General features: G+C 36.2%; 14 protein-coding genes and 2 long non-coding RNA genes across 17 annotated transcripts; 8 read left to right on the top strand and 8 right to left on the bottom strand.

The window, feature by feature from the left end:
• Positions 1-12,401: 12,401 nt before the first annotated feature.
• LOC133862406 (protein MIZU-KUSSEI 1-like) lies at positions 12,402-13,338 on the bottom strand. The gene has a single exon (XM_062298206.1). It carries the CDS (start codon positions 13,297-13,299, stop codon positions 12,607-12,609), a length of 693 nt encoding a protein of 230 aa, XP_062154190.1. The 5' UTR covers positions 13,300-13,338; the 3' UTR covers positions 12,402-12,606.
• An 11,540-nt stretch (positions 13,339-24,878) lies between these two features.
• Positions 24,879-25,743, top strand: LOC133862679 (uncharacterized). Its single transcript, XR_009899277.1, has 2 exons — positions 24,879-24,994; positions 25,172-25,743. It is a non-coding gene; the product is annotated as an uncharacterized LOC133862679 (long non-coding RNA).
• Positions 25,744-26,659: 916 nt separating this feature from the next.
• Positions 26,660-28,263, top strand: LOC133863460 (RING-H2 finger protein ATL32-like). The gene has a single exon (XM_062299390.1). The coding sequence runs from the start codon at positions 26,773-26,775 to the stop codon at positions 27,706-27,708; it is 936 nt and encodes a 311-aa protein (XP_062155374.1). The 5' UTR covers positions 26,660-26,772; the 3' UTR covers positions 27,709-28,263.
• An 8,807-nt stretch (positions 28,264-37,070) lies between these two features.
• LOC133864834 (putative clathrin assembly protein At4g40080) lies at positions 37,071-38,388 on the top strand. The gene has a single exon (XM_062301261.1). The coding sequence runs from the start codon at positions 37,226-37,228 to the stop codon at positions 38,303-38,305; it is 1,080 nt and encodes a 359-aa protein (XP_062157245.1). The 5' UTR covers positions 37,071-37,225; the 3' UTR covers positions 38,306-38,388.
• An 8,231-nt stretch (positions 38,389-46,619) lies between these two features.
• LOC133862536 (uncharacterized) lies at positions 46,620-48,131 on the bottom strand. Its single transcript, XM_062298369.1, has 4 exons — positions 47,793-48,131; positions 47,379-47,717; positions 47,095-47,270; positions 46,620-47,007 (listed from the first exon to the last, which is right to left on the bottom strand). The coding sequence occupies exons 1-4, from the start codon at positions 48,129-48,131 to the stop codon at positions 46,620-46,622; spliced, it is 1,242 nt and encodes a 413-aa protein (XP_062154353.1).
• Positions 48,132-48,945: 814 nt separating this feature from the next.
• On the bottom strand, positions 48,946-54,085 carry LOC133862258 (protein DETOXIFICATION 27-like). The gene is made up of 8 exons (XM_062298031.1): positions 53,330-54,085; positions 52,626-53,167; positions 52,380-52,466; positions 51,802-51,858; positions 49,793-50,031; positions 49,529-49,647; positions 49,309-49,398; positions 48,946-49,200 (listed from the first exon to the last, which is right to left on the bottom strand). The coding sequence occupies exons 1-8, from the start codon at positions 53,618-53,620 to the stop codon at positions 49,141-49,143; spliced, it is 1,485 nt and encodes a 494-aa protein (XP_062154015.1). The 5' UTR covers positions 53,621-54,085; the 3' UTR covers positions 48,946-49,140.
• A 2,952-nt stretch (positions 54,086-57,037) lies between these two features.
• Positions 57,038-59,670, top strand: LOC133864781 (uncharacterized). Its single transcript, XR_009899567.1, has 2 exons — positions 57,038-57,381; positions 59,344-59,670. It is a non-coding gene; the product is annotated as an uncharacterized LOC133864781 (long non-coding RNA).
• Positions 59,671-69,183: 9,513 nt separating this feature from the next.
• LOC133863553 (classical arabinogalactan protein 2-like) lies at positions 69,184-70,097 on the bottom strand. The gene has a single exon (XM_062299542.1). It carries the CDS (start codon positions 69,919-69,921, stop codon positions 69,484-69,486), a length of 438 nt encoding a protein of 145 aa, XP_062155526.1. The 5' UTR covers positions 69,922-70,097; the 3' UTR covers positions 69,184-69,483.
• A 4,212-nt stretch (positions 70,098-74,309) lies between these two features.
• On the bottom strand, positions 74,310-77,347 carry LOC133863554 (bet1-like protein At4g14600). The gene is made up of 4 exons (XM_062299543.1): positions 77,100-77,347; positions 76,842-76,965; positions 75,013-75,069; positions 74,310-74,666 (listed from the first exon to the last, which is right to left on the bottom strand). Exons 1-4 carry the CDS (start codon positions 77,120-77,122, stop codon positions 74,505-74,507), a joined length of 366 nt encoding a protein of 121 aa, XP_062155527.1. The 5' UTR covers positions 77,123-77,347; the 3' UTR covers positions 74,310-74,504.
• A 4,105-nt stretch (positions 77,348-81,452) lies between these two features.
• On the top strand, positions 81,453-83,703 carry LOC133863692 (uncharacterized). Its single transcript, XM_062299741.1, has 6 exons — positions 81,453-81,798; positions 81,893-81,991; positions 82,229-82,270; positions 82,470-82,614; positions 82,932-83,033; positions 83,481-83,703. The coding sequence occupies exons 1-6, from the start codon at positions 81,583-81,585 to the stop codon at positions 83,549-83,551; spliced, it is 675 nt and encodes a 224-aa protein (XP_062155725.1). The 5' UTR covers positions 81,453-81,582; the 3' UTR covers positions 83,552-83,703.
• A 1,744-nt stretch (positions 83,704-85,447) lies between these two features.
• Positions 85,448-89,946, top strand: LOC133864174 (GLABRA2 expression modulator). The gene is made up of 4 exons (XM_062300427.1): positions 85,448-85,931; positions 86,017-86,118; positions 87,507-87,778; positions 89,443-89,946. The coding sequence occupies exons 1-4, from the start codon at positions 85,580-85,582 to the stop codon at positions 89,629-89,631; spliced, it is 915 nt and encodes a 304-aa protein (XP_062156411.1). The 5' UTR covers positions 85,448-85,579; the 3' UTR covers positions 89,632-89,946.
• Positions 89,947-101,448: 11,502 nt separating this feature from the next.
• Positions 101,449-102,941, top strand: LOC133862460 (zinc-finger homeodomain protein 1-like). The gene has a single exon (XM_062298292.1). The coding sequence runs from the start codon at positions 101,887-101,889 to the stop codon at positions 102,601-102,603; it is 717 nt and encodes a 238-aa protein (XP_062154276.1). The 5' UTR covers positions 101,449-101,886; the 3' UTR covers positions 102,604-102,941.
• Positions 102,942-108,325: 5,384 nt separating this feature from the next.
• Positions 108,326-109,369, bottom strand: LOC133862307 (uncharacterized). Its single transcript, XM_062298083.1, has 2 exons — positions 109,326-109,369; positions 108,326-109,202 (listed from the first exon to the last, which is right to left on the bottom strand). Exons 1-2 carry the CDS (start codon positions 109,366-109,368, stop codon positions 108,493-108,495), a joined length of 753 nt encoding a protein of 250 aa, XP_062154067.1. The 5' UTR covers position 109,369; the 3' UTR covers positions 108,326-108,492.
• A 5,290-nt stretch (positions 109,370-114,659) lies between these two features.
• On the top strand, positions 114,660-123,786 carry LOC133863658 (ATP-dependent 6-phosphofructokinase 5, chloroplastic). Its single transcript, XM_062299698.1, has 13 exons — positions 114,660-115,109; positions 115,279-115,369; positions 116,491-116,564; positions 117,678-117,789; positions 119,122-119,217; positions 119,366-119,467; positions 119,582-119,656; positions 120,136-120,276; positions 120,413-120,529; positions 120,605-120,709; positions 120,925-121,005; positions 122,039-122,167; positions 123,248-123,786. Exons 1-13 carry the CDS (start codon positions 114,808-114,810, stop codon positions 123,413-123,415), a joined length of 1,593 nt encoding a protein of 530 aa, XP_062155682.1. The 5' UTR covers positions 114,660-114,807; the 3' UTR covers positions 123,416-123,786.
• Positions 123,787-127,582: 3,796 nt separating this feature from the next.
• Positions 127,583-130,552, bottom strand: LOC133864121 (cyclin-D4-2-like). The gene is made up of 6 exons (XM_062300345.1): positions 129,879-130,552; positions 129,260-129,346; positions 129,042-129,140; positions 128,715-128,916; positions 128,509-128,630; positions 127,583-128,363 (listed from the first exon to the last, which is right to left on the bottom strand). The coding sequence occupies exons 1-6, from the start codon at positions 130,209-130,211 to the stop codon at positions 128,112-128,114; spliced, it is 1,095 nt and encodes a 364-aa protein (XP_062156329.1). The 5' UTR covers positions 130,212-130,552; the 3' UTR covers positions 127,583-128,111.
• A 5,168-nt stretch (positions 130,553-135,720) lies between these two features.
• Positions 135,721-140,556, bottom strand: LOC133862993 (14-3-3-like protein G-BOX factor 14 kappa). Of its 2 annotated transcripts, none has more exons than XM_062298947.1 (4): positions 139,968-140,556; positions 139,000-139,122; positions 136,924-137,040; positions 135,721-135,888 (listed from the first exon to the last, which is right to left on the bottom strand). In XM_062298947.1, the coding sequence occupies exons 1-4, from the start codon at positions 140,451-140,453 to the stop codon at positions 135,874-135,876; spliced, it is 741 nt and encodes a 246-aa protein (XP_062154931.1). In that variant the 5' UTR covers positions 140,454-140,556; the 3' UTR covers positions 135,721-135,873. The 2 variants fall into 2 exon arrangements, with proteins under 2 accessions (XP_062154931.1, XP_062154930.1); XM_062298946.1 differs by having other exon boundaries at positions 135,721-135,894; positions 139,968-140,553.
• Between the last annotated feature and the right edge of the window lie 1,522 nt (positions 140,557-142,078).

The raw sequence follows: 142,078 nt of genomic DNA on the forward strand, positions 1-142,078 counted from the left end.
TAGCAATGTCAACAAACCATGGCATCTTAGAAACATGAAATAACTGCTCATCAGAAAAGTGTCATGCATGCAGTGGCAGAGACAAAAGGGAGCGGGCAGGGGTGCTCAGCCCCCATAAATGTTTGAAGAATTTTATTTTTTTTATTTTTTATTTTTTACAGATATCTGAAAAAAAAAATTACAATAAAAAGAAGAAAAAAAATGCTAATGCTGATGCCCGCCCCCCTCTAATAATAGAAGGAAAACAAATTACATGGAAAAACCAACGTCAAAGAAAATTTTATCAAAAAAAAAAAAACAACAACAACAATCATTAAATGTGCAAGAAGAGGAATGGAACAATTTTGTTAAAAAAACAAAAAAAAAAAATTACATTTATCTCTCCATCTTGAGAAAACTTTTAGAACTGCTACATAAAAAAACTAACTATTAGAAGCCAATAACACAAATCTTGTTCTTTGGCCTCCAGCATCTCTACCTCCTCCTCGGCAATCTCTCGCACCGTAAGCCCAGGCTCGACTCTCGCGTCAGCCTCTCCGCCTCCCCTTTCGAAAATCTCTCGCACCGAAAGCTTTCACTTTTGCAAGAGGAAGAAAGAAGACGAACAAAAAGAGAGATAAGAAGAAGAGAGTAGCAGGTGGACGTTTGGGGTTTGAGTTTGAGTGTTCGAATAGTCTAGCATCGAGCAGTGTGTGAAGTGGACTGAAGTGATGGAAACAGTAGAAAGCTGACAAGTAAGAAGGATCTAGAGGCTTAAGGCGATACAATCATTTCAAAATGGTATTAATTTTATTAAATTGTATTCTTTTTTTTAGTAACTTTTCAATGTCATTCGTGGCTGTGTTAATAGCCACACTTTATTTATTTATTTATTATAAAATAGTATTATATTATTTTTGTCAATAAAACTTAAATTAGCAAATTAATAGACATAATTACGTAAAAGGGGTTATTGAAGTGTTATTATTCATCAACATAAATAGTACATATCACATTTTTATATTTTTATAAAACAATATTATGTTTTTTTTTATTTTTTTGTCAATAAAAACTTAAAATTCCTAAATTAATATTAGGCCGATATAATGATTCTAATCAATTATTAATTAACGGATTACTAATTATTGGGCAGGTCAAAAGTGTTATATTATCTTGTTATAAAATTAAGCTCATAAATCAAGTTCAATTATTCTCTAGGGTAAAATTTTTTATTTATAAATGTTAACTAAAAATAAAATTTTTTATTTATAAAATCTATTGGTGTGGTCTGCTGATTAGCAGCCTTTGTTCCTATTTGGATGTGTTCCAGTTTTTTTTTTTTTTTTTTTTTTTACTATAGAATTGTAACTCTGTTTTGGTGGTTTATAGAGAATTAATTCATCCAAAAAAAAAAATCTTTCATTTTTATTACTTAATAAATTGTAACTTTTATTTTTGTTTAAACTTTTATACTCGAATTCAGTTTATTTATTTATTCTTTTGACATCAATGCGATTATAAATAATTTTATTAACTCTTCTTTTTATTATAGTTTTTTTATTTATTATTCTGATAAGAACAACATTGTCATTTTTTTTTTATAAGGTTTTCTTTATACTTTTGGATTGGGCTAACTGGCCAAGTGACAAGTTTCAGTAAAATTTTTGATACGTTATTTGCTATTGTTTGTTCTTTTTATTAAGACATTGTTTGTTGATTTGTTAGATTAATAGCTATCAGAATATGCTAATAATTTTATTAGAATATCATTAGAGTATGTGACATTAGGCCATTAGTTGTTTAGTATGAAAAGTCTTAACACTAATAGATAAATAAATTTTCAAGTTTCCGAAAACTCTTAGATTACAACATGAGCAAGTCAAAAACAATTGATGCATTTTTTTTTAAAAAAAAAAAAAAAAGAAAAAAGAAAAAAGATGCTGATTCAAATTCTAAAATGTCTTCCTCAACATTTAATCATCAAACTTCAGCTCCTAAGCAAGCTACTTCTAAGATGCCAATAATTGAATCTCAAAAAGTTGAGTTAGTTGACATTTCGACTCTACAACATGATCCAGGGTTACGTCCTCAAATGTGGGAATATCTTGTTAATCAACATGATGAAATTAGACATGCTTATCTTAAAGATAATCCATATAGATTCATTCCTCCTGATAGTTCTGGATATCCGTTTTCAGGAAAATGAAAAAATCGTTGGAGATTTAATTCATCTTAGTATTAAATGTTTCCTTGGTTAGATCACTCTCCTACAAAAGATGCTGCTTATTGTTTACCCTGTTATCTATTTTGTAAAAAGCCAACGGGACGGTTTGGAGCTAATGCATTTACTATTGAAGGATTTCGTAATTGGAAGAAGGTCAATGATAGTATGAATTGTACTTTTTTGGTCCATATGGGAAATGGGCAATGTTCGCCTTATAATAATGTTGTTAAGTATTGTGACACTTTGAAAAACCAATCGATTGCGATAGATAAGCAAACTTCAGAAAAAATTAAAAAAATTAAAAAAAAATAAAAATTGAACAATCGATTGCGATTGAAGACTTCAATTGATTCTATTCGGTATTTAATATCTCAAGGATGTGCTCTTAGAGGTCATGATGAAGGTCCCGATTCATTAAATCGTGGCAATTTTCTTGAGTTGATAAAATTTATCTCCATTTACAACGAGGATGATGCTAAGGTTGTTTTAGAAAATGCTCTACAAAATGCTAAATATACTTCACATCATGTCCAAAAAGAGATTTTACATGTCTTGCCAAAGATGGTACGAGATGCAATTCGTGAAGAAATTGGTAAATCAAAATTTTGCATTATTGTTGATGAGGCACGAAATGAGTCTAAGAGATAACAAATGGCTATTGTTTTGAGATTTGTTGACAAAGATGAATTTATATAAGAACGCTTATTTGATATTGTTCATGTTAAAGATATATCGGCGTTGACTTTAAAAAATAAAATATATGATGTTCTTTCTCAATATTGTATTGATATTCAAAGTATTCATGGACAAGAGTATGATGGTGCTAGCAATATGCGTGGTGAATGAAAATGATTGCAAGCATTATTTCTTAGTGATTGTCCTTGTGCATACTATGTTCATTATTTTGCCCATCGATTACAATTAGCATAAGTTGCTGCATCTCGAGAGGTAATTTATGTTCATGAGTTCTTTTCAAATTTGAATTTCATTATCAATGTGGTTGGTGCTTCATGTAAATGTCACGATGAACTACAAGCAACTCAAGCAGCATAAATCGCACATTTGATAGCTATTGATGAACTTGAAACTGGAAAATGAGCTAACCAAATTGGCACTTTGAAACGAGCTGGTGATTTTCAATGGGTTTCTCATTATCATTCTATTTGTAGCCTAATAAGGGTGTTTGATCCTACTTGTTCAGTGCTTGAAAATATTATCAAATGAGGATCTACTTACTCTCAACGTGGGGATGCTAATGCTGCTTATAAAATGATTACATCTTTTAAAATTCATATTTATTTTACATTTGATGATGGAAATCATGGGTACTACCAATCGTCTTTGTCAACATTTGCAGCAAAAATCTAAGGATATCTTGAATGCTATGCAGTTAGTTTCTAGTACAAAAACACTCCAAAAATTGAGAGATGAAGATTGTGATAATTTGCTTGAGGAAGTAGTATCTTCCTCCAAGAAATTTGAAATTGACATTCTAGATTTGAGTGCTCGTTATGTTGAAGGTCGAGGTCGTCATCAACGGGATCACATCACGGTGGAGCATCATTATCATTTTGGCATATTCAATGATACTATAGACTTTCAATTGCAAGAGCTCAACAGTAAATTTGGTGAAGGAGCAATAGAACTCTTAACACTTAGTTCATCTTTGAATCAAAATGATGCTTATAAACACTTTAACATTGATGATATTTGTAGTCTTGTGGAGAAGTACTACTCTCTTGATTTTTCTGAGCAGGAGAAAATTAGTTTGAGATTTCAGTTAAAGCATTTTGAACTTGATGTCCTTAATCATCCAAAATCAAAAAACTTGTCTTCCATTGTGGAATTATGTCGAAGATTGATAGAGACAGGAAATCAGAGATATACTATCTTATTGATAGATTGATTCGTCTTGTTTTGACTCTTCCAATGTCTACGGCGACTATCGAATGAGCGTTTTCAGCTATGAAGATTGTTAAAACAAGACTTCGTAACAAAATGAATGATGAGTTTCTTGCAGATAATTTAATTGTCTACATTGAAAGGAAAATTTTTGAAAGCTTCAATTCAGATTTGATACTTTATGATTTTGTTTCTCTAAGGGCGCGTAGGATGCAATTTTAGACACCATGTATTTTGTTTTGTTTTGTTTTTTTGTTTGTTTGTTTTTTTTTTTTTGTTTTTGTATTAGTGCCTACATGTTAACTGATATATCAATTTGGCATATATTTATGAAGTTTGATAGATACATTTTTTGTGATACATATATTATGTTATAATTTATATTTTGAATTGTAATTACCATACTTTTATATATTATAATAAAATTACAGTATATAAAAAGAACAAAAAAAAAAATTATCATTATATTTTATTAGGGAAAAGTACACATATCCCCCTCAAACTACCACCCAATTGTCAATGTACCCTCCAAACTACCAATTGTGTCAATTGCCCCCCTCAAACTACCAAAAAATGTCAATATCCCCCCTAAGACCAACAAAAAGACAAAAATAACCCTAAATTTTTTTGAATAAGACAAAAATGTCTTTATAAATTCAAAAAAAAAAAAACTAAAACTAAAAAAAAAAACTAAAAAATTAATTTTTTAAAAAAAAATTAAAAAAAAAAATTAATAAAATACGAAAAAGAAAGTTTTTTTTTTTTTTTTTTTTTTATAAAAAAATAATAAACGAAAAAATAACTGAAAAATATAAAAACAATTTTTTTTTTTTTTTAAAAAAAAACAAACGAAAAAGAAAAAGGAAAAACCAGTTTTTTATTAAATTAAAAAAATGAAAAAGAAAGATTTTTTTTTTTTTTTAAAAAAAACCAAACAAAAAAATAACTGAAACTTATAAAAACAATTTTTTTTTGAAAAAAAAAAAACAAACAAACGAAAAAAAAAAGAAAAAGAAAAACCAGTTTTAATTTTTTTTTGGTATAATTTTTTTTTTATTTTAAAGTTTTTTAAAAATATTTTTTTAGTTTTTATTTTATTTTAATAATTTTATGAAGGGTATTTTTGTCATTAGGGGGACATTGACAGTTTTTGGTAGTTTAGGGGGGGACATTGACACAATTGGTAGTTTAGGGGGAACATTGACAATTAGGTGGTAGTTTGAGGGGGTTATGTGTACTTTTCCCATTTTATTATTTTAATTCCGCCCCTACTAAGACAGATCCATGGCTCCGCATTGCATGTATGGGAGGATGCTCAAATGGAAATTGGAGAAATAATACATGACAAGTGATCAGGCACAACATTGTCTACTTTCCTTTTGTCTTTAATTTCAATGAGAAATTCTTGGAGTAGGAGGATCTATTTAATCAATTGCGGCTTAAAACCCTTCTTGGTAAGAAGGTACTTGAAAACTGCATAATTTGTATACATATAAACCTCGGATCTAATCAAGTAAAACCTAAATTTATCGAGAGCAAATACTACGGCCAAAAATTATTTCTTTCTCTTTTTATTTTTTTTAGTAGAATAATTTTTTTAGGGATTTGATCGTTGCATAACAGGTTGTGCACAACCTATTCGCATGGGTAGGATCCACCCGCTTAGATGGGACCCACTCATGTGAGTAGTTGTGCATGAGTTGTGAACAACCTGTTGTGCACCAAGCTTTTCTATTTTTTTATAATTTTATGCATGGGAGATGATACACTCACAACTCCCACCTAACTCCCACACAACTCCTACTCACATGTGTGTGGATCCCACACACATGTAAGTGGGGGTTGTGCGGAAGTTGGGTGGGAATTGTAAGACAAGCATTTTCCTTTATGCATAGCACATCTTCTTTTTCCTTGTGTTATCTTTTTCACATGGTTCCACTTTTTGTCTTGGACTCTTGGCTCATTTAATTGTCTCTTATGCTTTGGGAATTTCAGCCTTATCATTGGTCAACGCCTCTTTCTTTCTTTTTCCTTTTGTTTTGCTTTGCACTTTTCTTTTCTAATTTCTACAAATAATTTCAATTAATTGCATTAATATCTATTTAAGCTTAAATTTGATAATTGAGCAATATTTTACAATTAAATATAAAATAAAAGAATTAAATCATAATAAAGTATACCAATGCTCATTTTAATAAAGAAAATATATACTTTTAAGCTATTATCACACCCCCATAACCGGTTATTGCTAATCCCTAACAATTCAAGCGACTCAAAACAAGAAAGCGAAACAAAGGCTTTGGAAAAGAAAAGAAAAATTATTTTTATTTTTAATTCTTAACACAACAAGAATTAATCAAAGTTCAAAACACTAATAACGACCAAAGAAATTTTATATGCCATAAAAACTCAATGTGAGTAAAAATTTTAGCCAACACAAACATACTCTCAATGTCCATATAAACATAACGTCGAATTTCTATTAGAAAGTATGTTTTAACTCGAGCCTTACCAATGCCAACACAACAATTAGAATCTCTCTGAAATAGGTGTACACTCTCAAGTATATCTAAGTGAAATAATGTAAGCAAAACAAATACCTCACATATAAATCATATGAAAAACCGCTTAATCAATAAAGAACAAGTACTCTCATGAAAGGATGCCAAAAAAAGAATTTACACCACACTTATTGTGTTACGTGCACATAACGTCTAGGTGCAATTCAATAGTTGTTAGGTATTGGGTCTATTATAAAATATTGTCTATTATATTATTTAATTTATTGCTTTACTAGTTGTTCAGTTCCTTAGTTGTTTTATTAGTTTACTATTGTTGTTTGGGTAGAAGTATGTTTCATTTTTATCTTTTTATGTTGTTATATATTTGGATAGGATTAGGTTTATCTCTTTTATCTTTATTTTTTAGGAGTTTTATTCATAGTATGCTTGTAACATATTGATTAGTCATTAAATTTTTTGAACCATACAATCCTCAAGATCAAATAAGGGCTTTTTATTGGGATGTAATGTAGGGCTAAGAACATGGAAAATAAATAACAAAAAGGTAATGGTAAAATTTAGAAGTGTTTTTAAGAGTAATTGGAACTTCAACTTCTTTTGGTATTTTCAAATTTCAATCAATTTCTCTTCCCAATTTTTCATCAATAGTACACAATTTATTTTCTATTGTACTCTTCCCAAACTTAAACATCAACTTTAATTCTTTTCTTCTTTTTATCTCTTTTTTTCCTTTATTCTTTTTTTAAATAAAAATAAAAATAAAAATCTCATGCCTCCGTATTAAGATAAATTACTTTAACTCATTCTAGAAATACTTGGAATAGGGCTTAAGAAATAAAGGCTAATCATAAGGCTCAACGTGATAACTAGCGATAATGTATCACAAAAATAAAAAACTAAGGCTCAAAGTAAAGAAAAATGACCTAATCTCATCTCGCAAGGATTTGCATAACTCTTCAACATTCATGACTTAACAAAGTAAGTGCGGCATTAAAAACTATGATTTTTAGGATTCGGCCAAAACAAAGAATAATGAGACTAATTCAATGAAATAATTTATGAGCTAATCAAAATTCGGTGGAATATGGTACTTTTCAGTTTTCAACGAAATGATACTCTAATTAGGTATAACTACACCATTTCTTCCTCCCCCATATAGCCCATATAGTTAGTCTCCATCGTGTATTGTTTTTTTTGCCGAACCCGTTTTAAACACTAAACAAAATAAAGTCAATATTCATATCGAGATTGAAAAAATATGTTCCAAGTGATGGGATTCAACTGTTAGAATATATTTGGAGATTTAATTTCAGAAATTTATTGTAATTATTTTATTTTCTATAAATCAGATTTGATGGTAATCAAATAATAAGACTTGATGGTAATCAAATCAATGATTACCATATTTATTTACTCAAATTCTCCCATAAATAGGAGTTTTATGTATTGTGAAAATATCAATTAAGTGAATAAGAATATAATGTAGCTATAAATAGGAGTTTCATGTATTGTGAAAATATTAAGTATGCAATTTAATATCAAATATAAATACCTACGTTGTAAATTATGAAACGACAGCTCCATCATACACGATTTAGCAAATGAAAAACAAAACAAATGCTTATATATGTCCAAAGAGATTATCTAAATGTTTCTGTTAGGGAAATTGACAAATATGGAGAAAAAAAATTGCTGATTCCAAAATAGTTAATTGACTTTACAGCTTTCTAGTATACATTTCAACTTTTCAGTACTAGGAGTGTTGAGATAGTTTCCGGTACAATGACACAAGTTCCTGTAAAGTCATTCTTTCATTATTGCAAAATAATAAATATTAGCAAAAGAGCTCGCCGGGGGCGCTAGCCAAACCCTCTTCGATGCCTAAGTCAGTCTTTTTGGGAGAATTCAAATCAAGTCTGTATATAAAAATTCATCTGAAAAATATCTCGTGGTTTGTACCTATTTATAGATGAGATTTCAACTGTTCTCTTTGGATCAGGTGGGAACTTATTCATCGACTCCGAGATTTCTTCCCGACCTACTCGGGATTCGTATAGTCTTCCAAAAATCTCGAGATTTGATGCTTCCGAGATAATTCTAGCTTCTTGTGAAATTGTTTCTTGATAAGCTTTAGCCTTAATCTTCTAATATATCTTATTTTTCAAGATTAATATGTAAATGGACTTGTATGAATTAAATAAGCCCATTTACTGACTATCGAGAATATTTCCTAACAAGGAGAATTATTTTGAAGCTTCCTTTTTGTTGGAAAATGGAAATCTAAATTAAAATAGTTGCTTCCTAGAATAAGCTCAAATAGTAATAATAATAATAATAATAAGTGTCATTTGACTGTATACCTTGATTGTTCTAAGATTATAATTTATATATAACTCAAATTATTTATGATTTGTGACTAATTGTCTTTGAATTTAGGAACATGTGGGTTTGGGTCATCTTTGGAAGAATAAATAGATAGTAATCTCTATCAATTACAAGATGAGGTGGTAATTGTCTAACCAGGATTGGCCTCTCTCTCTCATTTTCGTTTTTGTTCTCTCATTCTTTTTCACTTAAAAAAAAAAAAAAATAGCCTTAAACAAAGTTCTTGGTCAATTTAGTCTATTAAATTAATATTTGTTCTTAAAGCATACAATTCTCACATATATTAAAACCTATGTCAATATAATAGAGTGAGTTGAAAGAATTTATTCTAATTATTTTGTTCTTTTTATTTTCTTAATTTTATTTGTTTCCTTTATAAGTTGGACATTCCGTTGCACGTTGGCCCAATATGTGAAGCCTTGTAGTTGGGTTTTGGGGCTTATAATGTGGAAGGTTTAGCCCAAGAGAGTAAGCTTAAATAGGCCCTTCACTCTCCACGCTTTGCACAAAATCCCAAACGTCATTATTGTGCAAATGTGACAGCCAACCCAGAGAGCTCTGGCAAGTGGCAACAGAGTTTCCTCCCTTCCTTTTTTATTTTTTTTTATTTTTTTTATTTTATTTTATTTATTTTATATATATATATATATTTTTAGCATCTGAGTTTCAATTCGTACCATAGATAATACTTCAGTTTTAGAAAAAAACCGAATTGACTTGAAAAAAGATCGAATTGATACCTTAGTCAAATTTTCCGTTAAAAAACTAACACTTAACACCACTAGGAACATGATACCTGTCCCTTGCGACATGTCAGCACCCACATAATTGTCAAATCACCCAAAGGTTGACAAGTGGCACTATATAAAAAAAATTAAAAAAAATCTTTAAAAATTAATTAAAAATAATAAAGTTTAAAAAAAATTGAAAAAAGAAAGAAAGAAGAGGAGTGGCTGAGCTACCCCCTTGGCTGGTCTGGGGTGGTCGAACCACCCCTTTGGACCATAGGAGTGGTTTGGCTACCCCCAAGGGTCGAAACCCTTCAATTTTATTTTTTTGCTGCCATGGGTGGTTCGGCCACCCCAGACCGGCCAAGGGGGTGGCCTTTTTCTTCTTTTTTTTTTTTTTTTTAAATTTATTATTTTTAATTAATTTTTAAAGATTTTTAATTTTTAATTTTTAATTTTTAATTTTTTTTTTAATTTTTTTTATTTTTTATATAGTGTCATGTGTCAACCTTTGGGTGATTTGGCAATTATGTGGGTGTTGACGTGTCGCAAGGGACAAATATTGTATTCTTAGTGGTGCTAAGTGGCAGTGATATGGTGGGCCGTTAGTTTTTGGACGAAAAATTTGACTGAAGTACCAATGCAGTCGTTTTTCAAAACTGAGGTACCACCTGTTATACGAATTGAAACTCAAGTATCAAAAAATAAAATTTTCAAAACTCAGGCACTAATAACTTATTTAACCCTTTTTTTTTTTTTTTTTTTTTTTTTTTTTTTTTTGTGGCAAAGGTTTCCTTTAAAAAGAAAGAAGAGGAATTCACTTACTCATGCATTTTTTTTAATATCATTTTTAAATTTTAAAAATTTGCAATTTGGTGTTCGAGATATCAACCATTTTCAATCAACTTTTTTATTAAGGTTTTTCATTAACTCAGGAAAGAATAAAAATGATCAAAATACTTCATATATATATATATATATATAAAGTGAGAGAAAAAAAAAAAAAAAAAAAAAAACAAAACAAAAGATTGCACTTACCCACAGCCATGTCATGGGCCATCAATCCTTTTTTTTTTTTTAAACAAAACAAAAATTATAAAGGTAAGAATAGTTGAAAGGACTCGTATATCAGACATTCTTACAAATTGTTTTAATAGTTTTGAGAGTATCATTAAAAGAAAATAGTAATACAAGTAACAAAGTAAAGTTTTTCCCAATAAAAATGAAGAAGGAAGAAAGAATTCTCGAGGGACGAGGCAGCGGCGGCTAAGCCACTATAACTAAATTAAGTAGAGAAGTGGAGAAATCCCGTGGTAAAGTCCATGGGACTTCCGCTCTAGAAGAAGATTAAAAACAAAAACTGGTTAATGAGCCAATCATTAGAAGTCCATTCTCCTTGCCATGGGCCTCATAGCCCTTGATACCAAATATGTATTTTTTTAATAAAGAATTTCATAATTAAGTTTCCGTCGTTCCACATAATCAAAAGTCTAAATATAAAGTAGTTAGTATGTATTAATTTATAATCTTTTATTTCAAAGTGGGTGATGAGAATTGAGAATGACGTACGTGATCACGACACCATAAGTTTATTAATGGATCTGAAATTGAACATGCGCGCATAATATCCATGTAAGAAATATATAATATCAATGGTATATATCCAGTAATGCCTACCGCCTACGTGCATCCTACAAGATCACACACAGTGGAAGCCTCAAGGACACAAGGAATCAGCAACAGCTCATGCAACTACTTACCCATTTTGAAGGAAGCCCCACACAAACCTAGCTATTATTAAAAATAAAAATAAATAAATAAATAAACCCTAATATACATATACATATGAATAGTTTTTTGTTTCCTAATTAAATTTAAGAAAAATTAAAGGAACTTGATGTGAGTGCTCTTAACTCTAATAAGCTAGCAAAATACTGACGGTACGTAACATGTCTCCTTGGGGTCGGAGATGTGGAACAGCATTGTTCTTCCCCCAAGATGATCTCGTATATACAGAGTTAATTAGATAAATTAAATTCATCTTGGACAGATGAAAAAAGTACAATTTTTTTCTTTTTGTAGTTTAATTTTTGCACCTAAGCCAAACTAATCGTCATTACTATTAAAAAAAAAAAAAAAAAAAAAAAAACACCATTATGTTGGAACGTACTACGTTGAAGAAAATAAAATGTAAGTGATTGGAAGGATCTTCTAGTGAAAGTGGAAATTTAGGAGGATAAAGAGAAAGAAACTGTCAAAACGAATTGTATATAGTTTTTGTGTGGGATGACCACAGTTGTTCTAGCTAGTATGATCATCCCTCACATCATCACATTCCCAAAAGTCAATTTTGATAGGCGCAAGCCCTTAGGACAAACAGTCCATTAGCTTAGCTTATTGAACAGCCTTCTCTTTTTGATTAAATGCTATATTTATTTTTTTGGGTAAAATACTGGCCTTGCAATATAAAATATATGGTGGCTTCCTTCCAAACAAATAAGAGATCGAACATGTAAAGGTACCAAACAAACATGAAAAAGAATATTCATTAATTTTCAGTGATTGGGAAGAGAAAAAAAAAAAAAAAAGCCTCTTAGATTGGCTGAACATTAATTCTCTTATTCTTCCAACTTAATTCGGACAATTTTTGTTCCCCCGTACCTGATGAAGGGGCCATACTGATGGGTTAACACATCCGTAACATACGTTAATTAATATTCTCAAAACACAAACGCCATTAAAAAATTGGGTACAGTTTGTACGTAGGGTAAGGAAGTTAAAGCTATATATACATAGCTTAAAAAGGAGATGGTAAAAATAGGCTAGCTATAAACTATCTCCGTGGGGATTTAGGTAGCTAGGTTAATTACCTTAAGCTAAAAAAGAAAATACTAAGCTCCTGATCAACACCGATGCTCCCATGTGGATCAATCAAATGGAAAGACTCAGAATCAGATGACCCACAAACTCTCTCAAAGTTGGCCCTAAGGTACATGACCTCATCATCGCCATCAAGCTCCTTCCCACTTATCATGCCAGCACCCACAACAACCGCACTCATTACCCTAAGTGCGTCCATATCAGCCTTGGAAGGCTGACGCTTAAACGCATACCCAACTTTCCTCCCATTGCAATACATAGTCCACACTGGCATGGACAAAAGAGAGCAAGCTGGTGTGGCGCTGGCGCACTCTAGTGCAATTCGAAGAACACCCCCTCGCATTTCTCTTGCCAGTGTTGTTGTGGGGACAGCCAATTCAAGGAGGAGAATTGGGTTGGTGGGCAGCTTCGAACTCGTTTGGATACAAAGCCTGACTTTCCCACGGCGATAGCCAAATAGGGTGCCAATGACAGCTGTGGAAGAAGTGAAGGTGGGGTACTGTGGATTACTGTAGTTCTGGAGGTAGTTTTCTCGGTCTTCTATAATGGTGCAACCGCAGCTTGGGATGAGGAGCTCCATCAGAGAGCGCAGAAGCCTCCATGACCGGACTTGTTTCTGGCAGTCCACGGTGGTGACACCATTGGCTATGGTGGTGGCACCAACTGTTGGATAGGCCATGTTGTGTGCCTTAAAGGAAGGGTCAATGGGTGTGACTTGTGAGAGAGGCTTGGGTGGTTTGTTGCAGACGGTATGGGGGGTTTATATATAGTGAAGAGTGAAAGACGATTAATTTGCAGTTATTGATTGACAGGTGTCCTCCTGTGCACTTGTTTAACGAAAATCCGACAGTTCCAGTGATCACAAAGGAATAGCAACTATTTTATACCGGAATTTAAAATTGATGCATATAAAAATGTATATAATTTTATATTATTTAAATTTTTAAAAAATATATTAATATTGACTATATATATATCATTAGATGCATTAATTTTAAATCCTGACCTTTCATTTAAAATGAATAATCTTTATTTCATTTAATGAAATGGAGGGAAGATCTTATTATGATCGGATCACGATAAAAAAATGTATTTTAGTTAGAAGAAACTAATTTTATTTTGTACACGGAATGGCTCAAATTGACAATTCTGAACACAAATTTAAAATGAAGTCTATCTAAAGTATTTTTCAGCAGTCTCCTATGTTCTATTCACTAAATTTAGAAAAAAAATTAAAAAAGTCACAAAAAAAAAACCCACAACAAATGACCGTACGATTGCCTCCATCAAGAGGTTTCAAGATCAAACGAGGATGACTGAAAATTTGATGGCTGGAGCTTAAGAAAAAAACCATGGCTGGAAAGACCATGAGTTTTTCAGTAGAATTGCTATTAAAGATCATGGCTAGAGCTTTTTTATTTTTGAGAAAGATACAGGGGAAAAAGAAGGGGAAGATGGCTGGAGCTTGAGAAATTAAAAAAAATAAAATAAAAAGACAATGGCTGAAACCAGAAAGACAGTGGATGCATGTAAAAAAGAAATGAATAAAAAAAATAAAATATCATTAAAAATTAATACTTTAATAATATAGAAAATAATTAATGAAAACTATTCTGAAGCCTATTTATATAAGAAAACAAAAATTAATTTAATTCTCTAAATTTAAAGAAAACTAAATAAAATCTACTAAAAATGCTCGATGAAGTAAGAATATTGTTTCACATACTAAAGAATATCAGAAAGTACGTAGCGTGTACATCTTTTGATAAAAAAGCTCCACATAACGTGGTAAATTTTGCATTAAAAACAATAATTTCTAAGAATTCAAGGAGAAAAAAGTATCCTAATTAATTACTTTTGATAGACATTTGAATACCTTTTTTTAAGTTGGGATATATGGCAATGTCGAAGTTTGCTTGGGAAATAATTATATATCCTTATATCCGTATAGTAACAACCATAGAGTATTGTCATATTGGAATTTTTTGTCTATATATATATATATATATATATATATATATATATATATATATATATATATATAAAATTGGACTGCCCTTCTTAATTGATCAACTACGGCCCACTTTTGTTTTCCTGATGGAAACCATTAGTTCCAAACAGTATATAGAGGTTATTTGTAAGAAAATTGGTTTTGATAGGGTCTTTGTGGTTGATCCGATAGGGAGAAGTGGGGGATTGGCTTTTTTGTGGAATTCGGAGTCTGCGGTAGAAATGTATAACTACTCCAGACGCCATATTAATACTGTGGTAAAGGATGAGAATAACAACCCTTGGTGGAAGTTCACTGGCTTTTACGGTAACCCGGTCTGTGCCAGGCGGGCCGACTCGTGGGACTTACTCAAGTTTCTGAATACCTGCCATCCGATCCCTTGGATGTGTGCAGGGGATTTTAACGAGGTGGTTATGCAGGAAGAAAAGGAGGGCTCAAATCTTAGGAGGGAGTCTCAGTTGACAGGATTCAGGGAGGCTTTGGAGGTCTGCAGGTTAGGAGACCTTGGGTTTTTCGGCTCTCCGTTCACTTGGAGCAACTGGAGGTCAGATGGTACCTTTACAAAGGAGAGGCTTGACCGTGCTGTGGCCAATCCGGAATGGTGCTCTATTTTCTCATCCTTTTCTGTTGTGGTCTTAGCAGCGAGAACTTCTGACCACAGTCCCATTTTGGTTACCTTCTCTACCAACTTCAAGAGAGGCCAGAACCAAGGTACGGCTGGTAGAAGTTTTAAACTTGAAGCCAGCTGGTTGAAAGATGTTGAGTGTGGGGATATCATCGGCTCAGCATGGAACAGTTGTCCGAGCATTGACTCCCCGATTGAAGGAATCCAGCAAAGACTCTCGACCTGTCGTAGGGCCCTGTTGGAGTGGGGGGGCATAAATTTGGGAAGGAGGAGGAGGCAGTAAAGGAGAAAACCGACCAGTTGGCAGCTCTCCAAAGCTACGAAAGCCCGGCTGTGGCTTCTCAGATTAGATCTCTGCAAAGGGAGATCGATGACCTGCTGGAGTTTGAGGACATGAAGTGGAAGCAGCGGGCAAAACAACATTGGCTTCGGAATGGTGACCGAAACACAGCTTTCTACCACTCCTAGGTTCAGCATAGAAGGAAAATCAACCGCATTAGGAGTGTCACAGACGAGCAGGGCAGAACGTGGAGGAAGAATAGGGATATTGGTAAGGTTTTCCTCAATTTCTATGAGGAGTTGTTCACCTCTCAAGGGGTTGATAGGGTGGAGGAGTGCGTTAGATGGGTTGATACAAGGGTTACGGAAGACATGAACAATCGGCTTCTTCACAGCTTCTCTGAGGATGAAATCTAGAAAGCCTTGTTCCAGATGCACCCCCTCAAGGCACCTGGACCGGATGGATTCCCTGCTGCCTTCTATCAAAGGAACTGGCCCACGGTGGGCAGTGAAGTGTGCAAAGCAGCTTTATCCTTCCTTAGCGATGGGCAGATGGACATGGGGATTAACTCAACCAACATTGTCCTAATCCCTAAGGTGAACTCCCCTTCTAAGCCATCTGATTTTAGGCCTATCAGTTTGTGCAACGTTCTTTACAAGTTGATCTCCAAAGTCCTAGCTAATAGATTGAAGACTATTCTCCCTCATATTGTTTCTCCGGAGCAAAGCGCTTTTGTTTCGGGCCGATTAATTACTGACAATATTCTTGTTGCTTTTGAGACCCTCCACACCATGGCTGCTAGGCTTTCGGGGAAGGAGGGGTACATGGCTCTAAAGCTCGATATGAGCAAAGCCTATGATAGATTGGAATGGGATTTCCTTGAGGCAATGCTCCGTAAGCTTGGCTTTGCGGCTAGATGGATCAATCTCCTAATGGCGTGTGTCCGGTCTGTTACCTATTCCATTCTCATCAATGGTAGACCTTTTGGGAGAATCTTCCCCTCGCGAGGATTGAGGCAAGGAGACCCTCTCTCCCCCTACCTGTTCATTCTCTGCGCGGAGGCCCTGAGCTCTTTACTCCGCAATGCAGAAAGGGTTAGAGGGATAACAGGTGTTCCGATTTCCAGGGGAGGCATCCGGATACACCATCTATTCTTTGCTGACGACAGTTTATTATTCTACAAAGCTAATACTAGAGAGTGGAGTCAAGTTGATTCTATCCTTGAATGCTATGAGCGGGCTTCCGGCCAGAAAATCAACAAGGAGAAGACTTCCATCTTCTTTAGTAGGAATACCCCTTCAGTTGCCAGAGAAGAGATCCTTTCCAGAGCTGAGGCAGGGCTGGTTCAATGCTTTGAACGGTATCTAGGACTTCCATCCCTTATAGGGAGGTCTAGGGTCTCATCTTTTAACTTCATTAAAGGGAGAATCTGGGCTAAGCTCAATGGTTGGAAGGAGAAGTTCCTCACGCATGCAGGGAAGGAGGTGTTGCTGAAGGCAGTCATTCAAGCGATCCCGACATACACGATGAGTGTGTTCCGTATCCCAAAAGCTTTGACCAAAGAAATCAATGCCATGATGGGGAAGTTCTGGTGGAGTTTTAAAGAAAATTCCAATAAGATTGCCTGGATGGCTTGGAGGAAGATGGACAGAAGTAAGGACTTGGGGGGTCTAGGCTATAGAGACATTGACTGTTTTAACATGGCATTGCTTGCTAACCAATGCTGGAGGTTACTGAAGAGGCCGGATTCCCTGGCTGCTTGAGTGATGTGCGAAAAATACTTCCCTAACTCGGATTTTCTAGGTTCCAATTTGGGGAAGAAGCATGCCTGGAGAAGTATCTGGCAGGCAAAGGGCCTTCTCCAGGAGGGGCTAATGTGGAGGGTGGGAAATGGTCACAGTATCAACCTGTGGGATGATAAGTGGATCCCAGCACTTCCTCACAAAGTTCTTGATCCGGTCAGGGTGCTTCCTAGAGAAGCAACAGTGGCCGATATTATTAACAGGGAAGCTAATTGGTGGGATATTCCTCTCATAGAAAGAACTTTCTTAGAGGACACTGTGGAAAAGATATGTAGTATTCCCATCAACCCTAGGTATCATGAGGACAAGCTAATTTGGAGTGGGACCAAAAATGGAGGATTTTCGGTCCGCAGTGCCTATCACCTCGAAGTAGGGAGAAGAGATAGGGATATTGGGAGCTCTTCTTCGGTGAATTCTGCTTCCCACCTATGGCGGCGCCTATGGAGTCTAAATCTCCCCCGACACATCCTTCTATTCCTATGGAGAGCATGCAACGAAATATTACCTACGAAAAATAACCTATACAATAGGAAAGTGGTCACTGACCAGTTATGCCCGATGTGCGGGTTCGAGGCAGAATCCGTCAGCCACGCTTTGTGGAGTTGCGGCTCGGCTCAGGCGGTTTGGGGCTCCTGCAGGGGTCCCATTCAGAAGTGCTCTGTCGGGGCTGAGGAGTTCTTTGGGGTCTTTGCCGCTCTCTGTGATAAGCTGGAAGATGAGGATCTCGAGCGGTTCGCAGCGGTCGCCCACAAGATTTGGTCCCAGCGGAATAGGGTGGTTTTTTGGGGTGCTGTTCTGCCTCCGAACATCCTGATTAGAGAAGCCTTTGATCTGGTGGAGGAATTCCGGAATGCTAATTTGCGAGCTGAAGACCTAGGGCAAGGGGGGCAGTCCCCCAATGGCAGATGGATCAAACCAGCGCCAAACTGTATTAAAATCAACTGGGACGCAGCACTGGATGGTCGGAAAAAACTTATGGGGATAGGGATTGTTGCTAGGGATTCCCAAGGAGACGTGAAGGCGGCCAAGTGTGAAGTTTTTCCTTACATCAGGGATCCAGTTGTTGCGGAAGCCATCGGCGCTAGGTGTGCTGTTTCTTTTGGCCGTAATCTGGGGTTTCAATCGATCGAATTGGAGGGTGATGCCCGAGAGATCATCCTGGCCCTAAGCAATCCGGAGGAAGTCGATTCCATCCATGGGCATTTTTCGATCGAGACAAGGCAGATGTTGGGGTCGTTGTTTTCCTGGAAGGTCTCCCATCTGAGACGCGAAGGAAACATGGATGCTCATAATCTAGCTAAACTAGCTTTGTCCAAACAGTTTAATCGTGTGTGGCTTAACTCTTGTCCCAGTGAGCTGTTGTATGTTGTTAATGCTGACATTTATTAATGGAAGCCTATGTTTCCCTTAAAAAAAAAAAAAACTTTTTTCAGTTTAAGGGAAATTCCTAAAAAATCACTGAGTTTTGCCCTGGCCCTGTGACAGGTAACGGTATAAATTTTTCATTTTGATAATTAAAAATTTGAGTTGTAATCTTACAACAAATTATATAGTCCTTTCTTCATATTTGTTTTCCAGCTTTTAAAGAAAAACTTGCCAATTGTCATATTTTCGACCTAGCTCGAACCAAAGAAAACGTGGCATGTGCAATCATGTTATCATATTTGTTATTTATCCACTCTCGCATAGGGAGGGAGTGAGGGTGGCTTCATTTCATCCTCCCACCCACACCTTTTTTGTAGGTACAAAAATGAAATCCATCACTGTTTTTAGCCAAAATCGATATGTTAATTGTAAGGATCAAGCTTTTGTTGGTAAAAAATTGAATGAAAGTTTAAAAATTAAGAATTTGAGCTCTGTTAGGGAAGAAATCCGATTCTACCCAATGGGCCAGGACCGTGGCCCATTAAGACTTGCCAAGACTATCATATCTAACGGACTCGGTAATTTGCCGTCACTATATGAAGATCAAGGAGGGTTAAAAGCCGATCTCAAATCGGTTAAAGATCGACTTGGCAACTTATGACAACCATGAAGGAAGTCCCACGACTCTACGATCTCAAGACGGTTAAAGATCGACTTGGCAACTTATGACGACCATGAAGAAAGTCCCACGACTCCACGATCCCAAGTTGGTTAAAGACCGACTTGACAACGATCGTGGAGAATATGTCTCAGTCCCATGATCTGTACAAAAGAGAGGTGCCCCTACGATCTAAAGCCGGTTGAGGGTTGACTCCGCAATTTTTGCGGAGTTCGAACCACGACGCCACAATCTCAAGTCGGTAAAAGACCGACTCGACAACGATCGTGGAGAGTACACCTCAATCCCACGATCCGAGTAGTCGACAAGCACTCCAAATCTGACACGTGGTCCAATGGAAAAGCCGAACCGCTCTCGACACTCCCTTTATAAATACCTCACAACTAGACAAGTATAATGGAGATTGCTCACTGTAATTAAGAGTAATATACACTTGAAATAATACTGACAAAAGCATCGGAGTGAGATTGTCGGGTTCCCCCCGACGTAGCTTTCTCTCTTGCAGGATCGTGGAGATAGGCTCATCAGGTTCATCAACTACCATACTACAATCTGTTCTAATAAGCTCCAAATGGCCCTTTTATTTTTTTTCCAATGGTAGTCCCTGCAATTCTTATGATTTAAGTTGTTCATTTAAAATGAATGACTTAGATCAAGAGGGTGGTCCTAAGTCTTAGGAGGTGGTCTCACCACCTCCAATAGTTCAAAGGTGGTGCACCAACCCTTATGGTGGCCAAAGGAATTGGTCGGTCCACCTTAATCACACTCTAGGGTAGTCGGCTACTCATTAACTTTTTTTTAATTATTATTTATTGATGACCTAGTTCAATTTAGGCTGCTCATTTGGTAGGAAAATTAACTCGATCATCGAAATGAAATACCTTGAAATTATGTCTAAATTTCAAATAATTCAGACAACAAGAGAGGGTGGTGCAGGTTCTAAGAGCATCCCCATTGGATTATGTAAAATTCAATCTATTATAGATAACCAAAATTCATTTTTGATAGTTTAGATAATGGGTTTTAAAAAACGCCATACATTTGATTATCTATTCTTAACTCTACATCAATTAAGTATTCATTTTTACTTTTTTTTATTTTATCTTTCTCTTTCCTACTTTTTATCATTTTATTCTACCAACTAACTCCCAACCAACTCCCAATCCTCCACACACTCCGTTTTGACCTTCACCAAGCGTGCTTTCTAGCTGGAACCAACATTGCTCTTATTTTTTCTCAAAAAAAAAAAAAAAAAAACTGCCCTCATTTATCCTTAAGATGCCAGCCACGTGTTCTACCAAGAGCCACTCCACCCTTATCTTCTTTGACTTCTAGAACTCCTCTCTTCACTTTCCCAAAACCATTCTTCTCTCTCTTTCTTATTTTTTTGGGATAATTGCACCATTGATCTCTGTGGTATGCCATAATTATTTTTCACTCCCTATGGTTTAAAAAGTTCATGGGAGGTCCCTGTGGTATGTAATAGTTATGTTTTACTCCCTGGGTCGATTTTTCGTCCACCATTTTGACAGAATCGGTTAGCCATACACGTCAGCGCCACGTATCGCCAATAAGATAGCGACACGTGTCCATTTTAATAAAAAAAATTATTAAAAATAAAAATAAAAAAACTTATTTAAAAAAAAAGAAAAGAAAAGAAAAGAAAAGAAAAAAAGGGCAGTCTTGGGGTGGCTGCGCCACCCCCAGTGGCCGCCGGGGGTGGCAGCTGCCTCCCCAGTGGCTAGGGGTGGCGTGCGGCCACCCCCCAAGCCTGCCCTTTTTTCTTTTTTCTTTTTTGTTTTTAAATAAAATAAGTTTATTTATTTATTTTTTAATATATTTATAATTTTTTTATTAAGATGGACACGTGTCGCCATCTTATTGGCGACATGTGGTGCTGATGTGTAGGGCTAATAGATTTCGTCAAAATGGTGGACGGAAAATCGACCTAGGGAGTAAAACATAATTATTACATACCAAAGGGACCTCCCATGAACTTTTTAAACCATAGGGAGTAAAAAATAATTATGGCATACCACAACGACCAACGGTGCAATTATCCCTATTTTTTTGGATGAATATTCTCTCTCTCTCTCTCTTCCTTCATCTTCAAGCTTCTAACTTTAGAGAAATGGCCATGACACACCACCTCCTCCACCCTCCTCTCTCTCCACCCGCCTCTAGCTCCCTCGTGCTCAGTCCCTCTCATCTCCCTTTTTAATCGCCTTCAGACCTAGCTCTTCGAAGTCGTCGCCCACTAAAGAAGATGAAGAAGATGAAAGAAGAAGAAAAAGGCGGGAGGAAGAAGAAAAAGGCCTGGGGGGGGGGGGGAGTGTGAGACAGAGAGACGCAAAGATCGTCCTTTTCGCCAGTGAAAATACAATAAAAAATAAAAAATAAAAAAAGAAAGATGTATGAACAGTGCAACGCCACATGTAGCGTTGCACTGTTCACAAATCTCCATCAACACCAGTTTACGTTTGGGATAGAGAAGCCAATGGAATTGGGTTTTTATAGTTTGTTTATCTATTATAGATTTACAGTGAATTTTACATAGCCCACTGTGCCCGAGTAAGTCCCCAAGCTGCTTAATTAGGGTGTTAGCCCACTGTACCCCTCTCTCATTTATTAAAATCCTTTGTAATTTATACACAAAATTCCTGGAGTTCTCCATCCTTTGTCCGCTTTTCTTGGCTCAAAGACACTTTTCAATTGGCTAGTGCGCTCCTTCTGGGTATTTTTAAACATGCATGTGTACATGTTATAATATTTAGTAATGTTACGTATCACCCTCTTGTCTTCTTTTTGTTCCTCTAAAATTGATGTGACTTTTTAAATTATTATTGGATCAAAATTCAATAGTGATCTATCATAAATTTAATGATGATTTTAAAAGTTACGTCAATTTTAAAAGGACCAAAAAAAAGGACAAAGAGGATAATACGTAAAATTACTCAATATTAAAACATCTTTTCTTAGCTTTCATCAATGGAACAAGAAGAAAAGGAGCCGAGACAAAACAAGGTGTGCCATCTCACTGTCTAGATCCATGTTGCTCATGCCTAGGCACTCTTTGCTGTCATAATTTAGGAACGTATATAATTTACGAAGAAACAGCAATGGGCAACACGTGTAATATAGTTTATTAGGGGTTAAATGCACAATACACGTTATATGCAATAAAAGACCCCAATCGATCATTAGAAAATATTCTTTCCATCCCAATATAAAATCGATCAATTTTTCAATGTACGATTGTTAATAAAAAGATAACATTACATAAAATTTCTTTATAAAGATAGTATTAGAAAAAAAAATTATAATAAAAATAAATTTTATTTTATTTTTTTTGAATGAGAGTAATAGGGGAAAAGTGAAAAACTAGAATTTATACTAGGATCAATAAAATAATAATTTTTTTATGAGGAGATGCAAATAATAAAATTCAATCATTATCAGCTGGATCTGTGTGATTGAGTTTTAAAGAAATATTATTGCACATGACACTCCATCGAGCTGCAACACATGGCCCCGCAATCGTCCTTAAATACAGTTTGGGTGGGCATTTTGATATTTTTCTGGTCCTCAATATGTTTTGTTTAGAGCCTGAGATAAGCTTCTCTACTCTAAAAGGCAACGGCAACGGCAACGGCAACAAGGGACTGAAGGGAGAAAGAAAGCATTATATGGTGATAAAGGAAAATTAACTTAATTTGCTTTTAAGATGAAGCATAAAGCAATAATTATAAAAGAGGTCACTCTGGCCCAATTTCTCAATTTGTATTAATAAAGTAAGCAGAATTTTATAAAATTTGTTTTTTTACACTTCTTTTTATTTTATCTTCTGTTACCATCGACCCACCTCTCAGATAAATTAAGCAAGTGTGCGTTTCTCTTGGTAAATAAATCAGATTAAGTGTGGACATCTAGAATACCAGATCATTCTTGTTGAATTGGGAAGATTATATGGGAAGAAGATTTTTTTTTTTTTTTTTGAAGAAAAGATCAATTTCCATTAATCAAGAGAAAGGTACAAATTCAGCTACCATAAAGGTGTATATAAGAACAACTATAAAGGTGTATACCCAAGCTGATCCAACAATCAACTCAGACTATTACAGACAGAATGCTACAAATAAAACTTAGCCAACCAAAACGATGCTTCTGCGGTGACATAAAAACTATTAGAGAACAGGCAGTTGGTCACATATTTTGACATAAAAGCAAAGACTAAGTTAATAAGCATACAGCAAACTGCCTACACAACCAAACTGGAACAGGAAAACCCAAAAACAGAAACTGCCATCCAGGACGATCGCCACCGGAGGCGGCGCGTGTGGCCCACGCGCCACCACAAGAAGACCCCCAGATAGCGGCCGTTCACCAAAAATCTCTGATCTCCACCACACACGGCCAAAACAAACGGTTCGTGGTCATCACGCGCCACACAGACCAGAAACCAACCAAACGCGAGATAACCACGCGCCGACCACCGGGACTAAAAACGGCCGTGGAAAGCGGCAACAACACCAGAAAGCGACGGCGAACAAGCCTGGAGAGCATGTGTCCAACAGAAGACGACAGAAAATTGCAGATTTGACCTCCTAGCGTGTGAAAACTCAGCCAAGATCTCCACCGTCGACACGCATGGGACGACCACTCCTCTCTGGCACCTTCTCCAGTAGGTTCACCTGCCAAAACAAACTAAAAAAACAAGAAAAACGAAACTGTCATAGTCCAAAAGGACTATGAGGATGATAACCACCGACAGAACGAGTCCGTGGGGACTGGAGAAAGGAAAGGGGGGTGGAAGAAAGGAATCGGGAAAACGGAGGGAGAAAGGGAGGAGGAGAGGGAAAGGAATCGGGGAAGGAGGAGGGGGGATAGAGTTTCGGTGAGGGGTGAGGGGTTTCCTACCTTAATTAAGTGCCTGGTTTACGCCTCTACCAGATTTGGATGAGACTTGCTACACAGGGGACGCTCATCCGTCCCCTGTGAGCATTTTAGTATAAAAAAATAATTTTTTATTAAAAAGTTGGCTTTGATGTCCCATCAAAGCCAACTTTTTTAATAAAAATTTATTTTTTTATTATATATGGGTGATGGGGGACGGATGAGTGTCCCCCATCCAGCATTTCCCGATAGGGGTGTTCAAACGGAGCGGTTATAACCGTTTTAAAACCGCTAACCGCTTAAAACCGCTAACCGCTTATAACCACTAACCGCTTTTAAAAGCGGTTATAAATAACCGTTAACCGCCTAGGCGGAGGCGGTTAGCGGTTATAGGGTTTTAAAAGCGGTTATAAATAACCGCTAACCGCTTTTATATATATATATAAAATTGACCTGAGAGCCTAGAGGGGCGTCGTTTTGGGCATTGCTGAATGCCCAAAACGACGCCGTTTTGGGCATTGCTGAATGCCCAAAACGACGCCGTTTTGGTAATATATATAAACCATATTTTCTCTTTTAGGTTTAGGTTTCCATTTTCCAATTCCCATTTCATTTTTGTCGCCGACGCCGTCTCGCTCTGCCCTCTCGTCTCCTCTCTGCCCATCTCGTCTCCGCCGCCGCTCGTCTCCGCTTCCGGTCGTCTCCGCCGCCACTACACTGTAAGTTTCTCCCTCAGTTTTGGTAGATAGTCCTTTTTCTTTTTGTAGTGAATATATTCGTAGATTTAATTTAATGATAAAAAAAAAATTGTATATAGATATATTAGAGGTTATTGTATTCTGATTTGGGTATTTCTTGGATATATTCTTGGATTTTGATTTGGGTATTTCTTGAAGCTGCTAGCCTTGGTGTTGGGAAGGAAAAGAAGAAGGGATGGTTCTGGGTTTGAGGCGAGAGAGAGATCGGTTCACTGCGAGAGCGTCCATGGGTAGTGTTAGAGCCGGCGTGATGTTTGGAGGAGATGGGTGGGTTAGAGAAGGGACTGAGTTGGCAATGGTGGGTACAGTGTAATCTAGGAAGTGGGTTTGGGATAAGGAACCACATCCATAATCCATTATCATGGTTTTGTCCATATGTTGGTGTTTCTGCAATTGGTTTGTTTTTTTGCCTTAGCCACGTAATTTTTGTGGTATTGATTTCTGGCCACAAACATGGCATTAGCCGGGAGACTTCAGGTAAAGAAAGAAAGAAAGAGTCTAATATGAAGCCATCCTCATAAGTATCCTCATCAGTTTGTAAGACTTCTGTTGTATATTGACCGACACCATCCACTTCCTCAAAGTGTTGTGCTGCTGTTAACATATTGACCGACTCCATCCACATCAGTTTGAAAGACTTCTGTTGCATATTGACCTCCCAGTTAGTTGGCTGCCTAGTATGTTTTGGAATTTAGAATATGTTTGGATTAGTAATTTTGTAACAAAGGACAAAAGGCCCAAAAAGTATTAAATTTTTTTCTTGAAAAAATTAAAATCTGTACAAAAAATGGCCCAAAACCAATTTTAACCCGACCCAAAACCAGTCTAAACCCGGCCCAAAACCGGAATTCGAAAGCGGTTTCAAACCGCCGGTTATAACCGCTTGTACACCTCTATTTCCCGATTTGGATCCTTGTCGAAATTCTCTAAAGCTGCGCGTTTCTCAATCTGGAGCTAGCTGTTACTCAGCCGATCCTCCCATTTCAATTTTCAGTACATTTTCCTTGGCGGTCAATGATTCCATAATATTTAATACAAAAACAAAAAACCAAAGAGGTCAAAAAGAAAACATCACCAGGGCAAAATTGAGGGATATTTTTATTTTACTTTTAAAAATACAAGTAATAGGCTGAATTACTCTAATCTCTCCATCTCTTTCATTTCTCTAAGTTATTATCATTTTGTATAAAGTATTACAATAAAACTAAAAAATAAAAATAACTAGTCAAATCCAATTTTTTCTTCTAATAGTAATTATTCTTTTTCCTAACAGACGTGCCCAAATATTCCAAACATAATGGTTCGTGACGATTTAAACTGGAGCTTCCAAGAACTTCTGTAAAATTGCCGTCCTTCATTTCCACTTTCCCACCTCCCGTACGCAAGGAATAATATATAATAAAACAACAAAGGAAATGGACAAAATCTCGCGTGTAAACCACAGCGAAAGGCGAAAACCTGCCTATGACATTATACTATGTTTATACGACAAAACCTTAATTATTGGAGATATACTACAAAATGTCCCAGGTACAACCGTCACCAGTTGATTGTTTACCTCTTGCCACGTGCCATGCTCCTGGTATCATCCCTTGCCAACCCTACCCCAGCACGGTCTTCTTCTTCTTATATCCCCTGCTTTTTAAATTGGTCATCGGATGACTAGAGTAGTACTATAGTCTTCAGATTGAATCAACGGAGCGAGCAGCTTTGTTTTCTTTCAACTTCTGACTTCAGAAATGAGAGTCAAGATCGAAGATGTTCCTAGGATCACATGGGCCCATGTGCTCTTCATTGCGCAGGCGTGCCTTCTCGCCAATGCGGAGACAAGTACGGAATCGCCGGAGAGCTCGTTCGATTTCGACTGGAAGATCACACCGTCGATGACGATCATCACCGTGGCCCTCGTGTGCTTCTTCGCCTTCTTGGCCTTCTTCTCCATCTACCTTCGCAAATGTGCCCGGTCACGCGTCGCCGTCGCCGCCGCTTCCGCCGCCGATACCTCCCTGCCCATCGCCTCCTCCTCTGGCCAAGACCACCCCCGACGCCGCGGTCTAGACCGGGCGGTGATCGAGACCTTTCCGGTGGTCACCTACTCCGCGGTCAAGGGTCTCAAGATCGGCAAAGGAGAGCTCGAGTGCGCGGTGTGCTTGAGCGAGTTCGAGGACCACGAAACGCTGCGTTTGTTACCCACGTGCAACCATGTCTTCCACTCCGATTGTATCGACACCTGGTTAACTTCTCGGGTTACATGTCCGGTTTGCAGAGCTAAGGTCGCCCAGGCGGTCAATCGATTAGCCGCCAATTCATCGCAGTCAACCGAGTCCAGCAACGAGCCGACCCAGGAAAACTCAGCGTCCCGACTCGGCGAAGAACAAAATCATGTTGTGGTTGATATTGAGGAAGCTCAAGGCGGAGAGTTACGGGTCGTTGAGATCGTGAACCGTACGCCTAGAACGGGGACATCGGGGAAGTTACGGAGGTCGCACTCGACAGGTCACTCGCCGGTTCAACCCAGAGAGAACACGGAGAGGTACACGTTGAGATTGCCAGAGGAGGTAAGGAAGCAGCTTTTGGAGGGTGAGAAGCTGGAGCGTTCGATGAGCAACGGCGTCGTTTTGGCAACAGTAGCGAGTTCGAGGAAAGAGTATAGGAGTGGTGACGTGGACGTCTAAGGCTGTCCGTTGAAGGAAAATGTGACGAATGCTGTTAGATGTTATCCACGTGAAGTCTGGTCGGCACTGCAGTCTCCGGTTCGATTGTGATTAATTAAATCCGAAGGCGCTCATGTTTGGAGTGAAGTGGGTTGATTCGATTCTTCGATCGATAAAATGGGTCAAAATATTAGCAAGTGGGGTTTTTAATCCTTGTTTCTTTAATCAATTCTACCTGGAGAGCGGATCAGGATGCTTTTTGGTGCGACCAAAAGCCCATTTTGGATAGTTTTAGAGGGCTTTTTATATGGTTATTTTAGTGAGTTGGCCTGTCTCAGAATTGACCAGGCAAGTTGTGGAGTTGTTTAAATTGCTTTTATATATATATATGTGTGTGTGGGTGTGTGTTTGGTACAATCTGAAGGCAATTAAAACACATCAGATTGGGCCAAGAGACTGTTAATAACGTTACTAGGAGTGCCATTATCTTGCCTGAATGTGAAGAAACATCCAGTTTGTAGCAGGATCATGTAAAAAACTCTACTCTTAATTTCCTCTCTAGCTTTTTTCTTTCTTTCTTTTTTTTTTTTTTTTTTTTAAGTTTTCTTCAGTGATGGGAGGTAGTCATTCATACTTAGTGAATTCAAATAGAACCAAAGTGAATTGGGTAAAAAGAATATATATATCTAATCATCATCAGTTATGGGGTTGTGGATTTTTTCCCAGATTAACTCGTTTTTCTGATTATAATTTCTTTCAAACTCAATATGTTAATTTAATTTGGACAAAACTTCTTTTTAAGTAAAATTGGGACGTAAAACTTGTTTTACAAGCCTTGCTCAATTTTGGACGCAAACATATAGTCATTGTTGAGGATGATCATAGGAGAGACTCTCAAGCGAGGACGAGAATATTGGGAAAGTTCCCAAGGTCGCACTCAACGGGTCACTCACTGGTTCAGTCGGGAGAGAATACAGAGAGGAGGTATACTCTGAAGTCTGATCAGATTTGCCGGAGGAGGTGAGGAAGCAGATCGTGGTGAGTGGGAAGCTAAGGCGGTCAAGTAGCTATGACGTCGTTTTGGGCAGGGAAGGGAATAGCAGAGGAAAGAATAGTGGTGTGGACCGGCAGGTTGGACGGCCGAACTGGTGGGTGTTTTGGAGGACGCCGAGGTTTTTGTTTCTCTTAAGTATCCCAAGTTGAGTGGGGATGGGAATCTGACGATTGGGAAGAAATAGGTATTGACGTTCGTTAAGATGCCCTTTGATTGTCTTGGCGTTAAGGCCGAGGGAGCCCAAGAGTCGTTGATTCCGTCCCCCGTTCGAGTGTTGGTCATGTAAACAATAATATTTCTTGTATAGTTGTATATATACTTATCTTCTCATTAATTTATTTAGTGGTTTTAAGCATTTTTTATAGGCAGTTTTTTATTTTTATTTTTTATTCTCCGGCATGAAAAAGATGCAGAGAGGGCTCATGCTGTAACACAGTTTTAGAAGTTGGTTCTGATCTGCTTTAGGATGGACATTAATTTGGGACAAAGTTTTTGCTTTAAATTGGGATTTTTTATTTTTATTTTTTTTAATTCAGTTTATTAAATTTATATTATGCTTAAAAAATACAGTGAGAATAAGATTATGATATAATCTTATTAAAAATATATGTGAGAATTACATGCTTTAAGAATATATGTTAGACAAGAGAATAAATGCTACCAATATAGCCTTGGTCCCCCAAAGTCCCTTCCCCAGAGTGTGTTACTGAATTCCAACCAAAAAGTTTATGCAATGTGCTTTATAAGCTCGTCTCTAAGGTGTTGACAAATCGGTTAAAAGAGGTGCTTCCTGATACCATCTCTAACATTTAGAATGCTTTCATCCCGGGTAGACTGATCACAAACAACATTTTGGCAGCATATAAGACTATGCATACCATTTAGACACAATGTGGAGTATGGTGGGATATATGGGCATAAAGCTGGACATGAATAAAGCCTATGATAGGGTTGAATAGGATTTTCTAGAAGCCATCATGGAAAAGCTTGGTTTCTCAGCGAGATGGATCAGGCTTATCATGGTTTGTGTTAGGTCTATCTCCTATTTTGTAGTTGTAAATGGCAATCCAGTGGGCAAGATTTTCCCTTCTAGAGGAATTAGGCAGGAGGACCCGATCTCACCCTACTTGTTTCTACTTTGTGCTAGATCTTTGAGCTCATTGCTGCAACATGCTGAAAATATTGGAGTTATTTCTGGAGTACCTACTTCTGTGAAAGGCTCAAAACTCAGCCATTTATTCTTCGCATATGACAGCTTATTTTTTGCAAAGCAAATTCGGTTGAGTGGATGCGCCTTTTAAAAATCCTTGGTACCTATGAGACAGGGTTAGGACATAAATTAAAAATGCAAAAGACATCCATTTTCTTCAGCAGGAATACCAACCTCACCAAGAACACATGAGATTCTCACTGCATCCGATTTCTCTGAGGCCCGAAGAATTGAAACCTATTTGGGGTTACCCACTTTAGTAGGAAAATCCAGAACAAAAGCTTTCAAAGGAATTAAAGATAGAATGTGGAAGAAGCTTCAAAATTTGAAGGTCAAGTTCCTCTCTCAAGTAGGGAAATAGATACTTTTAAAGGCTGTGATTCAAGCCATACCAACTTACAGCTTGAGTGTCTTTCAAATGTCGGTTGGTTTTTGCAAGGAGTTAAACAATATGATGACAAGGTTCTGGTGGGGACACATGTCAAACTCAAAAATTTCTTGGATGAGCTGAGAGAAAATGGGATGTGCAAAGTTGGCAGGAGGTTTGGGTTTCAGGGATCTTATTATTTTCAACAAAGCTTTGCTTGCCAAATAATGTTGGAGGATCTTGCAACAGCCTAACACCCTCGTGGCTAGGATCTTCAAAGGAAAATATTTTCCCCACTCCCCATTTTTGGAGTCCTCCCTTGGGAGCCGCCCGTCTTTGCTTGGAGGAGCATCTTCTCAGCAAAGGATCTTCTCCAACATGGTTTAATATGGAGGGTTGGGAATTGCCAGAATATTCAGTTATGGGGGGACCGATGGCTTCCTGTTTCAGTTTCATGTTCAATCCAATCTCCCCACCACTTGCTTGCTGCGGATGCTAAAGTAGCAAGTCTCATTAATTCTCACGCAAAGGAGTGAAAGGCTGACTTAGTGAATTCTGTATTGAATGCAGAGGAAGAACATGCGGTCCTGAATATCCCCTTTAATCCTTCCCTTCCACCTAACAAACTCATCTGGTAGGGCACCAAGAATGGAGTCTTCATTGTCAAAAGTGCCTACCACCTTAGAAAGGAACTTCAACAGCGTATGGTGGGAGACTGTTCGGATGTGGACAAGGAAAAGGATGTTTGGCAACTCATTTGGTTTTTAAAGACTCCAAATTCTGTAAAACATTTCCTTTGGAGAGCTTGTAAGAGTTCAACCGAAAGGGGTGGACTCTAATTATGCCCTTGCTGTCTTGTGGAGGAGGAGGATGTTCTTCATGCTGTGTGGAGTTACCGAGCTGCCCATGATGTGTGGGTAGTGGCCCTTTGATTTTCCAAAAGATCAGCTTCCTCGGACACTCTTTTCAACAGTTCTTGAGCTTTTTCTCCAGCAGGCTGGGCGTGGGATGATTTAAACTTAATGGCAATTTTGACCCAGCGTATATGGTTCAAGCGGAATAAAGTGGTTTTTGATGATGTTCTCCTTCATCCTTCCATGGTAGTGCAGGAGGCAACAGTGGGGTTGGAGGCTTTTTTGAAGAGCAATGCCCCTCAGTTGAACAGGGAAGCAGAATCTAGCCCAACAATGCTTACTAGAAGATGGCAACCCCCTTACCCAAAGGTATGATCAAAATAAACTGGGATGCTTCTATAAACAAATCTACGAGTTGTGTTGGTTTGGGGATTGTGGCCTGTGATCATTGTGGTTTTGTCCTGGGGCAAAATGTGCTTTCAAGAAGATTAGTGTGGAACCAGTCATGGCAAAAGCAATGGCAGCTTTGGATACTTGTCTCTTTTGCAAAGATGTGGGTTTTTTTTTTACATCATACTTGAGGGGGATGCATTGCAGATTGTCCTTGAGATCAACTCGGGTTCACATTCTCTATCTCGTTTTGGCCAATTCATTGATAATATTAAACATGAATTATCTTATTTTAATTTTGCCATTTTTGTTCATGTACCAAGGGAGCTGAATTCAGTTGCCCATGTTTGAGCAAATGAGGTCCCCGTCCATTGTTTAGAGCATGTGTGGTTGGATTGGAAGAAATTCCTTCTAGTATCAGTGATGTTGCACTTAGGGAACAAGTGTGTCCCTAGATCCTTTTGTTCTTAGATCAATTTTCTCGACTACTTGATAATGACGGTTGATGAATTTGTTCAAAAAAAGAAAAAAAGAAAAAAGAAAAAAGAATATAGGTTAGTTTAACAAATTGGGTTACAGTTTGAAAGAAATTTTGTCTACTTATATGATATTTGAGCTTTTTCCTGGCCCCAAATTTTGTGATAGGACAACTAATGGTTTATTTGAATTATTTTTGATAATATTAATTTAGCCAAAAAAAAAAATTGTAAGTAGTATTGTGTAAAGATAATTTCTTTCTACTTTTGCAAATATTTATTTGGAGGGATGGTTCAAGTGCAATTTTCTTTAGTTAGTTATGTATATAAAATATTTTTTCATTGATAAAAAAGATTCATCCTAAAAAATTAGAACTTAACAAGAAAGTTAAATAGAGGCCTAATTTGAACATTTTCATTGTGAAGAGTGGCTGGTTGTTGCTAACCAAACACGCAGGCAACTCAGATTCTGGGCGGGATTTGCTGGCTAAGCTCAGGCCTGAATATATAGCAAGCAGTAGGTCTAAAAGAGATTATATATTGAGAAGTGCTATACTTACATAAATTTTTTTTACAAAAGTTATTTCTCAAATTATGTGTCAATCATGGATAAGATCTATCTTTTTGAAAAATGTGTTACCATCTCATAAGATGATAACACATTATTTGAAAATCATTTTTAGGGATAAAAATTTAGGAAGTAGAGCATTTCCTTATATATCACAATCCCCCCGTGATTTCGCACCCTTTTGACATTAATATGTTTCTTAATTTCTAATTTAATAAATTTTTGGAATATGCTTCGAGCTAGCATTAGTATATCGATGCCTCTATTAGGTATTTTTATCAAATTATTGACGAAAAGGGTGCTCATATAGACACCATTGTATCTTACATATCGGAGGTAATTAAAGAAAAAACTCTTAAAAAATCACTTGAATTAGATTCTCTTATTGTTCCCAAAACTAAAAAAAAAACCAAGGAAACCAAAAGTTGTATCCTACATTTAGGGAAGTAAAAGTGGTTCCCTTAGCATTATTTTTAGGTTTAAATATGTTTTTGGTCTCTGAGTTTTGAAAACTTTATTTTTTAGTACTTGAGTTTCAATTCACATCACAGATAGTACCTTTGTTTTGGGAAAAGATCGACCAAATTAGTATCTTAGTCAAGTTTTTTATCCAAAAACTAATGGCCCGCCAAGTGTGGGGTTGGCACGTGTTTTAGTATAAAAAAATAAAAGATTAAAAATCTTTAAAAATTAATTAAAAAAAATATTAAAAACTTAAAAAAAATTGAAAAAAGAAAAAGAAAAATAAGAGGGGTGACTTGGCCACCATGGGGGTGGTTCGGCCATCGGCCACCCCATGGCAGAAAAAAAAAATGGTAAAGGGTTTTTGGCCCTTGGGAATGGCTGAACCACTCCTATGGGCCATGAGGGTGGTTTGACCACTCTCAGATCGGCCAGGCTAGCTCAGCGACAATCTTCTTATTCTTTTTTCAAATTTTCAATTCTTTTTTTAAGTTTATAATATATTTTTTTTGATTTTTTTTTTTTTATATTAAAACACGTGTCAACCCTCGGGGGTTGACACTTAGTGGACTATTAGTTTTTGGATGGAAAACTTGATTGAGGTACTAATTTGGTCTTTTTAAAAAACGGAGGTACCATCTGTGATACAAATTGAAACTTAAGTACTAAAAAATAAAGTTTTCAAAACTCAGGGACCAAAAACGTATTTAACCCTTATTTTTAATATAAATAACTTTCTCTTTCCAATAGCATTTATTTAAAATAATATTTAAATGATTTATCTTTCATCTCTCATTCTTTTAGCATTTAATTTAAATGACATAAATTTCCTACAAACTGGTTTGTAAGAAGTTTCTTACAATCCACATATAAAAATGACGTGTCCTTTAAACATGTGAGAAGTACATGTTCTTTAATTAATGCTATTAAAAAAGTATGTAAGAAGCACATGCTATTTAAATAACATGTGATTCTCACATGCTAAATGACACATGCCAATTTTATATGTAGGATGTTTTCTGTCCTAATTTAAGTAATATTTAAATGATATATGAAAATGATAATTGAAGCTATTGTAAAGTGTATTTAAATAGAAAAAAGAAAAAGTGGGTTAATTCTTTAAATTGATGAAAAATTTAAGAGAAATTGTTGTTAGTACTCTTAAGACTATATATATATATATATATATATATATATATATATATATATATATATATATATATATATATATATATATATATATATATATATATATATATATATATATATATATATATATAGGTTATCCTAATTGGACACATTTAATGAAACGAATTAAACCTTATAATTTTAACTTGCTAATTTTGTATTACATTCCTATGAAATAGGCAATTCGTGAAAAATTGTGAAGCTTATAAACCGAAACTATATACCATTTGGGTGGGTGTTAGAGTCTCCCATGGCCACTAAGGTTGACCGGCGATTGAGGTGTGGTTTCTTAATATATATATATATATTTAATTAATTAATATTATGGCACGTCAAACAGAGTGGGGTTTACTTAAGCAGTCTAGAGACTACAGCTATTTAATTTTAATATAGAGAGACCCACTTAGCCAAGTAGCCAACCATCAACCATATATATAATACAGATGAGATAAAACAATCAAAATTAATGTCACCTCAATTGTGTTAGTTGTAACTGAAATATGGAACAAAAGAGTAAACCAGATATTTAAAAAGACTAAGTCTAAAAAGTTTTGGTACATATGGACCGAGTAAAATTAAAGGGATTGATGAAAATTTGAAAGGGATGTTTACCCAACACGTACAAATCATGTGTCGTCTGTACGTCTATTCTAAAGTGGTTGATTAAATTATAAATTAGAGCAGCTGCTCTGGTCATGTGGCAATGGTTTATCGATCACTTATCTTCTCCTTTCGATTTTTTCAACGACCAAAGTGGGAATTGTCGGATTTCAACTTAAAAAGATGCGCACGAGGAAGTATGAAAACAGGAATAAATCCATATCCAATGGAGACAACAAAGTGAGATTTATTCTAGTTTTACTTTTAATTAGCAATAATAATAAATATTTTCTTTTGCAGGTTAAAGTTAAATTTTTGCACAACTTACAGCAATTTGTGAACAAATTATTCCGGTAGAAACAATTCATCGATCATTTTAATTGATAGCTGCACGCGATCCACGATTCTAATATATATATATATATATATATATAGGTAAAAATGTTATTATTATTATTATGTTTTAAGAAGAAAAAACACGAAATAAAAATTTTAATGAACGAAGCCTAATACTACTAGTATCCCATATATTTTCCCTTCCGAAAGATGTTATTGTTGACTGTAGGAGGTTTGTCTTGTAATTAAATTAAAAAATAATAAAATAAAGGCTTACAAAAGACAAATAGAAATATGACATGTTTTATTAGAGGTGATTGAGTGAGTCCCACAAAAAGTGACTTGTGAATCGAAAACTCTCTGTTCTCTCTCCTGAAATTATTTTTCCTAAAAGAGCCGGCTGCCGTTCACTGCCTCCTCCTCCCCCTTTCTCCCCTCTTCCCCCTCCCTTTCTCATCTCTTTGGAGGCCCTATATATCCGTCGTCCCTGACGACTTATCTTAATTCAATGAGTCCATCAACTTTACCTCCACATCTGAAGGTCCATTTGTAGCCCCCATCTGTCATCCCCATCCTTAGATCCCATCACTTTTTCAAGTTTTTAAATTTAGGTCTATCCATTTTTTGAAGCTCGGTTTCGTTGGCAATTGGTAATTAACATATTTACAATTGCCCTTTGTCTTCTCGGAACATTGACATTCTTGTAATATGTTAATTACGTGTCAGCTTTTTGAGTGGCTACAAATTGAACGTTGTAATTTGTAACTTTTGCAAGGGTGCATTTAGCACTGTAATTCCGTAGATAAAAAAGTGTAATTTTAAACTAAATTGTAGAAAATGAATTGTTTAAATTGCGTTTAAAAATAAATAAATAAAAATTTGCGATTTAAAAGTACAAAAAATCTGTTTTTTAAAGTTGCAGGTTTGATGGTTTTTTTTAATTTTTTAAACTGTATTTTTGAACGAGACTCTTCTCAGGTAGTGACAGAAATAAATTCCTCTCCCCCTCACCTGTCTATAGCTGGACATATCACATAAAGTATTTTACAGGAACTCAAAGATCTTCACTCTTCCTCCTTTGTTCATGTTAAAAGAGCTTCAAATGCAGTGTGGCTCATGTATTGGCTAGAGAAGCTATGTTGAAAAATCTAAATGTCTGCTGGAGATCAGATTTTTCTTGTTGTATTCAAGATGTTATTGTTAGGGAGAAGTCTTTTTCCTAGATCCTTTGTTGGGACTTGGATCATGATGTATTTGGTAGTCTTTGCAATGAAGATTTGTTTCTTCTTTGTTAAAAAAAAAAAAAGAAAAAAAAAAAAGGAAAAAACCTAGTAAGTTGGTGAGGATCATTAATTGTCATCCCGAAAAAAATAATTCATAGATTCAACAAGTCTCAAATAAATAAATATATAACTTTACAAATTTTGCATACGTACTAATGGGTTGACATTGACCGATCGACGCATCGTACCTCCGTTTCGACATCATACATAAACAAATTTTAGTCGGGTCAGGAAAAATAAAATAAAATAAAATTTATATCCGAAAAATTAAATGTCAATGAGCAAAAACCAAAAGAAAAAACAAAATCGATATGTCGACGTGTAAGAGCTTTCCTCCCTTAGATTTCCCAGCGGACGAAGGATGTGACCCACCCACGCGATTAGTTTCCAAATGAGAAATGATACGGTATCAAATTCTTTTACCAAAAGATGGGTGTCAAATGATGTAAAGTTATTTATTAGTATTTGTAGTATTTTTTTTTATTAATTATTTTAATCATTTTCAATAAATAAACTTCACATCATTTAATATTCATCTTTTAGTAAAAGAATTTAGTACACCTATCATCCTCCTTTCCAAATTTGACTACCTTTTCGCAACTTGCAAAGATAGAATAAAACCTCGACGGCGAAGAAGATAATGGCCCTGATCGGGTCAAGTCTGAAACTTGGAAATATTTATATTTTCTCCCACCGATCGAAGAAGGAAAAGCACCCGCTCCTTCCTCTCCGTTTGGCCCGCTCGACTCGATGGGGCACATAACAAAGGTAAGAGATATCATAGGCCTAATCAAGGATAAGGCCTCCCAAAGCAAAGCAGCCCTTCTCTCCAAACCCAGGAAACTCTCTCTCCAATTAGCCCTCCTCCGCGCCACCACCCACGATCCCTTCAATCCTCCCAATGACAAACACATCGCCACCATCCTCTCCTTTGGCCACAGCTCACGCGCCACCGCCGCCGTCGCCATCGAGGCCCTCATGGACCGCCTCCAGAGCACCCGCGATTCCTCCGTCGCCCTCAAGTGCCTCATCACCATCCACCACGTCATCAAGCACGGCAGCTTCATCCTCCAGGACCAGCTCTCCGTGTACCCCTCCAATGGCGGCAGAAACTACCTCAAGCTCTCCAACTTCCGTGACGACTCAAGCCCCATCACTTGGGAGCTCTCTTCATGGGTACGATGGTACGCGCAATACATAGAGACCCTTTTGTCTACCTCTAGGGTTTTGGGTTTGTTTCTTGCCTCCTCTTTAAATACTATAGAGAGAGAGAAGCATGAAGAAACAATCTCAGCGCTTATGAATGAGGATTTGCTTAAAGAAACTGTTTCGTTGGTGGGTTTGATGGAAGAGATTTGTAAAAGACCGGATTCTTTGCATGTGAAAGGGAACAACTTGGTGGATGAGATTATGGGTTTTGTTGGCGAGGACTATTTCTCGGCGACAAACGAGGCTTCGATCCGAGTCAGTGAGTTTAGGGAGAGGCTGAATGGTCTGAGTTTCGGTGAATCGGTCGACTTGGCTTGCGCTTTGAAAAGGTTAGAGAATTGCAGGGAGCGGCTTTTGGAGTTGTCCACTGGAAAGAAGACGACCTTGATCGATTGCTTTTGGAATTTGATAAGCGAGATTAAGGATAGGGTTGGGAGGAAGAAGGTGTACGAAGATGAGGAAAAGTTGTTGATTAGGGTGAAGAAAGAGAAGGTGGCCGAGTCAGCTCGGTTTGCTGAGCGAGTTCTGAGGTCAGGGGACTCGGTCCGGTTCTCTTCCGGAAGGTTGGGAATGGACGGGTTTCCTTTTCAGATTCTAGAGTCAATGGAACCGTATGCATGATTGAAAGTTCCTTTCCGCTCTATGCTTTCGAATCTATTTAATTTGTAAATTATTTTTTGGTCGAATGAAATTGTTCATGCAAATTGATTTCTTCGGAACCACTGATCAGACCGGATGTAGTAGGAGCACGGAATTAACAAAAAAAATAGAAAAAGATATTTAAACCTAGTGAAGCTAATTTATAATCCTTAAATTTTGAGAAAAAAAAGTATATATGAATAAGTCGCCTGGCCCTATCAGCTGGGATATGCTCGACCCTCTCTGGTTCATTCATGGTTGATTTAGAGAAAGCGGGGAAAGCTAGGATTGAGTTGGGTTGATTTTCTTAATCAGTATCCCCAGGCCAGCTCGCTTCTGAGCCGCTCTGACAGGCCCTATAATTTTATGCATCCCATAAAAACTAGGGACCAATATAATGGCTGTCGGTGTAGTGCTAGTTTGGTTGGGTTTAGAGGATGATGTAAACTTTAATCTATTATACATGAGCAAAAGCCACTTTTGCTAGTTTACATAAAGAGTTTTAAAAAATATCATACGTTCGATTATCTATTTTTAACTCTACATCAATTAAATATTTATTTTTATTCTTATTTTATTTTTTTTTCTTTCCTACTTTTTATCATTTTATTCTACCGACCAATTCCCAATCCTTCACCAAGCGTGCTTTCTAACTGAACCAACATTGTCAACATTGTGATTTCAAAAAAAAAAAACTGAACCAACGGTCCAACATTGCCATTATTTTTTCTCAAGAAAAAAAAAACCTGCCCTTATTTATCCTTAAGCTGCCACGTGTCTTACCAAGAGCCACTCCACCCTTATCTTCTTTTGACTTCTAGAACTCCTCTCTTCACTCTGCACGCAACCATTCTTCCCATTCTTTATTTTTTGAATGAATATTCTCTCTCTCTCTCTCTCTTCCTTCATCTTCAAGCTTCTAACTTTACAGAAATTGCCATGACACACCACCTCCTCCACCCTCCTCTCTCTCCTCCCACCTCTAGCTCCCTCACGCCCAGTCCCTCTCATCTCCCATTTCAATCGCCTCCAGACCCAACTCTTCGAAGCCGTCGCCCACTAAAGAAGAGGAAGAAGAGGAAAGAAGAAGAAAAAGGCGGGAGGAAGAAGAAGGAAGAAGAAGAAAAAGGCGGGTGGTGAGCGTCAGACAGAGAGACGCAGAGATCGTCCTTTTTGTCCGTGAAAATACAATAAAAAAAAAAAAAGAAAGATGTATGAACAGTGCAACGCCCCATGTAGCGTTGTACTGTTCACAAATCTCCATCAACACCAGTTTAAGTTTAGGATAGAGAAGCCGATGGAGTGGGCTTTTTATGCTTTGGTTATCTATTATACATTTACAGTGGGTTTTACATAACCCACTGTGAATGCTCTTATGTATGGTCGGTCGTGAATATTTTAGTCAGTGGTGGAAAGGGTTCAAAATAACTTACAATAATAGGTCGATGAATAGGCTAGAATTTCATAAGGGTTAGAATCTATTGAAAAAGAACTTTTAATCCACAAGAAAACAAATAAGATATATCGAATAGACATGACAGTACTCGTCTGACTCGGAGAAACCGTTAGAAAAAGAAAAGAAATTCGACGACTCTAATTGTTTAAACTTCACCAACCGGCTAACCAATAGCTAGCTTTAGAAGCAAAGAAAACCCAGAAAATTCGGCTAGCTAATTCTATAATTCATTCTACAAAACTTCAATATATATACCCGTTTATCTTCTTATAACATGCATATATATATATATATATATATATATATATATAAACCTGAATTAAGCAACTAATTAAATTTGGAAAACTAAACTTAATTAAAAGCAAGTAAATTTTACCTACGAAAGAAACATCAACTACAAAGACTAAATCTCAAAACGCAATAAAATTGTCTAAATTAAAGTAGGAAAATCTCAATGCAATAAAAATGACCAAGTCCTATTAGGAAAATAAACAAAAGATAGCAAGTCAATTTCACTGGAAGAATATTTCTTCCAATATAATTTAAAAACTCAGGAAAGATTCGTTTTGGGATGGGAGCATCCAGTGGTGGCCACTTTCAAACGAATTTTCTAGTTGATGCGGGGTTGCTGCATGTCCTACATTAATTTTGAGTTTTTCTTTTGGACATGGCCTCCGGAGAATGGTGGTCGAACAAATCTTTTGGATATGGCGGTCCCTCGAATGCTTTTGCGAAATTTCCTCCGGAAAAAATTCTCCTTGGACCTTGGAGGTCATATTCGACTCAAAACCGTTTTCTTCAAAAGGAACTGCTTAATTCCTCCTCCTCTACTGCATATATTGGTGTTGGCCATTGTTATGGCCTTGATATTTTATGAAGGAATTTGTAATGACATAATAATGAATCGAGATTTGGTGGTGGGACATGTTATGGAATAACAATAAAAGTAACAATTTGGCACTTGAAAAGGCCAAGTTTTTTTCTAACACACGCCTATAACCTCAAGGGTTTAATATAAATGCAAATACTTTTGATATCTCATTCAATTGTAATGTTGAGCTTAAATACAAATGACACTCCCCAATTAACTACCCACTAACCCATTACACTTAAACATACATAACTGCTGACCCAATTAACTGTAAAGATATATAACATCCGTACGTACGGATGTTATTCTTGTTTGTTTTGCGGTGTACGTGGCCTTTGGCGAAATTGCTGGGTTGTAATTGTTGCTGGCTCCTTCAACTCGATTGGCAGGTTGCAATGGTAGTTGAATCGGTGCTACCTGCAACTCAGCCTTCACGAGCAATTAAGGTAACCGTCTCGATCAGCATCATCCTCGCCGTCATTGAGACTCTCTTCGTAGGCTGACTGCCTATTCAGAAGTTCGGTTGGTGCATTCCGACTTCTTTAAGTCCAACAAAACAAGCACTTCAAATTCATTCCAATTAGATATATAAGCATGTTGCTTCATCTTTTGCAAATTTAGGGTCATTATATTATTTTCCTCGGTGTATTCTATCGATTCTATATATATATATATATATATATATATATATATATATATATATATATATCATATAATAGAAGAATTACTTAAAACATTGCATAATATTGTGACAAGTGGCATTTTAAAATGTAAACAAATGTCTATTTAATATTAAACGGTGAGTTTAAGTTAAACATTGATTTTGCCAATAAAAAAATTCACTGTTGTTTCAAAAACTGAAGCGGTCATTTTTTACAACATTTCAATTTTCTTTTATAACTCTATCTTAGCAGTTACAAAATCACTCTGTACAACGAAAAATTGTTTGCTTCCCATTGACATCTTACTATCTTGGCATCTGATCTATCAAAAGGTACTCTCTCTCTGTTTGTAAATTGTGAGGATCATACGTATTTCAAGATTATATGATTATTTGTTTTTTTATGTTTTTTTTTTTTTAATTTGTAATTTGCTGTGTTTTTGCATATGATTTTCTGTTATTATCTTTGTTAACCATTCGTCCATTTTCTTCCTTACTGTCTTTTTTTAAAAAAAAAAAATTATCCCCTTCATTTGGGTTAGGACTTCAAAATTCTTGAAAACACATTGTAGAACGACAGAAAAATGTTGTTGAGATTTATAGTTGTAGTTCTTATTTCAGAACAAAAGATCAAAATTACCCAACAAAAAAATAAGCATCTACAACCGAAAAAAAAAAAAAGAAAAAAAAAAGGAAACCGGAAAAAAAAAAAAGGAAAAAAAAAAAAGAGACTGAGATAAATGATCCTCACTTGCTGTCGTTTCAGTCCATTTTCTCAACGAAAGTCGCCAGGTCAGCCATTGTTTTGACAGACAAATGATTCTCACCTCCTCTATCCTTGCGCCTTCTACCATGGACGAAAGGAAGTCCAGATTTCTCATCTTCTCCGTCCAAAAGCCATGGACAAAATGAAGGCAAGTGGACACCCATATACCACCAAACCAATTTCTCATCTTCTCCACCCTAAAGCCATGGACGAAAGGAAGGCCAGCAGCACCCATATACCATCAAACCAATTTCCTAGAGATTATTATTATTATTATTATTATTTTTGATGAATCAAAATCTTTATAAACCAAACACCAAAGAATCACACCTAAAGGTACAAGCTAATCACAGGGAAAAAGGAACAAACAACCCACAAGCCCTACCACAATCTAACAAACTACACAACAGTCAAAAAACACGTCCAAAAACCAGCATGCCTCAAACAAAACCACTCAACAAATACAACCTCAAAACTGCAGAAAGCAAATACAAGCAGCTAACTACAGAAAAATGCCATGAAGATTCCACAAATCAGCAAGATGAAGATTCAAAGATGAACGTTTATAAGGACCCTTGGCAATGACACGAGCCCGAATCTCCCACTTGATCGTAGCAAAAATTCTCTCTTCAGAAAAAAGAGTATTACCATGTAGAATATCATTTCTATGTTTCCACAAATTATATACAGCAGCACCCAGACTTAAAATGCACAATCTACTCCACAAACTATCATTTCTCAGCTCAACTATACACCATTTTTCAATTTCTTCCCAAGATCTTTTTGGCCCAGTCACCAAACAAAGAGATAAAAGATTCCTCCAAATATGAAAACTGAAACCACACTCAAAGAATAAGTGCTCTCTAGATTCCAAACAGCATCGACAAAAAGGGCAAAGACAATCACCCATAAAGCTCCATTTCCACAATTTACTTCTAGTAATCATAGCATCTTTAAAAACAAGCCACAACATAAAAGCTTGCTTAGGAATAGCTACTGAATGCCAAACAATCTGCCACCATTGAACTTCACACTCTTTTTGCCTAATTGCTTCCCAAGTAGCTCAGCAAACATAGGACCCTTGATTACAATTCCAAATAGGCTGATCAACCTCTCCAATAACTACCTCAGAAAGCTTACTTTGCAACTCAACAATTTTATCCAATTTTGCAAAAGGCCAAAACCATCACCATTACGGATAATAGTAGAAATTATTCTTCACCCTGATTTTTATTTTATTTGCTTCTCTTCAATTTTTTCCTGGCCTTGAGACGTGCGCATGTCAGTGACGTTGACAACAGATAAGCAGCCCAACGTCTCTATACATCATCAAACAAAATTGAGTAAAATTGGTATTTTCCATTTTGCCCTTCTCTCATGTAAGAGAGGACGTTGAAATTCGTTTGTTGGATGAAATTTTGGAGAGAAGGGCATTTTTAGGATGAAATTTTGGCTTGCGATATCAACAGCATAAGATCACTCCTATCTGATGTCAGAACCCCCTGGATATAATCAAAACAATGTACATGGTATAAGATGAACGAATGGTTATGAATTCGCTTAGAATTATAAATAATATGTTTGTTTGCATTCAATACCGAATAATAGTTTTTTTTTTCCTCCGATTATGTTTATCATGTTTCGTTATGATACTCATACTGTTAAATAGTATTGTTCTGTGATTGGATATTAGTTAAAACATACATGAGTTAAAAGCATAACATATTTCAAAAGTTGAAAGAACGAATTCATGATATATACCGTACGTCTTTAAATCAATTGATAGAAAATTGGTTAATTGGGCATCTCATACAGAGCTCTGACTAAGCAATAGATCAAACCAAAATGTTTGCACCACATTTGTATAGACACGTGGTTTTATAGAATGGATGTTTGTCTCGGCCCTTATCTCTAGAATATATATTTACTATTTGAGAAGTTTCATAAAAGCATATGCCCATTCCAGGAAAAAAAAAATCCCTAATTTATAAATTTATCATATCATCTTTAAAATGTCTTCACATTTTTTTTTTCTTAAATGCTATTTTCACCTTCTCAATTTCTTTCTTTCTTTGTCTTTGCTTTTTTACTCTTTAAATTTTATTTTGTTTGACTTCACAAATGAAGAGTCTAAATACTCTATTTCTCTTCTACTTGAACATGCTATTGGTATAAATGTCTGTCACATTTTTAAATTTTTGTTAAACTGGTAGTTCTTTCTTCTCATGTACTTAATTTTTGGTCAAATCACCATAGTATTTATAATGCCTTTGGAATTATATTTAAAAGTATTAAATATAGGTGGTCTCTCAAATTCTCTCTCAAAATAATTTGAAAGATACATTAAGCTCATCCTATTATCATTCCCAAATTAAGGTAAGTTCCCTCAATTTATTTTGTAGCATTATTTTGACATTGTAAATAAATTGCAATGCACATGGAGGTATGTTCCTAATATATATTTCTTGATACATCAATATTGTAATTCATAAATTGAATTGTTAAATGCTTATATTATACTCTTCACCATTGCATTTTTTAATTATTTTCTTAAGTACTAAATAATATTATATGTTCTACTTGAGTTATACGGCCAATATTATGAAAGTCTTTATATATGTACATATAAAAGAAGGATAGGGTGTGCTTGACAATGGCTATTTTTAAAATATAAAAATAAAAAAAAAAAAAAAAAATTAGTTTATAAAATGGATAATTATTTGTTTGGTGATCTTTATCCAGTTCTTTTTGTTTTACACTATTTTGTGCATTACAATATTATGTAATTGTTCTCCTGAATTAAATTTAGTAAATGTAAATATTCAATACATGTGATTTCTTTTACTTAATTTGAAAACAATTTGCAATAAGAGTGCAATTTCTTAAATAATTTGAAGTCGTGTATTTATACTTTTTTAAGTTTACGTCATTCAATTTTCATATATACCACAAATTAAACATAATATATAATTTTGTGGTCAATAATTATAATTTGTAGTTGATTATGTACGCTGATAATTATATAAGCCCTCCATTTTATGTTTTGTGAGTTACAGTTAACTTGATATTTCCCTCCAATTTGAAGGTACCATGTATACGATAATAAGAAAACAATATTTATAATATTTCGCTTCATGTTTGGTGGTTTATAAATTGTTAATTATTCATTATTTGATTATGGTGAGTGTGCGATTTTCTTAAGTTGAAATATGTTAATTGTTAACAATATTTTCTTTTTGGGTTCTTTTAATCTATATTTTGGACTGCAGCATGTCAGGCAAACATTATAAGAAAGATAAACGAGATCCCAACGGACGCTTGCTTACTAAGCCTTGTACGCTGGGCATGTCGCGAGAGATATGAAGTCCTCCGTATTCGTCCTTTCATGGTGAGGACTCCTAGCATCAGTCGTGGGAGGAGACGACGTGTTCAAGTACATCGAGAAGGGATATCAAACAGGGGACTCGCTCATGCGTGCGTCTCTGATCCTAAGAGAGTAACATCACTAAGTCACTACCAACACTTGCATCAAACGCCTGAAGTTATTAATTTTCACTACATGATTGATTTGGAGTGTCAAGAAGAGACAAATGCACCACCGCCTGAGTCCTCCAACAATGAGGACGATCATGTTTGACATATTTCAATTTCTCTATTAGAAATTCTCAAATTTCTTGTTTAAAGACTTGATAAATTTTATGTAGCATTTTAATACAGGTTATCTAGTTTGTAAATATTGAATACAAGTTATTCCAATTATGTGAGTGTACTATTTTGTTCTTTTGCTTTTGTGAATTCCTATATATGTGTAAAATGTCTCTTGAATTAATATCTATAAAAATTGAATACATGTGATCTATTATCCAGTTTGTAAATATTGAATACAAGTTATTCCAATCATGTGAGTGAACTATTTTGTTCTCTTGCTTTTGTGAATTCCTATATATGTGTAAAATGTCTCTTGAATTAATATCTATAAAAATTGAATACATGTGATATATTTTGCTTCCTTACGAGATTATTTACCATATACGTTTATGTATTTTTATTATTATTCCTAAATTTTTGTTTTGTTTTTATTTTTATTCAGTTTTAATTAATAAAAACCCGCACATAACGCGAGTTACATGCTAGTTTCTCATAAGAGGATAAACGCTATTACCTTCTATAATTTTATCTAGATAACTTTACAGCTGTTATGAATAGTACTTGAAGTTAATTATTGAATTAATTTAATCTCATGACTTGAGGCAAGTAGGGTTTAATTAATTTGCCACCAAATCTTTGACAACATAATTAATGAATCGATCAAATGACTATTATACTTTGATGTTTCAACATTAGAATGAGTACACATTGACATTTTCATAGGCCCAATTAATCCCCCCCCCTTTCTCTCACAGACTTAAGAAAGAAATTGTGGGTTATGTACGTAAACATATTCAAGATTAGAGATATGGCAAAATAATGCATTAATTGCGATAACGGTCAACCTTATCTCAAATTAATGATGGAGTAATAGAAGTAGTGCAATTGGGCAATTTATTGGAAGAATAACCTTGGCAACAATTTTGACCTAGCACCAAGGCAGCCCAAGCAATGAAAAACATAGTCCCAATTAAGGGAATCATAAGCTTTCATTAAGTCAATCTTGAGAGTGCAACGAGCCTTACCCATTGTTCTATGATAGTTGGACACTAGTTCTTGAGTAAGCAAAATATTCTCCACTATACTTCTCTTTGGAACAAAAGCACCTTGATTAGAGCTAATTACCTCATCTACTCCGGCCACCAATCTATTGGCCAGAATCTTTGTAATACATTTGTAGACCAAGTTACAACAAGAAATAGGCCTAAAATACCCCACAGAAGTAGCATTCTTTTTCTTGGGGACAAGGGTTATAATTGTAGAGTTGACCTCCTTAAGCAACCTACCCAAAGAGAAGAACTCCATAATAGCATCACAGACATCCTCCCCTACAATAGGCCAAGCTTATTGAAAAAACCCCGCAGAAAACCCTTCAGGACCCGGGGCTTTGGTTCTATCCATAGAGAGAATAACTTGTTGAATCTCATCTTTAGTCACCCGAGCCTGCATGCGCTCAACACAAGGAGAGAACTTCTTACAGAACAAATTAGCAACTTTATCAGCCTTTACGTGAGTGAATTCATGAGAAGTATGCCCAAGGAGATTCTGGTAATAGTCCAAGCTATGTCTTTAATACGTTGCATATCAGTGACCCTAGTCCCCTCAGCATCCAATAAGACTAATCAGATTAGAGGAATTCCAAGCTTTAACCACCTTGTGGAAAAAAACTGTATTTCCATCTCCTAAATTCAACCAATTATTCCGAGGCTTCTGCTTAAAAAAGTTCTCTTCAGCAGCTGTGATAGAAATTAGAACATGCAAACATTCTCTTTCTTTTTGAAGCCAAGTAGCGTCTCCATGAGAAGAGAGGAATGCAGCCTGGGCAGCAGCCAACTCTTGCCTAACTTGAGACACTCTCTGTCCCAAACCCCCAAAAACCTCCAAGTTTTTCACCTTTAAAATTCGCTTCACAGTCTTAAGCTTAGAATAAAGCCTAAACATAGAATAGCCTTCTACATTGATACTCCAGCCTTCCGCAATCCAATCCAAGAACTGAGGATGGTCAGCCCAAAAATTAAAAAATTTAAAAGGCTTAGGACCATAGCCAATGAATTGCTACACAAAAACAAGAATTAGAGAATGATCCGACACTCCCCTCTCCAAACATTCCACAGCAGTGTTGCCAAAGTGTTGAAGCCACTCCAGATTAGAAAGGGCTCGATCCAGCTTTTTGGAAATAGAGATCCACATTGATTGTTTGTCCACGTATGGAAACAGCCAGGCGCAGCTAGATCGATCCTCAATCTCCAAACAGCTCAAGCAGTCTATAAACTCATGTTCATAGTTAGAAAACCCTTCCTTACCACTTTTCTCCTGATAAGCTCTAACCACATTAAAATCTCCTGTAACAAGCCAAGGAATCTGAGACGCTAACCCCTTGACAAAGAGGAGCTCTTGAAATAACATTTTCCAGCCCAATTGACGCAAAGTTGAACTAAATTTGTTCTGATACTGTTTGCTAGTAAATAAAAACGGAAGATCGATCAAAGGTGAGAAGTAATTCATGAAGGAAAAAAATAACGAATAGAAAAAAAAAAAAAAAAAAAAAATTCGAGCAGCCCAAAAAAATAGAGAATAACTTTGAAAATATTGACATATGATTATAACTTATAAGTCGAAGTGTAGAGCTATGCCCACAAGTTGGGCTTATATAGCTGATACAAATGGGCTTTTTGTCAAAAACATTGAAAGTCTAATTATTGCATAAAATTAAACCACGAACTAAAAAAAAAAAAAAAAGATTGTCAAAAATACGGTGAAATAAGGTAATAAAATAACTACTAAACAGGAAAAAAAAAAAAAAAAAAAAAAAAAAAAAAAAAAAAAAAAACTTCATAAAATGGCAAAAACAAAAAACAAAAAAATTAAAAATAGTGATTTGGAAGAGAAAATAGAAAAATTTCAACCTAAAAAATGACGCTCACCAAGCATAGCTGGGTGGCCACAACGTGTGCCGAATAGAGCTTTTTGGATTGGCATGGGATCTCATGTGAATTTTGATACTTGTAACCCAATTATATATTCATGATTCTATTGATTCTTATCATTTTTGTGTTGATCTTTTCTATTAAGATATTTTGGCGCTATTAATTTAGAATCTGACAACTCAGCATCTATTGATCCTCCCTCGATCGTCACCATTTAATTAATATAACTTCACTTCTATTTTGTAAAAAAAAAAAAAAAAAAAATCTTTTAAGTAGAATACTATGTGGGCCGGTTTAAAAACAATAAAGTGCTCTTGTAATTTCATTCAGGAATGGATCTGGTAATTACCAAGGAGGCTTTTTAATGCCAATGAAGTTCAAAAGCCATTGGAAGTACGAGAATTGTAATACAACTCAGATAACTCAACCTATATATGAGCCCATATCCTGCGCCTAATGGATGCATGTTATTAATTATCAAAACCACACTACTGTTCTTGCTTCGTGTTGGCCTCCCACTTCACTAGGTGCATCGTAGCTTTCTCTGCCTGAAATTTTAAATTAAGCACAGGAAACAAAACGAGCTCAGTCTGTATAGAAAGCAGAAGTAATATTGCAGGAATTTAATTAGAGAGAGTTAGAGGGTTTTTTTTTACCTCTTTTTCCCAGTCACATCTTATGGTAATGATGGCCAATATCAAGGTTTGAATTGCTGTCCCACCAAAGATCATTCCAGCCCAAATTCCCTGATTGAGATTACTATCACGTGTTATTAAATCACCAACAATTATTCCAAAAGAATAAGCTTAATTAATGAAAGTCTCATAATCAGCTTAATTTGTGTGACTTGAATTAATAAGATAAAACAATACGTACCATAACTCCTAGATGGAAGGCCCATCCCATGAAAAATCCGAGAGGCAACCCAATCAGATAGTAGCAACCTAAGTTTATGTAGGCAACATATGATTGCCATCCCGATCCCACAGCCACGCCTACTCAAAAATAAATAAGTATAAGAATACGTCAGCTTTTCTTTTTTTTTTTTAAAAAAAAAAAAAAATATATACCTAATTAATACACTATTCAAATAATGAGGACAAAAGATATATATGAAAGAATTAATTAAGCTAGCATTACCAGAGAGAACTGGCTGAACACTATTGAGAAAAATAGTGAAGGCTAAGAGGACTGAAAGCTTGTTCACTTCTTCCAGGACAGGTTTGCTTGAAGAGAATATCAACGCAAACTCATTGTGGAAAATCATAATCAATAACCAGAAAAAAAGACCAATTATAATTGATGTTACCACCGATACTGTCGTGGCGAATTTGGCTCCTTTTCCATTGCCAGCTCCAAGCTCATTTGCCACCCTCACTCTGTATTATTTTATCTCAAGGGTTTAGTGCTACTGAAATGTGTACAAACGTACGTAAATATATATATTTGTTCTTCTCTTATTATTATTTTAATAAGGCCGGCCGCTCGAAATAATCCAAGCAGTGACGATTATGACGACCCATGCAGGCGATGATAGAGCTACAATAATGGTGTTTTGATTTGCGCGCCCACTCCCGTAGTCCCGTGCATTGAACGGCGTAAGGCTGGGCACTTTACTAGTGTATGTTTCTCATGATCAGGATCATGATCATTGTTCTGTCCTCATCATCATCTTCGTTTTTGTGGCATCATTATCATTAGTTGTGTCGTTATTATCGTCATCTTTATTGGACGGGGCCTTTATGGTCTCTTCAAATTTCTTCAAATTTTGAGAATTTTCTATGTATATATATATATATATATTCTCTGTTGAAATTAATAAATTTCCACGACTTCGGCCCCTCTAAAAAGAATGAATCAAAGAGTTCAAAAGAAGTTTCAAAAAGATTATAATATCTAGCATATACGGAATTATTAAGACTATGCATGATCAGCAAGTTACATATTCATATATAGTACTATATATTTTTCAAAAGATTAATTAAATAAGAGATATAATGATTATATATATTTGTTAAAAATTGTTTTCTTTCTTTTATTTTATACTGTCAAAACACAAATATTAACCAACAATCTAAAACATAAAACACTTTTAAAAACATAAAAATATTTTTCACTTTTATGTCAAATTAATCTATCAGACAAATTAAAATTGTTTCTTATTTCCGTCCTCATGACTATTGTTGTTGTTTTGTCTTCGTCAATATTTTTGTACATTCTTTACGTACGCGTCACTATGCTCGTTTCTTTGTGTTGTCTAATTTAGACTAATTTGGAGACAATCTGTCAAACGTGAACTCGAAGCTAGCTAAGCTGACACTGTGACATGTACGTGATAATTAACCTTCTTCCACGAAGGTTGTCTTGTATAAATTAATGAAAGTGAAAAGCATATATGTTGGCGTAATATTGATTCGTTGCACCCATTTTCAATTTTATGAAATAATAATGACTTTAAAGACTAATTTATAAGGACACAGAATATATATAATATGTAAATTTCAATTATATGAAGTAATGACTTTCAACTTGGGTTATATCGTTTACAATCAATCATTCAATTGATGACCTTCACAAGCCAATCATCCAGTAATTAAATTCGGGTGATAGTCAATACACGAGGACTGATTGGAAGGGGACGGGCCTTGGCCCCCCCTTTTGATTAATATAAGCTTTTTTTAATCAAAAAGTATTTATTTATTATAAATGCCGGTTGGGGGACGGTTTTTCGTCCCCTAACAATCAATTCCGGTCAATACACTTATCCCATCTTAATTTGTCACATACAGATCGAGATTTTAAGTAATTTTACTGTTTGACTTGTCAATAATTTGAATAGTAAATTAATATGAAAAACTTATATGATGCCTATTTATCTGAATAAGTTTTGGACAGTTTATCCACCTATTTGAACATATGAATTTTATAAGAATTCGCTCGCTATATGGGTTGCCCCCAATTTGCTGGTGGTGGAATATGATTTGATCTCACAAGTTGCTAACTAGAGGATGTGGTGAGCAATTGTCTTGAGGTGCACAGTACTGAGACTCACCAATTGGGCATGGGATCCACCGAAAAAAACTTGACATATAATAATGTAGTAGAAACAAAAGCAATGCAAGGGAAGGTCGTGATCAAGAATATATTACCCGGTTGCGGCAAAGAATGCAAGAGGAATCATCATCTCCCATCCGTTTATTGCCATGCTGCCAAACGGGACAAATAATAGGACAAGAGTCCACAATCAACAAAAGATTATTCAATAATAAAAGAGTACGGGTAGAGGCCCTACCCAGGTTACATATATATATATATAAGCTATAGGGAACGGAATAACTTGAAGATATATATTTGTGAAAGTAAAAGGCAAATAATTTTAAAAAAATTTCGATTAATAATATTTAAAAAAATTATGCACATACAATCTCTATACATCTCTAGATAATCAAGTTTTAAATCCATAATTAATAATTAATGAGATGTGTTGAAGAAATATTTATATAATTTCTCTAATATTTGTCTGACAAATTAAATAGAAAATAATATTTGTAAACTTTTTATGCCTATAAATTTCTTGTTTATAAATCTGATTAGTAATTAATATTTTTAAGTCAAAATAACCAGATATGAATCCACATAACCAGATATATATATATATAATGTTTGCAAAGAAGAATATATAATTATATATAAACCCTGCATGCTCTTGATAAAAGATCTTAATTACCATATGGACAAAGAATCCACGGCAATTTCAGCATTCTGCAGATTTCCAGTCATCAATATCAGTATTCTGTAATACCAATTCTCTAAGCTGCAAATTCGAATTAGAAAGAAACAATGTCAAGTAAAAAAGAAACAGTAAAAAGTCATCAGATTCGAAAAAGTAAAAGTGGAATCAAATATATGGTTGCTTTATAGGATCGATCCAATGACGTTAAGGTTTTAGGGAGATTCAGATCGAGAGAGGTACCAAAGCATGAGTCCGGAAGCAGCTGAAAGTTTGACAAACTCCCAGAGATGAGAGAATGCTTCAATGGAGAAACCAGTCCATGTAAGAGGACAACCACCACAGACAGCATAACCCAGAAGCCCAAACACCGTTACCCACCAAGAAAAGCTCAAAGTCACTGCAATTCCAACCACTCCAAGTTGAAGCCTATACACAAACAGCCAACTTAGAATCACATGCACCACAAGTGCCACCAGAGACACCCACGCAGTCACCGCATTTTTGAGCTGGCTCTGCAAGAATCTCGTCAGAGGGAACTGAAATGCAAAGCTAAAATGAAGTGGTATCATCCACATAGTCACAACCCCAGATAGCTCCGCTACATCTGAAGGCTGTCCCAATAGCTTCAAGACCGGAGAGGCAAAGAGATAAAGAGGCAAAAGCAGCATGCAACACATGAAAAGAACGATCCACGATCGCTGCATGTATACACCCAACATGTTGTACTTTTTGGCCCCAAAAGCTTGCCCGCATAGCGTTTCTAGAGCGCTTGCCATTCCCAGCTGATAAATAAATAAACCATATCATGATATCAAGAATCATTTGAAAACAAAACAAAACAAAAGGTGACTATATGCAATGAAGATAGAGAGCCTGTCGCCGCCGCCGGGGCGCCGTTCGGTTTTCGAGAAATGGGAGATAGCTAATGAGAAATCAAGTAATACCAAGAGGCCCAAGTCGAAGCCAACGATGACATTATTGGCAATGGAAATCGCAGCGAGCTCAAGATCACCCAAGTGGCCGGCAAAGGCTTGGGTGATGATCAACATGGAGTAAGAGGCGAGGCGGCTGAAGATTGCAGGACCCACTATGTGCCACAGCTTCTTAGACTCGATCCAAACCCTCCGAGCGAGATCTTGGTCTTGATCATCTTCTCCATCTTTCGATGGGACGAGTGAAACGCAATCTTCCAATAAAGGAACCTTCGCATCCTCTACTGACGCCAGGGTAGACATCTCCTCCTTCTATAGCCGCTGGTATCTTGTCTATGGAGCTCTTGGGATCCAAACAGCCGTAGAGAGAGCTCAAACTTCAAAGAGTCATTCTTTGGAGTAGCCCTTTGGTTTGTGATATATAGTGGTTTTCAGAACAGGTGTTTAAATAATATATTTTTATTTCCTTAATTGCTTCGTCAAGAAAAAAAAAGAAAAAAAGAAGAAGAATAATCATGTATTCAGGAGGGATGTGGTGGGACGGAGACCACGTGTGAGCTTCAAATCTTCGTCGTTTTGCAGAACAAAAGTTGGATTGAGGCGGGGCGGTTAATCTCATCTGCGGCACTAATCTAAAACTGTGGTCACTGCTTACCGCAACTCTTTGTATGGTTGCACCCAACCATACAATCCAGTGGTGTTTACGTAAAGCCTAGAGGCCATGTCGATCGATAACATCAACAGAAAAAATAACTTGAGTGTTCTTATCGTTCTTATCGTTTCGTGCTGCCACGGATGCATGTCGTATTGAATACTACCATACATTGTATATATATATATAGATATATATATATATATCTGATTAAATGTTTGATAAGATAGCTAGTGAAAACGGCATGAATAAGTACTGTGGCAACTAATTAAAATTCCCTATTTTTTAAAAAATCCCTTTCAACTTTCCATCATTTTTAATAAAGTGAAAAGCTCGTCAATTTAGATGAAAAAATAGTTACGTGCCTTGCACAAATAGTTGAGGAACTTTATTGAAAATGACTAATATATAGTTGAGGGGCATTTTTTATATTTTTACCTTATTACTAAATGTAATTATAGCCATTATAATTGAGCAAATAAGGGTGGGTGGGGATAGGATTTCTTTCTCATTTGGGATGCACTGGAGTCATTTCACATTAAAGAGTTTCTCTTGTTATATTTAATAATATATGTACATGCATGCACGGTACCACCTCATTTAAACATATTTAGTATATAATAATATATGTATAGTATTAGATCTATATTAATTAATCTTCATCTTCGAGTTTGGCTGCAACTGCATTTTGGTGATCAAGTTCTCAATCAATATATAAATTTATAATGATATATGTATAGTATTAGGACGTTAGGTGTATTTTATTGTCTTTTATTTGGCAGAAAGAGGTGTGATTCGTGAATGTCCAATCAGAGATGAATTATTTGTTTTCCCTTTGTTTTTTTTAAGCAATTAAAGAACTTTGTCCGTTTGCTAATAAACTTTGTCCTTACCATGCCATTTCATGGTTCCAGTTGTATTAGCCAGACCAATCAATTATTACGTATTTATAGAAAGAGAAATTCGGAACATTAGTGAAGAGCGCTCCACGTGGTAAATAGTAAAATGAAGAAATTTATTTTATTTAATAATGCATCCCGCATCCATCTCTTTTTTATTATTATTGGGCATCCTTCCCATGTCAGTAGTACTCTCAAGTCTACTGATTGAAAGTTTTTAAATGATAATAATTAGAAATTTTTAATTAAAAAAAAACACGAAACTGTTTCTTAGTTAATCCGCATTTCTGTCGTTAGTAGTCTCAAAGGTCTCCCTCTTCTTTTAATGACAATTATGAGACTCAAGACACGGAGTGCAAAGTGAAATCTTAATACATGTATATAAATTTTTAAGCATCATTTTTTTTTTTTTTTTTTATGTCGATTGTTAAGATTGAATTCGACATGAATTTTATATTATTTGATATCAAGGATGTCAACTATCATATCGAAAATAAGATCGGACTCGACTTTTTGAGTATGTGATAAAATAAATTACAGTTTTATGGTTGAGATACGGAAGTAGCGATCTATATATAAGTTAGATTAAAATGCTTTGATATTATGAGCGTTGCTAAAAGAGAAATGGCTACCATCAAATCAGTGTCGATATAATGCATAATGGATGTTGGTTACATAACGTACATTATGATATGTTCCGATCTTAAATGTTCTACATTACTTAAATGAAATCTTATAATTATGAGTATATAAGCTTTTCAGTGTTAAACTATCTACTGATACAGGCACATTTACTCCCAGCATACATGATCCAGCTCAGCAGTCAGCCAAGCTCAATCCATTCACCAATTGTGGAGTAACAACAAACTGAGCGAGTGCAAATCCTTTGAGCAGTACGTAACCGTGAATCAGCAACAAATTGGGTGGAAAAGAGATGCTGTTACAATGCAGAAAAGGAAACTAGAAATACTGCATAAAATGAAAGCTACAATAAAACGATTGCATCCATTCCATGCTAGCTGACTAGCTGTCACGACAGAATTAGGACAATTCCTTGTAACTGATAAGCTGCACATCCTCTGTATATACATAATGATATGTAATTATGTACAGAACAGTATAATTATCTGTATACATGATCATGGAAACTGGAAAGCAAAGGGAAAGAATCAAACCTTCGTTGTCTGATTGTGTCCCACGAGAAACTGATGTTATTGTCTGCTGTTTAAACGAAACTAGAAGGCAAAGGAAATAATTCGCTTTTGATTGTACGAGGCAATTAATATAGAGAGTCCTTTTTATCTAGACGTGGTGTAAACCCAAATATTTATGGCATCCAATAATTGTTTGACACGTCAGTTTTAAATAAAAGATATAATACACCCGAAAACACCGGATCAACAACCCATCATTTGTCATCAAACCAAAGGAGTATTTCTTTTCTTCTTTCTTCTCAGAAACCATCAGATTCACCCACATTATCTTCCGAACGCCGAATTAGCTAAAGTCACCGCACTGCCTGCTCCTTTGCATAAAGCCTCCGATCGTGATTTTGTTTGTCTCTGATCACTCTCTCTCGGCTTCACCTAAGACCTGATTGTCATCGAAATCAGTCGTAGATGCCGCTTTGTGTTTGAGTAATCTCAATTCAATGTCTTTAGTCGTTGGGCTCAATCGTACTAGTCATTGATCTTGATTTCTCTCGTCGAGAAAAATAGAGCAAGAAACATCCTTGAGAAGATATTTTTCTGTTGATCTCCTTCTTGTTCACCTTCATATTTTTTCCAATGTTTTTTGCATCTCGGTTTGAAACCTTTTTTTATTTTTTATTTTATTTTGGGTCCAAAAGATTGTTAGAAGCTTTCGAGTTTTGAACTTAAACTAGATTTCAACATATTATTCTGATGCATCTCTTGAGTGAGGCCTCAGCAGTCTTCATTGGTGTTGCACTATGCAGAGGAACGGAGGCAATGTTCTATTTATAGAATATATTTCTGAAAATAATATGTTCTTTTGTTTGATGAGTTTCAAATGTCGGTTTTGTCTCGAGAGAATATTAGTGATCGGGTGTTTTCGACTTAATCTATGATGGTGTAACAAACTCATGTCGCCTAATACAATTGGAGGCTGTAAAAGACGAATTATTCTAGCCGTCTAACTAATGTCCAACTTATGTCCAACTCTGCTGACGTGGCACCACGCCACGTCAGCCATCATTTAAAAAAAAAAAAAAAAAAAAAATTTCAAAATCAGCGTGAAAACGATTTCAGTATACCTATACCCATTTCACCATTTTCCCCCAAACCCATTTTCCCCCCAAATCTCTTCCTCCCTCAACCCCATCTACCGCCACCCACGACCACCACCACCGTCGAACACCCACGAGCCCTCCATCAGTACGAACGTACAGCAGCACGTCGGCTCCATCTCCATCTCCGTCTCCATCTCCGGATCCAGCTCCATCTCCATCTCCGGATCTCCGTGAAGCTCCACCGTTTGTTCTCCATCTCCAGGTAACACTCTCATCGTTGGAAAAGATCAGACAATTAGGTTCATTGTAATCGTCATTTTCTGTTTGCTTGACTGGAAAACCCAGGAAAAAGAAAAGAAAAATTTCCTACAAAATAGTTCCTTTCTTTCCCCTGTTTACTAGGCATTTACTGTCTGCAGTTAAAAACAACACATCCAAAAAAACTCTTACCTGGCCCTGGGGATATCAGGATTCCTCTGGGATTCATCCTATAAAAATGGCAGAAAGAGTAACGGATATGATTATGCTCCTTAGAAAAATTACACAAGACATGCTAAGTGAGATATGCTCCATATAAATTGTTCACGGCCCAAAATACCATCATGTAGATAAGCAAACAACAATATCAGTCCTTACCTTTTCAAGTCCTCCACTGTTATTTCATCATTCCGGTAAACTTCAAAGTAACATCCTATCTCTCCCACATACTTCAGAATGAACAAAAAGGTATTAGACTAATAGTTTCTTTTTTCTAAATACAATCAATAAAAGATAGTACGATAATTATATAGCAAATTGTTTACAAAGAAGTAACTTTACACTATAACTGACTTTTCATAATGTAAACTCCCATTCCCATGAAAAGAAAAAGCAGAAAAGCCTCTACAATATTAACAAGTACTTCAACTTGTTCAGAAGAGCGAGAATGGATTAGCTGATTATGCAGATAAGTGAAAGGATATGGGACTAGTTAACTATTTTTTTTATAACTGTACAAAGGAATTTATAACTAATTTCAAGTGAAACAACAAATTAGAGATTGAGGTCTTTTTCTTTTTCTCCTTTACTTTTTCTCTTGCCTGTTATTCGTCCTCTATTATCTTGCCTGTTATTCGTCCTCTTTTTCTCCTTTACTTTTTTTTTTTTTTTTTTTTGTGTTTTCCAATATATTTTTTTTAAATCGCCATTTATTTGTTCAATTATCTTTTGTTCATCTAAAGTGACATCACAGGGTTTCATCTAGTTTCTGACCAATCAAAGAATGAGAATGATCATGATGGTTTTATTATGAATGAGGTGAATGATGAGGGGTCGAGTTTGTTTTGAAGTTTTGTTGGCTTTGTGTTATGGGTTCTGTTTGTTGGGTATGGTGAGTCCATTTGATTGATGAAACTCTATATTGGGAAGAGGATTTGGTGTATGTGTGGTTGACTCTAAACTGAAGGATTGGTTGTTAAATAGGCAGTAATAAACATATACAATTTATTATCTTCATTTATATACAATTGAAAAAACTTCCAGAAAAATTTGGATCACATTCACAGTACCATGCCATTAAGAGTGCCGTACGAAGTTGTGTGTATGAATCTCAGACATGCGATGAATTTGATGTAAATTGGCAAAGGCTACTTGATTGTTATAATTTGAGGGATAATGCATGGTTGCGTGGGTTATAATGATGTTGATACTGTATATAATGTTTTTATCATATTTTGCAGGGATCTCAAATCCTGCAGAATCATGTTGTGCCTCGTTTTTCCAACGAAAGTTGATTTTCTAGTTCTCACTTTTTATATTAATGTAAGGTTTTGATGTCTTATATCTAACCTATAAACATAAACATTTTGATTCAAAATCATACTCAATAAGAAGCATATAAAGTTGCGTGTAATAGACTGTACTAATGCTTGTAAACAGTATATAGGTAAGAAGTTTCTTTTTTTGGAAACAATGCTTGTGAAAATGGACAGTAACTAATGCTTGTTAACAATATTTAATACAAATATTAAGAAGGGTAAGACGCTTTAACCATGGAATGTGAAAATGGCTAGTGCTTTGTGTGAATAAGGGCAAACTTATCATCCAAGACAGTTTGGAGTTTTGGTTTTAAGATTAGCTTCAGGATTTCAGTTACTGCTATATATAGGATATACTAAAAGTGGTACCATAACTATTATTTTCTATTTGCTTTCTAGGTTGCTAAGTTTTAATTCTAATTTTTCAGATGAAGCTGCTAGAGCTTTGCACCATGCTACAACAGTCTCAGTAATAAGGTGTACCCCAGATTCCTTCGAGGATGCATAGGCTGAGAAATACATGTCAAGCGTACCGAAGAGATTCCAAGATCTGAGATATGATGTTTCATCTTGAGATGTAATTAGGGTACTAGCCTTTAACTGAAGGGTTCAAACACAATTGTTAAGTCAACAAAGGACATCTGTATGTGCATGGATCTCTATTTTGCGAGGATAGGTAGAATGTGTCCTTTATCTTTTTGTGCAATGTGATAAGAAGAGTTAAAAAAAAATCATGCTTTTCAAAATTGGCTTTATTTCTTGGATATTATCTTTCTCTAGGTTGACAATTCGAGGGAGATATAAATCTTTTTGCCTGGTTAATTTACTTAAAATATGCCAAGCATCTTAGCAACAATGAAATGATGCAAATTTATATCGATTTTGGTTTCTACTCTTATGTGAAAATGCTGTTCTGAGTTTCTACCAAAAAATTAAAAAAATCAGTTGATTTGTTATTCTAATGTGTTATCAAAGGGATTAGGTCAAGTTGACCAGATATCGAGTAGTGACAGAAATTTTTTATTCAATTTTAAGCCATAGATTAGGACTTCCACATTTTATTCAAGCCATTTTGGAAAGAAATACTTTAAGAATCTACATGCCCAAAGAGTTGTGCTTCACATGATACACCTAATAAGAGCAAAATCAAAATTTTAAAAGACAGGTATCTCCATGGTCTGTCATTGATCTCAAACAAGACATTTAGCATTCTTTTCTAGTGCCTTCTTTATAAAGTTCAGCATCAACTTAAAAACATTCAATTTTGCAAAAGTAGATAAAAAGTGTGATGACTTAATGGGAGGCCGCAAGGCAACAGCTACAGGCTTAATCCAAAAAGTGAGATGACCATAAAATACTCAAGAATAACATTAGCCGATGTCCTTTATATTTGTATGAATCTCCAGCTACAGGCTTATGCATAGCTCACTCTCTTAACTTTAGAAAATAACACTGCTCCCAAAATCCAAGGCATCTTCCAAATTCTACTTTTCCTGCACAAAGCCATATCAACAAGCCAATTAGGCAATTACTGGACTATCAAATTCAAATTGGAGGACGTAAAATTGGCCTAAAAAAATGATTTCAAATTAACAAATAAAGCATGTGATTCCAAGCTCCCTAGAAAATATAACTACCATTCTCAATATCATAGTTTACAATACATAACGTGAAGCTAAATTTCTAAAACAAATTGACATGACTACACCAACTTCACTCGAGAGAGGTAAACATGTTTTGGTGCAACTTTTCTGGATGGCAAGACAAACTTAATGCTGGTTTAATGGGTAATTAACACATCAAACTTCTTTTCCCTGCTCAAAATAATGTGGTAAAAATGGAAATTAAAATAGTTCAATCCTAAACAATCACTGTGGAAATGCTGGAAGTTGCATTCATCTTCAGTGAGTGCTCAGGGACATAGGCAAGACCTGTTATGCCAGAAAGTAAATTTCCATAAGAACTTCAGCGCTTGTGGTTAGCTTTTTGGATTAACATTTGAGGAGAACTATCATAAAAGTACAGCCGTTTCTAGGTAGCAACAGTAAGTAATAATCAAGTTACAGAAAGTAAGCTTCCATAAGAACTTCAGCGCTTGTGGTTAGTTTTTTGGATTAACATTTGAGGATAACCATCAGAAAAGTACAACCGTTTCAAGGGAGCAACAGGACATAGTAAAATGCTTTGATCACATACAGATAAATGTCCCTACGTGATAATGACCAATTTCAGAATAAATGTCCCTGCGTGTAATTTTGTCAAACAATTGGACTGCCCATCAACAGAGGAAATAAGAGAATGACACAGTGAATAAGAGAAGCAAATGACTGAATGAGCAAGCACCATCAACAAAGGAAATAAGAGAACAAACTTCCATGAATAATCGGGCTAACACAGTGAATGTTCACCGGCCAGCTATATTTGAAATATATTTTTTGAACTAATATCTGCATATGCCCAACAGCATTAGAGCCACATAAATCATATCAGCTTTTAGGAAGAAAAATTTAAGATATCAAAGCTGATTTCAATCAGACCCATCGTAACTAGGTGATACATTAAATAAATAGAGAAAAGCCTCATGGAAAATAGGACTAGCAGATTCATACCCAAAAAGGAAAAACCAGAAAACAAGATAAGCAATGCAAACATATGATATCTCACCCAAAAACAACTAAAAAACTGGATCTGGAGAGAAAATCAAAAGGAATAACCGAAAAAAAAAAACTAAGAAAACCATAAGGTGGATGGGCTCGTCGGCGGTGGTGGTGGTTCGGCTGGGGTTGCTCGTGGCGGTTCGGTGGTTGGGTTGTCGGATCGTCAGAGCCGAACCGGAGATGGAGAACGAACAGTGGAGCTGGCCGGAGATCCGGAGATGGAGATGGAGCTGGACCACTGGTCGAGATGAAGCAAATGGCCGGAGATTGGGAGATGCTGCTGTACGTCCATATCGATGGCGGGCTCGTGGGTGTTCGACGGTGGTGGTGGTCGTGGGTGGCGGTAGATGGGTTGAGGGAGGAGATGAAGAGAGGGAGAGAGGGAGGAAGAGATTTGGGGGGAAAATGATGAAATGGGTATACTGAAATCGTTTTCACGCTTATTTTGAATTTTTTTTATTTTTTTTAAATGATGGATGACGTGGCATGGTGCCACATCGGCAAAGTTGGACATAAGTTGGACATTAGTTAGACGGATAGAATTACTCGTAAAAGACCGGATTGGGCCAACTACACTAGGTCCTCATTGAAGTTATTCTCGATAATATATCTTCTTCCAAGTGTCAATGCCATAGGTAAGACCGGATTGGGCCAACTACCATGCCTAGAGAAATGAATTGGGGAAAGGAAAGCCCAAAATAGGAAGAGACAAAGTTTAGGCCTATTTAACAAACATGGGCTGTACTTTGAGTTGTTCAAGACCGGCTACTCAAGCTGGAATCTGGCCCGAAAAAAAGGGGGATGAAATTGTTTCTTACCTCCCCACGACATTATGGACGGAATCATACATTTGGGCAGGAAATGCACAAACAACAAAGTTTTGCACAACAAGTCCAATTTATATTAGCCCACAAATATCGTCCCAATCAAGCACCATTGTGAGGGGTCAATGTCATGCACTAAAACAAACATATGAGGTGGTCGGGCCTACTTCTTTGCTGGACCATGGTGTATCCAACGTACTAAGGATCTACTTGGGTGTCATTGCCAACCTGTTACCAAAGGGCTATGGAATCTCACACCCCAAAAACCACCTTCACCCAATTTGGGGGCTTGGAGCGTTGAGCCCTGCTTAGAGGCCCGTCTGGCCATAAAGGCCTAAAAGGAAGCCTTCACCCTTGGCCCATCAACGTCCTAAGGCCCAGGGGGCTCACATAATATCACATATTAGATCCCTTTCTCCCCACATATATAGGGCTGAGCATGGGCGGGGGGGCGGGATGAGGATTTTTTGACCTCGCCCCGCACCCCGCAGAAAACCCCATGCACCCGCACAGGGCGGGGATCCCCGCGGGTTATGACCCATTGACCCTTGTCACCCTTTAGAAGTAGCATATTAGACGAGGAAACTGACTCTTACTCCATTGTGTTCATTATTTTCTTAATCTTGATAACATATAATTAATAATCCAATTTTTTATATTTTTACTCTATTGTGTTCACTATTTTCTTAATCTTGATAATAGGTAATTAATAATCCAAATTTTTCTATTTTTACTTTTGATTCGTTCAACAAGACAGCCCCTGCTGTCACCCTTGCAAATTGCAAGTTGCAATTGAACTCCCTTATAACACCCTAATAATAATAATAATAATAATTAAAATATTTTAAGATTTGATAATTAGTTGCAAAAAAAAAAAGAAAAAAAAAAGTGATAAAATCGAATCAGTAATAATAACTAAAAGAAATATAAAAATATTAAAATTCTGGCTGATTAAAGGGCTACGTGGCAAGTTTGTAGCTTCTTTTTTTTTATGGATGGGGTTGAACTGCGTATTCTTCACGTAAGTGGTTTCTTCTTCACCAATCAATTTCTACCGGTCATCAGTTTATAAGGGCTGAGTTATTTTTTTCTGAACATCATACTTTAGTTCAGCTAAGAAGCTCTTATCAGAGAAAACTCTGCAGGTAATTTCTCTAAAGAATTAGTGCACTTTCTTTGTTCATTAGCTCTTTAATAATTTTGGCTTATATCCATTACTATTTATTCATTTCTTGTTCAATTTCCTTTTCATTCTCTCCATGCCGTGCGTGTACCAGACCCATCCTCTTTTTTTTTCTTCTTCTCCTTCTTCTTTCCACTTCCGCCTCTGTTTCTTTTTGCTTTTCTTTTTCTTCTTTCTTCTTCTACACAGTTTGAGAGGGAGACGAGAGTGGAGATGAGGGAGAGTTGTGTGTGTGTGACCACGAGAGGGAGGGGAGGAAGGAAGAGGACCCAGCCGGTGGGTGGGCCACCGGACTGGGCGGACGACGCTGCCGGACCGGCAGGCCACGGTCCCGCGCCGGCGACGTCTCCTGGTGCCTTTTTTCCGGCTACTTTGCCGGTACCCATACCTTTGGAAGCCAAATTTCTCCTTGGGTAAGTGAAAATCTTAGCCTTTATCAATTTTTAGTTGAGTTTTGAGAAGAATTTAGAGCAAGATTCGTTGGGTAGGCTGAATGGGTTTTGAACAGAATTGTTTTTTTTCAGATGGGTATAACCTGCGAAGACTCTTCTCTGTCTATTTTTTTTTGGGTTGGCTTTGTGGGTTCGGTTGGTTGGAAGGAGGTTGGCTGTGGGTTTCGGCCGGTTGGTTGGAGAGAACAGTGGGTTCGTTTGTGATTTTCTATTCAGTTGAAGGGCTAGCCGAGTGTGTTGGGATGTTGGTGATTTTGGCAGATTTTGTGTGTGCAGTGTTTCAACTGAATGGGTGTTTTGTTTTTGTGGTTCTTTGAGCTTTACGGCCACTGGGTTTTGGTGAAGAATCTGGCTGTGTGTGTGTCCTGTTTTGAGTTATCATTTTAGTCGGTTCCGTGTTGTTGCCTTTGAGTTTTGGTTTGTTGTGCTAACCGGTTTGTTGTACTAACCGGTTTGAGTTTTTAGATTTCCCTGTGGTTTTGGTGGCTCTATGCCGTGTAGATTTTGGTTTTTAGTGGGTTATTTTTGGTTAATTAGATAGAATAATTTTTTTAGCAAAGGTATAAATAAAATGATAGTGTAAATATTAGCTCTAATTTAGATTTTAAGGTTTATAATTTACTGTTATAACGGCTATCTAAACTACAGAATATCCTCTAAAATTTACCCTTGTGTTTTATTTAGGTAAAAGCTCAATCTTGTCGTTAAGAGCAAATCCAGGTAAGGGGATACAAAACCTAAAGATCCCCCAACAAGATTTTACTATAAATCTTTTGAAAAAGTGTTGGAGAATTTTACAAAGCATTATTATGTGAAATTTTAAATGTCAAGCTGTTATTTCTCATATGTTTTTATTCATGCAATTTTATGCATTTTTATAATTATGCATAAGAGTATTACAAAGTTATGATATAGAGCATTTCAAAGATATGATTACAGAGAATTTCAAAGTATATGACTCTAATTATGAATACAGTTTTGAAAGAAAAGAGATTCTAAAGTTAAATTCTGCACATGACTACAGTTATGAAAACGGCTCTTACAGTTTTGAAATAAAGTATACTGATAAAGCAGAGCCTACAGTATTACAGAAAATCGTTCATGTGCAGTAACTGTTTAACCCTGAGGCACTATTACAGATAGGATTGGTACCCATAGGGTAGCATGGCAACATACCATGTGTTGGTGTGTGCTACCAGCCGATGTTGGCCTTCACCTAGGGAAGATCCCCAACTCGGAACCGGCTCTCCCCTGTGACGACAGGCTGAGTCCATAGGTCTGTGTGACAAAAGCCAACGTGCTCCGCTCACGGGTAACAGCGGTTTAGAGTCTATAAAGGGTTAAACCACAGTTAAAGGATAAAAGAGAAAATAAATAAAATTGATTTAATTATTCATGCCATTATTCATATTTTTTGTTCATCTATTTTTAAGTTCTGTTAATTATACTTATAAATTCTGTTTTAATTGCTCATTTTGATATTTTTGTCATTATGCATAATTAATGATTTTATAGCATGTTTTATTTTCCTGGTGTTGATATTTCCTTACTGAGTTGTCGAACTCACCCCTTTCCCTTATAACCATTTTCAGATGAAGGTGTATATCATAGTCTTGAGGGGAGGAGTGCCTGTAGGACTCCTGGTAGTCAGTGACCCCCAGATCTGGCCCCATCCGTGGGCAACTTGGACTTACTGTACAGTGGACTAGAAGAAGATGTAGATATTTGTAAATATTAGCAGTTATAGTACCTGGGGACTCCGTCGTGGACATAGACTGTAGAGCTGATAGATCATGATAGTACAGTCATATTTTGTTGATGGAAACTGTACTCATTTCAATCTTTTAACTTATGTGGTGGTTTTTCTAGCAATGTTAATCGCTAGCTTTTGCTTTACCACTTCACTTTTGAGATGTAAATAACCTCGAGCCCCAGTGTAAAATTTTGATACTGCTATCATAGTTGGTATAAATAGTAATACTACTTGTGTTTTAAAACTCTCTGTCTTTATTTACTTATTTATTTATCTTTTAGTTCGCGTTTCCCTTATTTTACCTAAACGGGGGCGTGACATCCCTTGACTCTGAAATGCAAAGGTTCTAACAAGTAACAAATTCATGAATAGGTATGATGTTTTCTTCTTCCCCCTTGGCAATTCTTCGTATTCATGCTCAGCCTTGGTCTATATCATGAAGAAACATTTTGGCCACTAAAAGGTAAGAAAATAAAGGAAACTAAAAGATAATAAAAAGATCAAAATTTAGAGAGCATCAATATCATGAAGAAACACAAGAAGGTAAGAAAATGAAAATAGAAAAATCTTAAGCTTTATCATCAAAGACTCAAAGTAACCATTAACCAGATCAATTCAAATAAAGGAAAATAAAATTAATTGGCATTTTATAATAGAAAACCCTAATACAAATTCCAACATCTATTAAAATGTAAGGGGAAAAAAACTTAAAAATAAGAAAGAAAACATTTTTACTTGCAATGTTTTCAATCACTTAGTGCAGAAAAAAAAAAAAAAAAAACAAATTACAAAGCAAAAACATAGTAGATTAGTAGGGTCTAATTGCTAATTACGAATAGAATATAATATTACAAGATGAAGAAAACCCAAATGTTAAATGTTCCAAAGCATCAAGCACCTCCCAATCGGTCACCACAAGCATCAAGCACCCAAGTTTCAACCAAAATTTTGAGTCTTCTCTTCACTAATCCTCCTCAAGCAAAAGATTGATGTTCTTCAAATTTATTTCTACAAAGATTGGAACCGATAATTAGAAATTTAGAATATTTAAATAGCAAAATAAATTAAGAAGTGAATAATAGAAAGCTAAATGCCTAAAAGTTTACCTGACTCGAACTTATAACTTTCAGGATCTTCAACCATCTCTGTGTCATAACCATTGATGGGTTTTGATCTTAACCAGTTTTGTGTACACACCAATGCTTCAACCGTTATTGGGGCCAATGAACTTCGAAAAGGATCCAACACAGGCCCTCCAGTGCTAAATGCCGACTCTGAAGCAATTGTAGTAATGAGAATGGCCAACACAATACGTGCTATTTGGGCTAGTACTGAGAATTTGGTTGAGTTCACCTTCCACCAATTTAAAATATCGAAATTCTCATTCGGTTTTTCAATCTCCTCCATCAAATACCGATCTAACTCCGATTTGTGTTGAACATCACAATTAGAAGTCATGAGCTTTGAGTACCTATTCATCAATTTATATATACGTTTTTCAGTTTCTCCTGAGGAACCTTGAGGAAGTGCACCACTATGTTCACCTTGAGAGTTTTCTCCAGTGTTGAAGTGATTAAACAATTTATAAAGGTAGTTCTTCAATTTTAATATCATATATTCATATTATTGCATTGCTCAACACTAAGAATATCATTGAACCAACATTCCAATGATCCCAACTTGGTTCGTGGATCAAGTATAATAGTAACAAACAATAACAAATTAACCTTATCAAGATCCCCCCAATACTTTTTATACTTCAACATCATTTTCTCCGCCATAGAACTCAATATATAATCATCATTGTCACAATATTCTTGTAAATGCAGTTGAATGGTATAAACTTCTTCAATGTACATATTACATGTCACATACAAAGACCCCGAAAATCGCATTGTGGCTTCATAAAAAATTTCGAGGAACTTGAGAAAAACCTTAATACGAGCCCAATCATCACAATTTGGAGGTCCAAAACCGTTTTTATTATCCCACAATGTAGGACCATAATATCCATCCAACTATTCCATAAGTTCAAATGCACTTTGACATTTTTTTGTACTTTCCAACATCTTAAATGTAGAGTTCCATCTAATTGGAACATCCAAATACAACAACCCCTTGAAATTAATGTTTTCTCTTTCTAGACAAGTCTTAAAACTCTCAAATCTTGCAGAAGAATACTTCACATATTTAACCGCACTTCTAACCCTCATAATGGATTCATCAACTTCTTTCAACCCCTCAGTGACAATAAAATTTAAGATGTGTGCACAACACCTCACATGCATAAATCGATTTTCTATTATGACACTAAGCTTATGAGCACTTCTTTTCTTCAAGTACTCCAAAATAGCATCATTGGAAGAAGCATTATCAACCGTGATAGTGAAAATGCTACCAATGCCCCATTCATGCATACACGACTCAATCTTTCCAACAATAGCCTCACCTTTGTGATTAGGAATTAAACAAAAGTTTAAAATTCTTTTTTTGTAAGTTTCATTCATTATCAATAATGATCGCACAAGGCAATGCAATCCACTCTTATTATCTTTCTGATTTAGGGTTGGATTTGTGGGAATACTTACTGTTCAAGAATTCTATAAATGGTAAATTAATCTTTGGAGATTCGATGGGCCACCTTCCATACTTATTTCACACGTTTCCTTCTTTATCTTAGATTGGCGGACGTAAACTTATAAATAGAGAAGAAAGAGTTTTTTCAGGTACACTCAATTTTATCTCCTTTGCTTATACTCTTTCACTTTACTCCATTCACTTTACTCTTATTGACTTAGTCACTTAAGTATTCGAGATGGTTCCCCGACATTTCATCATACCTCTTTAACCTTTGTGCCTTTCTTGCAAAGTCTCATTTGCCTAGCCTTTGGTGTATCGTCACTCTTCTAACATTCACCATGAAAAATGACTACTAAAGAAGAAAATGGATGTCATTTATTTTACCTAAATTTATTAAAGTGATATATATTTTTAGAGCATCTAATTTTTATGTGCATTTTTAATATGATTAACTCATTCTCCTCTTATGTCTAAAAATATTTTCATTAATTAAAAAACCAAAAGAACAGTTTAAAAGAAAACTGTGTTTAATTAGAAATTCTTTCTTAAATATATGCAACTCTTTGAAGAAGTAAAAATCTTCCACCCGCAAGGACCACGGGTACCAAATTGGAGGCTCTAATTAAGCAACCACGTAGAGATTTGTTATACATCATTCTTTTATTCTCTTATTTTTAAAAATTACGATTAGATCTGTAAGGTCGATATGAGATATATATATATGAAACTTACAAATCCAATTATAATTTTCAAAAATGAACAAATAGAAGAAAGATAAAAGAAGAAAATAATTCATTTCTAACAAGTATGTGTAACAGATGAGAGAAAAGAATGACAAACTGTTTTATTCGATATTTGATTTACACCGGACTCATCTACAAATGGATACACGTGTCAACACGAAAGCAATGAATCTCCAAATAATCATCGTCATCATCATAATACAAATCCGACCCTAAGTAAAACCCAATATTGAATGAGACAAATGCAACAAAAATAAATATCCGAAAATTTAAAAAAGAACATGAAAGAGAAACAAATAGATCTCATCCGTGCATCAAAAATAAGATCTGGTAAGAGCCGAGATGAGCCTCCACGTGGGACGAAGCCAGACCCAGTCTACGCCAGCACCACGGCGAAGAAAGTTCCAACAAGAGCGGTTCCAGCAATAACGGCTTTGCTAGGAGAGAAGGCGGCACTGGGGGGCTGATCAGCAGTTGGTGGCTGGGATGAGGGGCTTCCCGGAGTGGGTGCAGGCGGTGAAGAGGCAGGAGACGCGGGTGAAGGAGATTTCGCTGAAGGAGTGGGAGCTGAGGTAGGGGCTTTGGTTGGTGCCGGGGACGGGGCTTTTGGGGTTGGAGCCGGGGCTACTGACGGGGTTGGAGCTGGTGGAGCCGAGACTGGTGAGGGTGGGGTGGCAGTGGGTGGGGTGGCAGTGGGTGGGGTGGCTGTGGGTGGTGAGGCGGTTGGTGCAGGCCCTGGAGCCTGGGCTATGCACGAGGTGGCCAAGAGACCCAAGATCATCAAAACTTGGAACCCATAGAAACCCGTCTTCATCTTCGAAAGTTTTGAAAAAGTTTTGAGCTTCAGAAAGAGAGGGGAGCCAAAGTTGTGTGACTTTGAGACCGATGAAGAGCTCAAAAGTGAGAGGGGAGAATATAAAAAGAAGAGAGAAAGCGGACAGCGTTTAATCAAATAATGCTCAAGATTTCTCGAATCGTTTTAAATCTCATAAACCATGTATTAAGGGGGTATATATATACACGTATACATGCTTATGTATATTATTGGCGGTGTGAAATAATCAAAAATGGGCCACTCTTTCCCATTCTTGCTTCGCTGAACTTTCTTCAAGGATCAGGTACTGAAGCTGCACCTAACAAAACCAACCGTGGTTCGACACCTGTCCATGGGAGGGTTATATTAGGAACTTAATCATTTTTATGTACTGGATTTGTACTTTATGTGACTTCTAATTACCATGATGCCTTTGAAATTGGACATGTGTCGCTAGCTGAGGTTGGGTAAGACGTCCTCGTCTAGACACTTGCGTGCACAAAATTTTGCTAATTCTATTAAATTGCGGGACTTGGCCTTCACACTCTGGCTTCCGCGTTAACCATTTTCAACAACTCTTGGCGTGGTCGGTGGGTATTACTAGAATGCCCCTCCTTGTGAATAATAATTTATTCCCGTGTTTGAGAGTTTCCCACCTTCCACGCTACTCTATATATCTACACAGTTCTGCGAACAGTCGGACCGTAAAAATCTTCTTCTGAACTCAAGCTGAACACGTGGCACGTACCCATTCCATCATTTGATCCTGATTTAGGTAGTCGAGGTACCAAGTCAAAAGTGGGGTCCGGCACACGTGTCGATTTTACTGTGGCTTGGACGAGGACCTTTTGGTTGGACACCCCTAACCGCCCCCATAGAAGATGATGGCTTTGTTTTTTTATATTCAACTAGATTATCGATGAGCTGGTTGATAGCCGTTTGGTGTAGATAATTGGGGAGAGAGAAGGGAAAATAATGGATGTAGCCGTTGCAAATGGAAAACAACTAACATGTTCATTTTTAATATGTTGCCCAAAAACATGCATATGTCTCTGCCTTTCATGTCCTGATCAATATTCAAACCCAAAAGAGAGGTTGAAGAACGTGAACCGGTATTATATTTAGGCATCCGATCGAAGAAGAATATACAAATGGTTAGTCATATTATTATATGTCTACTAGCTTGATCGATCGAGCTGGCAAAAGCTGGCAAGAAAAATAGATCGATCATGGTGATCGATTGGGTGAACGTTTGAGAACATGTCATGCCAGAATTTTAAATTTAACAAGGAAAATGACGCTCTAACAATATTGGGTTAATATCATATATGAACTGTATTTGTTTTAAAATATTACCTATGTTGTCCTTGTTTAAAATATTCGCAGAAAATGATTAACGCTTGAAACTCTTGAGGTTACGGATGATTATGATTGGTATGACAACACCAAGTTCATTAAAAATAAAAAATAAAAAAGGAAGTTTAGGGTCAGAACATGCATGGATCCAATTTATTTATTTATTTATTTTTTTGAAAATGGCATGCGAATATATTTATCACAAGGCGTCATTTACACCATTAAATACAAATTGAGAGAATTTTATTTTTCTCTATTAATTTTATGTTTTCTTTTTTATTTTTTTGGATGGAGAAGGGAGATCGAAGTATCTTACAATTGGTTGTCCGAATTGCAATCAATTCAACCGTGTCATTTGAAAGAAAAGTTCAATAAAATTTACCTTTCGAACAAATTAAATTCAATTGCCTGAATACCTATATGAACATGTAAAACCTGTCAAAACCTACGTGATTAAGGGCTCCAACAAGCCAATCCCGATATGAGGAGAGGGGTTGGGAATTTTTCATTTGTTTTAAATTATAATTTTGCTGATAATTATGACCAGGAATAGATCGGATCCATTCCAACGGGAAGCTTTATGGTCCAAAAACGAGTAAAGAAGGAAGGAAGGAAGGAAGGAAAAACACGGGGGGATAATTGGGACCCCAGTGATGTTCTCCTAGAATTCCGTGATGCGGTGGTCAAGTAAGGGCACGAAGGCAAACCACACGCGTAAAATGGCAAATGGACAAAGCCAAATAATCATTGTTGTCGTTGATGACCCGCAAGTCCGTGGAATCGGGTCAGTTGGGGATAAGAAGTAAGTAATTAACAGGCTAATCTCTTCTATCACCAAAGTGATCATTTAGGGAAAAATTTCAAAGTCACAGCCCACGTTCGGTGAACCGTGTTTTGAAAATAGGTTTTAAGGTCACGTGGTTAGGACAAAAATGTCAGCAAAAATCATTTTCCATTGGCTAATGGTGAGCTGGTGAGGAGGCTTCTTGCCACTGATGACTACAAGCTAGAAAGAAGAAAATGTCACCAGCTAGGTAGGGACAAACTGCCTTCATGGTGTTACTCTTAATGTCCAGCATGTTTCAGCTACGACCTTGCCAATAATTACGACAATCTAATTATCTAATTATCTTACTCTCCGGCATTTATCAGGACGAATTGCTTGACAATCTAGTCAAACAATTGTTAGATAAACTCCTATGAATTTTATCTGTTTGAACAAGATTCAAGTGAATTTTTTAAGAATGGTTAGCAGTTATATTACTATTCCTAATTAATTTGCTTGGAAAGCTACACTAATGATGTATCAATTAATGTAATAAAAATTGAGGCTTCAGTTTGTCTTGGGACGGTGCGCCCAAGACAGTGCATTGCATACGTACTGCCAACGATGGCTTGCTTCGATCTAAAGGCATGAGAAATTGTCAACCTGCGTAGAAAAACTTCTTGTCCTTAGGAGGATCTGAGGATCTGACGCTTTAGAGACTGAGACTGACAACTAAATAGACCTATTCAAGCTCAGACAAATTCTTAGTTTTAATTAACCTATTCAAAACCAAGTGGTACCGATACCCCTATCAAAGAGTTATTAGTCAGGGGCTCTCAAATATTTGGAGACAAAGATGAAGGCCTGATTTGTTTGGGCATAAAATATTTTTTGTTTGAAAAAAATGATTATTTTTTGTTGTTTGTTTGCAACCCTGGAAATAGTTTGAAAATATATTTTTCAGTGTTTGACACGCTTCGTATGGAAAATCATCAAATATTTTTATTTTTATTTATTTTTTATATATATTTTCATTAATTTGAGGAGCTGTGAGAAAAGAGGAGAAAAAAAAAATATTGAGCTATGGAAGAAGAAAGTGAGAGAACAGAAGGCTTCGGAGATAGAATCGAGATCAAGTGTATTTGTTTGCCCAAATTGCAAGTAATTGTAAGAAGAAAGCCTTTGTAGGGTTCAGTTGCTCAAGCAGGTGTTCGGGTAGCCTGAAATTTGCTTGGATGGGTAGGCCCCATGAAGGACCCTCTCACAATTGCCTTCTTAGAGTGTAGGGCAAAGGCGGAAAATAGTTTACACAGATGAAAAATGTAAACCATTTTACACTTATTGAATGTTATTTTTCTTGGTCAAATGAAAACATTTTCAAGTTAACTAATATTTTACGCAGCAGCAAACAGTCAAAAATGGGAAAAACATTTTCTAGAAAATATTTTTTGCCAAAACCAAATGAGGCGTAAATCAAAAACCATGTATAGCTCAACATGTTTAGTGAACTAGAGAAAATAGTAACATCCTCCAATCACACACTGTATTAGATACCCAGTTCTGAAGTTAGAGATTCAAATCCTTCATTAGCTCCGTTGCATTGTTGACATTCGTCTTGGTGTGCAGATTTCCAAAGCACAAAATCTACTCTTGATACGAAACTCACTCCTACAAAAGTAAGGGCTTGTTTGGTAAAGAAAATAAAATCCTGCCTCCCCATCTTCACTTTTTTCAAAAACAATTAATTTCAAAATATTTTAACTTTATATCACATCAATAATTTTTTATTACTATTTAAATAAAAAAAAATTCACTACAATACAAAAATTTTTTACTTTTCCATACAAATTTTTTTTACTTTATATCACATCTACCACTTCTAACTCCCACTCCCTTAAAAGACAAGGCCTAAGTATTCCCTTCTTTAGAGGATCAAATTAACAATATCAAAGTATGTGGACTGTGGAGTAGAGATGAGGCTCCACATACTTTTTTTTTGGATAATTGGTACGTTTGTGTATTAAATTTTTGAAATCAGAATTGAATTCTTATTCTGTTTGCGAATTTCAAAGTCTTATTTTTTTTTTAAAAAAAAAAAAAAAATTGAATAAAATATGATTTGTTTAGAAAAAGTTGAATAAAATATAATTTGTTTTTGAAAAAAATTGAATAAAATACTATTTATTTTTGAAAAAAGTAGAATCAGAATCATATTCTGTTTTCAAAATTCCGTATTTAGATGTGCCTCAAAGCTACTGCAAGCATGTTGGAGAATATAGACCTATATTGCGCATGGGGAAAAAAAATCTCAAACCTTTCGTCAAATAGAGCTTCACAACTACAACTACAAAGGAGGATTTACAATGCAACTTGTATCATAAAACCTGGATGTTACGTTGATGGCCACAAAAGACCCGTATAATTCATGAGCGACAACTCTCTTTTGGAGTAAACTAGGTCCTCACCTTCTAAGTAGCTTGGACCATAGGTAAACTATACTGAAACAAAGTAGTCCAAAAACAATCACTTGCAAGATATGATTTGAGCTCTGCTGGGTGATGGTTCTATTCAACCTCCTCATGCCATTTTTCACCCCTGCCCCAGCTTGACTCATTGCCATTTGCTGTTGTAAAAACCAGAAGAAGCAATTTGTCATGATGCAATATGTTCATCCCTTCAACAAAATAGCAGATAGTGTTAAGTGGACTTCAGAAGTTTTGTGTGTGCGCGCGCGCACACATGCAAATGTGCACGTGTGTCTGTGTTTGTATTTCCTTAACAGCAAGCACTAATGCAAAAGGCTCAGGGAAAAAAAATATATACCAGTGCAAAAGATGAAAGCTCATGCATCCATAAGACAAATCAGAAAACCAGCTTCAAAGATAATCTCAATCAAGGCACACCAAGACTCTAAATGCCCTCAGGATATTGGATTTTAAGTACATATAAGGTTGGAGCAATAAATTTACCAAATCAGAGAGGATATCATTCTGAATTCTTGTTTCTGCTTCAATCTCTTGAGCCACCTGCAAAGCAATATATGAATAAGAGTTCACAAAACTGAGGGACGAAAAAGTGAAATGAGATTTGAAATTAAAACGAAAATTGAAATATAGGAGGTAGGACTGTTTTTTTTTTTTTTTTTCCTTCACTCTTTTTTGAACACAAGGTAGGTCTAATTTTCAATCCAGATGACGCTACTGGTTTGATAGGAGTTAGTCCAGTGACCTCCCCCTATGGCAAGAGGCCTGATCAATTAACAACAAGGATATAGGTGAGTCAGCAAAGGGCGTACAAGAAGTACTCTAAAAGAACCTGTTTCACTTTCCCAAACAGCCATTGTAGACTGTAGTAGGAAACCAGAACAATGTGAATTCTTATGAACATACAATTACAGATTCTATGTTTTTGAAAACCAAAAGCTAGACATGACCTATCATTCAATTCTTGGGGCAATGTTTTGGTCCCAAAGTTAATAACTGCACTGATGAGCCACAATGCAACAGCCTCTGCTGAATGCAGTTGTGATTTAAAAGATGAGCCAAAAGATGAGAAGAAATGAGTGTCGAAAACCAACTTAATAGTAGAGAAAGACGCTTTGCGATCAAAATGTTTCAGGATAATATGTTCTAAAATTGCAGAGGTGGTGAAACCTTAGTCAAATGTGTACTATAAAGAACAGAATACTCAAGATTGGTATCCAAGAGTGATTTGTAGGCCACTGCATGGTTTAAAATTTGAAAGTGGTATTAGCAGTTTTGGTGAAATTTAAGTTTCAGAAAGATTAGAAGCATAAAGAATAGAGCGTTTCATAGAGGAAAGAGTAAGACAACCCATGAATAGAATTATGGAAAAAAATCATAATAGGCTTTTAAGTTTTGTGTGCAGTGAGTGAAAAAAAGAAGGATGTTCTTCCCACACCATGTGTGGTAAAAATTGTACTTCTGACGCTGTTTTGCTTAACAATATAGGGAATGCTATGGTAGCAACTAGAAGGATAGTGTGCTGGGGTAATGCACCATCAAGAAACAGAAACATACAGCTGAGAAGTAGAATCAAACTAAGGAAGTTCAAAGTTTAATAAAATAAAATAAAAAATGCATACATTCAGTTCTGGACTATCCCTATTCAAGCATCAGTAGTTTAAGTTACCAATTCCACCACGCATAGACCTTGATAGCATTAAAGGAAACATTTACAAGCTACGAACAAAACTCCCAACTTGTTAAAGTTGCTTCAATGGTTTCTTAGTTACTTTGTCTCTATTTTTCTCCTTATAATGAGTCTCTTTCCCTGTCCTTTTCTTCCATCCTCGGTCTACCGCGATTTTGGTGAAAACCAATTTGGCACTAGTATTCTGATAGCAAAACATCATTCTCCCCTTCCACCGGCTCACGATCTTGGCTTCACAATCTCCTACATTGTTGCTACTCAGCGATCACTTTATATAGTGCAATAGTCACTGAGACCTTTTTATCAACTTGATCACTCACTCATTACTCATAAATAATATTATATCCGTTATTATTGTATTTCGTGTTCTTCTTTCAATTTCATAGCTCTGCTGCGAGGTCCCAAACAACATAAAACACAAACTGGCAAAATCAGAACTCCTTCTATACAGGTCAGACACATTTCAATGATTTGTCTCACCAAACCAAACTCAAATCCATGACTCAGATTGCACAAAAGCAAACAATTCAGCACACGAGCTCCATATCCCTAATTAAAACAAGAAATTCCAAACCAGAGGTAGGTAACATCTGATCTGAATAGCGAGAGAATTGGTAAACTTTACACTTTTAAGCCGTCTGACTTGCGAATGAAGACCCGAGATCTCCTCGTCGAGGTCTCCATGCACTGGATCAATCCTCAATTGGATTTCATCCGAATTAGCGCCCTGTCTCGCACTAAGACCTTCGCTGCACAACACATTACCCCAGTTTGAATATATATATATATATATATATATATATATATATATATATATATATATATGAACATGAGAGAGTGAGAGATACAAAATGAGGGAACCTGGGGGAAGGAATTTGGGTACCTTGATCGGTAAGGATTTGCCATTGGAAGTGAGCGGAATTGGGTTCGGAACTTGGGGGATCCAGGACGCGTCCTTGTAGAAGGTGCAAGATGAGCCAATATGGGTCTTTGGCCCACTACCCGACCCAACTGGTTCAAATTGGGTTCCAAAAGGTTTTTCTTTTTTGGGGCCTGTGAGGGGGGGATTTGGAGGAGTCGTCTTTGGTTGCTAGGGATGTTCGTTTAGGTGGGTTTTGGTCTAAACGTTTTATTTTCTGGGTCTCTTGGGTTGGTGATGTTTGGGAGGAACCTTTGGGTTGCACAAGGCAAGGGAACGCTTATTTTAAGGAGAAATGATCCATACACTTATTTCTTATAATAGTTTCACAACAAGCTGATGTGGTTAGTAATATTTTATTATTTTTTTTACAAAAAGAAAACAAAAAAAATAATAAAATATTATCAGCCACATCAACTTGTTATGGAGCTGTTGTGAGAAATGAGTGTAAGGATCATTTCTCATTATGTAATAATTAACAAATGTCAGTTCAATTAATTAAATTGGAGCAATTTTCTCCATAGCAGTTTGGAAAAAATAAGTTACGTGAACTTAATTGGATTTCTCACTTTGGAATGCAAGCAGACATTTTTTTTTCTCAGATGAATAGACAGTAGACAATTGAGAGATATGAATATATATATATATATATATATATATATATATATATTTTAGATAAGTCCAAAAATGAAGTTCTTAAAATTTTAATATTAAAATGGTAAAATCTGAATGGTTTAATTTAATTTAAACAATAGTTAAATTTTTTGAAAAATTATCATAAATTTACCAAGATGTAAAGGTTGCTAATTCCCAAATACAAATAACTCAAACGGACAAATCAATTTTTTTACTTAATTATTTTATTAATTATGAATTATTACATTAATTTGTAAAAATATTTGTAATAAAACTATAATACCCTAATTACACTAGATAAATATTTCTTGCACACATTTTATACGCAAAGTCCTACATGACGAGATTTTTTTTAAAAAAAATTAAAATTAAAATAATGTGCCACGTACGACTTTGTGTACAAAGTGTGTGTAATTTTTGAGTACACGAGACATTTAAAGTTGACAATTTTTGTTACGACCTGTGAACCGAACACGAAATTAGTGAGTTAGTATTGAAGGGTTTGATACATTTAATTAAACGGGTCGGGTTAGGGTTAACATATGTAGTCTTATATTTGTGTCTCGACACGATCTGAACATGACACACGAACACAAATTACCATATTGCCCGAATGCAATCTTGTATGGCAAGTTGTTTGTCCACAATCTCTTGAGCCTACTGATTTGAAAAGAGCATTAATCCTCTAAATGCAGAGGATTTCCGTTTCCCCTCTTGATATTTAAGTTTGACAATTATAATTCGTTGCCTTCTTTATACAGAAATAGCATGAAAAAGTTGTGTTCTTATCACCCATTTGGACAATATCAACCTAGGACGTTGCCCCCAATAGACTCCTTTTTCTTCTTTGTAGCAGCTCCAAATAAACCAAATTCTGCTCGTGATAGCTTTGCCTTAGCCAGTGAATTGTCAGTTGCATGAGTGCTTTGAAGGTCTATCAATCTGGCTTTCAACTCAGCTTTTATCTGCTAGAATTTCCAAAGTGTGCTTTACTTCAAGTTGCCTAAATCTTTTGTGCAATTGATAGAAGGGACTTTCTCCTAATAATACCCTCCATGTAGGATGTTTCATCAACCAAAAGGATTCAAAGCGAAAAGATTTTCATCTGTTGCATATTCTGATTGGATATCTATCGTGTAAGGAATTATAATATGGTTGGAACCAATTGTATTGAAAAATATTGATGTCAGTATAAATGGTTAAGCCTTGCACAGAATAATAGTTATAATAATTTAGTTTCATATAAAATAGTAAGTGTAAAAAAGACTAATTGATAAGACATAATTAGATCTCAATCCACCTGCTTAAACTTTTGAGATCAAATTGTAAAAGGATATAAAAACTCGAAGTGACATTTGATCATGGTGGGTTTTACTTTGGAGTATGAAGATAGATTGATTCAGCATAAGATGAAATAGGTTTAAAGACTTCACGAGTTTTGGAACACGAGTTGAACTTTCGATTTGAGTGACGCAGAGAAGGGAATACCTAATGTTTGAGTGATGTCGCCACAAAAGTAAAGAGTGCTAATAGATTCAAGATAATAAAAGTCATTATAGAGTAGGTTACACTTAGGAGAGGCGATGAAGTAAGTTGATTTTTATGATGTTGGTGAGTCCAATTTCAAGTATGAGCGCTAGATTGGCCCAGTTTGTATTCCCATCAAACATGATATTTGGGGCCTGTATTGTGTAGTAAACTAGTAATATCAAGATCCTCAATCAAACGTGAGCCTAGCCCTTCACAATTCCAACACAAGCGGCTCATGGAATGGGCCCAAGCCCAAGCCCTTCTTCGAGCTAAAAAAAGCCATACATTTCTGACTTCTCTAATCCAAAACTCCACGAATTTTCAAACTTAAAAGAAAAAGGACAAAAACAAAAAAACACACAGAGCATTCAAATCGAAAAATTCCAGATTAAGAAAATCCAAAATAACGATACCCCACGCGCCACCGATAAAATGGAACAGCCGAAGCCGGAGACGGAGCAAGCCATGCGAGCCCCAGGGCAGGACCCAGACCTGAAACACGATCCGAAAGACGCGGGTCATGCGACGAATGGGGACGGGAAGTGGACGAGTTTGGTGATTGGATAGGAGTCTCAGAACGAGAGTCAGAGTGAGGGACAGACCCAGGCTCAGACTCAGACCGAGCCATCCACGACCCGAATGGCGTCGCCCGGATCAAGGAAATCGGTGCGCTGGAGCTCCGAACTGGTGACGGAATCGCCCGCCATGTCCTACCCCAGCGGATCCAGCCCCAACGTGTCTTCTTCCCCTGTTCCCTCCTCTTCCTTCTCCTTCAGGGTAAAGTATTCTCTGTTTCTATACGTATTTGTTTGCGTACATCATTCGGTATTGATGGAATTTCTGTATATTTTTTTTGGGGCAGATACGGTGGATACTGTATGGAACGTGCTTGGTGTTAAAGTATTTTCAAAATTAATATGTATATAAATATTTATTTTGTGTCTTGGGAATCATTTAAAAGGAAGGTATTTAAAAGCATTAAATGAAGATAGTCCCACATGGGAAAAAGAGAAACTGAAGTTGGCATTTATAAGGCCCAACACACTTTAAGCATTTAAAGTAATGCTTAGGTGTATACTCTTATGTGTATACTATAGTACGGTGCGAAGCACCGGACGCACACGCACGCGCACGCGCGTGGCAGTGGGCGATAGTGGCGCTTTGATGGCGCACTTGGCACTTAGCACGAAACATCAGAGCTCGGAGCGATCTAATCATGACCTTTCGATTTTGGATGGTCATGATCAATTGATCTAGTGGTTTAATCTAAACCATAGGATGCTTCTTAGGTAGATCCAATGGTCGGATTTACTGGACAATCAAATAAATAAACTGTGAGGTCAAATCACATTTGATCTAATGGTTGAGATTAATTAATAACGATCTAATGGTTATTATTAATCAATCATAGACAGTTATTTGATCTGATGGTCAGATTTAAGTGTCTGTTGAAACAGCAGTTTATGACTGTTATGGAAGCAGTTATGGACGGTTAGATTAGCAGTTATTTAAATATTATACAGAAGTAACTGCTGTCCAGTTATCAGAAATATACAGAAATAACTGTTGTACAGTGTTTAATAAAAGAAATAATAAAATTTCTTTTATCTTCAATGCTTTTTCTGATACCTTCTGTATTTTAAAATTAAAAAGAGTCTCTGTCTGTCTCTTGATATAATAGAAAAATTTTAGAGTATTCGGGTTTAATTTTTCGTTAGTGCAAAACGAGATTAAACAAACAGAGGTTTCTGGGCTCCATTGTATCCTGGAGAATTATTTGCTGTAACCTTTTTGCATACCTTTCTGGTGGGGACAAATAATTTATTAAGGAAAGCGACGTTGTAACGCAGGAGCATTTCGTTTTTCTGCTTTCGATTATTTTTTCTAACAATTGGTAGGTGGGGAAAGAAGGTCGGGAGCCCACGAGCTCAAGTTGGTCCCTTCTCAAAGTGGGTTGGTGAAGGAAAAAGGTAATTGTCAAGCCACCTACCTTCATCTTGAGCCGTCTAAAGGGACTAAGAGCCATCCATTGAAGCCGGAAGAGAGTTTGGTAAGCTTTTAAAAGAAGACAAGAAAAATAATAAGAACTGGTAGGTTTTGACCAAAAAATAAAAAATATAAGAATAACGAACCCCATTAAATAGACGATAGGGCAGGGCCAAGGCAGTACTGCTTCTTTCTTATGTTGCAGCAGGCAAGAAATTAGAGCACCGGCCGCTGTGTGAGTGGTATATCCCAGTGAGTACATCTTGAAAGCTAGAAAGAAAATACTTTACTACTCATGGAGAATCAAACCCAGAGAAAACCCAGAATTCTGTGCCTCCATGGCTTCAGAACAAGCGGTGAAATTCTCAAGAAATTGGCAGGAAGATTGCCCCAAACCGTGCTCGAAAAGCTGGACCTTTTCTTCCTTGACGCCCCGTTTCCTGCTGAAGGAAAGTCCGACGTGGAAGGCATTTACGACCCTCCCTACTTTGAGTGGTTCCAAGCCAACGAGGTTCTACATCTTTCCCATCGAATATTGTTTTAGCTTTTTCGCGGTGAAAACAGAGTACGTTTTAGTAACTTTTACAATGGTTATTTTCTTATAGGATTTTACGGAGTATACCAATTTTGAAGAATGTCTTGCATACATGGAAGATTACATGTTAAAGCATGGTCCTTTTGACGGTGTACTGGGCTTCTCCATGGTGCGATTGTCGGAAAAACTTTTTTACTTTTCGATATGATGTAAGAGGGCATTCAAGCTTCACCTGCTCGAGCAGGTATTCGGGCAGTTAGAGTAGGCGGAACTCGGGCTGCCGGGTACCTACCCGGATAGGTTGAGGCGCGGGTGCTCTTCAATACGGATCTATGTTACTGAAATGATTTTTTTTTTTTCACCATCTCTGATTTGTTTATTATTTTTGAACTGTAATGGATTTCAGGGAGGAATGATAGCATCTTTATTGCCCGGAATGCAAGAAGAGGTACAAGAAACTTATCTGTTCAATTTCTTTTAAGGCATTCTTTTGGTAGCATTTTCTTATGTTCTTGTTAATGTTTTCTACCATTACGTTTTATTTCAAGTTTTGTTAAAAGCATACCAAAAGTACTTTGAGAATTAGTCTTTGTGAGGAGGAGAATTAATAAGGGTAACAAAGAGAAACAATGGTGTGTCAATTGCAGGGTGTGGCTCTTACTAAGGTACCGAAGATAAAGTTTGTGATAATAATATCAGGAGCTAAGTTTGGAGGATCCAAGTATGGGGCGCCTAAGCTGGCTGCTAATGCTTTTTCATCTCCCATCAAGTGCCCATCTCTCCACTTGATAGGTAATTTGAAAATTGATAATGCCATCTTCATACTTTATTGTACAAACTCTATGTTTTGATCTCATTCTCTGCGAGAGATTATTGAGAGTATAGGCCAATGGGCCTGGGAATATAAAAAAAATACCCAATTAGGGATATTACCTATTGGCCATAACAATGAAGGATAATCCATGGAAACATGCAATAGTTTTTCTATAATGAATTGGCTGGTGGTCATATATGCAAATGGGCCTTTAATACTTTCCCGATTATGTGTGGGTTGAGATAATTCATCCAGGAGACATCTCATTTTGTCTTATTTGTCTCTTGTGCTGCAGGGGAGAAAGACTTCAATAAGCAAGAGGGGACTTCTCTACTGGAATCATTCGTGGACCCTGTTGTAATTCATCACCCCAAGGGCCACACTATTCCTAAACTTGGTTAGTAGTATACTTAATTTCTGCCACATGCATATCGTCCAGATTTTCATTTTGCCTTTGCATAATATGTAAGCTAGGGATGGGGATGCCGTGCAGCAAGTGTAATAAGATAATTATCTATGTAAAAAGTTGTTCGAGCCCCACCTGTTTTGACAGATGTTCAGCCATGCAGCCTGAACATGCAAAACTCGGGTGGCCTAAACGCCTACCTGAGCAGGTGAGACTCAAATGAGGCCGCCCATTGCAATGAGACAGCCTTATTGCCTGCTATCTAAATCCTTCAATACCTATTGTGCCAGTGGGTAACTTACTAATAAGATGCTTACCAACCATAAAAAAGAACTTACTAATAAGAAAATATATAGTGACGTGTGGATATGATTCCAATAATAAAAAATAAAGATAATACTAGATTCTTAAGTTTTATTTTATTTTATTTTTGTGCAGAGGATGAGGCCGAGGAAACAATGCTCAAGTTCATTGAGAAGATTCAAATGCTGCCGGGACACGAAGAATAGATCTGTTTAGCTGGGAAGGCTGCTTTATTGCCTAGGATTCTCATGAACCATAATCGTATTCTTCTTCTTAATATTGTATAATACTATGTGCCGTCAATCGTCAGCAATGGTTAACTCTAATAAATAAAGATATTCATTATCTGTTAGCTTTACATTTGAGAAAGCCGATGGGTGTTAGATAACAAGCATCAAAATGTTGCTCCCATTACATTTTTGTAAGCCAATGGTCAGTGGACATCAATGTCAAATTTTGAGCATGGTTGTTGGGTAGATAATGAGATTGACAATTTTTGACACATCCTGTAAATTGGATGTGAATCTAACACGAAATTAATGAATTAAGGTTGAAGGGTCTAACCCATTTAATTAAATGGGTCGGTTAGGTTTACATATACAGTCTTGTATTCATGCCTCAACATGACTTAAACCCAACACGTGACATTTAAAGTTAATAATTTTTGTTACGACCTGTGAATCGGACACGAAATTAGTGAGTTAGTGTTGAAGGATTTGATCCATTTAATTAAATGGGTCGGGTTATGGTTAACCTATGTAATCTTATGTTTGTGTTTCGACACAATCTGAATATGACACACAAACACAAATTACCATATTGCCCAAATGTAATCTTTTATGGCAAGTTTTTTGTCCACAATCTCTTGAACCTACTGATTTGAAAAGAGCAATCCTCTAAATGCAGAGGATTTCTGTTTCCCCTCTTGATATCTGAGTTTAGCAATTCTAATTCGTTACCTTCTTTGTACATAAATAGCATGAAAAAGTTGTGTTCTTATCGCCCTCTTTCGACAATTTCAACCTAGGACGTTGCCCCAATAAACTCCCTTTTCTTCCTTCTAGCAGCTCCAAATAGACCAAATTCTACTGGTGATAGCTTTGCCTTAGCCAAGGAATTGTCAGTTGCTGCAGTGCTTTGAAGTTCTATCAATCTGGCTTTCAACTCCGCTTTTATCTGCTAGAATTTCCAAAGTGTGCTTTACTTCAAGTTGCTTAAATCTTTTGTGCAATTGAGAGAAGGGACTTTCTCCTAATAATACCCTCCATGTAGGATGTTTCATCAACTAAAAGGATTCAAAGCGAAAAGATTTTCTTCTGTTGCATGTTCTGATTTGATATCTATCGTGTAAGGAACTATAATATGGTTGGAACCAATTGTATTGAAAAATATTCGTGTCAGTATAAATGGTTAAGCCTTGCACAGAATAATAATTATACTAATTTAGTTTCATATAAAATAGTAAGTGTAAAAAAGACTAATTGATAAGACATAATTAGATCTCAATCCACCTGCTTAAACTTTTGAGATCAAATTGTAGAAGGATATAAAAATTGGAAGTGACATTTGATCATGGTGGGTTCTACTTTGGAGTATGGTGATAGATTGAGTCAGCATAATATGGAATAGGTTTAAGGACTTAATTTTGTGTGGTTCACGAGTTTTGGAGCACGAGTTGGACTTTTGATTTGAGTGACCCAGGAAAGGGAATACTTAATGTTTGAGTGATGTCGCCACAAAAGTAAAGAGTGCTAATAGATTCAAGATAATAAAAACCGTTATAGAGTAGGTTACGGTTAGGATAGGCGATGAAGCAAGTTGATTTTTATGATGTTGGTGGGTCCAATTTCAAGTATGAGCGCTAGATTGGCCCAGTTTCTATTCCCATCAAACATGATATTTGGGGCCTGTATTGTGTCGTAAACTAGTAATATCAAGATTCCACAATCAAACGCGAGCCTAGCCCTTCACAATTCCAACACAAGCGGCTCATGGAATGGGCCCAAGCCCAAGCCCTTCTTCGCGCTAAAAAAAGCCATACATTTCTAACTTCTAAGGCCATTACCGTCCTCACCGGTAAATACCCGTTTTCTAATCCAAAACTCCACGAATTTTCAAACTTAAAAGAAAAATGACAAAAACAAAAAAGAAGAAAACACACACAGAGCATTCAAATTGAAAAATTCCAGATTAAGAAAACCCAAAATAACGATACCCCACGCGCCACCGATAAAATGGAACAGCCGAAGCCGGAGAAGGAGCAAGCCATGCGAGCCCCAGGGCAGGACCCAGACCTGAAACTCGATCCGAAAGAGGCGGGCCATGCGACGAATGGGGACGGGAAGTGGACGAGTTTGGTGATTGGATCGGAGTCTCAGAGCGAGAGTCAGAGTGAGGGACAGACCCAGGCTCAGACTCAGACCGAGACCGAGCCATCCACGACCCGAACGGCGTCGCTCGGATCGAGGAAATCGGTGCGCTGGAGCCCCGAACTGGTGACGGAATCGCCCGCCATGTCCTACCCCAGCGGATCCAGCCCCTACGTGTCTTCTTCCCCTGTTCCCTCCTCTTCCTTCTCCTTCAAGGGTAAAGTATTCTCTGTTTCTATACGTATTTGTTTACGTACATCATTCGGTATTGATGGAATTTCTGTATATTTTTTTTGCGGCAGATACGGTGGATACTGTACGGAACGTGCTTGGGAGGTGGGGAAAGAAGGTCGGGGAAACCACTAGGAAGGCTGAAGATCTCGCTGGAAACACTTGGCAGCACTGTAAGTTTTTTAGGTTTTATCAGATTCGATGTTACGAAGACGTTGCTCTTTGATTTTCTGCTGAATTAGCTGCATAGTTAAGTTATTTGATTAGTTTCTCCATGCATGTAGTTAACTTTAGTGCTTTTGATTCTATTCTTGGATGGGGGGATTGGACTTTCTTGTTATAGTTCATTCGTTGTGGATAAATGATTGGTTCGCGTTTGATGGTTTTGGGGGATTATTATCAAAGATTGTGATGTGGTTTTGAGGGCTGGCGATTGTTTGATCTCTTTAGTTGGTCGATGTTATTTCTGTGTAAGAGGCAGATGCAAGAAAATAATGAAAATGTTAATGATCAGAGTTCTGGGGAAGATCCTTCACACAAGACCACATGAATGAATAGTAAAATTAGCTTTTCAAATGTTCATTACCTAAACGCTAGTAGAGCTTATGAACTTGTATTTTAATTGTTGATTACTGGCTGCTCCAATATACTATATTTTTCCAAGATTGTTGAAATTATCGACCCAAACTATAAAGCTCCTCTAATAAGATGCCTTGTAATTTCTTAGCTAGCAAAAGTTTTATTTGTTCAAAATTCTAAGCAATATATATTATAAGTTTCAAAATAAGCAGGAAGTTTGATTTGATGCTATCAAAATTAGTAACAATGCCGTGAGGGTTAGCTCAAATGGTCGCTCGTTTGGTGTAATATTACAAGGTCGGCTGTTCGAGTTTCTTTAATTACCTGATACACAGTTCTTGTGGGTGGAGTCGTGTATCCAGGATTTATCCTACAGGGATGGGCCCCAAAGGGGCCCTGCCTTGAAGGGTTTATAAAAAAGAAAGTAATAACAATAAGTTAAGATATGATAATAAGCTATTTAGGATTTATTGTCTCTTTCATGTAGATGCTGTTTTGCTATGTGGTCATATAGATCTTAAAGTGAGTTACTGAGGTGGTTGTCACACAGTTTTGTAATTAAAAAGTGGAGATCCTTGTCTTTTATTAGACTTTAGGACATCATGCCTCTTCTTATAATCTTGGTCCATGCACTTTTCTTCAACCAGAACAATTTGTCGTGTAAGTGTAGTTGTTACTAGTCCTGTTTGGACATGACCAAACCATCTGTACTCACTTTTTTCTACCAAACCATGATATCTTCTTTTTTATAAAGGACTGAATGCTGAGTTATTTGCATAATTTTGGTACTGAAAAAATGAGATGTTCTGTGTCTTTCTATTTCTTTCTTTGTTTCTATATAGCTTGATTATACTTTTTTTCTTTTACTTTTCTCAAATTTTCAAAACCATTTTGCAGTTGTCATACATGAAATTACTACTGACCGTTCTTTTATTTGTTTTTCTTATTAGTACTAAAGTGACCTCCGTTTGTATTAAATTAGTGAAAACCGGCCCTAGTTTTGCTGATGCTGCAATGGGAAGAATTGCACAGGGAACAAAGGTCCTAGCAGAAGGTGGTTATGAGAAAATTTTCCGGCAAACTTTTGAGACTGTTCCTGAAGAGAAACTTCAGGATTCATACGCATGTTACTTATCCACGTCAGCTGGTCCAGTCATGGGAGTTTTATATGTATCCACAGCAAAGCTTGCGTTTTGTAGCGATAATCCTCTTTCATATACAGTCAATGACCAAACTGAATGGAGCTATTATAAGGTACATTTGTATGATACTTAAAAAAAAGGTACATTTGTATGAATCGTACATGCCTGCATAGGGTAAGAGAGGGGTCGGGTTGTATAGTTTTCTTTCCTTTTTATTTTTCACTTTTACCTATGAAGTTTCATCTTGATTAAGAGCATATTATTTGTCAATGCATTTGAATCTGGTTGGACTCTCTTTTTGGTCAAAGCTAAAACTAATCATTTTGGTGACTTAATTATCTATTTGATTGTATAAGTAGCCAGGATTGTACTAGGAAATTTCAATTTTGTGAATTATCAGAACGGGGGAGGGGGGAGGAATTAAATAGACTATTTACTTGGATGGGGTTTATATACAATATGCTAAACATTGGATGTGCCAGGGAATCTTGGGCCCAAGTTTAAATAGTGTGTGTTATTCAATATGAATATACAAACAAAGGGGGCTTTGGGTGGGAAGGGGTCCATTGCCCCCCACTTGCTACCTCCAAGTCCTCTGAAAGTTAGCTTGTAATTGAGCTTTTGAATCAGCGTTCATTATTAGACACTTGTAAAGGAGCTTTTTGCTGACTGCCAACATTGTTAGGGTTGGAGATTTGACAATGGCAGGGTCAATTCCATAAGTAGAAGTATTGATTCTGATGAGTTATAATACTAGTGAAAGAAGTTTGGCATCTTCTAAATGATTTGAATCCTCATGAGCTATTATGGCAGATGTACGACAATTATTCACATCCTACCTTGTTTTCTGTTTATATTTTTAATTAGACATGGTGTTAATGTTATGATAGTATCTCTGGGGTGTTTGCTTTGGGGAATAGATGTTGCTTTGAAGCAAGGCTCATGGGGTACTTTCTTTAGCGCGCCATTCAAGAGGTCTTTATTTTGTGAATTGAAATTGCTGTCACTCTCCTCGGACGAAAACTGCTTCCATTGTGACTAGTGCATATGGCAAATAAAAAAATATTAGTTGATGTAAAGGTTTCTTCATCAACTTATTTGGAAGATTTTGCTCTTGATATTTCTAATGTTATAGGAATTATGTGTTGATAATGTTATGAGAAATTTAAGTTCTATAAATTTCATTTTAATTCTCTATATGATTGACTTGTTGATTGCTCCACTCAAGGTAGATTCTGGCTTCATTCCTGGTGAAAACTTAGGGTTTGGTTATGATCAAGACGTTTGCTAACTGTAGTGATAATATTTTAATCTCTGAAATCATGTGACTCTTGGTCATAGACGGTCTTTTACACAGGTATTTCATGACTTGTTTGCTGATTTATTGCGATCATGCCCTGTGTTTGTGTTGTCAGCTAATGTTTTCTGAGGTTTAACACTTTTTAAGAAATAATGTGGGTGATTTTCCCCCTGTTCGGGGCCAATTACTTATAAAATAATAATAATAATAATGTGGGGAATGGGGATTGCTTCTTTTAGCGGGTAAAGGTGATTGAATCAATGAACTATTTTCGCTTGTAATATTAATTTTCATCAAACCCTTTTTTTATTTTTATTTATTTTTTTAAATTTCATAAACTAGTGTATAGTTGGAATCATTCTTTTCTTGTTTGTTAGACATCAAGCTGGAATTTGTCTCCGTTAAACTTATTTGATTTTGAGTTTTCTGCAGTAATTTCTGACAGTTTCTGCCTATTTCCTCTGTGATGTTAATAGGTAGTTATCCCATTACACCAGCTTAAAGATGTTAATCCTTCATCAAGCAGAGCCAACCCTACTGAAAAGTACATTCAGGTTATCTCTGTTGATAACCATGAATTTTGGTTTCTGGGCTTCTTAAACTACAACGCTGCTGCGAAATTCCTACAGGAAGCTTTGCAAGCCAGCAACTTACAATCTGCATGATACCTGCTTTTGTGGCTCATAGTTTCACTTTATTGTACACTGTGCTTCATGTAACTCAGAAGTTAATAGATTAGATAATTTTATTACTTGCTGTTTTTGGGACCATAGATTGCCACATTTATTTGAGAATTCTTGAAATTCCTTTGTTAATGAAACAAAGTAACTGTAGAGTTTATGTTTTGGTATGTTTTGGGAGGACAACTACAAAGGTATATTTTTTCTTCTTCCTCCGTCCGGTACTTGAGATTGCCACATCAGCATTGTAAAATAGTTGTGAAATAGTGATTTCTAGCTGGATTCTTTCTTTTGGCCAAATAGTTGCTCCTGTATTGCACATATGGAAGCCGTTTGTTGATTTTTTTTCTTTCTTTCTTTTCTTTTGGCAAAAATCCACCGAGGAGCCCCAGTACTCTTCCACTGTTCTACACATGCAAAAATGGGTATGGATGGACGAAGGGAGAGGATAGGAGGATGGGATGTTATACTTTCCCTTGTTGGATTTTCTGTTTTTCTGGAGGGCGTCCTTCCAAAGCGCATTTTTTGCAATGAACTGAAATTGAGGAAATTTGAAGGAAGAGAACATCAACTTAATGGATACTTTGTACTTCTCTTTTTAGCCTTAATTATTAAAATTAAATTTTGTACTTTTTCATAACAGGACGCTAGGGACACTTGTCTCGATCTTCACAGTCCATTTCAACTGGAGCTGAATTCAACCCGGATCCAAATTTATAACAATTTCTTACCAAATTTGATCACTTATCTCTTTCTATAATCAATTTATATACTCTTATCTATTCCTAATCTCTTCTTTGCAGGTTGTTTGCTATCTATCGATATGCAAAAAGAGAGCTAGTCCCCACTGCGTAAAGGCCTTATCTTAAAAAATCTGTTGCCAAATTAACTGTCCAAAAGTTCCTGCTTGACATTACAGAGATTATTTTGCAATTGGTGTTCTTCGTTCCCAATTTGAAAATGATGGCCAATTCTTTCAAATTGAGATGAAGATCAATTTACTCTATTAAACTTACAACTATCAATAAAATATGTGATACTTACATTTTAAATAGAGTATGCGATTCTCACATATTTTAGAGACATATGTCAGTTTAATAGATTGGATTAAACAAACTTCTTTCAACTCAATTCGAAGGAATACTTTATTCTATTCGGAAAATGGATTAGATTTTTAATCTTTTAATGGCCACCTCTCATGATTCCAAATTTAAAAGGGATGTTGAAAATGTGTCTAGGCCGGTGCAAATTGCAGCTTTTATATCCTTAAAGCTTTCAAAGTTGGGGTTAATATTTGGGTCATGGCCTATAGAAGAGGTATTGGCCTGAGACTAAGGCTAGGCCCAGACAGCTTGGTATTACTTTTTTCCATCAACATAATTGAAGCGGGCCACACAATTTTTTCCTTTCGGCATGTGATTAAGATTTAGACTAATCCTAGTTAGATTGCATTAATCATTAACCTATAATGTCAAAATCAAGGTATCTCTAAACTGTTTCTAATGCATGCTTAATTGACCCACCCCCATCTTCTATGTGCACGCGCAAATGTCATATCTTTAGATTACACTTTATTTTAAGTTCATCTTAAAGTGATATTAAAGTAGAGCAATTAATTATTTTAGAAAATCAGAAAATTTCAACAAGCCCAGCATCAAATGATATAGTCATGTGCCCTATAAACTACAGTTGATCGGTAGGTGAATTAATCAGGTCTATGTCTTGGCATGTTGGGTTCCTAAGATTAGCCCCAAAGCCCACCATTCTGGACGGGGAGGCTAGGGTAGGGTGGAAATACCGTGTTAAGAGACTAGCTAACTATTGATCTAAATGTTTTAGGGTTGTTGGGTATTGATTTGATTAAACCTTTAACTTTTAGGTTCATATCATTTCATTATGCTTTTGAATATGACGTCTACTACCGTTTAATTACTCTATATAACGACATTTAACCCGATCTTAGCAATTCATCTTTTGACGGCTCTATTACCCAATACATAATATCAAGAAATTTTAATTAGACTTATAAGTCACTTTCTCCATGATTCAACGTGTGACGTGATGTTTACTCTAATGCTAATTATTAACGGCCTAATAATTAATCCAAAAAATTTGAAACAATTAGATACTGATTTAGTTAAACTTTTTACCGATTGTAATAGATCGTTTTCGCTAAAAAGGTTGAACAAGGAACATGAAATTAAGGCCAGTGTGAGGTTCTTTTGAAGGGTGTTACGTACTTTGGAGCTAGTTCATAGTCATACTAATTAAAGAATGTATCACGTAAAGTTTTTAATTTGCCAATCGGATATTCAAATATTCATTATAGTCGTCTCAGATTTCACATATATGGCTAAGTGAAGACCTCGATATTTGTATCTAATATACATTTGGCCAATAGTCGTATATATTTTTAAACTCAACCTTTTGTTAATTAGCACAATTTTCAACCCCCAAATTCTCAATCATCTTTTATATAAAACCGTCTTGCAGAAAGAGTGTGTCCAATAATTTATATACACATGGTTAGAATATAGGAGATTTCTTCCGTGACTTGACTACAAAACTGCAACCTATTTGATCTAATATTGGACGTGGTGGCTGACTCTGATATCAAATAATAAAAACTTCAAATAGAACTCATCATGAAAAACCGAATTGCAAAAGAAAAGTACCCAAAAACTTATAAATATGGTTAAAATTACACTTAAATAATATAGAACACTTAATTAACATCATAACACCGTCCGGCTGATTCCCCCTGGCCCCTGCCTCCCAAGAAAAAGGAAGGGGCAAAAAAGAAAAACCACCCCAAGAAGTTTCCTAGTGATGTCCAGAACAATGTTGGGCACATTTTTGTGTTGGAAACCCAATTATTTACACTGTAACCTTCCAAGGCAACAATTCTAAAGCCGAAGCCTATGGCTTTGACAAGCAATATTTTTTTTAAAGTATGCCATTCTACTGTTCCATTAAATCATTGCTTTCCATCAAAACTCTTGTCGTTGTGTTTTATAATCTAATATGACATAAGTATCTAGTTTACTTCTTCATGACTCTAACAATCCACAGCCTTGTCGGTGGCCTAATGGACCTAGTTCCACACATAGGTTATCATGTTTCTCGTATTAGCTTTAACGTCGCCTTTCTTTCTATTCTAAAATATACTCATTTCTGGTCCCATGCCAATTTTTTCTTACCAAATCACTTTCTCACTGCTGCCCACTACTCAACTAGAACCTCAACTCTCAATTTTCCAATATATTGATGGAATTACTATTTCATAAACAATGTTTCATTGCACCGACTTATTTAGGACAATCCTCATATTAATTTTCAAGTGTCGAGGTCGGGTCAAAATTTAATATTCCTAAATATCGCGTGCTGGGTTCGAATTGTGTCGAGTCGAGACGTGAATATAAAACTATATAAGTGATCTATAACCTAACCGGCCTATTTAATTAAACGAGCCAGGCCTTTCGACCCTAACTCGTTAATTTTGTGTTAGATTGTGAGTCGTATAAAAAATTGACAGCCCTAAATGTCACGTGTCAGATTTGAGTCGTGTTAAGGCATAGATATAAAACTGTATAGGTCACCCATAACTTAACCCCTTTAATTAAACATGTCAAACCCTTCAACCTTAACCCGCAAATTTCGTGTTGGGTTCATGTCAAGTTCAAGTTTGTAGGTCATATAAAAAATTGTCAACCCTAATTTCAGTACCACTTCCTTTTATCAATTTGACGTTTATTCTAAAAATTTGTTGTTCTCTTCGATGCTCTCCACACATGACAAAAATAAGATACAAAGTGGTTTATAGTTAATTCTTACAAACCACTCTAATAAAGTGACATGTGTTATGAAAGTATGTGAGAATCACATGATTTCCTATTAATACTATTAAAAAAAATGTGATTATCACATGCTAAATGACACTTTGCAATTTATTATACTGGTTTATAGAAATTAGCTACAAATCGGTTTGTAGCTAATTTCTGTCCCTCTTCACAACTTGGCTTTGGTTTACCCCCTTTATAATGAAAATAATTAATCATAACTCATTTGGAAATAAATAATCAAAGATCCACTCAATCAAAAAGCAGTCCAAGTTCTTGAGCTATTTGCTCATTAGACAGCTATTGCATAGCTATGAGCTCATTACGTGGCAAATAATAAGAATAAATACCTACTAGCTAGTGACCACCTCAAAAGAATTTTGTGTAAGTGAAAAAGAAAAGAAAAAAAAAAAAAAAAATCTCTGAAAAGGTATGACATCAAAAAGCTCTCTATTTAGTCTCTATGAAAAAATTATTTAACTTAACTATTGAATGCTGGACCTTTGGCTGGCATCATTATGCAGTCTTCTTCTTATTTTACAATGCCCTTCACCTAGTTTGACTGTGCTAAAATCTGCATTGTTGATGATTTTTTGGGCCGGTGACGTGGCATGATCAGAGACGTCCTTCCTTCCCATGCCGGCCTGCAAAACAGGAAAGACCCGGCGGGGGTTGGCCGGCGGAGCCTCCTCCGACGATTAAGTCAGTCCAGTGTTTTTAAGAAGAGGAGAAAGAGAGAGAAAAATCTCAGAGAATAATGAAGGATTACCTTTAATAATTTTTATACTCCCTTTTTATACCCCTATGTGCTATATGTCTCTTTTACCCCTGTCAAGCGCAGGGCTCCATGTAGATGTTTTATATCTTCTCTGACTTGATTTGACTGGCCTAATAAATACTAAAGGCTGCTCATAACCAAAGCTCAAGATCCAAAGACCAAACAGAAGTCCGAAATCCGGGATTCCATTATAAAGGCAAATCTGGCCCCACATTGATAGGGGACGAATATTCCCTAACATGCATCAACATTAACTTCTAATAATATTGTTGATTAGTTGGTCTTAATTTATTGAAGGAAAAAATTAAAACAGGTAATTATAAGGAGTAAGCCTGTTATTTCACCTTAATTAAGAGAAAATACGGTTTTTCATCGAAAATAAAAGGAAATTTAATTTGATCAGTCATTAATCTCACTTTACACAAATGACCGAATGAAGGAGGAAAAGCAAAGATGAAAAAGGAATTTTAGTCATTAATCTCCTCCACATATATTTTTTTGGCAAGCAGACTAACATATTATCTTATTATAAAAAGGAAATCTTATAAAATAAGATTTGATTTTCAACTCATGATAACCTGTAGTCTATACAAAGGCATGGCAATAATATATAGAACAAAAGGGAAATTTGAAAGAGTTGAGGGACACGATGGTGCAATTGTCATAAACTTACCCATTATCATGATTCAGAGAGGGATGGGTAGAGTTTTCATTGCACGCAAGAATTAGTGAATAGTCACTGAAAGAGAATATCTTCCATTTAGGTGCAAGCTGGATGCTAGTGGAGGGAGCATTTGACATTGTCAGCCCAAATATGGTAGCTCACTGATTTCTTAGGCTTTTGTTTTAGCTCCCCAAACAATCATAGACAGGACCATGCTTTACCTCTCTATCCATCCTATTTAACCCTACACCAACCCAGAACCCTTTTTCTGCTTCCTCCAGGATCGATCACATGCAACCAGGCTGAACCAGCATTGGGAATTCACATGCAACAGTTACTATCTCATTTTTGTTTGCATTATATTTTTATTATTCTTTGGGGGTGTCGATTTATGTTTGCCAGTTAGATTGATCAAGTCGTGTAAAAAATTAACTTTAAATGCCATTTGTTGAGTTCGGATAGTGTCAAGTCGATGCATGGGTATAAGACTTATATAGGTCAATCTAATTCGATCTATTTAATTAAACGGGTCAAACCATGTCCTTAATCCTAATTTGTTAATTTCGTATTTAGGAAGGGCAATAATCGAGCCAAGTATTAAATGTTCAAACTCAATTCGTTTAATTTTTTTTCAAACACGAGCCGGGCTCGAGCTTATCACCGAGCTAGTTAAATAATCTATTCAAACTCTATTCATATACACACAAATGCACATATATTTATATTAAAACTCACAATTACAATAATTAAAGCTATATATATTATATCATGATAGAAGAGAATCATTTTTATAACATCGATCTTCTCCTTACGAAGTTAAAAACAATATTAAAAAAAATTAAAGTTACACAAGCTTACATGCATGATCCAAGTTTATACGATTTCGACTCGTTTAACAAATGAGAATAAAATTTTTATTAAGTTCTATTGGTTTAGTAAATGAGTTGAGCTTATATGAGCTGAATCTAAGCCGAGCGACTTTGTTCATTTACATTTCTAACGTCACATTAGCAATTCGGGTTAAAAAGTAAAATAAAAAATAAAGAAAGAAGCCAGGAGAAGAAAACAATTATCAACATAGGAAAGCTAAGAGATAAAGAGAGTCACCTTTATCCTTAAGACAACAAATGTCAACCAAACCAGTGGTTGTGGGGGTGGAAATGGCAGGCGCGGGCGGACACACATTACACATACACACAAACTTTTATTATCCCCTCTAGGCTCTAGTGGATATGTACAATACAACTGTTTGAAAAACACCAATGGTCCAATGTAATCTTTTGTTATCCCATCCAATGTGGTCCTCATTATAACTATCTGATACTTTCTTTCAGAGCCATAATAATTCTGGGTTTTGCAGTAGTTTTACATTTATTTCTGTCACTGCTTGAAATCCCCATTCAGTCCAAAAGGAGAAGAATAAGAAGCCCCATTTCAGTGAAAAAATTATCATGATGGATGAAAAGAAAAATCATTGCTGAGAAAAACAAGAGATGTGTTTGTCCCTTTTCTTTTGCTACAATGAGCTGTAAAATCTAAGCATGAATGAAAATACTATGAATATAACAAGCAAAAGAAAACAAAGGAGATGGGTTTTGCTCATTCAATTCTCATTTGTTGGTGCGAGAAGCAAGCTGGGCTCCACTGTTCAAGTATATTGCGCGGGGTAGAGAGAGAGAGAGAGAGCAAAGAAAGGCTGCCAAAGAATATAGAAATGGAAATCACGGTCGCCCCACTCTTTTTCTCGTCTTGTCACCATCCACTTCCCTTTTCCCCGCAATTCTCTCTCTGTGTGTGTTAGCTAGTAACATTACACGGTGCGCGCGGTGCAGCCTGAACGGAGACCTGTTGTTTCTCCGTCCCGTTTTGACATGAGAATTGTGAATCCCGCTCCGTTAACGTAGAAGCACTTTCACTGTTGAACAAAAGTGGCTGGCAGAGGGTGCAGGGAAGCGTGTGTGACCGAGAGAGAGAGAGAGATATCAGTGGGGATGACACAGATATTAAACTGTCCTTTCTCATTCTGTCTTCTTGTAATATCGGTTTCCCGCCAACTGACAGCCAAGAAATTTGCTATCTCTCTCTCTCTCTCTGAATGCATGTCAGCACGTCCCGTCAGACGTCCCTCCACCCCGGTTGGCTGTTTTCTGGGAATCACATGTAACCCGGAACTTGAGCCCTATTAATCCAGTACTGGACCACTACTGCACCCTCTTCACGCAAAACAAATGCTTCAATCCTTTCTATTCTTTCTTACACTCTATCTTAAACTTAAAAGTACATATTCTATATTCCCGCAATCAAAATCAAAAACAAGACTTAATAATATTTCATTCAAAATTCAAAATTTAAATGTGATTTTTTACCTTCACATTAGAAAATATAATTCAAACAATGTGAGAGTTCGTACGAGTGTATGTAGCATTCTACGAGGCTATGAAAGAATTGAGATTTTTCAAAAATTTGAGCCGAGAGTTCTCATATGGAACTTACATGTCTAAGTAAGTGGCTGAGCAACCAAAAATTTATTTAGATATATAATCTTAACGAGCTCTCTTATAATTACTGTTCAAATTGCTAATAATTTAAATACTAAATTGCTGGAGATTCCGATCCACATACACTACATATATATATATTCTTTGGACAATTTAAAACAGTTGTTCTGCTAATTGTTTCTTTAATTTTCAGACAGTTAAGATCCGTGACGGAATTACAAAGGGCATGGTTTTATGGAAGCTAGTCATAATTGAATATTCGTGGGCAATCTCCAATCTTTAGGCACTATGTTCCTACACCAAGAGCAGCACATAAATCTTAAGGGCCCGTATGCATATGTTGACGTACGTTTGCCTGCTACTTGTTACGTACACTGGAAAATTGGAGCTCCCCTTTAAATTATCAAAAAATTACAATGTACCCCTTTTTGGCCCATAAATTAAAAGAAAAAAAATACTCATAAAAAATAGCTCACAAAGACAAATACCCTTATAGATTTGAAAAAAAGCCTAAAAAAAAAAAAAAAACAACAAATTGGAAGACCACCCACTATAGACATAGTGGCCGTGGGTCATCGGGTTTTTTTTTTTTTAAAAAAAAAATTATATATATATGTTTTCCTAATTTTTTGTATTTTGTTTCTAAATTGTTTATAAGGGTATTTTTGTCATTTTATTACAAAGGACCGGAAGGGGGACCTTACAATTTTCTAAAAATCTAAAGGGGAAATTAGTTCGATTGAAAGTTTAAAAGCCGATGGTTTGAGGGTATGTATATTTTTCCATGAAACAAAATTCAAGGTGCAAGCCTAAAAAAATTTCAAATGAATGAGAGAGAAAGAGTTCAGTACGTTCCCTCATGGATTATTATATGAATATCATGACTTTATGAAAAATGTTTGGGATATTATAATATTTACGATAATTTTCTTATAAATTGATGTCACAATCCATATATAATTAGCAAAAAAAATTAATAAGAAAATATGATTAACAAGTCAACCTAAAATTATATAATTAAATTGACAAGTCAATCTTTTGCTTAATCATATGATGAAAAATCTTATAATAAAATCTTCTAACTTTGTAACAAAAAATGACAACGTGAGTGCAGTTGGGCAGATCGAAAGTGGACAGTACGCAAGGAATAATTAAGCATGCACGAACTAAAACAAATCAATGTCCGAGTGAATGTCTTCATGATCTAGTCTAGCTTGGTAATGCATGCGTAAAAATGTTAATATATAAGAAACTGACCGATGGGCTGAGGCATATATCGATCAGATCGACAATATTAAGATTAAGACGGTGCCAAAGTCTTGGATCGACCAGTACGACGTACCGTTTCCCGTTGGAACACCTCGTATTTCTGGAGTACTAATCGATATGAAACAACAATTGACTCTAGCTAAAATGAACTGATCGACGATTGACGTACGTCGATCTTTACCTATGTCCATAAACCGCACGTCCAAAATAGCTGATTATTTTTATAGGTTAATTAATTAGGAGCATATTTAAAATTGATCGAGCAATTAACTAAAAGACAGGAAAAGAAAATTCATATATAAATATATGTTATTAGAGTGGGAGGTGGAAACGAAAGAGACACCGAGATTGTGGCAGGGGTGGGGCGAAGGGTTAGAGTCTACTTCAATTATTAGAGCCATTTTCTGATTTTGATTAGACTGCCATCATTAATCTTATCATATAAAATACTTTATGATTTTCTGGAACTTGAAAAAGGACATGAGATACATATTGTTGTTGTCTTCACCCGGGTCTGTTTGTTTTGCCGTAGTTACCATTTGATATCGAGGGAAAAGTATTTTGTCGCTTCTTATATTTCTTTTCTGTTCTTCTGCTCATATCGAATCAAACAGTACATTACTTTGTAAAGCTGAAAATTTTGCAGAACCTATATATAATATAATATCTTACGGTACATCTAAGTGTTATCTTGGTAAGAAAAGTTAATCAAGTTCATAGCATACTTCTTAAGTTCTTATATAAGTAATTCATTTCTTTGTTTTTTTTTTTTTTAAAAAAAAAAAGGTTTGCTTCTTCCCTTTGTATTTGATTTGATGACGCTTGATTTTAGGGTTGCACAATGATAGATGCTCTTCTTTTATCCTTTAATTTCCCAATTTATGATGTAAGTTGGTCAAGAATAACAACTAGTGTATCCATTATCTACTAAAACTATCCCGCTCGGCCCACTAGCTAGAAAAGTATGTGTCACACCTTGCCACCCTGCAACAGTAATAGGTGGCATAAAACGACATCGGGCAAGAGGTATCGGGTACAATCAACTTAGGTAGAGTCAATGACCAAACGACAGTACCGTACCCAAAGTTAGAATAATGTTCAATGGTGGTGCGACACTTGGCGAGACCTATCTAAAACGTAACGAAAACAATCTACATATATATAGAGGTACAACACATTCACTTCTAGCTAACCTAATTTTTTTTATATACAACCATCTTTTTCCTAAAAAGCCATGCCACTAACTTAAAGTATCGGAGAATTAATGTACCTCACCGGCATACTTGATAAGTTTCGGTGTTTATTTCACTATTGATCACAGGTACTCGTGGATTTGGGCTTAATTGGGGTAATCGTATGCACTAGCAACAACTTTCTCAAACTATTTTCAAAATGTTCTAATTTAATTATATCATCGATCAATTTTTTATTGGCTAAATCGAAAGTCAATTAATTTTTAAGAGATTCAACAGATCTCAACTTATTTTCAGAGATATAAATTTGTATGGATTCTCGAAACCATAATTTTATTTCAATTAACGGTTGAATTATTCTTATTTACTCAACTTACAGTATTTCTAACGATTATATTCCTCTTGGATTTTCATCACTAATGACTCTTGAATTATGGTTAAAGTAGCTTTTTGGTTAGTTATATATGTTCGATAAAAATATGGCTAGGCCATTGGTAATGGTATGTGATGGTTAAAAACAAAGAACAAGAACTTATCCGTTAAAGGGTTGTAGACTAATAGACCCAAGTCGAGCCCTTCAGGAATGCTTTAATCAAGGTCGTTACGCAATGCTTTGGCTTGAATCAAAGAAGCAAAGCACATGAATTCGTGTTATGAAGGTTTTTAGCTGAACGTATTTGAGCTTCAACAAGCTAGCTAGCCTGAGTTCAACTTGATTATCAATATCAAATGAATAAAGTGTACTCGATCAAGCTTTTTCTTCGTGCTTACTAACTAACATTTAGGATTGAATTAAAGACGTACACTCGTAGATTCTGTCATAAATATGTGAGAGTCTTTATAAATCTACTCATCTAGATAGGCATTATCAGTTCACTTACCTATCAAAATAAGTAGCCCATAAAATATCTTTCATGTATACTCATACACATATAATCTCAGGCTTTTGCTTGTCGAGTGTGACTCAATACCTTATTATGCTCACTGGGACCCTACCTAGCCCCTCTACTGAACCCCAGCCATGGATATTCACCCATTCTTAAGACTACCATAAATCTTAAGACTACAAATAACCCTTAAAAATTAAACAAACAAACAAAAACAAAAACAAAACAAAAAAATTGAAAAAGGAAAAAAGGTTTAGAAAAACGAAGTACGTTGTTCCTGCAGCGCGTTACTGAGCAATATTAAATGTATGTTGACGCCAAGAGCGCGTCACATATGTCGGAGACGAGCGCACGTAGGCAGCAGCAGCCTTAAATGCCGACAATTTAATTTTTCCTAAGTAATTCCGTGTCCGTGTCCCACGCTCAGTTCCCGTACCCTGATCGCAAATGCCTCACACCCCATTTCCCACTTGTACGCTTGTCCACTAGCATCTCCGCCACCCGCGACACGCGCCACCTATACGCGCCACCTGTGACTCCCCTGCGGGCCCCCCGTCACCTCAGTTCGTTACGGGAAAGCGTGCGGGAATGCTTGAGGGGACGCACAGGTGGGTTTCAGTGTGGAATGGCTGTGCGGGGTGAGCGCGTGGGGAAGTTGCAGAAAAGAAGAGTGTTATTTGGGATTCTCTTTCCCCACCCCTTGTGCTGCAGACTGTACCCACACCAGTCCCAGGCACCTCTACTCCTCGCAATTTCACTGTCCTTCACTTTTACCGCGCAGTAACAAAGCAAATAAAAATGATAACCACTCCGTAGACCGTAGACGAAGGTGAAAACCACCGGCTTACCGGGAACAGCCGGTGGAAAAGGGGCAGGATATACACCCAATTTAGCTGGGTTTCAGAAACGGGAAAGTATATGAAGGGCTTTGAAGGGAGACAGCTCTTTTTTGCAGAGAGGGAAATTGATGGCCACATTCTCTCACTGCTCTTATCTTCTTCTCTCTTCACGCTAATCTCTCAAGGTCAGAACAAAAAATACACCCAGAACTCAGCAAAACCTCACGTCTTTGGTGGCGCTCATTTTTTTATTATTATTTTTGCGAGAATTTCATGGAGTTCGAGGATCAAGAGGAGCACGAGGAAGAGATGGAGCTGGGCGGCGCCAGCTACGACTCCATGGGGAACTCGGGTCGGGTCAAAATGCAGAGCTTGGTCGGAGGATCCGAGCTAGCACTGGCTCACCAGCAGCCGAAGAAGCCCAGGTACCGGGAGTGCCTGAAGAACCATGCGGTGGGCTTAGGCGGCCACGCGCTCGACGGCTGCGGCGAGTTCATGCCGGCCGGAGCGGAGGGCACCCTGGACGCGCTCAAATGCGCCGCCTGCAACTGCCACAGAAACTTCCATCGCAAAGAGACCGACAGCCACGCAGCCGGTGCCGGAGCCGCCGACCCCTACCTCCAGGTGGCACACCACGCTCAATTCTCGGCGTACTATCGGACGCCCGCTGGGTACCTGCACGTGGCGCCGCAGCATCACCGGCCGCTGGCGTTGCCGTCGACTTCGGGAGGGCACAGCCGGGAGGAGCAGGAGGAGGACATGTCGAACCCGAGCGGCGGCGGCGGGTCTTCTTCGAAGAAGAGGTTTAGAACGAAGTTCACGCCGGAGCAGAAGGACAGGATGCTGGCGCTGGCGGAGAGGCTGGGGTGGAGGATCCAGAAGCATGACGAGGCGGTGGTGCAGCAGTTCTGTAACGAGACTGGGGTCCAGCGTCACGTCCTCAAGGTGTGGATGCACAACAACAAGCACACCCTGGGTAAGAAGCCCTAGATAGGAAGAACCAAACCCCACCAAAACAAAACAAAAGCAAACGAGTCTCTCTCTTTTGTAGCTAAGCCTAGGCATTGGAGAAGGATTTTCCTTTTTGGTTTTCTGCCCATTATTGATCTCTCCGCACAGAAAGAAAGACTTCTACGGGTTTATTTTGAATGAATTGGAGGTGGGAAATTGTGTCGCTGACTTTCTCGGGATTTCAGTTGGGTTTTAGGGTTTCCTTTCTTTTTTACTTGTTTTTTGTTTCTAAATCTTTCTCGGAGGGTTTTCCATTTAGGTAGTGGTGGTGTTTTAATGGAGATTGTCAACTTGGATTAGAGTAGACTATTGTTATTGATGGGTTAGTTTTTTTTCATTTTCATTTCATTTCAATGCATGCAAAATCCTTGCTCTATTACATCTGCTACATGCTCTTATTCTGGCAGTATGAGCGCGCAATGGGTGCTACACTGGATTTTGATGGGGGTTTTCTTTTAAAGTTTTTTTATTTTTTTTTTCCATGTGTTATTAAGTTTTTGTTTCAGCTAGAGGAATGAGGACTTGCATGGGAGCTGATGGTCTGGTTCAATTATCTTCAGAAATTCACCTTTCATTTGTAAGTTTGTGTGATCTCAGACAGTTGGAAGGAGCTCTCTCGGTGTCACAAACGTGTGCCAACCTGCATTTTCCGTTTATACATCTCTTTCTACGTGTACGCGAGTCTGTGTGTAGCATTTACTCACCCAACTTTTCGTTTACAGTCCTGGAAGAGAGAGAGTGATAGATAAAGCTTAAAGGATGGGGTTTGGGGATTTCTGTTAGAAGCATTATGGATGGTATTGAATGAGTGCACTTTTCCTTTTTCTTCTGCTTTTTTTAACACAGTTCCTTCGTCCTCCATTCAATGTGGATGCATATGCTTTGGGCTTTTACTCGATGCGTTTTCAGAACCTTTGTCTGCCTTCATTTCTTCTCTTTCTTCTCCTTTTATTCATCTTTTCTTCTGAAGGTACTTCGACCAACTTTAAATGATCATGGAAGAAGCAAAGGTTGATCACTGTCACTGCAGATACCTCCTTCAATTCTCTGGTCTGTTTCTGTTGCCAAATCTCTTTCTTGCATACTTTGCAGTCACCACTGCACACACTGATCTCTAGCTAAATTTCCTTATCTTCTTTTTGTTCGTTCGGCATATTATATGAAATTGTATATAGTTTCTATTTCTAATATATGACACCCTGTATAATATTATGATGGTCCTTCTGTAATGGGGATCAGTTAGAACCCAGATGTTTGATCATTGATGGGGTCACCTTGGGAAGGAAAGGGCTGAACCAGATGGGTTAATTCGTTTTATTTCATGTGAATTTTATTTGTTTTTTATTGCTAATATTACTTTTTCTCTTTTTGGTCTTGGGAAAGAAAATGTTATCAGCAACAATAGTATTTCGCTCTTTCTCTCAAATCCGAATGTGGGTGGGTTAAGTTCATGCTCGAGAAATTCGATAGGTCCAATGCTTGGTCTCAAAGTTTACTTTCTCTTCTTTTTCTGTTTCATTAGTCTATTTCAAAGGGAACATGTGGGCACTTCAGCAGTAAGAGAAATTCTTATATAATATACCAGAGGGGGGAACACAGCTTTTGTCTGCAACTCCTCAACTACTACCATTCTTGAAGAAGGTTCAGCTTTTGGTGATTAGAGTCCATTAAGATCCCAAGAATCTCTTTTAATCTTGTTCACTCTCTTCGATAACACATGGGCTTATTTATTTCAAACTCATCAACACCCATTTTGATTTTGGTTCTATTTCTTATATACATATTCCCCTACTTTTCCTTTATTGAGAAGGAGAACTGTTCTGAGCTCAGGTCACTCTCCTCAAGTCACGATTCAGCTTGACATTGCAGCAGGCGGGACCTGCTTCCTTATTTGGGGCAAAATAGAGAGAGATGTGGCTCGCGTGGGTCCTTTCACTAGTTCTATCTATGGGCGTTTGATGTTTCAATTTTACTAGCAAGATATTTTTGTTGATTGTTTACCTATTCCAGAGTCCAAGCTTACCTGCAAGAAATGCTATTCAAGATGCTTTACTTGTTTGGGTGCCAAGTATCCCAGTATCTGTTAAAGCTGCACATAAGAGATGTGGTCCACATTTGGAAATCTTGGTCAAAGGTTTAGACAATTTGTACAAACGGCCTGTTTCTCTATCAATTTTCTTAATCTGGTGGACTATCTTTCTTCTTTGGCCATTTGAAAAGAGTTCAAAAGTAATCCATAATGGGTAATCAGGGAAAATAATTAGGGTTACAGACCTGAAAGAAAGAGCAAAATTAATTAAGGGTTGAGGCCGATCATAATTTGGCAGTTTTTGATACAATTCGCTAATCCTCACAAGAAATTAGCGGGTTAAAATTATGTGTCTAATCTATTTAATTAAATAAATTTATATCATGCTTCAACATAGTCTAAACAGATAGGCGAACACGAATTATTACTCCTACTGCTGGCTAGGTTGTAAAATTAAGCTAAAGCTCAATCTAGGGTTCAATAAGATTGCTAGTTAATCCTAATTGCCTTCAAGTAATCTGATAGCCCCTCATCATAATTGGAAACTAACAAAGACAAGATGTTTGCCGATGAGTCATTTCAGTTGCTTGACCCATTTTCGTTTGTTTGCGCATGAGCAATATCGCACTTTCTGTCCACTCATGGATTCCTGATTTGGACACCGAAAGCTGTAAGCCAAATCCCAAACACTTGGAGTACTCGATCGTTACTACTATTATGAATTCTGTTTGCTAATTAAATCTGAGATGGAAGTTTAGGTGCTACTCTTTTTCAGGCTCCATCTTCTCCATGGTATCTTCTTCACGTAAATGCTTTTTGGGAGGTAAAAAACTAATTTTAGAGGATTTATTCTTTAAAAAAAAAAATTCATATATTTTATATTAGTTTCTTATTAATTAGCTAGATGAAACTGTAAATGCAAAATTGATTAATGTTAATTTTCTGAAAGGTGTGACACAAAGTAGGGTGTAGTTGCCATGCAAATGGGCTCAGAGATATATGAGTGAAGAGCACGTATGACATTGCGGGAGAAGCCGAAAGAGGGGCCTTGTGAGATTCGTCTCGAGTATCCACTTTTTGAAAGCAAACTCGGGGATTGGAAGGAAAAAGTCCGAAAGAAGTTGGCTTTGGCACCTTAGATACCCTTTTTTGACAGTTGAAAGATTAAGACTCTTCAGTGGCACACCGATTGTGAATCTGGAGCTGACCATAACATCCCTTGTCCCTACTCAATATTGTAAGGCTCAAAGGGTGCAACTGAGCTTTTCATGTGATTCCATTTGTAATGCTGGACGATGCCACAGCCCCACAGCAATTCATGATGCTTCCAACATAAATGCATGCTTGTGTAACAATATATTAGACATATTTTGATCAGCTACACTGCAGTCCGGCCACACGGTCGTTTTAAATTCCAGCATATATAACTAATAATCTTAACATGCATGGACAACCCAAATTAAAGTGCCTTGTGGGTTTGTGCCCAAAGGAGGATTCAGATTCCGTGCAACAAGGCTGTCAGTTGCATGTAAAAAGGCATTCAGACTTTACTTTGTTCTTACATGTACACCATTAATTAGAGTAGATGGGACTCGAACTCTTTGGACATCTACTCGAATAGATGGAACTCAACCGCTTTCGTTGCACCCGATCCCCATTCAAATAGATGGGAAGTTCAAGATAAAAAACAGAACGCTATTGAGCCCCAAGGCAAATCGACCATTTGTAATTGTTAGTGCAGTATTAATCATCTGCCATTCACTCGAGGGAGAATCTGCAAGGAAGAGAATAGGTTAGAGGGACTTGCCAAGGCTGAATCCAACGAAACCACTCCCTAAATAACCAGTCCCTTTAGTAATCTCCAAATTCCCTTAAACAATTAGGCTGATAGTCGTTTACATAAATTTTGTCTATAATCTCATCGGTAACCAGGGCCTCCAATAGTATTATATGTAATGTAAAGTGATTATTAGGCAACGAAGCCTTCGCGCGTCAACCTAGGCCTTGAAATTAAAGGTCCATTTTGTAAACAAAGATATATAACTGCATGTGTTTGAACAATGAGCACAGGCTTCCAACCATAATCATGGGCCTAGACCGTAGGCAATCCTGAGGCTCTTTGGCAGACAAGAGGTCCAAGGCAATGCTAGCTGAGACGACCCACGTAGGTCCACTCTCAAATGTTTTCAGAACCCCCATGTTGAACCAGTTAATTGCTCATAATAGCTTCTCCAGCTCATCTCCTGTCTCCAAAATTTGTGTTCATTTATCACATTATTACATGTTGGTCTGACTCCAACAGCAATCGGATCCCACATTCTTGTCATCACCATTTTGTTTTGCCTGCCTTTTCTTTTCTTAAAGCTTCTAGAAATTCCTTCAAGTCCACATGGTGATCAAATAGAGTTGGAAAAAATAAATACTAATTAAGTTAGATTATTTAATACCATTGGGGTTGGTATATGCTTCATGATTGTTACCAGGCTCCAATTCATATATATGATCCTTTTATTTAATTTCTCTCATCTCCACGGCAGCCAAATTAATTAGTGTTTACATTTCAACAGATCACTTCCGCCTAATGCTAATTAAGATCACAAAACCCAAGCTACTTGACAGTATCGAACATAAAAGTAGACAAAGCTTAATTAATTTCCTCCAAATTTGATTTTAAAAATGTAAGTGAAAATTGCATACTTTAAAAGTATATATTGATGTAGCACGGTCCCAGGTCAAGACTATACGGCAATGCTACTCGGCCGCAATACCATTTGGACGCTGGTTGCAACTTAGTCATATTATCTAAATCATCGAGACTAGGGGCGGAGCTACATGATAACATGGAGGGCGTGGGTTCCTGAAGCCATTTATTTTTCCCAAAAAAAAAAGTATTATTATAATTCTTTGAAAATTAAAATTTTACCCCGGCCACAATTTTAATTTTAATTTTTTATTTTTTAGGTTTGACCTCCCAATTTTTATTTTTATTTTTTTAATTTTTCAGTTTTCCCCCACCCACCCAAATTCTAATGCTAGTTCCACCACTGATCGAGACCTCCGTCGCATCCCCGTCCAGACGGTGTTGTAGTAAAAAGCCACTATGAGAACTCCCGATCGAGAGGCTTGGTTGCAAACCTGTTCGAATAGGAATGTGAACGAGTCACACTAGGAGACTTCTCGAGTGACTCAATTACAGCCGTTCAAATGGATTGACAACTGAATTGCTCTGGATGCTCACAAATGCGATTTCACCAAAAAAGGAAAGAAAATCTCACTGATCGAAAACAAACTCGTCAGTGCCAAAAATTCTCTTTTCTAAATTTATCTTTTGGATTTCTAATTTATCTTTACCTTAGATGGTTTCTTTCGTATTTTTTAGTGATCTAGTTTCCTTTTTTATTACCACTAATGTAATATTTATTCTATCGTATGAGTAGCAGAAGGCACGTTTGAATCTTAACCAGAAAGTTTTTCAGTTTTACCCAATTGAGTTATTCAATATCTTTTGTTGATAAAAAAAATATAGAAACTTTTGTTCTTATCTTACTCTGTTATTTGCTACACCACAACTCAATTTAATAGATTAAATGGGATAATTAAACTTTCCCCAACTCAATTTAAAAGAAAACTTATACATAATTATAACAATTATAACAATCAAAGTGAGACAATATTACATGGAGATCGAACTAAGCAGATTTAGAGACAACATTCTTTTCATAATCACCGTACTTACTATAAATAATTCCAGAAAACAACATCGGGTCCCAAAAACAAACATTACATTATTAGTATTGTTATTCATTTATTTTCATGCCAGAAAACCGAAGTGATCGATCTCAATTTTTCCATCCCAGTCCAAGTAATTTGTTACCAACATCTGCCTTGGCCTTGGGCTGCCCATTTCTCCCTGGATTGTTTAGGTTGAGATTCGAATAGCGGCAATGGTTATTGCTTAGTGTTTTAGCCTGATGTAAGCTGCCATTTTTTCTATCAATGGCAGCCGGGCCGGCATTGGATCGCAGAGTCTTCACCCAATCGAACTTCTTGGTAGTGGGAACCAGCGGTGCCGGCATTTTTCCTGATCTAGAAGTCCGAGGCCGGCCCTTCTCATGATCATCAGCTTCTTTCTTGATCTCTTTTATTTCAATTTTGGTCCCTCCTTCCATTCTTATGCTTATGTTCACTTCCAGAAGTACTGTTGTGTTATCTTTTCTTTGTTGACTTCGTGTCTCAAATCCAGGTAGTACTTCTTTTGCAATATTCCTTTCCTTTTTGTGCTGATCATGATAAAATCGGTGCAACCTGAGAGCATGATGGTATATTCCATTTTTAATCTCTTCCTCCAAATCCCTTTCTATCTCCATCTCTAGCTCTTTGCGAATCTTCTTCTCCTTTTCTGACATGCCAGCCCCCAGGGATTGCTTGATCAGGGTATTAGTCCTTGAATGGGTTTCCTTAAGATCAAATATCTGTAGCATTGAGCTATGCCATGCATCGCTATGATAATTCAAATCTGACTCCTCCCCTAATGGCAGAACCGACAAATCTGCAAAACCCAGAAAGTAAATTGCCAGTAAAGCTTGATCATGAGAGCTGAAACAAAAATTAGTGAATAAAGAAAAAATAATAATAAATATTTCTGATTGCAAAGAAGAGAAACTGATAAAACCTAGTATATCAGCTGCTTTCTTGGGTAGTTCTTGCTGATCCATCTTCCACCGTATGCTTTTCCGTGTGCTGCAAATTGGAACTCCTTTAAATCCTACTAGAATGATTTGGACTGCTGGGAAAATGGGACCTGTGGTACAGTTGGGACGAAGAGGACATAAGAGGTGATGTTTAGGGAAAGAATAACCGTTAGAGACGTTATTTTAGTTGGCTTATTCAAATTCAGGCGCCAAATGTGTCTAACTTGGTATCTGTTGGAAATAAGGATTAAGAAGAGAGATCTTTTCCTTAAATAAACAGTGCTTTACATGGAAGGGATAAGGGTTTGGGTTGCCCTTAAAGCACAATCAATATAGGGTACTATACCCACATGTTTGATGTATGTGCCTATGGATAGTTACAGCTCCATTGGGCTGAGAAGGTGTTGTTGAAGGGGCTAGGCCTTTTCTTGTGGGAAATTGCTCCCTCCGATACCACTTGGGCTTCTTGGCCCATTTTTGCTACAATTTTATTTATTTATTCGTTTCTTTCCGATTCCAATAAACCTTTTGAACAACACCAACACCCCCCTTTTCTGAAAAAAAAAAAAAAAAAAAACTTTTTAACATCAAATTTGCAGGGAATCTCACCATCGAGTTAATTAATTAGAGAGTATAATTTGGTCTAACAAATTTTAGGTTGGGGATAAAAAACTTTATATAGTCTCACTTGTTGAATTTAGATGATCTTATGCAATGAGGTTGTCCTATTACATTACAATTCACAGCTTAATGTAAAAGGTTGTTTGGACTCCATCTACTCAGTAAAGACATTTGGACAGCTCAAACAAATAGAATCTGAACAATCTTTGGTTGCCTTGTTGCAGTCCCTATTACACTGAATCTCGTTCCCACCGATTAAACCTCTAACTCATACACTAGTGTGAAAAAACATGCCATGAATTAGACAAAATGATTAAAGAGTGGCAGCAAGCATGTTGCCACCCGTGTGATAGTCGAAGCATGACCAAGACCTAAATGTACGAGGTATGTCGTGGGCACTAAGTACATTACGATATGATACAAGGTGTGTCGACTTTAATTACATTAGAGATAATTGAGTCAAGTAAGACAGTTAAGATCATTTGCTCCCTCTTGACTCTTTGTCTATGCCATCAACCGATCAAAAATCCAAACAATTTTTCTTGTCCTTGCAATTAGTAGGAGATTTCACAGCCCCCAACACTCCTTTATGTTACGGGCAATGGATTGTAGGCCGAGTAGAGTTTTTAATTTTTAATTTTTTAAGTTAAATATATATATATATATATTTTTTTCTAAACTTAAAATTTAAGTTTGACCCTTATCAAAATTAGTGATCGTAACTCGTAAGGGATCTAATTTTGCCATTGACTAGATTCAACATGTTTGACCATCAATATAACTGTTGTAATTAAGTAAAAATATATTAGTATGAGTAATGTTTCTTACACAACTCTCACACAACTTTTGCACAACTCTAACTACTTTTTGTTATGATCAACCATTGGATTTGTTTTCCAACATGTGGGTCCTAAATATTCAATGGCTGATTTTAAAAGAAAGTTGTAAGAGTTGTGTAAAAGTTGTACAAAAATTGTGTAAGAAACATTACTCTATTAGTATAATCTAATCTGACTTTTATATTAAAAAAAATCAGATTAATTGAATATTGAAGGGGGAAAAAGGGATCTTTTATATTCTAAATATGATTCATAAAATTGGAGGAATTCATTGGTTCATTAACGGCGGTTTAATCCGTTCAACCAACCCAGTGAATCAGTCGGTTCAATAGGTGAACAAACAGCTCAATTCAAACCAGTGTTAGAGTTGTTAAAGAGGATGAAGAGAATGAGTGCAATTCATAGTTCATGGAACCCTAAACCCTATAAACTGCATGTCGTTCATTCAGGCCAAAGACACGAGTTGTTTGCTTCTCAAAATAGACGACGGGCGTATGATTTGTTCTTTACTCAGCCAGTGAGCTGTCCCTTCATCTTTATGTATGCAAGAACAGTTAAGCGGGTGACGATTTCAATAATTCAATCATTGTGATTAGAATTTTTAAACGGCCAACGGTTATAATATAAAATATAATTCGTTTGCTCATCCAACCACGCACGAGCACGCCTTTTCGTCAACTCCAACAACGGCCTACCTCTTTGTCAACACTGTCCAGGAAGAGTTGACCTTAACAAACATCTTCTAGATAGGCCTTAACTCAATTCAAATGAAAATGATTTATTTTATGGCTTAAATCGAATTTCATAAAAAAAATTTAATGATTTATATATCTCTCATTTATGTAGTATCATATATATTTTAATCGTAATCGAGAAGATCATATTCCCATTGTATGTTACCATCCATTCTCCAAGCTGCAATCACATATGTCACGTTTTTAAGCACATTGACGTGAATTTTTGTTAAAAAAAAAAAATGATAGAATTTGGACAAAATGTGCAAGTCAGGTACCACCTATAATATTTTTGTCTTTTTAAAACCAAAGTAGCCATTTCGTTTAGCTAGGCCCTTGCCACATGTACTAATTTGGTATTTAACCCTATATTTTAGTAGGAAAATGTTAGAGCTCCTTCTAGAGTTCTTCTAGTGTCCTTTTAGATGACATAGATTTAATAAATAAAAAATTATCTCAAAATGTGACCTATAAAATGTAATTTTTTAAACAAAAAAACTAAATCCACGTTATCCAGAAGGACGCTAAAATGAGCTTTAACATTTTTCATTTTATTATATATGTTAACATGCTTGCACTAGTACATATATATCATATATGTTATATTATATGCTTATTAAGATATAAGTATATAATTATAGCATATAGTATATAACAATCTTATATTTATATAGGATGTTACTATTTATGCTTACATATTTATAATATATTAGCTATATTTACGAGCGTAATTGAGTTAAATCGAATTTATACGATTATGTCTTGTTTAACAATCGAACATATATAATTTTGTACGCGTTCACATAGGTTCATTTAATCTAAATATAATATTATTGAATCAAACCTTAGCATGTTCACAATCAGTTTTGTTCGTTTACAGCTCTACAGTACAATACAAACTAAATTTGAAAAAAAGAAAAAGAAAAAAAGAGACATTTTTACATTATATAATGTTGCAAACCTGTATCTCCTTATTGGAACATAAGTTTATAAAAAAGAACTTTTCCCTATAATTTGATTAGCATTCAAACAATCTTTAAATAGACTTGCATCTAACATTAAAACTCATGATATAAGACAACTTGTAATCAAATACTCCTACTTATAACCATACTGAAACATCTCAAAAGATGACATTTATCTGACAACTAGCAACTCCATTAGACTAAAATACTTGAGCGGGAAGCATAAAGATAGAGATTAACTTTTTTATTAAAATAGTGTTCTAAGTATATATTGAGAGGGACCGTAACATGACGCCATGTTATCGTCAGACTTCAAAAAAGGTGTTTGATTGCAAATATGCTGGCCCAGTGGCCCAAATAAATCCGGTCCCACGTCTACTTGTCTATGCAAGTGCCCAACTACTCAAGTTACAAACCCACCCATTCATTTACAAGAACGTTATTTTGTATTGTTTTTGTTCTTTTTCTATTATTCTTAGTTGGCGTGGTATTGTTAATTTATCATTTGATTTTTTTCTTTTTAGTTAAGATTGATCTAAAAGTAAATTGACAATACCATATCAGCGAAAAATGATTAAAGAAGGACAAAGAAATACCAAATAGCATATCTCATTTTTGTTGAGAAGGCTAATGTCTCCTGTACAATTGTTGTGCAGGAGACAAGAGACATGTCCTGTACAAAAGTTGCACAATTGTTGTGAAATGTTATTTTGTACTCCCTTATTCTTCTTGCATCATTCTCCACTGATATGACATTGTCAATTCACTATTTAATTTATTTTTTCTTACTTTTTAGTTAAAATTTATTTAAAAATAGATTGACAATGCTACATCAGCGGAGAATAATGTAATACGGATAAGAGAATAAAAAAGAGAATTTCTTAATGAGAAATGATAATTACATAACCTCTTCTTATGTCCTTAAAAAGATGGAGTAATTTTTAAAATCACCATTTGATTTGTGATAGATCACTATCAGATTTTGATGAAATTGTAATTTTAAAAATTATATTATTTTTGAAGGGACACAAGAGACTTATAGAATTACTCATTTCTTATTAAAAATGCTCTTTTGTACTCTCTTATTCTTCTTCCATCATTTTTTTTTTTTTTTTTGATTTAACATTTTTAATTCACCATTATTATTTTTTTATTTAAGATTAACCTAAAGCTAAATTAATAATGTCTTTTCAAGGAAAAAAAATTAAATTCCAAATAACATCTCTCTTTCTCACTAGCGACCGAATTGACTGCTGGGGTCACCAAATTGCAATTCCCATCGTCCTTCTAATTAGACACGAGGCTGCAAAGGAGATACCTGAAACAAAATTGATGCGCGTGTAAAACAATATATATTGATTCAGCCTCCTCCACATGGCGGTCTCTGATTGACAAGTGGGTGGCAAACAAGCCAAAACCGTTGCTGGAGGCTCTGTGGGGGGCGGTCAACTCAGAATTGCACTTATAAACAGGCGTGTATTAATGTACTATGGACCACAAAACAAAAGTCAACATGGGAAAGGGAGGCCAATTTGGACCGTCCAATTAAGCCAAACACAGATTAACGTGCGCACTTGGGACGGAATGGCCAATCTGTTGCTTGTGAATGAATGAATGTGATTCTGTAGTAGGTAAAGCTTTCCTTCCAACCAAACCAACCAACTGAACGACTCAGAGGCTGTCAGCCTGTCAGGTTGTGTTATATCACTACTTTTTTTAAGTCTTCCAACCAATCATCTAAACTATTTAGATTTGGATTCGGGGCAGGCAATACTTGAGTCTTATAAAAGAAAGGTTTAATTTTCACATTAATGTTATTAGGATTCTTACGACTTTTACTATAATGTTTTTATTTATTTATTTTATAAATTCATATAAATTTTCTAAAAAATTATAATAAAAGCTCTAGAATCCACGTGCATATTGTTAAGGAGTCCTCTCTTTTGTTTCCGATCTCCCGTTTTCTCCGCAGAAATCAGAAACAAAACACATCATTAAGTTAAACAAAGGCCGGCTATTGGCAATTTCACGGGGTTTTTAATTAAAAAACGCAGGGTAGTTTGGTAGTTTTCGAGCTGCAAAACAAGGTTATATTGGTCAAAATATTCGGTCTGCGTTGGACTTTGAAAAGCTTCTCGTGGGTTCTTAAGTCAGCAGCACTCCTATTGCTGTTCAACTTTGTCTCTCTGTCTGTCACTCTCTCTCTATTTCTGTTCGCTCCGTCAATTCGATCATTGGCCTACAATCCAAACATCCACATTGCGGCTGATCGCTCGGCTGCCTGGTAATCTCCGTTCCGTTTCTATGGGCACTCTCTCGCACGCGATCAGCCCCAAACTCGCTCTCCCGCGCCGCGATTCTCAGCGCTCTTATCATGGACTTCCGCGCTTGAATTCTCGTCCCCTGAGATGGAATTCCAGCAGAGCCGCCAAGAAGATCCGCGCGTCTGCGGGGACCGCGAAGCAGAGCCCCGCCATCGATTTCAGCGATCCCGACTGGAAATCCAAGTTCCAGGAGGACTTCGAGACGCGCTTCAACATCCCTCACATCACTGACATCTTCGACGACGCCGTTCCGATTCCCTCCACTTTTTGCCTCAGAATGAGGTCCTTTTGAAAGCAAATTGTGAATTGCGCATTTTATTTATCGCTGTACTAGTTTTAGACATTGAAGAATTTTGCATGATTGTGGTTATCAAGGAAATTGCAATGTAGTTTTTTTCTTTTTCTTTTTTAGAAATAGCAAATTCCATATCTACTTGGTATTTGCTTGCAGGACACCGGTAACAGAGGACTTTGCGGGAGGGTACCCATCGGACGAGGAGTGGCATGGTTACATAAATAAGAACGACAGGGTGCTTCTTAAGGTATATTAAGTATTTATTGTAGAACTTTGTAGTTTGGATTTGACGGGCCTCTTCAAAGAACATATACCAACCCGTCAATTACCATAAAAAGTGTCTTTTTGTTTTTATGTTTTATTTTTGGCTCATCTGCGTGTTTTACTTTTCCTTTTTCCTGTTGAACTTTGTTATCCGGTTAATTATATACGATGCTGAAGATGTAATTATGTGAGATGGTGTCCAATAGAAAAAAACACAAAATCTAAGTTTTCACTTTAGCTACAAGATACCCATAAGAACATGGATAGTGTCCGGATATCAATGTGAGTTTTGATCACGGCAAAGTAATCTTGACCGGGGCAAGATGATAGTATAAAAACGCACAAGTTAAGTCTGAAAATCCAAGTGCAAAGTTAAAATCTTAGGAAGCTTTGATGTAATACCACCTCGTATTGTATGCTTTTATTTTCTATTCTTATTTCTTTTCCCCGTTTGATAGAAGAATTTTTGCTGTCGGTCTGGTCTGAAAGCTTTAGTACTGCCATTTATGTGTTCCTAAATTTTCAATTTATATGGAGTTTTCTTGTTTAAGATTGAAATTTTTCTTTCAAATAGTTGATTTAATTTTCTTCTGTTTTTTTTCCTGGAAGTGATTAGAATTTGAATGCTTTATGACAGATTGTAGCAGTATGGGGAATCCAGAAACTCTTTAGTTTTTGGCTGATTAGCTAGTTAATTTATATTTAAAAACACCTACCCATTTTAATTGTGAGAAATTAAAAAGTTTTCTTTTGAAAGTAAGCACATATATAACTGGCTTTATGCATATCAAAATTCCAGGCATGACTTGATTTATATTGATGTTTGCTACATATTTGTAGAGAGGATAAAAAATTGAAGAACTTTATTTTTTACCTTTCATACTTGCTATGTAGTTATGGTATGTGAGGCCTATCTTTTCATTTAGATATGAGTATTTCAATGCTTTTGAATTTTTTGTATTCCATCTCGTTTATTCATATTTAGGTTGCCAAGAACATGATTTGTATAAATTCCCATGTAGAATGCCAGGGATGTTATATCTTTCCTCTCGAGCTATTTACTAGTATTTGCATTGTAATTTGCCTTTTTATTCAATATTCCAGGTCATACACTACTCGTCACCTACATCGGCTGGTGCCGAGTGCATTGATCCTGACTGTAGTTGGGTGGAACAATGGTAAATTTCAATCTTTAACTCTCTTATAGGCAATTTGTGAAAATCTGGAGTATGCATCTGGTGGCAATGAGTAGAACTCTTTGAACAATTTATGTCATGTTCAGAGAAATATGGGAGATTTTTTTTTTCCTCGCAGTAGAACCTAAAGTGAATGGGGATCCATAAAGGTTTGTCAATGAGAGATTTGGTGTGAAAGTGTAGAAGTAGTGATAATGGGTGGTGGTTATTAGGTTTATAGCTCTCATGGTCTAGGAGTTTGCAAGATACAAAGCCAATATGAAAAGTGTTAGAATATCAAGTAAATAATTAAATTTACAATTTCTTATTAGCTTAATACTTTTGGAATAACTGATGATGTAACATGGTATCAGAGCAAAGGTCTTGAGTTTGAATACTTCATAGTTTATCCCCATTTTAGTTAAAAATATTCAACGTATTCGGCTTCACTTGTTGAGCAGGAGTTTGAGCTCACATGTGAAGGAGTGTAAAAATTTTAATTTAAATGATTAAATTTACAATTTCTTATCAGTTTAAGCTTTTGAGACAAGTGGTGATTTAACAAAAAGAATGGGCGTTTTTACATAAATGGGGAGGTTTTAAGTGGGATCAGGCATAAGGTAGCATTTCAAGAAGGTTCCCTTTTTTTTCTTGGTTTGTCTTGGTGAATCATGGAGGAATTACCTTTCATTGCTGTCAAGAGGCAATTTTTCCAGGACTTATATGGTTTGGAGAGGTGACACAAAGATGTCAAAGTTTTCTGAAAAGATTCACATGATTTGGAATATAGATTGCTTTGAGAATTTTCAAAAGAGGAGAATTTCCAACAACTTGTGGCTTTTATTTTGATCAACCATCTCTTGGAATAAAAATTTACAGGAGAAAATGTACTCTTAGATCCGTTTAGATATGCCTAATTCCATAAAGTGTCTCTTGGAAATGGTTGGTTCCTCAGTTATGTTGGAGTTTGTCTAGAGTGACGTACTGACTTGTCTAAAGGAATTAATTTGACTTGTCATTGATTGCTACTTCATAATGACTTATCGTTTTGATTGTGTTAGATGTCAATTTGACTGCTACTTCATAACGCTATTGTATGTAACGGGAACTTTCCAGGGTTCATCGTGCTGGACCACGGGAGAAGATATACTTCAGACCAGAAGAAGTGAAAGCAGCGATTATAACTTGTGGAGGGCTCTGCCCTGGTCTCAATGATGTCATCAGACAGGTTATCGTCATGACTCATTTTATTGTCTTCTTTCTTTTGACTGGTCCAGTTTCAGGCATTTCTTTTCACCTTAATTAAACCTTTGCTTGATAGTAATCTCCGGTGCTTAACAAATGAAGTTTCTGGGTTTAAAAAGAACATAGGACATAACCAGTGTCAATATATATTGGTTAACAATATTTACACGATTATACTACTACATAGTGAACACAAATGGTATGTTTATTAATTGTTTTGAAAAGTGTTTTCTGTGTTTTGATTTGAAATTTTTTGATGTCATAGAAAATCGACCAGTGTTTTTGATGTGGTTTACATTTGAAAAAGTGTTTATGTGGGGTTCACTTTAAAAGATTATTTTATAAACTTTTTGAAAAGTGTTTTAAGTTTTCAAAGAAACAAACACAAAACGTACTTATTTTGAGAAAACATGAGCTTATTTTTTCAAGTGTATGAAAAAAATAAAGTGGTTGCGCAGCCACCCTCAGCAGAGGAGAGCGGCCTCCCCCTTCATTATTTTTTTATTTTTTGTAAGTAATAAGTCAGCCTCCACACCTGAAAAAATAAACAATTATTTTGTCAAAATATTCCTATAAGAAGGTTTGAGAAGTTTTCTAAAAAGCGTCATGTTTTGTGTTTTGAATTGTGTTTTGTTTGGTAAATGTTTTTGAAAAATGTGTTTTTGTGCTTGAAAAGAGAAAATACTTTTCGAAAACACAGCCAAAATTCCCCTTGAATTCACAATGTTGTAAGAAAGTAAATCTTGAGTCGAAAAAATTATGGGTCTGTTTGACAAGCCATTGCCAATTACCCATAATTGTCTTTTTTCCCATCAAATCAAAAACATTTCAAATTTTTTATACTTTTTATATCACATCAATTATTTTTTATTATTATTCAAATAAAAAAATCCACTACAAAACAAAACTTTTTTACTTTTCTATAAAACATTCTTAAATTTTATATCACGTCAATCACTTCTTACTACTATTCAAATAATAATTCCACAACACAACTACATACCAAACACACCCTATGTAATTCTGCATTCTCAGAATCTTCTTGAACATTGAACAAACATGCATGCTGCATTCTTGAGCAATGCATGTTTGAAGTCTGTGTTTTGTGGCCTTAAGTTTATACGTAACATTCCACTATTTATATATAAGTGTTGACAAGATTGATTGGAGTTACAGAACAAATAAGAAAAAAAAAACTAAGGAAAATTTTGATTGGTGTATCGCATTTTCAAACTTTTCCTTTTGAAGCCCCATATCTAGTAACAATGCCTAAGATTTATGTTATTATAACTACTTCAATCATGTTCTGCTGCAGATTGTCATCACACTCGAAATATATGGTGTGAAAAAGATTGTAGGTATTCCCTTTGGTTACCGTGGATTTTCTGACAAAGAATTGACTGAAATGCCGGTACATTCCTGTGCCTTTTGTGATTATTTCAAATGATTCTTCAAACAATGTTGCTGTGTACTTAAAGATAAATGCAATGTTTCTTATCTTCTGAAAATATGGTTGGAGTTGTAGATTAATTTGTTTAGGTTTTTACGTCAATCATCAGTTATCGAGAAAAGTGGTTCAGAATGTCCATCTTTCTGGTGGAAGCTTGTTAGGAGTTTCACGTGGAGGACCTGAAATTAGTGAAATCGTGGACAGTTTGGAGGTGCTCAATTTATCTTTTGCATTGATTTATCAAATATTGAGTAGTTAACTATTTTGATATCTTGATTCCGGGAAATGTGAGTGATCTGATTTATGTTTTTCATATTGGTGCCAGGAAAGAGGAATAAACATGCTATTTGTGTTGGGCGGGAATGGCACACATGCTGGGGCAAACGCAATACACAATGAGGTTGTAATGCCTGAAGCCCTGTAGTAACTAGGTTCAGCGTGTGAAGTATTTTTCTCATGCTTTATTAAGATTTTCTTTTCAGAATGCTGCATTGAACCTGCAGCAGAGATACTTTTTCAAATTCAAAATATTGCTTTTGAAGTTGTTTATCTAGTTGTTTTGCAAACTTATCTTGTAAAAGTAAATAAAATTAATGAATAAATAAATAAATAAACAAATAAATAATGGCAGACATGCATTTGAAGGCACAATGCTATAAATATTGGTGTTATCTTCACCTTCAAGGCTGATGGAAGTATGATAATGATGTACTGCTATATCTTTAAGACAATAACGTCAGAGGTATCTTACAATGTCCACACTTGTGACTCCATTCTAACTTAGTTTTTGCAAGTTGCTGATGCTTGTTGTATCTCCTTCCGGGGGTTTGCCTTTTATCCTTCTTTAGATCTAATTTCATATATATCTTCTGCTTTTAGTGCCGGAAACGACGGATGAGGGTGGCTGTAGTTGGTGTGCCAAAAACTATAGACAACGATATTTTGCTGATGGATAAAACTTTTGGTTTTGATACTGCTGTTGAAGAGGCACAAAGAGCAATAAATTCTGCATACATAGAGGTACTCTACTTGCATTTTACTTGCCCATGCATGGATTTATGTTTCTCTGTATAAGTTTTCCTGCTGAATTCTTTCCCAGTGTTGGTTTTTTCGTGGTGAACTTTTCTTTTCTTTTTTGCCTCAATCTTGTTATTAGGCGCACAGTGCTTATCATGGTGTTGGCGTTGTGAAATTGATGGGCCGTAGCAGTGGATTTATAGCTATGCATGCATCCCTAGCTAGTGGACAAATTGACATATGTTTGATTCCTGAGGTACTTATTACTAGCAATTAATTGGATAGTTATCTCTGTGAGCTATAACTGATTCTACTGATATGCACATCTAAGGTATCTTTTAATTTGCACGGGCCTCATGGCGTTTTGAGTCATCTGAAATACCTGATTGAGACAAAGGGTTCAGCTGTTATATGTGTCGCCGAGGGAGCAGGGCAGGTGAGTTATATAAGGAATTCATATTTTCGCTTGTAGGTTGAATACTTTTAACTGATCGGGTGATTTGAATTGTGCAGTCCTTTTTGGCTGCATGAAATAGAATGAAAAACCGCCTGTGTTCATTTCATTGCATTACATAGATCTTATAACTTCTTCCTGATTTTTTCCCCTAAGATGAAGAGTACAATTCAGCATGCTGTTGTTTTCTGATGCAGAATTTCCTTCAGAAAACTAATGCTAAAGATGCTTCTGGGAACATTGTATTTGGAGATTTCGGTGTCCACATTCAACAAGAGGTTGGTAGTTGTGTTTTGACTAATTTCATGTGGTCTTGATCTCTATGACACTTGAGACAAGCTAAGTGGGTTGATAAATAATGAGCTGACTGAAAGTCTAATTGTTATGATTAGTTGATATGTGTTGCATAGATAAGAACGGACTGCAGTTTGGCCTTGTAGTTGTCACTTGTCAGAGTTACAAATATGCCATGTTCTTAAGCCTTCAAGATCTAAGCTCTGTTAGTGGCTCTTTTGCTAAGACTAGATATGGTATTATGGTCAGTTGACAGCTTTCGATGTTATGTGCAGTGAACAAAACCAAGTGTTTCTTCACTTGAACTGGAAATCATTGGCCATCTGCTTTTTTATTTTTTTGTTCATAAGTCACTTATAAAAAAAAAAATGTTCATGAGTCAGAATTGGAGAATTTAATACTGACTATGTATCTTGAAACATTTGGCCTGTGTGGGATTTGTCTAGTCTATCTCATCATTATATTTTCAAATATTCTTCTCTTTTCTCTTCTCCCCCCACCCTCTCTTTTCATTTAAAATTCAGTTTCTTGATGGATGTGCAAATCTCTCCTGGTACTGACTGTGGGAGAGCTGCATTGATATATCTCTGAATTCAATTATGGAAGTACTTGGAGGGTTCTTAATACTCATACTAATTCACCTTAGACTGCTTCATCGAACAATGGGACGAGTTTCAATGGCTACATAGCTATGATGTGTATTTTATTCATAAACCCAATAACATGTATTCTTTGATAAAATTAATATTGAACTACATGTTGCCAGTTTTACATTTTCTGTCATATTAGCGAAACTTCGACAAGCACTGATTTTCTTGGTCTTTTAACATATTATTTTATTTTGCCGTTGTGTATTATTTTGCTTCCAAAGAAATAGCAGTATTCTGGTGAAAGAAACTCATAAATTTTTTTTCTTGGTTGAATCCTTTCATATGTATTCTGGATGATTTTACTGGTGGAATTCCCTTTGTACCTCTCCTATAGGATACTAATATCAAATGACCATTCTTCTGTCAGATAAAAAAATGTTTTAAGGAGATTGGTGTTCCAGTTGATGTGAAGTATATTGATCCCACTTACATGATCCGTGCGTGCCGTGCAAATGCATCAGATGGAATTCTATGCACTGTACTAGGGCAAAATGCTGTGAGTCTCTCTCTCTCTCTCTCTCTGACCTGATTGGCTCACAGTAGCCTCCTGCATGGTGTCTCGTTCTTGTTAGTATGCCATTAAACCAAATGTCATTTCTCGACAACCTTACTATCAACTGATCCCTTAGCTGGGACTCCTGTGACATTGAAACGTTATTACCCTGTGGTGAGCCAAGATCAACCGTTTCATTGCTAATGGGGTGATTTATCAAAACCAGGGTTGGAGGCTTCGAGCAGTCATCTTGGGTTTGGTAGAGTAGTAATTGGTGGTACTTGAAAAATGACTTCTGGATGCTTGTTAAAGCAAGTCATGTCAGATATCTTTCCTCCTAACCTTTGTATAGATCATCCCTTAAGTTTTAGCTGCTAGATTGTGATTATTGATGAACAGTACGATATCATTAGATAATTGTATCATCCTAATTAAATTTCTCAAGATTTAAAAAGGCTGTTTACAACATAGGAATTGAAGTCTGGAGAAGTTCCCTTCAGAAAAAAAAAAATCGAGACTTCCCAGTTTCCAGTTAGGAATCCAGCTTTAAACCGGGATCCTGCTCAGAAATTGGGGTTGGTTTTTGGATAAGCGAATATTTTGATTCCAGGGTAAATCAGAAATGGCCTCGTGCAAGTAGATCTAAGCTTAATTGGTTAGGCTTGTGAATAAATTTGGTTAGGCTAATGGACTGGCTTAGTTACGTAAGATTGCCTGTGCACAGGCTTAATTAGGTCTCTATTTGGCTCAACCTCAAACTTGGCTCGTTTCAGTAGGCAAGCCTAGCAGAGCTCAAGCTTGGCCGAGCTGGCAAGCTCAGATGTGCAGTTTCAATGACTGGTCAAACTTGGATCATTTTGAGCTTGGCCTAGGTTCAACTGAGCTGTGCTCAAACTGCCTAGGGGTTTGCAAGCATATATAGGGTTATTCTCCAAGTGCCCCTCACTGAAGCAGGTTTTCAGACTTGCTTCATTGCAGATTTCCTTTTACTATTTTTTTTAATCTCTTTTTCTTTTTTCTTTTTGTTTTTTGACACTTCAGTCCTACTAATGTCTATTCAATATGGATGTGTGGCTTTGTCAGGTTCATGGCGCATTTGCTGGATATAGTGGTATTACAGTAGGCATATGCAACACTCACTATGTCTACCTTCCAATTCCTGAAGTCATTTCTTATCCCAGGCTGGTGGACCCCAACAGTAGAATGTGGCATCGTTGCTTGACTTCAACAGGCCAGCCTGACTTTATCTGATAAACTAGCTCTTCTTATTTAAGCTATAAAAGAGACTTGACAAATATAAGCTCCCACAGTAGAATCTAGGACAGATAGGCTGCTTCAGAAGGTTTATTAATAGTCTGCTCAAAGCATGGTGTAGAAGAAATAATATTAAAGGATGGCCTTTCCTCCACCATTAAATATTTTTCAATGTATAGCATTTCTGCTCTCAGATTGCTTTCACAATAAAGTTCAAGAGGCACCACCAAGCATGTTGTGCTTAAATTTAATGTTTTTTACAACATTTGTTGTAACTCTGAAATATGTTGGCCATAGTTAAAGCCCGATACGAAACTAGATCAACTGTAAGGATCTTGCATATGAAATTCACTTGCAATTTTTGGGTATGTTCATATTTACAAGAGTATGAATGATTTTTAATTCCTCGAGAAAATCTGAGATTCATATCAGGACATCAAAGACGTAGTGGAGCCAAGGCACACCACATCTGATGAGAAGTCCAGCAGCACATCTCTTTACAATTGGAATTTGAAATTCAACAAGAGTATTGTTGCATCAAATGAGGTATGTCTCGGTCTCTGTCAGCTTCTAATGTTCTATAGCGTACAACGTGCATTACTGTTGATTGAACCCATCAAACATTGATCGGATTCTGTGCAAGCAGTGATGACCACATGGTGGTAGCTGTGGCTTTATGTCCTGATAATTATCGTATTTAACTCTTTTTTGGGTGGGTTTTTCTGTACGAACCGAAACTAGGCAATCGCTGTGTTGGTAGCAATGGAGAAATGCAACATGTATTTTCTAAGTTTTTATTCTCAAGTGCTCTTTTTTTGTTTTTTTTTTTTTTTAAACGTGACAGTAAAAATTACAATTAATGTGAAGTATACAAATTAATCCGTTCAAAATTTAATAGTAATTTTTACTGACACATTAAAAAGTAAATATTTGAAAGTACACGTCTCATTCCTTTGGCATATTGTAGCATTAATGTTGAAGTGCCCCAAGCCTTGGCTAATGCACATGCAAACACGAAAAATTTCTCTCTGCCTTGAGATGTACTCGTGTCACTTGTGCAAGCACTGTACGTAATTAGACTAATGCACATGACTAGCTTCACTGAATAGTAATAATAATTCTGACTGGTCAAAGATTTACACCAGCTACTCTGATAAAGTGTGAATTTTTCCCTGACAACTGGTACACCTACTGAGTCCTCTATGATTTTTCATTTTTTTAGACAATCCGAAGGGTGTATTAGTTACACAAGGGACACTTTCGTTTTGGTCCCACCTGCAGGTGTTCAGCAAGTAGGGCATGGGTTGTCCAGGCACATATTCAAGTAAGTGGGGCCTATTGCAACGTAAGTAAACAATCTTAGTTGTGAGATGAGGCTTGTTTGGAGTTTGATTTCTACACTTTACCGGTATAACAATTGTACATCTCCTCACGTGAGGGTGGACTCTACACATTGGACCCTATCCCATATGAAGGGTTGTTGTGTAATTATTATGGTGGTGTTGTAAATCCATCATTTTTTGGCTTGTTTATATCAAAGGGTAATAGTCTTTCCCTTAATCAGTCTCTCTTAGGGCTGGTAATTTTTAATATGACCCTTAGTCTCTCTCCAAACGAGCCCCATTTATATTAATAGCGTCGTCTCTCTCTCTTGTCAAATGACTCAAATGAACCATTTTAAAATTGGGCAACTGGGATATGACTGACCAAGGCTAGCTAGCTCAGCTGGCATCTGAATAAACATAAATATTTGTGTACTTTTCTTGTTGGCCTGCCCATGGGTCAATCTGTTATGCTGACCGAAAATCATTTTCCTACCATTAACCCCCAATTCTCTGAATGCTATTTATCAAAGGATCAAATGCTTTTTTACCGATTACCATCCAAAGCTATCGACAAGTAAAAGGGTTGTGATTCTCCTGAGGGATCTGAGCCTTCTGACCAACCCCTTTTACCCATCTTCCATGGACCATGACTATTCATCTCCTTCTCCACAAGGCACACTTTCTCTCTTTTGGGTTTCTGAGACACCACCACGCACACTTGGAAAAGTTCTCTCTTGGGTACCGTGTTAGTCTTTGGTTATTTTTTCCACAAATTATAAGAGATTTGCTATTACTTTTCTTGATCTTTCTTTCGTCCTTCCACTTTTTAAAATTTGTTATTAGATATGTGAAGACCATATGTGGTCGTGATTTTGAAAAATCAAGGATGGAAAAGAATGACCATGGTAGAAAAAAAAAATCATTTCTCAAATTGTAATGGGAAAAGTTCACTAATGTCATACTCTCGAACTATTGTCAAATTGTTAATATCATTAATGACAGTAAAAAGATAAAAATATCATTAAAAAATTTAATAAGACAACTAAAAATTAAAAAATATATATAAAACAAAAAAAAAAAATGGTTCTTGAAACAAGGGTGGTCAGGCCACCCTTTTAGCCATTTGGAGTGGTTGAGCCATCCCCTAAAAAAAAATGCGGCCATTTGAACCACCCCATATATGGCTGAAGGAGGTGGCTAAGCCACCCATGTTCTATGAAACAGTTTTTTTTTTTTTTTTTTAGATTTTTTTTTATTAAGGATATTTTTATTATTAGAGGACATTGACAATTTTTATTAATTTGGGGTAATATTGATATAATCTATAGGGGAACATTGACAATTTGGTAGTAACTGAAATGGGTATATAGACATATGATTTTCCTTCGTCATTTTCACATCTCTCTTTCTCCCTGCTTTCTTTATTCTCTATAACTTTCAAAAAATAAAAATTCTTGGCTTCATCATTGTTAATTCCGTTCCAATCGAAACAACTAAATATTTTATGCCGTTAATAAATTAGAACACTTAATTTCAATTTGTTTAGATCTATTCCATTCGTTTTGGTTTGCTTTGACCTATTTCACATAATTGTTTCAGCCTGGTCATGGTTACGTTATATTTTCAATTTTTTTTTTTTTGAAGACTTTAGAAGTAGCTTTTGTCAAATTTTCATAAGAACTTATTTATATGATATTATATTTTATGTTTGATGTATAATGAGGTGTAACGTGAAATTTAAGAACTTTATTTTGTGTTCATATACACAGAATACATAAGCTTGTTCGTAAATTTCTCTACACAAATACACATGGAGAGAGAGAGAGAGAGAGAGAGAGAGAGAGAGACGAAAAGGATAATATAAAATTTGGCACTCAAAGTTTGAGTCATTTTAGTTTAATATTATATGAATTATTTTCTTTTACAGTTTCAAGGCAATTGTCTTGTGTTACTTTTTTTCTTTTTCTTCTGAGCTTTTGTTACTAACTGTTGGTTCGTCTCATATGCCATTCATATATGTTATGGTTGGCTTAGATTTGGTTATAGAATTGCCCATGCTTTGCTGTTGTTCATCAATTTTCATATTTTATAATGCAGATTTTTATTTTCCTGTGTTGAGCGAGTGCTTGTTACAGTTGCTACCACAGTAAAGGCTGCATTCGTTGGATAGATAAGTAAGATAAGGAGGAGAATGTGAACTTCTTGTGCAAGCATTGAATTTGATTAATTTGGAGCAAAATGCCCGCTACAACTTTTATTATGCTCATTTACAAATTGATGTGGTAGTCTACGTGACACTGTCAATCTGTCACATCTGTTATAATTAAATTTAATTATTTAGTGTCTCACAATATAAGTGCCTTACAAACTGATGCCGTAGTCCGTGTGGCATGTCACATCTATTAGACTTATACAACAAAATTTAATTACTTAATAATTAACATTGTAAATTTAAAGTGAACTTGCAAACTAACGTGTCATTTCAAGTGGCACTGACGCGTTAACCCCCATTCAAATTCAATTGATCGTGCCACGGGGATAAAGACGAAATTAACTAAGATTTTAACATTTGTTTTGTAAGTGCTCAATTACTTAAAACATATTAACCATAAATGATTAAAATTTCTTTAGCACCACTTCAAACTTTATCCCTTCAAAACGGATACATACAAATAGTGAAATGACAGATGTTGAGAGGTCACACACTCAAAACAAAGGATCGTGGGCCTGGCATCCAGCCCATCACGGCCCTTCGCTGTATCAAAAAGCTACACAGTTAATACTTCTTATAAGAGGCGAACGGTATCGTTTCATTCAAGTTGTCCTGACACTGTACACATTTCGTCCGTAGTAATAATTTAGTATAAACGAATACTCATAATTAAATCAATAAACATGGTTCTTCCAGTTATGGACAGCAGTTTCTGTTTCCAAAATTGATTGATTGGACATTTTCTGAAATTCATTGGAAGAAGGAAAACAACAAAACTTTAGAAATATATAATTCCCTCTATATATTTCCTCGCTTCTTTTTCTCTCATTTGAACTTGAAGCGCTACGAAAAAATAATTAAAAATAAATAAATAAATAAAAGGAAAAAAGAGCTGTATTCTAATCACCAACATACTAATCCCCAATGACAACCACCACCATTTTTAATATTTATGGCTGAATTTCTGATTATAGACAGCTAGTGACTTTCTCTCTCATGCTAGAAGCATGAAACCCTCTTGAATTGCCTTCCACCTTAATTCATTTATTTAAAACTCTCTCTCTCTCTCGCTTTGTAACTGAGGGCCATCCTCAAAAACCACACAAAAACTCCCATTCAACCAAACTGATTGGACTTGGGTGTGAAGGAGAAAAATTCACATCTCATGACTTGAAGACCACTTGAGATGGTGGTCTGTCTGGTTTCCTCCTCTTACATCTGGACTATTATGTGAAGAATTTGCACATGACCCAACTGTTAATTCATCACTTTTATAGCTCAAGCATGCAGCATCTAAAACCCCAACGGGGCTTTGGGGCACAGATGGAGCCAAGGCACCTGCCACATTAGTAGACCCACCCATCAATGACATATCTTTGATCAGTTCAAGACACTTCAACACCCTTCCCTGCAAATCCCGCAGACAGAAAAACCAAAATTTCATTAGTACATCAAATTGGAAAAATGATAAACAGGCATAATTTCTTTTTTTAAGAGCAAAAGATGATTTGTCCTGTCCTGGTTTTATTTCTGTGGGCACCACCCCATTTCACCTTTTCAACGTATATGAAACAAGACATGGCCTTATCAATGACCTCTGCTTGCATTTGCCTTGAAACAGAAATAGCCACTGATGCAGCAATTTCAGAAGGCCTGAATTCCAAGAAGTCAATACCTGCATTCAATTCCCACCCATTAATCCTCAAGAACATCCCAATGCAAAATATAACGCATAAAAAAGACACAGTTAGGGACAGACCTTTAATTGTGCTTAATATGAGTTGCACTGATCTGGAGATGGACAATGTTGATGGAAGCTGAACGTTGTTAATCTTGCTCAGGAAGTAGTCAATGAAGGAGCAAGGGGTAAAAGCTTGCATTCTCCATCTCAATGTGCTCAGCACCAGAAGCTCCATTCTTTGTATAGTTTTCGCTTCAAACACGAACTTGGGCTCTGCCACCTGCCCACAAACGCACATCATCACAAAAGCAACCGGATCAAATCAATACCAAATCCAAATCCAAATCCAGATCATATCATATTGTGAATCCAACAACTCTAAATTATTATGCACACATTTTATACCTGTAAATCTACCGAGTGAGGCACTTTAATCTCCTCCATTTTGGCTGCCAGTGACAAGCAAGCTACAGCTAACAATTGCACCACCCAACTTTTACCTCTCTATATGCCCAAGAAAAGTGACAAACAAATATCAAGGATAGAGACAATCAAAAAGTAATTACAAAAATAAGAATAAAATTACAGAAAGAAGCACACTTGGTTTCAGTATCTGAACTTACTGGCAATTCATAAATTGATAGGAAGCGATCCAGGTAGTTTATAGATAGACAAAGACTTAATGGTCCAAAACTGTAATGGGAATGAGCCTGTTGATCACAGTGCATCAAACTGTCACAAAGAGAAGTGACCCTTCCGAAAATCAAGAAAAGAGACTATTTTTCAGGATCAAATTATTAATCAGAAACAAGGGAAACACAGAGCAATAATTCATTAAAAATAATAAAATGGAAAAAAATAAGGCCAAGATGGAAGGAAAACATAAATCCAACAAAATAATCCGATCGAGTTGCCGCAAAAACTTGTTAAAGAATGAACACTACCATCAGTAATCCATCAACAAACTAGAAATTCATAAACCAAATAAAGCGCATAAAGTAAACTCGATGAAAAATATCAACACCAATCATAAAATTTTCACATTGCCAAGAAATTCGCGCTGGCACAAGCAATAAGGATGTTGAAAACGAAAACCCTGTTAAAAAACCTGGACCATGGTGAAGAAATAAATAAAATAAAATTACAAGAGAATTAAAGCCATTATGTGTTAAACCAATAATCAATGGATCAAACAAGCAAAAACCCAACAAAAGCCCATGTGAGACAATCAGTTACACCAACCTTCCAAATCCAATCAAGAGCCTCTCTCCTAACACTCAAATCTAAGTCCCCACTGCGCAATCTCTTGAGGTAATCATCTCTGGGCAAATGCTCACTCTCCCTCTCAACCATTTCTCTGACTCTCTCTTCGCTGTGCAGTGGAAAACCCATCCAAGATTCGGATCTAATTATATCAAAAATCGGGTCTTGATTGTGTGTGCGAGTGTTTGGGTGGTTCCAAGAGGAGGAAATCCCACACCCATCTGTGGCATTGCGATTAAGGTCATCAAAACAAGCATTGCCTTTCTCAGAACAGAGAAAGTTCGAGTTGGCACGGTCAAAACTTTCTGCCATTGGAAGGACCTCAAAAATCTATGAAAACCCAAGATAATCTCGTCAAAATGAGACTTCTGAACAAGGGTTTGTCAAAGATTATGGCTTGCAATGATATGCATTTTACTTTTTATTTTCACAGTAAACCCAAGAGAAGAGAGTGTATATATATATATTTATATATATATATATATAGAGAGAGAGAGAGAGAGAGAGAGAGAGAGAGCAAGTGAATGTAAAAGGAAGAGCGAAGAGTGGGTGGGGTAAAGAAGAGTTGCAAAGAGGAGAGGAGCTTTATGTAGGAGATGAACATACGTTTTTAGGGTAAGCGAGACAATGGGGACTGGGGGAGATCAGAGAAGGCTGTGGATTCTTATTAGGCCACAAAATGAAAAAAGGAAAAGAAAAAAACTTCCATAATAAGCAAAAGAAGGAAATATAAAATTATAAATACCTTTTCATCAAAGTACAACGAAAAAAAAAAAAACCTGCAATGACATATATATATATATATATATATGTTCAAAATATATATTGCCTTTTCTTTGGAATCAAATTTGTTTTTGTTTTACTTTTTTTCATACAAATTCATATGTTAACATAGAAAAATAGTAGTTTGTATAATAAGTAAATGTGTATCGATATAGAAAAGAAAGAGAGAGTATGACGAGAGTGTTCAATTGTCATTGCCCAAGTATGCAATGTTTATGGTACAAACATTTATTCATTATATGACAAGCATTGAGACAACGAGGATTTCTAGTCTATCCAACTCATAACAACTTAGTCTAACAAGCAACAAAAAAAATTATTATACACTTCAATCTAACTTGAAGAATGATATTAATTAAATGATGTAATTATGCTTAGAAGAATCAATAAAGCACCCGATCGATTCATTTGGCACGTGGATCACAGTTTGGGTTGATTTTTTGTTTAGAAAGGGAGGATATGTAATAAGAATATGAGTGGGGTTGGAAGAATTTAAATTTTCTTTTTAACCGGTTTATTAAATTAACAATGTAACCGGTTTATTAAATTAACAATGTACTGGTCGGATTCCGGCGGCAATTTTTGGGTTCCGACAATCGGATACTAAAATTTAGAGATCTTCGACGGTAGATTTTGGTTACTAACAAACTCCAGTGCCCGACAATGACTGATTCTCACAAACGTGCTTGCAAAAATAAAGAGTTTAAATTCAGAAAAAGATAATAAGTTTTTACGGTCAAACTGAAAATGATTTTCATTGACTTTTATTTTCGCTCCCACTAAACACCAGAAAATGTCGAAAACATTTTACGTTAAAATAAATAGAGCATTAGAGTATTTGATTTTAATAAATATTTTTAATAAGATTAATATAACATATGGTTTCTCTATGCATTTTTAAAAATTTCATGTAGATGTATGTAAGAAAAAATTATTCCCTTTAATTAAAAACCAAAAGGGAAAAATGGGCGATGGGGTAGGGAGGACAACTGGACAAGTATCCATTACCAAATGCTGAGAAAGTTAGGTGGTTAATGCGGTGGCTGGTGAGGAGGTTGTTTGTGTGATTACCAATGAAGTAATTATTATGATTCTATGTATTAGGGTCCTTTGATATTTAGTTGGCAAAAAAAAAAAAATAGTCCCCAAATATTTATGGGGTTTTAGTTTATTCATTTAAGTTTACAATTTGAATAATGGTATTATGCACACTCATTTATTATATTTATTTTATATCGGCTCGTGTAATATATTTTAAATAACTTTATTTTTTATTTTTTAATGATTAACGCGTAAAACCATTTAAAACATACCACGTTATATATAGGTTGTCTATTATGCCATGTCAAACCAATGGAAATTTCAGAAACTCCCATCATTATGCTTCTTGACTTTTCTCACTCTCATTGTATACAATTTCGTGCCAAATATGCCCTTCATTGGATCCGGCTTCCATGCGGTAGTTTTATAAAACTACCGAATGGGTGCTGTAGTGAAAAATGGTACCGTTTTCCACAAACGATACTGTTTTCCACTTAAAAAATTTTGCAAAACTTTTAATAAATTTAAAATTTATAAAAATAATAATAATTAAAAACCAAAAATATTAAAACAAAAAAAATAAATAAATAAGGGATGGCCGACGTTGCCCAAGGGGATGGTCCGGCCACCCCCCAAACCCCTAACTCTTTTTTTTGTTTTGTTTTTTGGCCTTTTGGGGGTAGCCAAAGCCGACTAGGGTGGTTCGTCCATGGTCTACCCCAGATTGGACAAGGGGGTGGCTAGATAATAATGGGGTGGGGTGGCCAGCCACCCCCTTGGGCAACGCCGGCCACCCCTTATTTTTTATTTTATTTTTAATTATTATTATTTTTATAATTTTTAAATTTATTAAAAGTTTTGCAAATGTTTTTAATTGGAAAACAATACCATTTTGTTGAAAACAATACCGTTTTCCACTACAGTACCATGCAATAGTTCTAAACTTCCGCATGGAAGCCGGATCCCCCTTTTCATTTGGTCAGTTTGGAAAAGCTTTTTTTTTTAAAAAAAAAAAATGTTTTGTTTAAATAATAATATAAAAACATATATGCATACGACCATCGGTCCACCACTATCCGCCTCTCACTATCACCAACATTTGAGTGAAAAAAGTAAATATTTTAGAAAAATGTTAAGGTATCAAATTTTTTATGAAGAAAATAGTATCAAAATGATGTAGAACTTATTTATTAGAGAGTATCAAAATAATTATTAAACAAAAAATGTTACATGTACTAATAAATAAGCTATTTTGATACTACTCTTTTGATAAAAAAATTCAGTACCCCTAATATTTTTCAAATTTTTACCATTAGCTATGATTGAAAACTTAAATAACTAAACTAAAGTTATTGCACAGCATGTGATTTCAATCGCGTTTGCTTTATATATATATGTTTGGGCTTGTTAAAATGATAGTCCACCGGACATAGGCGAAATTAAACTTTTAGGCAAAGGGAACAAAACTTGAATAACTAAACTAAATTTTCTCAAAAAAAAAAAAAAAAAAACTAAACTAAATATTTATTTATTTGAAGCAGTCCAACGGATTTATTAAGCATTAAGCAATTGGATTAAAGAAACATCTGTTATATATTTATTAATATATAAAATTACTCTTAAATCATACAAATTACAAAATGACTTATTTGCCCTAGTATGTATCATAAAGGAAAGCTAACCTTAAACTTCCAAACTTTTGAAGAGTTCTTACAAAAATTTACACCTCATCACCAAAGTTTGTGTCAAAATTATTTTATGCTTTACTTGATTGTGGAGATTGAATTTTAAATTGATTGTGATTGTTACTTGAAAACATTTATTCACCCTTCTCCGAGTGTTGTTTGGGATCACTGAAATTTTTACATACATTAATAAAATGCAGAGACGAAAATGACAATTTCAATCTTTCCAACTTGTCGATTCTTACAATATAACGGTAAAAAAGAGATGATTAGAGTGCCAAGAATTGTGAAGTATGTGCACTATAATTAATGGAATGGGTAATCATAAAACTAATCCCACTTAGGATGCCTGCAATTAATTCATGAAAGAAGTCTGTAACATTGAGATCTAAAAGACACATGCTTTTTCTCTTTACAAGGCTTTAGCAACACAAATTTCTAACCCTTTTCTTCTCCTAGAGATGCTCTCTCTTTCTCATTTGAAACTATTTACCTTTCCTTCATCCACCTCTTTAAGATATGGGGTTTGCACCCAAAAATTCCCGTGGACCAAATATGATATGCTTTATAACTACACGTCCCAAATCACGTGTATTAGAAATTCTAATCGCAGCTTTACTTGCTCACTTTATAACAGCTTCATACCCATTGGCAAAGTCCCTTTTGTTGGACCTGCATACTGCATACCATGGTGGTCCAAAGACATTCTTTTAACATCTTTTGTGTTTGAGATTCGAGCTCTCGAGAATGCTTCCTCATTCCCTCCATACTCTGTGTCTCTCTCTCTCTCTCTCTCTCTCTAATGCACTCTCCCTATATTAAAAGCATCTGGCACATCAGCCATTGCTAATGCGACTCCACCATAGTCTAGCGCTGCTCACTAATATATATATAAAACACAAAGGACAAATCTCTCTCTCGGGTTGATAATGGCGAAACTGCAGAAACTAGCAGAAAAATGAAGGAAAAACCCATAGGGAATATCCAAGTTTTAAAAAGTGAAACTGCATGGTTCAAAATTCAAACATGATTGCTTTGAACAGGGAATAATTCAGTTGGAGTACTGAAATAGGAGCTAATAGTGGGTCAGTTACAGCTTCTCACCATTACTTGTTTTTAACGACAATGATGAATCTAGTTTCCCCAAGCTTGTTTAGAGTTGTTTGGCTACGTGCCAAAAGTATTATATTTGAAGTGTTTGAAAATAATGGCAGTTCAAATCACTGGCAAAGAGGTGCATTTCAAATCGCACGTATATGAAATAAACATAATAAACATTATGCTTTTAAAACTACTAAATCAAATAGACACCTTGTGTGTATACCTCCTTGATATATGGGTCATTTAGAATGTGCTGGACTGCTGGGCCTCCACAGAAAAAATGAATACAGCAGTTAGGGTCATATATAACAGTTGGAAGGAACCTTTTTTCAATTTAACATCAATGGCCAATGTCAATGTGGATTTTAGTAGACCAGGTATACATTCTTGATAATGGAGCCGCTTCAAGTTCCTAGTGAAAATCATGAACGGTCGGTCTTGTGGGTCTCCCATTCAAAGTGACCCCACTGCCTCGAAAGGGAAGTTTTCTCAAAGAAACAATTATAAGAATGAGATTAACGAAATTAGGAGAAGAAACTATCGTTAAATAACGTGATTAGTCAAATAATGAGAAGAAATGCCACTACTACCGGCAGCAACTCCACGTTACGGCCAAGTGCAAAGCAATTTTTTCAAGCTCTAGCAATCTCCATTCTCCTGAACGGATTGCAGGAGATTGTGAGAGATTCCAATGAGTCCACCGGTCCCCATTATAGGTCTCTCACAATTATCCGTCAAATTGTAAGAGATCCCCAATTATAAGGGACCCGATGCTTGCTAACAACCTACCAGAAGTCAAAGGTATGCCTCTAGCATTCGTACCAACAATTTTAAAGAAGTATAGAAAGCTCTGGAAGCAACTTCAAAAGAAGAAAGTTAAACTATGCCCCTTAAAGTTATAACGGAGAAATTTCTGTCCAGGTTTCTCAGTACTACAATACAAATCAGACTACAGGATGATAACTGAATTGCAATACTAGGTAAAAGGATTATATACTTCCATGCCAAGAAACATATTTTGAAACTAATTGTCTCTAAAAGACATTTAATAAATGCAATGAAGATCATTCAACTGGGTATTTAGAAGTTATTCTTCAATGAAATCATTTACACGCCTCAAGTTGATGCTACTGGAGACTTTTGGAATCTTTAAGAAAATTAAAGTATAGCAAGTGAGATAAAAATGATCATGTGTTCTTTGAGCCACAAAATAACAAAAAGAAAGAACGAGGTAAGACATAAAAAAACATCATGAGTACATGGTATACAAATAAGGATACATTTGGTCAGCATTATGCAGGTTACAGATAATTTTTATGACATTCCAGCCCACCTCCCTCAAGGAGCACAACACATTCCATTGCTTAAGCCTCATCTATCTGCTCCTGCAAGATATAGTAACTATCATTATTTGACTGAACAACCAAGGATCAGACTGCTTCACCAGTCAGACAAATAAAAAGCTTTGGAATTTAAGAGCAAACTAATCAAAACACTTGGCTGAAGATGCCATAGGGCCAATAGATCCATAGATGGCCATGAGGGTACAATGAATTATTAATCAGATTGAGGACGAAAGTGATGCCACCAGGTAAAGGGGACAAATGAAAAAGAAGGACACACGTATAAAAGGAAGTGGAAAAGAACATGGGCAGTAAATGAAGAGAGGAACCAATTGAGAAGGTGCATGTGTCTGATGGCTAAAGCCTGAAGCTGTACAAAAGCAAGAAGCATGTACTGATGGGAGAAAAAAATAGAACTGCCTTTGGAAAATCTTAAGGACCCCCATTCCCATGGCAGCTTAACTCCTATTTAAATTCCAGCACTGTAAGTTTCAAAGTCGTTTGGTCAATCATTATTACATTATGCATATTTCCATTCAAAGCAACACTGATCAAAATTTCCTAGTAGTAGTTTCAATGACAATGGCTCTGAAGTTTTAGTGCAGGTGGAATCCATCAGAGAAGTTCATCCTCCTCTTCTCAGATCTGCCTGATTGATTAACCTTCACAAGCCTCAAGGGACCTGGAAAAAGCCAATCAAGCCACCATTGGCCCTGGAACGTCCATGCCCAGACTGATTACAAATTTGGTAAACAGCACCATACCGAATTACTGTTACTGAAAGCTAGAAGGTTATCTCAAGGCCACCAGCGACTGAAACCATTCAGTCTTTGTTCTACAGAGCACCATCAGTAAACCAATCTTTTTTCAATTGCCTTAAAACATTATTTCACAACATTATCAGGATTCTTTTCTAGATTTCAAGAGGCGTATTCTGGTGATGCTCCATATTTTTTTTTTCTGCATCTCTCTGCAAGCCTGAATTATGCTTCTAAACACTAGGTAATAGTGTTTAATGATTTTGTTGCTTCAGAATGACCAATTGTTCCTCTAACTTCATGTTGCACTCACCTGCATATCTGAAGTCCAAAGAGTGAGGTTGTCCCTCAGTAATTGCATGATGAGAGTGCTGTCCTTGTATGAGTCCTCACCCAATGTGTCCAGCTCAGCAATGGCTTCCTCGAAGGCCTGTGAATGAAAAAGAGGGTTAAAATTCCAAATCAGTAACAATTAACATAAATTAAAACAGATCATTAGGTGGAGACACTAGACACAGGCCACTGATCACGTACAGGACATCTATGTCTGTGGATGGCCCAACCCATGACTTTATGGCTGGATGATTGAGAGTTGGATATGTTATTATAGGCACTTCTGTTATTTTGCATTTCATTTGTTTTGTTATTTATTTTTTAGACTGGTTATGTTAACTTTTGTGCTTTATGGCATTTTTAGTGGGCTATCAGCCTAAGTGTCACTAGGGCTAGGGTAAGGGTTTAATCCCTAGGATACTTAAGCACAACTTTGTACTGTGTTAATTAGCTTTTGATGAATAAAATTTGAATTGACTGTTTTGTCGTCTTCTTCCTAGTTTTTCTCTCTCCCGTTGCTTCTTCTTCCTCCACTCTTACATCTCTTCTTTGCTTCTTCTCTCTTACTCTTCAACTTTTCTTCTCAATTTCTTGTTGTCCCGTATCATAATCATTATATTAGACTCTAGTACAACATTCATCACAATAATAGACACAAGTTGCCCACGAACAAGTTGCATCCATATTTTGGTTGTCTTTTTTTCTTTTTTTCTTTTTTTCCTACACCTTGATCTAGTTAATAATTTTATGACCCTCCATAAACTTATCACTCAATCCCTCATGAGCTGAATTTGCACCTTCACTTGGTCGATTTTACTAGGGCAACTGAGAGACTCAGTATTAACTTAAATAGAATTCAGAAAAACCCCAAGACGGGAGTAGATGAATTTTTCTGAAATAAACTCTTTAGTTTACACTGGAACTAAACCATTGAAGGGCAAGTCTACAAGTGTTACCATGCAATCTTTCATAAGTTGTTAGATTTCCAGCCTCAAATATTATCTCAACGCATTTATTACCACCAGAACAACCTCGGCAAAATAGTAAGAGTGATATCATGTGATCTTCCATAAGTTGTTAAACTTCCAAACCCTTGTTGAGATAACCCACATCCCTACTTGTTAAAAACTCATAGAACCAACATCCCTTGATTACCAACATAACACTCATTATCAATTTCTTACCAACGAATCAGCCTTATCACATAATTCCCACCAGCAGTTGCGAATGTTCAAAATGGTAATAATATATAGTGCCTTGTTCCAATGATTTGAGACACACATTGTGATTCACATTAGGAGTGAAACTCGCCTAGGGTTTACCTAGGCCATTTAATGGAGCAATTACAAGCTGATGTTAAGGTTCATAGTATCCGACATATGGAAAAAAGTTGTTCCAAGGCTCAATTTGCACCAAACCTTATCCTGATTTGGACTGAAATCGGGAGAGTGGGGGGGAACTGCCAAAAAAGAAAGATCTTATAGTACGCATGATGATCACATCTTTATGAATTCTATTGGACAAACACATAATCATGAAGTGAAGCAGGGCATCAGACATCCCAAAGCTTGCAGCTTTCCAGTCCTTTCAGATCTAGAAAAACTCTGATATGTATTGCAGTCCATCTATAGCATATTATTCGCTTCTTCTCCTTTTCTGAAAAGTACATATTTTTGGTTCTTCTCCACTATATATGTGGTAACCTAGCAAGGCAATGGACACTGGGGATTTGGATTGTGAGGGCATTGGGTGGGCTTGTAACGAGTCCCATATCAAGTTTAGGTCGATCTAAACTATATAAGTTTATACAGAAAATCCCAATTGTGATCGCTCCTTTTGGGATATCACACAAATGCGACTTGCATGATTCTATGTGACAATACATGTTCCATAAGTAGGTCAAACAATAAACCACATAAAATCATTGTGTGGTGTGTGCAGTTAAGAGTACATTGAAAGCTTTGACAGATCTTAAGCAGTTAGACGTGCTCATGCCATAAGAGAAAACAAAGAAACATGTTCCTAAACTTTTAGCAGCCACAAGAAAGGGGTAAACCTGTTTTGCCATGCTACAAGCTTTCTCCGATGAATTGAGGATCTCATAGTAAAACACTGAGAAGTTGAGTGCCAGCCCCAGCCTTATAGGGTGTGTTGGAGCCAGATCGGCCAGTGCAATATCCTCCAAACCAATAAAGAATCAAATAAGTATACAAATGAGAGCAGCCCTCTATGAAACTTATTCAATGGATAAATGAAGCACAAAGATAAATTCTGTTTCCTAAGATTCATGTAGCCTTTCCTTTGTGAGCAAAAACTAGCGAAGGCAACACCCAACAGAACAACCAGAGAGAGAGAGACAAACACTTAATATTGTTGGAGGAGTGAAAGATCCAGTGAATGACAAAATAAGTTCCCAAAGTTACTGATCTTAGAACACTAAGTTCGAAATGCTTGTTTTTACTTTATGGAACATACGTTAACACTAAAACTCCTGGTAGATAATTTCATGAACATAATCTCCTTTTTCATCAAGCTGGACTATTGCACTGACTTTCAGAATTCTAACCAAATAAGTATCATTCAATATCTCATGCCTTCTTCAACACACAGAATCCCCATTCTTTTATTTAGCTGAAAGTTTACAATCATAAGCATTCAAAATATATTTGGCATTTGAACAATTTACACATTTGATATTGACGATTAATAAGAGAAAGTTCAAGATAAATATACAAACGGAACAAAAAAAAAAAATCCATAAATCATCCTACGTATCACTCATTGAAACCAAACAGGTCCACAAAAGCGCTTCACAGGGCTTTTTCTATTCTTTTTCTTTTTTTTACAAAAATACTTGGAAGTTTTCAAAAATTGTTCAGGACTAACAAAAACATAAAGAAAACAAATCCAAGTTCCACTTGCCAAATAACAAATTCATATAATTACGCACTAAATAACTCAATAAGAAACAGCGAAAAACAATTTAACCTCAATAACATTAAAAATAAATGAATAAATAAATACCTGAGCGGCCTTGTAAGCGAGCATAGTATCCTCAGCCGCTGCTTTCCTCTCATCTCCGACCTTGAACTCGGCCAGATAGCGGTGATAGTCGCCCTTCATTTTCAAATAGAACACCTTGGACTCGCCGCTCAATGCCGACGGCACCAGATGCGAGTCCAGCAGCTTCAGGATCCCGGCGCACACATCCGAGAGCTCCGACTCCACCCTCGACCGGTAATCCTTAACCAGCGCCACGTGCTCCTCGTTCTTGCGCCCTTCCTCCTTCTGCTCGATCGACGACACGATGCGCCACGCCGCGCGCAGAGATCCGATCACGTTCTTGTACGCCACGGACAGCAGGTTCCGCTCCTCCACGTTCAGCTCCGCCGCCGGGGTCGAGCCTGTCACCAGCTTCTCCATGTACTCCACCATCTCCTCGTACCGCTCGGCCTGCTCCGCCAGCTTCGCCATGTACACGTACTGTTCCCTGGTCAGTGAGGAAGCCATTGGAGCGAACGGAGAGAGAGAGAGAGAGAGAGAGAGTTTGAACAGCTTGGAAAAGTGAGTTATGGAGGTAATACTTGGTTGGCTTTTGGATTTTTGAGAGCTTTGTGAGAAGTGAGTTTGCACGATCGCGGGTGAGATTAACAAGGACTACTCGCTTTTGGTGGGAAATGTGTTGGGCAAATTCGTAATTACCCGATGAAGAAATAGAATATTATTGTCATTTCCGCCTTCCGGCTTGCCGAACGCTGTCGTTTTAGTTGCCTTTTTATGATTGTGGGCCTTGTGGCGGAGTGGCGGGCCTCAAGACTTCAAGAGGGTCGAGTATGGTGAGTTTCAGTGTACGAGCGCGTGTGGGGAAATGGTTTTGGTGGTGTGATTGGTCGATAATTCTGAGAACCGGATAGGAGCTGAGGTGGATGAGAGTCAGATTCCACCAGTCCTAGTCAAATTTGGGCGAGGGCTGAATGGCTAACCATGAATTTTTTAATGAAAGTTTCTTTAAAGCCCAAATGGGCCCAATATTTACTGGGCTAATCACATTCCACCAGTTTGTCTTGTTTATAGAATCAAGGCACGTCTTCTTTTAATTGATTTAGAAGAAAAAAAAGGCCCATCTTCTAAACTAGGACTAGAAAAAAGTTTTAAAATTTTTATTTTATTTTCAAATTAAAATAGTAAATATTTTACCATCTCAGAATTTTTCACCTTTAAAAAGTCTTTATTTCACTCCAATTCGTTATTTCTCCTACCAAAAAACTCTAATTTACGCTCTCACTTCTATGGTCTTTACTCCTAAGATTGCATTTATTTTAGGTTAAAATATTGTTTGGAAAAGGTTTTTCCCATTTCCGATAGTTGGCACTTCTTCGTACAAACAGAAAATAGTGGTTAATAGAAAATAATTTTTGGATTAAAAGAAAAAACTTCTTTATGTAAACGTGCACTGCCTCAATAATTCCTCTATTTGCTCATTATTATTCTAAATTTAGGCCTAGTTTAATTTCGCAAAATAAGTCTTTAGAATAGAATGATTATTCCATTGGAATATCTATTCCTTTATTTGATAGGGATCTATTCCTTGAAATAACTATTCCATATGAATAAATATTCTCTTATGAAGAGGAATAGCTATTCCTAAGGGAATAAACAATATTTTTTCAAAAAAACCATTTTTTTTCTTTATTTTTTCAAATTAAAAAAAAATTAATAAAAATTAAAAACAAAGAATTTAGATCAGATCTGTGGCCGGCCACCCACAGATCTAAGGTCCAACATTTATTTATTTTAAGATTTGAGTTTTTTTTTTTATATAGAAAAAAAAAAAAGAAAAAAAAAAAGAAGAAATTATGTAGGTTTTTTAGTAATTTTGAGTCAATTCTAATTGTGGTATATGTGTTGTCACCAAACTAAGAAATTAAAATAATTATTCCATTCCACTCAACATCATTCTCAGTAATAATTATTCATTTTTTTAATGAAATATTCTTTCCGCGAATCAAACGAGACTTTAAACTCTTTTATTTCATTAATATACATTTAAATGTAAAGCCTGGTGTGTGCGTGTGTGTTTGGGCCAGACTCAGGCCGAACAGGCCGAGGCTGAACCGTTTTGCTTCATGGCCCAA

The sequence above is a fragment of the Alnus glutinosa genome, chromosome 3, assembly GCF_958979055.1.
Source record: "Alnus glutinosa chromosome 3, dhAlnGlut1.1, whole genome shotgun sequence".
NCBI classification, from domain to species: Eukaryota; Viridiplantae; Streptophyta; class Magnoliopsida; order Fagales; family Betulaceae; genus Alnus; species Alnus glutinosa.

Bases quoted from the DNA above. Each gene is read 5' to 3' on its own strand.
- LOC133862406 (XM_062298206.1), bottom strand. From the start codon at position 13,299: ATGGCCTATCCAACAGTTGGTGCCACCACCATAGCCAATGGTGTCACC.
- LOC133863460 (XM_062299390.1), top strand. From the start codon at position 26,773: ATGAGAGTCAAGATCGAAGATGTTCCTAGGATCACATGGGCCCATGTG.
- LOC133864834 (XM_062301261.1), top strand. From the start codon at position 37,226: ATGGGGCACATAACAAAGGTAAGAGATATCATAGGCCTAATCAAGGAT.
- LOC133862536 (XM_062298369.1), bottom strand. From the start codon at position 48,131: ATGTTATTTCAAGAGCTCCTCTTTGTCAAGGGGTTAGCGTCTCAGATT. The intron at 47,718-47,792 runs GTTTTTGTGTAG...GACCATCCTCAG, and splicing joins CGGATCATTCTCTAATTCTT to TTCTTGGATTGGATTGCGGA. The intron at 47,271-47,378 runs GTGGTTAAAGCT...GACTATTACCAG, and splicing joins ATACAGTTTTTTTCCACAAG to AATCTCCTTGGGCATACTTC.
- LOC133862258 (XM_062298031.1), bottom strand. From the start codon at position 53,620: ATGTCTACCCTGGCGTCAGTAGAGGATGCGAAGGTTCCTTTATTGGAA. The intron at 51,859-52,379 runs GTAATTAAGATC...CCCGTTTGGCAG, and splicing joins GTGGATTCTTTGTCCATATG to CATGGCAATAAACGGATGGG. The intron at 49,399-49,528 runs GTACGTATTGTT...AATCTCAATCAG, and splicing joins CCTTCCATCTAGGAGTTATG to GGAATTTGGGCTGGAATGAT.
- LOC133863553 (XM_062299542.1), bottom strand. From the start codon at position 69,921: ATGAAGACGGGTTTCTATGGGTTCCAAGTTTTGATGATCTTGGGTCTC.
- LOC133863554 (XM_062299543.1), bottom strand. From the start codon at position 77,122: ATGGCAAATCCTTACCGATCAAG. The intron at 76,966-77,099 runs GTACCCAAATTC...TGTGTTGTGCAG, and splicing joins GCAAATCCTTACCGATCAAG to CGAAGGTCTTAGTGCGAGAC. The intron at 75,070-76,841 runs GTAAAGTTTACC...ATTGCTTTGCAG, and splicing joins AAGTCAGACGGCTTAAAAGT to GTGGCTCAAGAGATTGAAGC.
- LOC133863692 (XM_062299741.1), top strand. From the start codon at position 81,583: ATGGAGAATCAAACCCAGAGAAAACCCAGAATTCTGTGCCTCCATGGC. The intron at 81,992-82,228 runs GTGCGATTGTCG...AATGGATTTCAG, and splicing joins GTGTACTGGGCTTCTCCATG to GGAGGAATGATAGCATCTTT. The intron at 83,034-83,480 runs GTTAGTAGTATA...ATTTTTGTGCAG, and splicing joins CCACACTATTCCTAAACTTG to AGGATGAGGCCGAGGAAACA.
- LOC133864174 (XM_062300427.1), top strand. From the start codon at position 85,580: ATGGAACAGCCGAAGCCGGAGAAGGAGCAAGCCATGCGAGCCCCAGGG. The intron at 85,932-86,016 runs GTAAAGTATTCT...TTTTTGCGGCAG, and splicing joins CTCTTCCTTCTCCTTCAAGG to ATACGGTGGATACTGTACGG. The intron at 86,119-87,506 runs GTAAGTTTTTTA...GTATTAAATTAG, and splicing joins TGGAAACACTTGGCAGCACT to TGAAAACCGGCCCTAGTTTT.
- LOC133862460 (XM_062298292.1), top strand. From the start codon at position 101,887: ATGGAGTTCGAGGATCAAGAGGAGCACGAGGAAGAGATGGAGCTGGGC.
- LOC133862307 (XM_062298083.1), bottom strand. From the start codon at position 109,368: ATGGATCAGCAAGAACTACCCAAGAAAGCAGCTGATATACTAG. The intron at 109,203-109,325 runs GTTTTATCAGTT...TGGGTTTTGCAG, and splicing joins GAAAGCAGCTGATATACTAG to ATTTGTCGGTTCTGCCATTA.
- LOC133863658 (XM_062299698.1), top strand. From the start codon at position 114,808: ATGGGCACTCTCTCGCACGCGATCAGCCCCAAACTCGCTCTCCCGCGC. The intron at 119,657-120,135 runs GTTGTAATGCCT...TTCTGCTTTTAG, and splicing joins CAAACGCAATACACAATGAG to TGCCGGAAACGACGGATGAG. The intron at 120,277-120,412 runs GTACTCTACTTG...TCTTGTTATTAG, and splicing joins TAAATTCTGCATACATAGAG to GCGCACAGTGCTTATCATGG.
- LOC133864121 (XM_062300345.1), bottom strand. From the start codon at position 130,211: ATGGCAGAAAGTTTTGACCGTGCCAACTCGAACTTTCTCTGTTCTGAG. The intron at 128,631-128,714 runs GTCTGTCCCTAA...AATTGAATGCAG, and splicing joins CATATTAAGCACAATTAAAG to GTATTGACTTCTTGGAATTC. The intron at 128,364-128,508 runs GTGAAATGGGGT...CGGGATTTGCAG, and splicing joins GTTTCATATACGTTGAAAAG to GGAAGGGTGTTGAAGTGTCT.
- LOC133862993 (XM_062298946.1), bottom strand. From the start codon at position 140,453: ATGGCTTCCTCACTGACCAGGGAACAGTACGTGTACATGGCGAAGCTG. The intron at 139,123-139,967 runs GTATTTATTTAT...ATTGGTTTGGAG, and splicing joins TCGCTTACAAGGCCGCTCAG to GATATTGCACTGGCCGATCT. The intron at 137,041-138,999 runs GTTTACCCCTTT...TTTCATTCACAG, and splicing joins CTTGTAGCATGGCAAAACAG to GCCTTCGAGGAAGCCATTGC.